The sequence below is a fragment of the Rana temporaria genome, chromosome 12 (assembly GCF_905171775.1).
Source record: "Rana temporaria chromosome 12, aRanTem1.1, whole genome shotgun sequence".
NCBI classification, from domain to species: Eukaryota; Metazoa; Chordata; class Amphibia; order Anura; family Ranidae; genus Rana; species Rana temporaria.
Genome location: NC_053500.1, coordinates 40,646,863 through 40,758,357, shown reverse-complemented (window position 1 = coordinate 40,758,357; position 111,495 = coordinate 40,646,863). Strand labels below are relative to the sequence as shown.

Sequence of the window (111,495 nt, the reverse complement as noted above, 5' to 3'; positions counted from 1 at the left end):
TTTTTTAGGGGAGGAGGATGGTGTGCCAATATTTTCACGTGCAAGTGCTGCTATAATTATTCAGCAGGTAATGGAGTGCTGCACGGAAATGGACAATATGCGGCAAAGAATGATGGTCATCGAATCTAATTTTAAAAATATTATTGACATGATGGGCCGTGTCAAAGACTGAAACACCCCCCGCCCATCCCCCGCCCCCACAAACATTTTTACTGTTTTAATAATGAATACGCCAAAATTTGAAGATACACACACAGTGTGCCAACATGTGCTATCTGCCATCACAGAATATCTAGTGTCTGTGCTTTGTGGGTCCAACCCCCTCCTCCATCCTCAAGTAGTTGAGAGGAAGGGTTTGCTCCCACAGAACACAGACATTGATCACCCATGATGTCAGATAGCACATGTGGCCATTTGTCTGTTGAACCAATGACATTTGGCGAATTGCCACTGAATGTGTGTATCTTCAAATTTTGGCGTGTTCCAGTGTGAAAGCACACCATGACTGACTGCTGTTGTGAGTTTTTATATTTTTATAATTGTATTTTTTTACTTTTTGACCATGTTGAACATTTTTGGATACTATAAAGTTTAGACCATAAAGAATAAACACCGAAAATAAAATAAAAAGATATATATATAGAATTATAAATCTCTCTAATCACTGAATTTAGTGAAGTCGAGATTTGACTCCTAAATCTCCACAACAAATATTCGTATTGAAAAACACACCAAAAAACAAAAAATATTTTAAAAAAATATTGGTTTTTGTGCATAAAAAATATGCCGAGAAGAAAAAATACTAAGGCGGTAAACACCCCACCAAAAATATTCTATATATATATATATATATGTAAACAATAAATCTAACTATATTTGATAAACAAAAATGTGAACTTGTTAAAAAATGTATAATCTGCATAATATTTTTGGTTGAATTACCTGAAAAAAAAAAAAAAAAAAAAAAAATGTTTGTAGACTCCTAAGTACAAAAGCAGGGAGTAATGAAAAAAATATAAAATAATTTTTGGGGTCATGAACAAGCAAAAATTAAAAAAATTGACCTCAAAATTTACAAATGGAGTTGCTTCTTATTTCTAGAGTCAATACCCTGTTTGTAGATGAGTGAATACTGTGCAAAATGTGGTTATTTACTAAAAGTGGAGAAATCAATTATGCAGTAAAATTGAAGAAGTTAGTTAGAGAACCAGGAAGACAGATAAAAAGAGAAAAAGCATTAATGACAAACAACTGTATAAAGTCCAATGGTCTAATTATTTATTATTTGAGAGAATATTCCTTTCTTTGGGGGCCGAATTAGAAAGAAATATGATCTGGCATAGCAATGGCCCCCCGACCCATGAAGTACTCAACATATTTGTCGCGTACCTCACGAGCTGATTGGGGGGCCAAGCCAGCGCGACCAGTGTCCAGCCCGGGAAGGGGATCTGAGGGTAGTCTTGCCTCAGAACCGATGTCGGGTAGGTACGTCTGGGAGTGCCTGCGTAAAAAGTTGTGCAAAATGCAGCAGGCAAATACAACGGTGTCCAATTTATATTCCGCCAGATGTATCGATGTCCTGAACAGGCGGAACCGGTTGGTGAGTATCCCAAAGGCATTCTCGACTACCCTCCGAGCCCTGGCCAACCGAAAATTAAACACACTCCTCTCTGAGGTGAGGGTCCTCTGGGGAAAAGGCCGCATGAGGTGAGGACCAAGCCCGAAAGCCTCGTCCGCTAGGAACACAAACGGAAGTCCTTCCACATTATCTTCATCTGGTGGCAATGCCAGACCACCAGCTTGGAGACGATCATAGAAATCAGTCCGTGCGAACACTCCCCCATCAGACATCCGGCCATTCTTCCCCACGTCCACATATAGAAACTCATACTGTGCCGACACCACCGCCATCAACACAATACTATGATAACCCTTGTAATTATAATAGTAGGACCCCGAGTGGGGTGGGGGCACAATGCGGACGTGTTTCCCATCTATTGCTCCACCGCAGTTTGGAAAATCCCACCGCTGGGCAAATTGGGAAGCCACAGACTGCCATTCCTGTGGTGTGGAGGGTAGCTGTGGGGACAAACAAAAAAAGAGATTTAGTACTTTGGAACAAAAACATCCTACAAGCATCCTTGTGACACTTCAAAGTATTAAAATTGCATTAGAAAAATGTGCATGGCGAATTTGGGAAATGAAATATATAGGGCCACTTCATTAAGAGACTCCACAGCCCTCTGATGGGGACAATAAAAGTTTGAAGGGGGGGGGGGGACACAAAAACCAAAAAGTCCTGTTTTAAAAAATGGCAAGGTGGGTTTGTCCCTAGGATAGCATGCTGGACAGGTTAATATTGGGTAAGGGACAAATATGCAGGTAGGTCAAGAATAAAACATGTAAAGCTTATATCAACATGCATAGGGAGAAAAGGGAACGTTAGTTAAACACACAGCATATCTGGGAAATTAAAAATAAAGTTAGTTAGCAACATTATTACAGCAAGGAAACTTACCTTAATATACTCCTCATGCATAACTTTGATGATGGCAGCACACGTGTCCGGTATGATGACCCCAAGCGCCTGCGGAGAGATGCCTGTTGAGAACTTGAGGTCCTGCAGGCTCCTCCCAGTCGCCAGGTACCGCAACGTGGCAATAAGCCTCTGCTCGGCCGTGATGGCTTGGCGCATCACAGTGTCCTGCCTCGTGATATAGGGGGACAGAAGTTCCAGCAGACTGTTGAATACGGGGTCCGTCATGCGGAGAAAATTCCTAAAGTCATTAGGATTATTCTCCTGGAGTTCCCTAAGCAGAGGCATATGTGAGAACTGGTCACGCTGGCGCAACCAATTCTTGGTCCAGAAACGCCTCCGCCCCCTGTTTCTGGCCAAAGTACTGGAAAAATGAACATATCCAGCAGCCATCCCATAAACAGCACCAACTCGCGAAAATTGACGCTGCTGCTCCATCATGGCTTCAAACCGGCCGGCTGGTCAGTCAAGAACACACTCAAACAGAAAGCACTCGCAAATCCAGCACAACCTGCGACAAACGCGTGACAAACAGATACGAGCGCACAGGATGCAACTGCTAAAGCAGAAACAACCTGCTAGCCTATAGCCGAATGACAACTACGTTACCGCAAGCACACGCACTGAACCCGTGAATACACGCTGTCAAAGCCTGGAGACCGAGAAGCGCGAATCAGCTCTAACCAAACCTTCACTAACACGAGCAAACCCGTAACTAGCAAAAGAGGAACAGAGGGCGGCGCCATTAAGTTTGGTCTTCCCCTTTATAGTGACGTCGTACGTAGTTTACGTGCACGCGTTCCGGTACGACGGGAATTTGGTCCGCTGGTGTGTACAAGCCAGCGGAACCAAACAAAAATCAGCCTTGTACGCCGGAAACTGTCCGGCAGACAGTTTCCAGCGCACAGATCCGGTCGTGAGTACAAGGCCTCAGTCATACAACATTGTACCCATATGAAATTTGTGTCCCTTTTTCACACAAATACAGTGGTAGAGCTTTCTTTTGGTGGTATTTGATCACGTCTGTTTTTTTTTTTTTTTTGCGCTATAAAAAAAAAAAGACTGAAAATTCTGTAAATTTTTTTTCTCTTTTCTGTCATATTAGCAGGTTATTTCTCACATACAGCATATGCATACCGCAAATTACACCCCAAAACACATTCTGCTATTCATCCTGAGTATGGCGATACCACATGTGTGAGACTTTTACACAGCGTGGCCACATACAGAGACCCAACATGCAGGGAGCACCATCAGGCGTTCTGGAGCACCCAGGCCAATTCTGACATTTCTCTCCCACATGTAAAAATCATCATTTATTTGCTAGAAAATTACATAGAACCCCAAAACATTATATATGCTTCTTTAGCAAAGACGCTAGAGAATCCAATGGCAGTCATTACAACTTTTTATCTTGCACAGTATTTTCGCAGCAATTTTTTGAACGCGTGTTTTGTGCTTAAAAAAACACAAAACAGTAAAGTTAGCCCAATGTTTTTGCATAATATGAAAGATGAAGTTACTCAGAGTAAATAGATACCAAACATATCACCCTTCAAAATTGCACACGCTCGTGGAATGGCGCCAAACTTTGCTACTTAAAAATCCCCATAGGCGACGCTTTAATTATTTTTATTGGTTACATGTTTTTAGGTACGGAGGAGGTCTAGGGCCAAAATGATTGCTCTTGCTTTAACGTTCGCAGCGATACCTCACATGTGTAGCTTTAACACCGTTTTCATATGTGGGCGGGACTTACGTGTGCGTTCCCTTCTGCATGTGAGCACACGGGGACAGGGGCCCTTTAAAAAATATATATATATATTTTATTGTTCATTTACTTTATTTATTTTAGTTTGACACTTTTTCCCCAAAAATAATTTTTTTGATCACGTTTATTCCTATTATAAGGAATGTAAACATCCCTTGTAATAGGAATATAGCATGACAGGTCCTCTTTACAGTGGAATGTGGGGTCAATAGGACCCCACATCTCATCTCTAGGCTGGAAAGCCTGAAATAAAAAAAAAATCATCCTGGTTTTGATCGTAGTGGTGAGTCGCTAGAAGCACAGGAGGGTGGCGGGGGGGAAGGGACGTATTGCGGGGTATTGCAGGGTATTGCGGAGTATTGGAAAGGTATTGGAGTATTGCAAGGTATTGCAGAGAATTGCAGGGTATTGGAGTATTGCAGGGTATTGCGGAGTATTGCAGAGTTTTGCTGAGTATTGCAGGGTATTGCAGAGTATTGCAGGGTATTGCAGAGTATTGCAGGGTATTGCGGAGTATTGCAGGGTATTGCGGAGTATTGGGGTATTGTGGAGTATTGGGGTATTGCAGAGTATTGAGGTATTGCAAGATATTGCAAGGTATTGCAGAGTATTGTGCAGGGTATTGCAGAGTATTGTGCAGGGTATTGCGTAGGGAATTGCAGAGTATTGCGCAGGGAATTGCAGAGTATTGTACAGGGAATTGCAGAGTATTGCAGGGTACTGCAGAGTATTGCACACGGTATTGCAGAGTATTGCGTAGTGATGGATGGCTGGATCTGTGACTGCAATTGTCACAGATCCAGCCCACAGTGCTGCTGCTGCATACGCTCTCTCCCCTCACACTGTATCGATCGGTACAGAGAGGGGAGGGAGGAACCGGCATCATCACATGATCATCATCATGTGATGGAGCGATCACGTGGTAAACGGCCGCTATCAGCGGCAATTTACCGCGATCTGTGATGCGCCGGGTCTTCTAGACCGGTCGGCAAGACCGGTCGGCAAGAGGTTAAAGCATAGTTCCTCTTAACATCATAATGCTACCTAAAATGTCACTATCATTTTTACATATTTTAGGAACACACTCTGCAATGATGGTCTAAAACGGACCTGTGTTGCAGTGCACAGCAGCACACAATAATGCACAACCATGTGTTGTGGTGCATTGTATTGGGAAAAAAAGGTCAGGTTGTATTTTCATTGTGCTGGGGTGTCTTGGTGCTTCTTTAAATGGTTAGTTCACTTTTACCAAAAAACTGCCTATAGAAAAAAGAACTAATGTTGAATAATGCCCTTGCTATAGGTATAGGCCATGAAGCCTGGCTAAAAAAACTCACAGATATGGCATTTCCCCATCCTGCCTTGTTTCTAGGATGTTTCTAAGGCCTTGCACACACGGTCGGACAAAACCGATGAGAATGGTCCGACGGACCGTTTTCATCGGTTCACCGCTGAAGTGGCCTGATGGTCTGATGGGCGTACACACCATCAGTTCAAAATCCGATCGGGTCAGAACGCAGTGATGTAAAACACACGACCTGCTGAAAAAAATGAAGTTCAATGCTTCCAAGCATGCGTCGACTTGATTCTGAGCATGCGCGGGTTTTGAACCGATGCTTTTCTATACTAACCATCGGTTTGGACCGATCGGGCAGCGGTCCATCGGTTCGGTTTTGAAGCATGTTTTAAAATTTTGGACCGAAAGGAAAACAGACCGATGGGCTATACACACGGTTGGTTTGGACCGATGAAACTGAACCTCGGTCCATTCTCATCAGTTTTGTCCGACCGTGTGTACAAGGCCTAAGACACAACCAGCCATTACTGCTTGCCGCCATCATTACAGGAGTGAGCTCTTAAATCTCCACACATGTGCAGTTCTCTATCTCTTTCATTACAGCAGCGCTGAGCCCAAAATCAGTGTGAGAGCTCCAATAATAGTGGATTCAAACAGTAATCAATTGAAGTGTCCTATCAACAAGGCAGCATGGGGGGCGCCACCTCTAGAAACCTTTTGTATCATATGGATATAACGTCTTCTCCTTTATTTGCTAACTATTGATTATACATAAAGGACCGAAAGTGTCAGACTGGAGAGACTTCTCGATGTTATGTGAACATAGAGTTAAATAGAAATTCACTATACTGATATATTACTGAGTTCTGTTCTAAGCACAACTCTAATATGATATTTATAAGCTTTTGACAACTGCTTAGCTTGTGACAACTGCTTAGCTGCTTAGCTATGTTTAAGATTTTCCAAGCTGAGCTTTTTAATAACATTTAAAAATAGGCAATAGTAGCGGAGGCCAGTCCATAAGGGGCGCAGGGGCGCTGCCCTCCTAACCTCCATGCTCCCAAGATCCAGAGCACTGCACCCGAACCCACCCACTTGTGACATTAGTGAATCAATACTCGTGAGTCTCCTGGCTTCTCCTCCAATCAGGACAGGAGGTGGATCTTAAGACCGGATAAGTCAGGAGGAGAGGCCAAGGAAGCCGCGACCTGGATAGGGTAAGTGCGGACCTGGCGGGTTTTTTTTTTTTTGTTGAAAATGTTTTTATTTACAGATAGTAGTTCAAAAATACTCTAAATCTAATTGGTATGACTTTTCAGAATAATTTTATTTGTATGTTGTTTATATTTATTAGAAACAGATTTTGATTCCTGTACTGATTGAATGCTTTGCATACCTTAAAAAGTAGAGTGTGTAAACTGCCTGCTCCATCAGAATACTTAGGGCTCAAGTAATATTTTATGGGTGGGAAACAACTATTTATTAAAATAACAAGGTACTGATCATCTTGTTAGTAGAACTGAGTAACAGAAATAATGTCATACTTCTAAAGGTTGGTGATCTCACGGAGGCACATTTATTTTATCTTTTGATTGACAAGATTTCATTTTGTCAAGCTGCTAGTGTTTTTGTCCAAGCTAGTGATTGTATGTGGACATAGTAATTAAATGATTGTAAACTGTACAATGTTTAGTAAAGTCCTGCTGAAGCTTTACTCACCCAAATGTGTATTTTTCTGAGAAGAGAAAAACAATCTCACCTCCAAGAACTGTAGACAATTTTGGCAAACACAAAAAAAATTCTTCTGCCCCATCCCCACAACCTGCTCCCAACATCAACTGACTCATTTTCCTGGGTTAACATATTGCTTTCTGAAGCTGGCCATGAATGGATCAAAATTCAGCCAGTTCCATAAGGATTGGCTAAATTTCAATCTATGTGTGGCCGCTCCTGCTCAGGGGGGTATCTAATGTCATGGGGGGCCTCTAATCATTTATGTGCATCACCCCAGGCTCAGTTTTCCCAGGCTCAGAGCCCAACCCCTGAAAAACAACCCTCAGATCATAATCCTCCCTCCACCAATGATTTGGACCAGTGCACAAAGCAAGGTCCATAAAGACATGGATGGGCAAGTTTGGGGTGAAGGAACTTGACTGACCTGCACAGAATCCTCACCTCAATCAGATAGAATACCTTTGGGATGAATAAGAGTGGAGCCCACGAGCTAGGCCTTCTCGTCCAAAATCAGTGCCTGACCTCACAAATGCACTTCTGGAAGAACGATCAAACATTCCCATAGACACAATCCTAAACCTTGTGGACAGTCTTCCCAGAAGAGTTGAAGCTGGTATAGCTGAAAAGGGTGGGCCAACTCAATATTGAACCATACGGACTAAGACTGGGATGCCATTAAAGTTCATTTGCATCACAATACTTTTTACAATATAGTGTATATATCATACTTTATAACTTTCCTATTCTTAATTTACAGGTACCGTCAGATAATGTAGGGAAAAGCGTTACATTATCTCTAGATGCAGCAAAAGCATTTGACTGCATCGAGTGGATATATCTATGGGAGGCCCTTAAAAAATTTGGGTTGGGAAACGGATTTGTAAAGTGGTTTTAATTATTGTACTCAGCACCGTGAGCATGTATACAGATAAATGGCTAATTTTAGACCATTTTTAGACGATTTTCCTTTATTTAGAGGTGCCCATTGTCACCGTTGTTGTTTGCACTGGCTATAGAACCACTGGCAATAACAATCAGACAGACAACTACTGTTGGGGGATTTGAGAGAGGAGGAAGAGTGGATGCAATCTCCCTATACGCAGATGATGCTTTACTATTTTTGGAGATACAGATCAATCCCTAACATCTGCGATAAAGTTGATTGAGAACTTTGGCAGCTTCTCAGGGTTTGTTATAAATTGGGAAAAATCTGTATTACTCCCAGTTGATGATTTAACAGTTGCTTTATCACATACAGATTAAACAAAACAGGTTGTTACATCCTTTAAATACCTTTGTATTTGTTTTTTTCTAATATAAGGGAATATATAAACCATAACTTAGTCCCTATACTGGATACATTTAATATAAAGAGTAGAGATAGTCAGCGCAGAACATATTCCTGAGGGTAGTATTGGGGGCATTAGTGGTTAACTAAAGCACCTAAAGGTAAGTATAGTAACAAGTCCTATTTGCAACCCCAGCGCACCCAATAAGGAGATAGTATGTGACCGGTCTAAACTACGTGGCATGTTCACCAATGCCAGGAGTCTGGCGGACAAGATGGGAGAACTAGAGCTACTGTTGTACAAGCAGGATTTCAATTTTGTAGGAATTACAGAAACTTGGTTTGACAGCTCTCATGATTACCTGACAACCATTCAAGGGTATTGCCTATATCGCACGGATAGAGAGGGTAAAAAAGGGTGAGAGGTATGCCTGTATATCAAAAGTGATGTAGAAGTGAATGTGAGAGATGAGGGAGCTAGGGAGGAGGTGAAATCCTTATGAGTAGAGCTACAAAGGGAGGAAACTAAGGGGAAAGTACTACTGGGAGTATGCTATAGAACCCCTAAAAAGAGGGAGGAGATGGAGGCAGACCTCCTATCACAATTTGGTTTATCGGCAAGAAAGGAAAGTGTCATTATAAGGGGAGATTTTAATTATCCATACATAGACTCAGTGGAAGGAACCGCGCATTTATCTAAGGCTCGCCAGTTCCTCAATGTCTTGCAGGACAATTTCATGGGTCAGATGGTAAATGCATCAACTAGAAACAAAGCGTTACTATACCTACTGATTACCAACAATACAGACCTGATCACGGATGTGGAAATGTGGAGCAATTTAGAAAACAGCGATCACAGGTCAATTAATTTTAGTATAAATCACACAAATAGGAAACATAAAGGGAATAAAAAGACACTGAATTTCAAAAGACCCAACTTCCCTAAACTAAGATCCTTGCTAGAAGATAATAATTGGGATAAAATCTTAGCAACAAAGAACACGGAGGATACATGGGTATGCTGTAAGAGCATATTAAATAAGGGCATTAGCCAGTGCATCCAAATGGGAAATACATTTAAAAGAGCTAATAAAAGTCCTGGGTGGCTTAACTCCAATGTAAAAATGCATATAAAAGCAAAGGAGAAGGCCTTCAAAGAATACAAGGCTAAGGGATCATCATCAGCATTCCAACTTTACAAAGAATGCAACAAGAAATGTAATCAGGGTGGCTAAGATAGAACACAAAAGGCACATAGTGGAGGAGAGTTATAAAAAATCCCAAGAAATTCTTTAAGTACATAAATAGTGCGAAAGGGAGGTTAGATCATATTGGTCCCATAAAGAATAATGAAGGGTGATTAGGGATGGAGAGATGGCAAAGGTATTGAGTTTATTCTTCTCCTTAGTCTTCACAAGGGAAACGGGGAGCTTCAATAACCAAAACTGCAATGTTGATCCCCATGACATTTCACATGAAGCACCCTCATGGCTAACAGAGGACAGAATTAGAAATTGTCATGATCACTTAGTGCCCCTGTTCCTCATTCCAGCACTCGGGTGTTGGTTGTTGCTTTTCCCCTGTCTGTGTTCACCTGGAAGGTGATTGATCTGGTCTGTCACCTGATATAAGCTATAAGCAAACTGAACACTCTATTCCTTGCTTGTGATAGACACTTACCTACATTGTTCGTGATCAAGCCTTCCGCTTGTCTGCCTATTGCTTTGCTGTTGGATTTATTTGTGTATGACCCAGATTGGATATTGGACTATTCCCTGAACTCAGCCTGCCTTATTACCTAGACTTTAATTGGATTGGATATTGGACTATTCCCTAAACTCGGCCTGCCTTTTTACCTGGACCATCGTAGAACCACGCTATCTGTCTGCTAAACTGCAAGTAGTCTGTTGTTTGCTCTGTTCGCATCTGCCCTAGTGTGGTGGCCAAGCACTATAGAATTATGTATAAGTCCTGGGGGCAACCAAGTACCGGTAGGCCTGCTTGTCTTAAGGGAAAGGGGGCTGCTATAGGTGAACACAGTAGCTAGCTATAGTGTCTGACCACCTGCATTGAGGTAGACATGACATTTGTGACAGAAATAGACTTGAAAAATGTAACATTAATAAGTCAACTGGACCAAATGGCTTGGAAGTCAGTCAAGTAATTTCCAGACTAGTGTTCCTAATTTTTACGAACAGACTACTGACTGGAATGGTACCAGCTGATTGGAGAAAGGCCAATGTAGCACCAATATTTAAAAAAGGGCCAAGATACATCCCTGGGAATTACAGACCAGTTAGCCTAACATCACTTGTATGCAAGCTCTTGGGAGGGGTGATAAGGGACTATATACAAGATTTTAGTAATGACAATGTTATCATCAGCAGTAATCAGTATGTATTCATGAAGAATCATGCTTGCCAAACCAATCTATTAACTTTCTATGAGGGGGTGAGCTGCCATCTAGATAAATGAAAGGTCTGTAGACGTGGTGTATCTGGATTTTATGAAAGCATTTGATATAGTTCCCCATAAATGTTTACTGTACAAAGTAAGATCAAAGTAAGATCCGTTGGCATGGATCCTAGGGAGAGAACATGGATTGAAAAGTGGCTACAGGGGGCAAGTCCAGAGGGTGGTGATAAATGGGGAGTACTCGGAATGGTTTGGGTCCCCCAGAGTTCTGTCCTGGGACCAATCCTATTTAATTTATTCATAAACGACCTGGAGGATGGGATAAAAGCTCAATCTCTGTATTTGCTAAGCAGGGCAAAACCTTGCAAGAAGATTTGAAAAAATCTATGGGGTGGGCAACTACATGGCAAATGAGGTTTAATGTGGAAGAATGTAAAATAATGCATTTGGGTGGCAAAAAAAATGTATGCAATCAACTCACTAGGCAGAGAACCTCTGGGGGAATCTAGATGACAGGCTCAGCAATGGCATGCAATGCCAAGCTTCTGCAAGCAAAGCACACAGAATATTGGCATGCATCAAAAAGGGGATTAACTTTACAGAAAAAAAGGGTAATTCTCCCACTCTACAAGACTCTGGTCTGGCCTCACCTGGAGTATGCTGTCCAGTTCTGGGCACCAGTCCTCAGGAAGATTGTGCTGGAACTGTAGAGAGTCCAGAGAAGGGCAACAAAACGAATAAAGGGACTGGAGGACCTTAGTTATGAGGAAAGGTTACGAGCACTGAACTTGATCCCCTGAGCTTGAGAGGGGATATGATTTAAATGTACAAATACCGTACTGGTGACCCCACAATAGGGATAAAACTTTTCCGCGAAAGGGAATTTAATAAGACACGTGGCCATTCACTATAATTAGAAGAAAAGCGGTTTAACCTTAAACTTCGTAGAGGGCTCTTTTCTGTAAAAGTGGTTAGGATGGGGAATTCTCTTGCACAGGCAGTGGTTTCAGCATGGAGCATTGATCATTTAAAAAACTATTAGATACTGTAAGCTCCTGAACAAGAACAACCTACAGAGATATACAATGTAATACTGACATATAATCACACACATTTATTTGGACTTGATAGTCTTTTTTCAACCTTGCCTACTATGTAACTATGTTACTATGAAGTGGTGTGACAGACTGATATAGCTGATAGCAAATTAGTGATACGTGAGGAGACTGAAGGAGTGAGCTGAGGGGTAGAGAAATGTATTCTTGTCACCGTAGAGCCATGGGAGGCTATCAGCTGACCCAGGGAGGAGGTTGTAATGGAACGTCCCACACTACGCTTGAGTGCTTTCGTCATATAATGCTTCCTCCCAGTCTGAATATAGATATCAGACATTCCAACCACTAACTACAAAACAAGGCAATACTTGTTTGGTTGCTGAACAAGAAGTGATTTATTTGAGATGACACACAAATATATACAGCAGGCTTACAATACATACTGTAACCAGAAACCTAATTAACATGAGCTAGTTATCTAATCATTTATCCAAACTAGTTGACTCAGAGATATGACCTTTTAGAGTAGACTTCATGTCTCCTAGCTCACCGACTATACATTACAATACAAATACAGATGGTCCAGCGCTCAAATAAAATAATAAAAGATGAATAGAAAGTCCATAAAATCGCAGTACACCTCCAGTGAGTGCCAATGTAGACAGACAGATGACTGTGTAGGTAACTTCACACCTCACCACATGGACCCTTTGATTATGGAGGGTCAAATGCGCTTTATGTGTAAATATCAGCAAATCCAGCATAGTAGAGACGTCACAGAGAAACCGATAGGTCATCCCAGGTCATGTAATAAACAAATGCCAAAACATAGTGCTCTCTGTTTGGATAAACGATTTAATTGTAATAAAGGTAAAAAAAACACTCACAATGAAGGCACCACGATCGGTGCCGATGTATACAGCGTGTATATTGAGCAACGTGATAGCCGCGGGTGACGCCACAAACCTCCCTCCGTACGCATTATGTCCTCTATGGGCGGGGACTTCTTCAGCGGTGAAGGAGGCATGGAGAACACCCGCTATTTATGTGTGTAAGTTGCCATAGGAACCCAGCGTCTTACTTATGGAGAGTCAACATACACCGAGTGTCAGAAGGCTAATTTGCATAGCAGCCCAAACCATGCAAAAAGACACTCATGGAGAGGACTCATCATCTTGCAATGTATATTATCGCAAAGAAGAAAAGCAAAAAAAACCGCACAGGTTTGAATATTAATTTTTAAAAGTGTAAATAATACTCATATGCTAATTAGCTATAAAAATGGATGATATTTAATCACTTTAAAAATATGTTAATAAAAACCAAAATTAATATAAAATCAATTTCGGTAATGAAAAAATTGCAACGTCAACCGTGGCCATCATTACAAGGAATAAAACAATTAACAATCAGTGATAAAACAATTAATATCAAAATCAATATTCAATCCCCCAGGGGCAAGCACCTCGGTTTCATGTATCCAATAGGATTCACGTTTACTCAGCTGATGAATAAGATTACCCCCCTCCAGTGGTTGGCAACCCTTTCAATCCCCCAAAATTGGAAGCTCTTGGGATTTTTTTGATGAACTAGTTTAAAATGTCTAGATACATTGTGGTTAATAAAACCTTTCTTAGTATTTCTGACATGCTCATCAACTCTCATATGCAAAGATCTAGATGTCCTTCCTACATATTGAAACCCACAACCGCATTGCAACATATATACAACACCGACCGTATCGCATGTAATGAGTTGCTTAATCTCATATTCTCTACTTGTAGCAAATGATAAAAACTTTTTCCGTTTCTTAACATTTGTTTTGGAGTGTTTACAAGAAACACACCGACCACAAGCATAAAAGCCTCCCAAAAACGTGAACAACTTATTTTTCCTGGGGATCGGTGGATTAAGGACACTTGGTGCTAGATGATGCCTCAGCGAGGGTGCTTTTTTGTATATAAACTGCGGACGTGCAGGCAAAACAGGTCCTAACACTCTGTCATTTTTCAAGATAGACCCATTCTTATTGATGATTCTCTCAAACGCTTTGAATTGAATGTTATAATCAAGAATCATCCTGAAATTATTAACATCTGGGTTAGGTTTACTGACATGGTCAGCAACCAATATATTTCTCTCCATCATATTAACTTTAGTGATCTCACCTTCAAGATCACTTTTGGCGTAACCTTTTTCTTCAAACCTAGATAACAGCACTCTAGACTGGCTGATGAAATCGCCAACTTCGGTGCAATTCCGACACAACCTAATAAATTGACCCCTGGGGATATTGCACAACCATGATCGATGGTGGCAACTCCCCAGAGGTATAAAGGAATTGCGGTCGGTATTTTTGAAGTGGTTGATCAGTTTGAAATGATCATCTATAAAATATAAAATATAAAAAGAAAAGCTGCGCTGCAAAATGAATCAACATAAATAATCAATTATGTTTAAAGTACACAAAAATCCCAGTGCAGAACTGAAAAAAGATTAGTGCAAAAGTCCATATAGGATGTATCACAGAGGATTGCAAGAAGTGACAGGAAGTTCTCCAAATGGGTGAAGCAAAATGTCCAGGTAAGGATCTTGTGAATCAGATGACAAATCCACCACCACTTATGTACCAACTGCTTACCAGAGCAAGAATAAAATCAGGCATGTATAACATGGGTCAATAAGGGTCCTGGATAAACTGCCACTCTCTCTCCTGTATCACCAATCCTCTATGTCAGACCAACCAAACAGAGAAGGAGGTTATATGCTCCAGTTTGTTTTCTTTACAGATTTGAGACCTTTACAGATGTGGAGACCACAACGGTGGTCAGACTGGACCCGGGTATATTTAGAGTCACCCAAATGACTGTATGTAGCACACTGGATCTGCTTCAAGCTATTTCCCATCGGTCAGAACGGATGAATGGCTCAGATGCAAAAAGAAAAGAAAAGGGCCCATAGTGCAACTTTGCAAAACAATTTAATGATCAAAGTAAAATATTGCACTTACAGATAGGTGGAGAATCATAAGCCCAATAAGGAGCACAAAGTGCGGTTTCAAAAGCTGGATCTCGGCGTCCTCTATGGCTTCCCCTTCCTGGGTCAGTTCAGGTTAGCATGAAAAACGTCAGAATGCAGGCCACGCCTATGCATTTCATCATACGTGACATCGTCTGGGACTGGCTGCCAGTCCCAGACGACGTCACGTATGACGAAATGCATAGGCGTGGCCTGCATTCTGACGTTTTTCACGCTAACCTGAACTGACCCAGGAAGGGGAAGCCATAGAGGACGCTGAGATCCAGCTTTTGAAACCGCACTTTGTGCACCTTATTGGGCTTATGATTCTCCACCTATCTGTAAGTGCAATATTTTACTTTGATCATTAAATTGTTTTGCAAAGTTGCACTATGGGCCCTTTTCTTTTCTTTTTGCATCTGAGCCATTCATCCGTTCTGACCGATGGGAAATAGCTTGAAGCAGATCCAGTGTGCTACATACAGTCATTTGGGTGACTCTAAATATACCCGGGTCCAGTCTGACCACCGTTGTGGTCTCCACATCTGTAAAGGTCTCAAATCTGTAAAGAAAACAAACTGGAGCATATAACCTCCTTCTCTGTTTGGTTGGTCTGACATAGAGGATTGGTGATACAGGAGAGAGAGTGGCAGTTTATCCAGGACCCTTATTGACCCATGTTATACATGCCTGATTTTATTCTTGCTCTGGTAAGCAGTTGGTACATAAGTGGTGGTGGATTTGTCATCTGATTCACAAGATCCTTACCTGGACATTTTGCTTCACCCATTTGGAGAACTTCCTGTCACTTCTTGCAATCCTCTGTGATACATCCTATATGGACTTTTGCACTAATCTTTTTTCAGTTCTGCACTGGGATTTTTGTGTACTTTAAACATAATTGATTATTTATGTTGATTCATTTTGCAGCGCAGCTTTTCTTTTTATATTGTATTTGTGTGTGTATCTTACATATAAGTTGCAGCAGCATTTTTTTTTTTTTCATTTATTATTTTTCACATATTTTTATAGTGTCATCACTATTTCACATATTAGACCTGCGCAGTATCTTCCTATTTGAAATGATCATTTGACTTATTGATCACTAAATCCAAAAATACCACTTGATCATTACTGATATTCCAAGTAAGAGAGGTATTTTTGGCATTATTGTTTAGTGAATCAATAAATGATAACAGAGATGATCTTTCACCTTCCCAGATCAGAATAAGATCATCAATGAATCTGCGATAACAGACCAATTCAGGGGGGCGGTGGGCAAAAATGGCTTCCTCCTCCCAGTGGGCCATAAATATATTGGCCACACTGGGAGCAAACCGAGCTCCCATAGCTAGCCCCTGGTCTGTAAGTAGAACTCCTTATCGTACCAAAAATAATTCCTGGTGAGACAGAAATTCAAACAAGTCAACAGAAATTCCTGATGTCTACCTGATAGCGTAGAAGAGGCCAAAGCCCACTCGACTGATGACATAGCATCACCATGTCCTATAATAGTGTATAGTGAGCTTACATCAGCCGTCACCAGAAAAGTGGACGATGTGCATTCCAGGGATTCAAGTAACTGTATGATGTGTTTAGTATCTTTTAAGAAAGCAGGTGTTTGGATAACAAGAGGCTGAAGAAAAGAATCAATGTATTGTCCCAATCTCGCGGAAATGGAATCAATCCCATTTACAATGGGCCTACCTGGGGGGGTAGTACTGTTCTTATGGATTTTATCAAAAAGTATATTACAGGAGTCCTACAAAAGAGGGGGTCCAAATACAGACCCTCCTTCTTTGTTAGGATCTTTTGATCCTTCCCATCCTCCACAATGCTATGTAGTTCATCTTTGAATGATAACATGGGATCCCTCCCAAGAACACTGTAAGTGTCCTCATCACTCAAAAGATGACTAATTTCTGTCTGGTAATACTCCTTACTCAAAATGACAAGTCCTCTCCCTTTGTCAGCAGGTCTGATAACAATATCTTTCTGAGCCTCTAGAGATTCCATCCCACGTTTGATGTACTGTGGGTCCATAACTTTCTTAATTTTAAGATCATTCAGATCTTTGGTAACCATGTTTTTAAACACATCAGTAAACTTATTATCTGTATTCCATGGATTGAAAATGGATTTGTTACGTAATGTGGAATGATCCTTAAGCACAAGTGAAGAATTACTACTAGGGTGTGAAAGAAAATATTTCTTCATATTCAGAGATCTCATATATTTTTGTAAACTCACAGATGTCTGAAATTTGTTCAGATTTCTTGTGGGAGCGAACTTAAGACCTCTGTCTAAAACCTTTAGTTCATCCTCATTTAACGAAACACCACTCAGATTATAAATTCCTGCTCCTAATACGGTCTGGACCTTTTGTAACCTCCTACCCCCTTCCTCTCGTTCTTATCGCTTTCCTAATAGGCCCATACTTGGTTGAGTTTGTAGCATTTGTTGTGGGGACTGTCTCCACCATTCCCCTGGATTCGGTTTGAATATCGGGGGGGGCTTGGGCTCGGCGCGGCCCTAAAAAATCACCCCTATTTTGGGGAGCTTGGTCAAATAACGGGGCATATCTGTTCTGTGTGGGAATTGGTCTATCTTGAGGGTGATGCGATCCATCCCCATAGGGATGATCACCATTAGTCCCAAAGTCATAATTGTCTTGCCTATTATTAGAGGATCCATAATGATGAGGAGAAGAAGGATAGCCACCATCATAACCATCATAACCATCAGACCCAGGGCTTTCCTGATCTCATTAATCAGTAGACATGTGCACACTGAAATATTTTGTTTCGGAATTTCTGTTTCATCCGAAAAATACATTTATTTAGTTAATTCCCGAAATGAGTTTCTATTGTTTTGTTAAAAAATGCATTTGTCCGAAAATTTGAATTAAGGTTGAATCGGTCAGTTGAAGGCTTATGGTGTCTGTCGAATGTTCTAAGAAGATTCAATGAAGCAGCTAAACTGTACTGAAAACCATTTATCATTTTCCTTCCACTTTACAATTTTGTGCCACTTTTTGTTGGTCTATCACATAAAATCCCAATAAAATACATTTATGTTTTTGGTTGTAACATGACAAAATGAGGGAAATTTCAAGGGGTACTTTTTTAAGGCACTGTATGTTTGCCCATATAGTGTAAGTGTGATGGCTTTTGACTATCTAGCGTATTTAAAGGTTTTGGTGGCAACCATTAAATTAGGATTTGGTAATTTTTTGTCTTTCAATAGAAAAGAAAAGAGTTCAGACATCAACAACACACTACATCCGGTCACTTAGTTTATTATACAAAGTCAGCTCTACATTAGTCAACAAGCACTTTTAAAAACCACAGTTAAGAATCAATCTGAATCCAAATACTTTTCATATGCCACATATCGTGAACATATTTTTTTCACAATGGCTGTGCTTAGTGGGTAAACCATCACAGTTCTTTGTGCTATTACACATTTTTGGAAAATTAAATTAGCATCATCATAATAATAGACTTATGTCCTGTTAAGGCCACTGTAATACACATATCAATGCCATGTCAAAATGATTTTCTAATCAAACAATCATGTGCATGGAAGACAAAAAATAACCTCTTAACTATATTGTTAAGCTATTTAGGTATGTTTATAATTCCTAACCAATCATTTGAAATTATTAGGCCTTAGAATTCCAATCCTCATTTTAACAATGTGCCAAGTGTTCCTCTGCAACAGCATTATTATGATATATATATATAAAATGATCAAGCTAAATTTACGTTTTCTCAGTTTAAAGTGTGGGTCGTTCCCAAGCCATTGAAACTATCACATACGGTTTCCTTTCTAATGAAATTAACATCTAAAATCATTTAAATTCTTAACCAAAGATGTATATGAATGTTAACTAGATAAGTATTTGTAGAGGCTTCTTTTCTATCAAAATTAGTAAGCCTAAAGAGAACCTGCCATGAGAAAAATACTTGCGCTGCCATCTCCGGTCCCTATCTGAAATTACAGTACAGTCATGTTGATGTTTTGATGACACTAGTTTAGTGTTTTTCAACTAGAGTGCTATCTGGGTTCCTCCGGGATGCCCCATTTCCCCTTAATCAGCATCATGGGTTGCCATGGTGTGGATGGGCCAGCCACCAGCACCATACATCCTACGATGGCCTAAAGTAAGGGCACCTGGCATCATTCATTGCCATGGTGAGGGGCGGCCGGCTCGCCCGCACCATGGCAACCCATGATCCTGTCCAGGGCAAGTTTAATGCAGAGCAGCCCCCAGCATTCAAGAGAAGATGGATGTCTACGTCCTCCAGACCTTTTCCATCTCCTGCCTGATTGTGGGGCTCTGTGAATAGAGGAAACTGTGACCAGGGGCTCTGTAAGCGAGGGCTCCTTGATGGGAAGGCTATGTGATTGAGGTGCTCTTTGACTGGGGGGAACCCTGATGTGATAGTGGGATCCTAATGTGATGGGGAGGGTCTGATTTATTGGGGGGACCCTGATATGACGGGGGCTTCCATGTATAGGGGTGACTCTGATGTTATGTGGGGCATCTGATGTGAAGAGGGGACCATGATGTGAAGGATGAGGCATCTGACATGATGGGGGACTTCTGATGTGACAGGAAGTCACTTTTGTAAAGAGGGGACTCTGATGTGATGGGGGGACCTCTGATGTGAATGGCGGCTTATGTTTTGAAGTTAATTTCATCAAGACGCTTGCATCATCCCAGGCTCAGGTTTTCCATTGATAAGTAACACTGATAAGTAACCTTTACATTTTACAGGTGGTGCAACTAAAATAAGGGTTGAGAAACACTGCACTAGTTAGTGACTCAAAAAAGCTAAATCTGGAGTTGATATAAGAAGCTTAGGGATTAGCATGAAAAACAGAAAATTAACATCTTCAGAAGGCAGCTTAGGAATGGAACCTCAATGGCAGGTTTCTGTTAAGACCTCATACTAGTGGAAGCAAAATATAATAAAACATTGCGTATGTGTTATATTTTACATTTGTATCATAACTGTATCAATAATAGGGAAACAGGAACTATCATGTTCTGCTAATTTTAGTAACAGTAAAAAAAAGGAGGCTAAAAAGTACATTTTGTTTGACTCTAAGGCCCCGTACACACCATAGAATCCATCCGCAGATAAATCCCAGCAAATGGGTTTCAGCGGATAGATCCTATGGTGTGTACACGCCAGCGGATCTTTTTCCGCGGATATATCTCCCCTGGGATGGATTCCAGCAGATCGGATATTTGCTGACATGCATAACATATCCATCTGCTGGAGTCCATCCCAACAGATGGATCCGCTGGTCTGTACAGACTCACCGGATCCATCCGTCCGAAGGGATCCCCCGCATGCGTCGTAATGATTTGACGCATGCGTGGAATTCCTTATATGACAGCGTTGCGCACGTTGCCGCGTCATAATCGCGGCGACGGCGCGACACGTCATCGCCAGAGGATTTCGGCGTGGATTTCAATGCGATGGTGTGTACACGCCATCGCATAGAAATCCGCGGAAATCCTCGAGAGGATTTATCCGTGAAAAGGGTCCGCTGGACCGTATCCGCGGATAAATCCTCCCGTGTGTATGGGGCCTCACTATACAAACACGTGTTCCAGTGTGGTTTCCAACCATACAAAACACACTGCAGTGTGATCAGATCTGGCTAAATTGGTAGCAGTTTTGTGGTTGGAGTTGCTGGCCATACCAGCCATATCAATTGCTGGTTGGTTTAGTGTGGCTCCGTTCCCTTGTAGTGTCTTATAGAGCCATCCCTACATGCACCCTTCCGGCACATGAAGAGATCACCACCCCTGCCGCTCAATCCTCCCTACATTGTACCATCTGAACTCAGGGTGTGTACTACCCTACCTAGAAGTTCAGGGAATTGGCACTCTGAAACCTGAAGCCAACCGTGTACAGGTAGCTTGGTAAGTGTTTGTACACACATATGGAGTAAATTATATGCTTGGTAATGTTTAGAAGGTTGCTTTCAACACATTAACTTAAAGTGGTTGTAAAGTCAGAAGTTTTTTTATTTATCTTAATGCATTCTATGCAAAAAAACAAACATTCTGTGTGCGGTACCACCCCCCCAGCCCCCCTAATACTTACCTGATCTCCTACCCAATCCAGAGATGTTGCATGAGAGACTAGGCTGTCCAGGACTTTCCCTCCTGATTGGCTGAGACACAGCAGTGGGTGCTATTGGCTCTGGCTGCTGTCAATAAAAGTCAGTGATCCAATGAGGAGAGAATGGGTGGACCGGTCTGAGCCACGGCTCCATGTCTGAATGGACACACAGAGCAGCGGATCGACTTGGGTGCCCCCGTAGCAAGCTGCTTGCTATGGGGGCACTAAGCAGAAGGGAGGGGCTGGCGAGGGATACAAGAAAAGGAGGATCTGGGCTGCTCTGTGCAAAACCACTGCACAGGGCAGGTAAGTTTGACATGTTTTATATTTTTAACCCCAAAAAATGTACATTTTATAAAGTAATATATATTACTATAAGATTAGATACATTTACTTTCTACTAAGAATATATATATATATTTTAAATTTAAAGTGCAATTAAGGTATATACTAATACTTATATTTGTGTCTTATAAATAAAATGAATTTTAGAACTGAATTAGGCATGTTAGGCAAAATAAAGAACACATCTGAATGGTATTTGTTTCTTTTTTTTTTTCTTCTTCTTCTTCTTTGTGACCATATAACCAATCCCAAGTGTTCTTCTTTAGCTGCTTGTCTCACAAGCATGATTTTCTGTTGGGGAACTCTCTGTTGCATTGGAGCCTAAAATATGAACACACATGTCATTAATGCACATGAAGTTTAAAAATCTTAAATGCACACTACATTTTAATAGCCATACTGTAGCATAGGCAATTAAAGCGTTTGTTACCCCAAGACTTAATATTCCTAATATGTGCCTGATGTAATGTGTACTTGTATGAGAAACTATTCTGTTCTCTTTCTATTACTTCCTTTATGTGAAATCCCTGGTACTCCAGCTAGTCCCCTTGCTTTCCTATTAATAACTAAGCAGCAGAGCATGCCTTGATCAGTTCTCTAACCACCTCAATACAGGGCACTTTCACCCCCTTCCTGCCCAGGCCCTTTTTCAGCTTTCAGCACTGTCGCACTTTGAATGACAATTGCGCGGTCATGCAACACTATACCCAAATACATTTTTAATAATTTTCTTCACACAAACAGAGCTTTCTTTTAGTGACTCAAAAAAGCAAAATCTGGAGTTGATATAAGAAGCTTAGGGATTAGCATGAAAAAGAAAAAAAAAGAAAATAGACTGACAATTTTTAAAAATAAAAATTGTTAGTTTCTGTTCGTAATTTTTGTAAATAAGGTGGCACTGGTGGGCACTGTTAGGTGGGCACTGTTAGGTGGCACTGATGCAATGATGGGCACTAATGGGTGGAACTGATGGGCAGCACTGATGGGCACTTATGGGAATTGATGGGAAGCACTTATGAGCAGGCACTGATAGGCACTAAAAGGTAGCACTAACTGGCACCAGTAATAAGCACTGATTTCTGTCACTGATGGGCACTGATTTGTATCACTCATGGGCACTGATTGGTGGCACTCATGAGTACTGATTGGTGGCATTGATGGGCATTGATTGGTGGCACTTCTGGGGCTTTACTGTAATCAGGTCACTGATGATCAGTGCCCTGATTACATGCCCTGTTTCCCCCTGCAAGGTGATGCCCCTGATTGTCCCTCCTTTGCCGTACACTCTGTCAGTGTGAGTCAATGAGAGCCGATTACCGGCACTTCCTGTATTTACATGTGACCGGCTGTGATTGGACAAAGCCGATCACATGGTTAAAGAGCTGAGGCACGAGATTGGGGTTGTGCAGTGTCCTAGCAACACGGTTTGGATGTGGCGGTGGGTGGGCGGCAAGTGGCTAGCTATGCTGGGAACTCAGTTTACTCTACTCCAATGATCAGACTTGTCCTGCTGCACAGCCATTCACTGGGAAGCTCAGTGTGCTGCTTATTCTCCTCCCCGAGCTCTTATGCAGCTGAGAGCAGAGGGAATAGGCATGTGCAAAAGTGAAAAATGTGTTTTGTTTAGTTTCGTTTTAATTCGTCATTTAATTAATTTTGTTAAGTTAGGTTTGTTACATGTGTTGAATTCGTTTTCTGAATTTGTTAGTTTTCGACCGAATTTCGAAAAATCCGGTCGAATTCTAAAATATTTCGACCGTTTTCTGAATTTGTTCGTTTTCGACCGAATTTCGAAAAATCCGGTCGAAATCGAAAATATTTTGACCGGATTAGAAAACAAATAGTCTATTTTCCAATAGAATTTTTTTCTAATTCAATTCGAATATATATATTTTTTTCTCGAATTCAATTCAAATATTTTTTTTTTCGAATTCCGATCAAATTTCGTCGGAATCGAAAACGTTCGTTCGGATTCGGTAAATTCGTTAATATTGCAATTCGGGAATTCGTATGCATCCGAATGTCCGAATAATGAAAAATTTGTCCGAATTTCGATTCGGAACGAAACGAAATGCACATGCCTAAGAGGGAATGTGATCAGTTATAACAAAGGGGAAAAGGGTATTTATATATAATTTTTTGTATATCTATACAAAAATGTTTTGCATTTCATTTCTATGTTAAACTGAGTGGGTTGTTTTACAAGGTGATCACTTACAATCAGTTTAATTCTTTAACTGGATTTTAATCTGCTGGAAACTGACATAGTTACATATTTACATAGTTACATAGTAGGGGAGGTTGAAAAAATACATAAGTCCATCAAGTCCAACCTATGTGTGTGATTATATGTCAGTATTACATTGTATATCCCTATATATTGTAGTCGTTCAGGTGCTTATCTTATAGTTTTTTTAAATTACTTCTAATCCTTATCATGAAAAAATTAAAGTGGACCCTGCATGAAAAAAAAAGAGGGGTGCCAGGGCTCAAGTTCTGCAGGAACACGTGGGAACGGAGTCCCTGCACTCAGTGGCATCTTAAGAGCATTATAGGCCCCCGGGCAATACAGTGCACTGGGGCCCTGTCTACACAATAGTGCACGAGAATTTACTGACAAAAATCATGAAATTTACTGGCAGAACCACATTTTTTTAATGGCACTGCAAAAAAAGTACCTAAAATTACAGTTTTACAAATTTCTTCATTGACTATAACCCAGCCTGCTCAGAGTTTCCTCTTACATCAGAGTCTGCAGAATTCCCCCCTTACAGTGGAAGGGAACTCTTATGTAAAGGGGAACGCTGCAAATCATGATGTAAGGGGGAACTCTGATGTGGAGGGGGACTCTGGTGACCAGAGACCACCTTATATCAGAGTTCACTGCTTTCTCTTTACATCAGAGTTCCCACTTACATCAGGGTCCTTGCACTGTAAGGGGGAATCCTGCATACTCTGATGTAAAGGGGAACACCCGGAACTCTGATGTGTGGGGCACTCTGGTGACCAGAGACCACCTTCCTTAGAGAAAATACATCAGCAACCACCCGCCCCTTAGACTGGCCTGGCGGCCCTATCACTGACCTCCTCTCAGGTGCAACATGCATGGCTCAGTCAGATGGCTCCAGCTTGGCTGCTCTGGTTTTATCCTACTATCTCCTCGTGTCTGACTTCTCCCGTGACTCTCATCCCAGAGGCGCTCCCACTCTTGACTCCTCTTCAGACTCTTCCTCAGAGACTGTAGACATGATACAGTTCTACAGTTCTGCTCTCCACAATTTTTTACTGGGGTCGCTGGGCAGCCGATAGGGGCCCCCCAGGCAAGTGGGGCCCCCGGGCAACTTCCCAGCGTGCCCAATGGAAAAGACAGCCCTGCCTGCACTTTTTTTCACAGCAGGAACGCAGTTCCCTTTGCAGGACTAGAGCAGCCGAGAGCAGCCGAGCCGCCCAAGCTAATCCTTCACTAAGCGGCGATGCCCAGCTCAAGTCACTGTCAGGGGCAGTGATCCTTTGTTACTGGCCGCTTCCTGTATATGGATTCATAGAATAGTGTGCGGGTATTCCGTCACTTCCTCGATGCCGTCTGCCGCGCGTTATCTTGGGATTTAGAAAGAACTTTGGTGAGAGTTCCCACACATTTTTCAACAGGACTTGACCCCTGAGAGGTGCCCTTTAATGACAACCTAAATCTCCAAAATACAGCAGTGCATTCATTATATCAAATAAATTGTTATAACTTTGTGAATAGAGCCTGGATTGCTAATAAAGGATGTCCCCTCCCTTTATACAGATTGTTTTTGGCATTCCAAGCTTACCTTCTGTTGCAGTGAACATATTTATACTTGATATAGTTGGCTCTGCTTCTTTAACACTGAAAACAAAAAAATTATAATTTTGAAAAAAAAATGACACACTGGTTCAATGATCCTCTCCATGAAGACCTGTTACTAATATCCTAAAAACACATCAACCGTAACAAAGAATAGAACACCATTGCTAATAAAAAACACAACTAGTATTTTTGTGAGGACTGCTGAAAATGTTCACTAAATCCAGTAAAGTATGATATTGTACTGTAGGTTCTAAAACAAGGGGACTGGAGTAGACAGAATTCAGAGCAGCTAAGCATGGCAGGCATTCAGCTTCTATTTTTTTATGTTTTGGAGCTTAAAGGGGTTGTAAAGGTTTGTTTTTTATTTTCTAAATAGGTTCCTTTTAGCTAGTGCATTGTTGGTTAATTTACCCTTTCCTTCGATTTCCCTTCTAAATGTTTTTTTCTTGGTCTGAATTTCTCACTTCCTGTTTTTCCTCAGTAAGCTTGCCCCCATAATCCGAGCCGTTCTGGATGGGGATTAGTTCAGCGTGCTCACCCACTCCCTTGGGACCACATCTCTGCGGGGAGAAGCTGTGAGCGAGGGGTGAGCACGCTGACTAACCCCCAGCCAGAACGTCTCGGATGATGGGGGCAAGCTTACTGAGGAAAAACAGGAAGTGAGAAAACATTTAGAAGGGAAATTGAAGGAAAAGGTAAGTGAACCAACAATGCACTAGCTTAAAGGAACCTATTTAGAAAATAAAAAACAAACCTTTACAACCCCTTTAAATGAACAAACTGAAGATAGAAGCTGAGTGCTTGCCATCCATGTACACATCTTGTCTGCTCCAATTTTGATAAATTCCCCCCATTGAGTCTTATATATTGGATTCATAGGGGTTGATTTACTAAAGACAAAAAGCTTTGCTTTTCAATGAATACCCAATAACGTGCAAGGAATATATAAAAAAAAAATCATGCTTGCACATGATTGGATAAGGGAAGTCATCAAAGCTTCTGGAGCATCTGCTTGTGCAGAGCGCACAGTCTCTTTTCCTTTAGTAAATTAACCCTATAATGTCGTTTAGAGCAGCCTAAGTTGTTCAAGCGCTTGAAAGCGGGTGCCACAGCTGCAGAGGGTGGGAACTCTTTTATGGCATACATTAGGGCAGTGGTTCTCAACCTGGGGGTCAGGACCCCCTCGGGGGTCAAATGATGATTTGTCAGGGGTCACCAAATCCTGGGCTGTTCCTGAAGCCCACTCTGCTCTCCCAGCCCTTTCGCGGCCGCTCAGCTGGGCTGTTTCTGAAGGCTGCGGCCGCCCCCTCAGCCTTTTCGCAGCTGCCCATTCAGTTCACGGCATGGCTGGGGAGCAGAGACTAGAGGTCAGCTGAATGGTGAGAAATGTAAAGTCGGAGGTTCTGGAGGAGACCATATCTCCTGATTTAGGCATAGGTGTCACTCCTATGAGACACCACACAGTCGGAGACACCGTGAGTAACACTACCTGTGATTAGAGTTGCCATTAAAAGTCCCCTCTACAGTTCTCATATCAGCAGATGACCTTGATCAAGAGCACCTAAGTTGGCTGATCAGAACTCCCCCCCCCCCCAGCACTGCCACTCATCCCAACTCCTCGCCAGCACTGCCACTCATCCCATTTCCACAAAAGGAGGAAGGATACAAATAGAGAATACATGGAAGAGAGAGGAAAAGAGGGGGAGGAACAACGCAAAAAAGAGAGACAGAATATGAGAAAGAACAAGAAAGAAGGCTAGAGCGAGGGATGGGGGGGGGGGGGGGAACAAGAAATTAGCATAGAGAGAGATAAAAGGAAAAGAAAGCAGAACAAAAAAAAGAGTGGTACGTCCCAAAATGTACCATAAGGGGTTTTAATTTTGTACGAGTGGAAGGGGCTCAGGGAACGCTAAATGGCCGTGGGTTAGGGGCGCAAATTACTTGTCTTGCCTTGGGTACCCTGACAACCCACGCTACAAAAATTTTACTGTTAGGGGTCCCCACAACTTGAGAAATTTTATCAAGGGGTCACGGCTCTAGAAAGGTTGAGAACCACTGCATTAGGGCCTAGTTCAGACGAGGAATTCTTATTCTCTTGGAAAACACCTTTAGCCATCTTAAACCAACATTCCTTATTATGAAAATGGAAATCAGGGTTGAGTTAATGGAATCTTGTGTTAATGATAATAAGTAGGGCTGTGGAAATTAACTATTAATTTATCGATTAATCTTTAATTTTTTTGATCGATCAAAATTCTTTTGATCGATCAAAATTCTTTTGATTGGTACTGACCTCTCCGCCGGCTTCCGGGCCTTCAGAGAGTTCCGTCGGAGATCCGGTGACGTCACAAACACCGGCGGGGCTTGCGGTGTCCATCTGAAGGGCTCCTTTGCTGTGCCTTCATATCTGCATGCCGGCGGGACCTTACTATCTGCCACACGCAAGGGCTGTTACTTTTCCCTCTATCAACCTGGGATTCTACAACCATTCACTGGGAGTTGTGTTAGTTCCCTTCATGGGACATCTACATGCCAACGGACTGATGTTAACCTCTCATCATCTGGAATCAACAGTGGCATCGTTGTACACATTTTTATACCAGTATCATACTTAGCTACATGTTTTTATGACTGCTTTTGCTACCGTTTTGTATTACCATTTTTAAAGTTTATGTAGCTACATCGATTTTATCTCCAGTGCAATATTTATTTTGTTACCTACTTGAAGACTTTAAAAGTTTTAATGCTATTCCCATCAAGCGCTGCCTTTGTGTGTTTTTTGTATCATGCTATCCATTTTTCCAGTGGTTGGTAGCTGCACTGGGAATCAGCCTGCAAGGAGGAGATCAGCTAAAAGTAGTTGGATCTGTATGTGCGTTATAATTAATCGAAATTAGTCGATTAATCGATTAAAAAAAAAAAAAAAAATCGAACACAAAAATTTTGATCAGTAACAGCCCTAATAATAGGCACTGGCAAATTTCCAGAGTTCCCAGGATTGCATTACGTGGGGAGACCCCTGATGTATGTGAAGGTCATTAAACTTCTCCCCAAAGTCAGAAATAATGTGTAAAGGAACCTTATTTGCATAAGAAAAAGCATTATTTTTGCATGACCACAGTGACAGCATTTTCAGGGCTGTGTACCATAAAGAGTTAGTCAAAACAAAACTAATATTTCAGTTTTCTAGAGACTCTACTGGTGAGATCTCTGTGCTTGAGTTCCAGTGTTTATACCAGTGATGGTGAACCTTGGCATCCCAGATGTTTTGAAACTACATTTCTCATGATGCTCATGCATGCTGCAGTGTAGTTGAGCATTATGGCAAATGTAGTTTCAAAAAATCTGGGGTTCCAAGGTTCGCGATCACTGGTCTTTAACCACTTAACCCCCGGACCATATTGCTGGTCAAAGACCAGAGCACTTTTTGCGATTCAGCACTGCGTCGCTTTAACCGTCAATTGCGCGGTCGTGCGACGTGGCTCCCAAACAAAATTGGTGTCCTTTTTGTCCCACAAATAGAGCTTTCTTTTGGTGGTATTTGATCACCTCTGCTGTTTTTAGTTTTTGCGCTATAAACAAAAATAGAGCCTCAATTTTGGAAAAAAATAATATTTTTTACTTTTTGCTGTAATAAATATCCCCCAAAAATATATAAAAAACTTTTTTTTCCTCAGTTTAGGCCGATACGTATTCTTCTACATATTTTTCATTAAAAAAAATCGCAATACGCATTTATTGATTGGTTTGCGCAAAAGTTATAGCGTTTACAAAATAGGGGGTATTTTTATGGCATTTTTATTAATATATATTTTTTACTAGTAATGGCGGCGATTAGTGATTTTTTTTCCGTACTGCGACATTATGGCGGACACTTCGGACACTTTTGACACATTTTTGGGACCATTGGCATTTTTATAGCGATCAGTGCTATAAAAATGCATTGGATTACTATAAAAATGCCACTGGCAGTGAAGGGGTTAACACTAGTGGGCAAGGGAAGGGGTTAAGTATGTTCCCTGGGTGTGTTCTAACTGTAGGGGGGTGGCCTCACTAGGGGAAATCACTGATCTTCTGTTCATACATTGTATGAACAGAGGATCAGCATTTTTCCCCCCTGACAGGACCTTGTCCCCGCTCTGTAACAAGCAATCGTGGGTGCCCAGCGGCGATCGCGCCCCTAGTGGCCTGCGAGAGAGCCGACGTAGAGCTACGGGCTCTCGTGCAGGGGAGCCAACCTGCCGCCGTAAAACGACGGCGGCAGGTCGGAAAGTTGTTAACCATATGTGGCCATCATAATGGGGTCAGACTTTTTTTTATATCAGGGGAAACTGTGACAGGCGCTAAAATACACAAAAGTAGGTTGTTAATAGAGAACTAAAAAAACAGCTAGGGCTGACTCAGCTCACCAATGTCTACCTAACTAAACCATCATTTTGAGTTGGAATAATATGTTAATCCATTTTAGGTGTGCACCTCTATGTAGTACTTACTGACAGTCCTGTTGCTCAAGCAATTGTTTATATGTGGCAATTTCCTGCTCAAGAAGATTTTTTTGATCCATAAGAATTTTATACTCTATAATTTGTCGCTCCAGTTCACATCTGATGTGGGCGATCTCTGACTCCACATTGTTAATCATCGTCTGGAGTTGGTCAAGTTCTGAACTGTAGTTGGCTTCTGTTTCTGTCAGTGTGTCTTGAAGAGCTGAATTCTGTGAAGAGAGATCAAATAAAAAGGTCTTTTTGTATGGCATTCAAAGCACTGTAGCTTCAAAAATTGTGTTTCTAGAATTAATATATAGTTCAGGTGAAGATATGATCTGATCACCAATATATCATGCTTATTTTAATTCACATGGTAGAGGGAAGTACAACAAGACAGCCATGGCTGTACTTTATCCTAGGGTAAAACTTGTAATGATGATTAAGAGAAAATAAATGATATAGCTAATTTCTTTTTTAATAAATTGCCCAGGTTGTATGGTGCAGCATGGTGGCACCTCTAGACACAGTGAGTGACAATTGTCTAACCTCAGTAGTTGTCCTAGCCCATAACTCCCAACTGTCCCTCATTTGGAGGGACCATCTCTCTTTTAAGACCAAATCCCTCTGCCCCCTATGCAGGCTCGGTTGTCCCTGTTTTTGGTCTGATGCGTTCACATCTTTACAAAATTGTATATTTTCTTACCAAAAGTGTCATGCTGTAGTAAACTTTTTATCCAACCTCTGAATTACTGAATTTATTATCTTGAAAAGCCAATATATAGGATCAATAGAGATCAAAAAAGCATTTGTATGGTTTAGACAATTATTTTCTGCATATTAGATTTTGTGGTTAGTAGAGTAACCATGACCATGGCAGGGATGTGTCCTTTGCCTACATACTGTGGCTGAAAGATGCCCCTCTTTATCATTTCAGAAAGTTGGGAGGTATGCTATCCCATTAAAGGCAAATGCATTACCTAACCTTGAATCCAACCATTGAAATGGATTACAATGTCTACACATGTTTGTTATTATTGTTTTGCCATTTGTACCCATACATACAACTCTACTTCCTATGTCCTAATGTATGGTTGACAATGTTCACTCCCCCCTTTTTTTTCCTGTTCTCCCTGAAAACTTAAATTAAAAATATTGAACAAGAAAGGCGAATGCATTTTTTTCAATAAAGACCCCCCCCCCCCCCCCCCAGGCTAATGTGTTATGAAGATTACAATACCCAATTTAAGGAGAGAATCACATTTTTTTATTTCTTAAAGTGGTTGTAAACCCTAGATAAAACAATAAAAATAACAAAACCCTGCAAGATAAAGGCATAATGAGCTAGTATGCATAGCATACTAGACATTATGTATTACTTACCTCAGATCGAAGCCCATGCACCGGTCCTCGTACTCCCTCCGGCCGCCGACATCTCTCCCAGGGCTTACTTCTGAGTATCGCGGCTCCGGCGTCGTGATTGGCCGTAGCCGGGATGACGTCACTCCCCTGCGTGCACATGGTAGCTGCCGGTAACAGCGCGTCTAACTGAAGCAACGGCACGATATGCCATTGCTTCAGTGCGCATGTGCTGATGACTTTGGCACATGCAGACACAGGGGGATATCTCCTAAACCATGCAGGTTTAGGGGATATCCAGGGTAGCTACAGGTAAGCCTAAATATAGGCTTACCTGTAGCATAAAGTGTGTTGTAAGGGTACAACCAATTAATAATGAGCTGTGAAAGAAGCCAAAATACAAACTTCTTGCAACCATTTACAATACCTAAAACAAACAAGAAGGTTATGTTTATATCGTTTAAAGAGAACATAAAGGCAAAACTTTTATCAGATATTGATAGATTCAATTCCCTGTGATTTTATTGAGGTCTGTGCCATATTAAAATGATTTTCCTTCACTTCCTATGCAGGAGACACATTAAGAGGAAATCATGTCGTGGAAAATTCCCTCTTAGATAATTGTCACCAGACCTAAGGCCCCATACACACCATAGAATCCATCCGCAGATAAATCCCAGCAAATGGGTTTCAGCGGATAGATCCTATGGTGTGTACACACCAGCGGATCTTTATCCGCGGATAAATCTCCCCTGGGATGGATTTCCAGCAGATGAATATTTGCTGACATGCTCAACAAATCCATCTGCTGAAGTCCATCCCAACGGATGGATCCGCTCGTCTGTACAGACTCACCGGATCCATCCGTCCAAAGGGATTCCCCGCACGCGTCGTAATGATTTGACGCATGCGTGGAATTCCTTATATGACAGCGTCGCGCCCGTCGCCGCGTCATAATCGCGGCGACGGCGCGACACGTCATCGCCAGAGGATTTCCGCGCGGATTTCAATGCGATGGTGAGTACACTCCATCGCATAGAAATCTGCGGAAATCTTTGAGAGGATTTATCCGTGGAAACGGTCCGCTGGACCGTATCCGCGGATAAATTCTCTCGTGTGTATGGGGCCTCATTGGTAGACTTAAGCAGAAAAATACAATGATTTATGAAATACTACAAGCTTCCTTTGTGTTTGAGTACTGTATTGAACTTACAGCACATACTTGGTGGAGTTGAGCATATTGAGGCTTCATACTGTAAATATGTTGTCAGTTGCTCTTATTATAAAGCCAGGTATAATTAAAAAGGTCTTATCCTTTAGCGTAAAAGGATATTTGCAAATAAAGTGAAAAGAAAACACAGAAAAAAAACAGGAAAAAGGAAAAATACAAAAGTTAACCAAGAAATGTAAGCAACTAAAAGCAAGGGGACAATAGAAAAACAAAGGCTGAAGAAAGCTGCTGATAGAGCGAATAGAAAAATAGATATAAAATAAATACATAAAAGAATAAAAGCAAGGAGGGAAAAATATACAAAGGGTGGGATTTCACATTTGATATCAATTGTTAGGTGAAAAGGAGAGTCAGTACAAATGTAAGGGAACTGAAAGATTAAAATGTATAACTTCAGCCAACACTACATCACCCTAATACACATTAAAATACCAAGTGGCAACCTTACCATGTTCAACTGACTCTGCAGATCAATTTCCAGGTTCTGTATATTGCGCTTCAAGTCAATTATCTCAATCTGCACCGATTGAATGCTTTCTGATCCTGACTGGACTTGGCTACTTAGTTCTTCAGTCTATAAAATTATAAAATACAAAAGACCATCATGGCATTCAGTTTTGGAAATGCTTTTAATTACATTCTTATTACAAAGCTTCATAATTACAGAATGAGAATATAATACTGAAAAATTTAAATGTTTGGTTACCCTTGCAACAAACATGGCTTCAACATCTCTAAGGTTCCTGTCCATTAGGTTTTCGTACTCTTCTCGAATATCAGACAAAACGCTATTTAGATCTATAGATGGAGCAGCATCTAATTCCACACTGACTCTGGCGCCCAGTTGACCACGTAGAGAGTTCACCTCCTGGATAAGATGATCACATGAAAAATGTTATTAAGACCTGAAAGAATGGTGCTATAAACACATCATTAGAAAGTATTTTTTTGAGGGTGACATCAAACTGGGCATAATAATTCCCAGATATAAAATTAGTCATCTGGTAATGTATTTGGTTTTAATTTTATCTTAAAGTAATAAAGTCATAGATAATTGTGAGGCCGTGTACACACGGTCGGACAAAACCGATGAGAATGGACGAGGTTCAGTTTCATCAGTCCAAACTGACCGTGTGTATAGCCCATCGGTCTGTTGTCCTTCGGTCCAAAATTTTAAAACATGCTTCAAAATCGAACTGATGGCCCGCTGCCCGATCGGTCCAAACCGATGGTTAGTACAGAAAGCATTGGTTCAAAGCCCGCGCATGCTCAGAATCAAGTCGACGCATGCTTGGAAGCATTGAACTTTGTTTTATTCAGCACGTCGTGTGTGTGACGTCACCGCGTTCTGACCCGATCGGTTTTTGGAATGATGGTGTGTACGCACTTCAGACCATCAGGCCACTTCAGCGGTGAACCGATGGAAATGGCCCGTCGGACCATTCTCATCGGTTTGGAATGACCGTGTGTACGCGGCCTAAGACTAATTTGTTTATGCTGGCATTTTATACCTCAACTTCAAGGGAAAAGTCATATATATTAAATGCAGCGCACTCTTTACAACGCACATGTTCCATTGGCTGTATGATTAAGTGGGTGCTGAAGCGATCAACCGTGAGCAATCAGAACGAGCACACCATGGGTCTCCAAGTGGGTCCAAAGCTTTATTCAGTGATCACATTGTTAAAGAAAACAGCAATGTTTCGAAGCCAGGGAGGACCCCTTCATCATGAACGAATTTGGGGTGGAGGAACTTGACTTGTTTGCACAGAGTGTTGACCTCAACTGGATAGAACACCTTTCAGATGGATTAGAATGGAGACTGCAAGCCAGTTCTTTTTGTCCAACATCAGTGCCTGATCTCATAAATGCGCTTCTGGAAGAATGGTCAAACATCCCGATAGACACATTCCTAAACTTCTAAACTCCTAAACCTTGTGGACAACCTTCCCAGAAGAGTTAAAGCTGTTGGACCCTACGGACTAAGACTGGATGTCAAGGCAGGTGTACCAATACTTTTGGTAATGTAGTGTATATTGAATAGACTTCAGATTTAAGCTATAGAGGAATATTACTCAAATTTACATAGAGTATAGTAGGTACCTAAAAAAAGAATGTACAATATTTTGAAAAAACGATTTCAGACAGGCCTCGTACACACGGCCGGGTTTCTCGGCAGAATTCAGCCAGAAACTCGGTCGGAAGCTGAATTCTGCCGAGGAAACTGGTCGTGTGTACGGGGCCTAAGAAGTGATTAGAGAGATGTGCACAACAGAAACATGTGTTTTGTTTTCTTTTGTATTCATTCGTTAAGTTAATCAATTTGTTTTGTCTCATTATATTAGAATGATACATTTTCATAATTTGTTTTATTTATTCAGATTAATTTCATATCTTTGTTGTTGCAAATCCATTTGTATTTTAGAAGATTGGCTTTATTCCTTTTAACGTGTTAATTCGCCATTTCGGGAGATTACTTATGAATTCTGTTAGGGTTGAATGGAGGTGGATCCATCAGAATCCCTGAATCATAACATAACAAATGGAACTAAATTAATTTTACATTATTTAGTTATGTTATGATTCGGAGATTATGATGGATCCACCTCCATTTTCAACCCAAACACAATACGTAGGAATCATCACCTTTTATACCTTACTGTATTTATTGCAATATGTTTCCATCTCCTATGTAGTGCATTTTCTATAAAAAATGAAAAATGTTAATGCGCTATAAAAACCAAATGGATTCAAATCAATTTGGACCATTCTTTATGGCATTACATTATTTAGAATCCTTCAAACATTAACAAAAGGCCTAAACTATTGCATCATGTCATTATGAATGAATATGAATGAATTTGTTGTTTCATTGTAATTTATTTCTAATTAATTGAGATTTGTTACCATTGTGATTTGGAGATTCATATACATCAGTATCTCTGAATAACAAAAATTTCAACCGAATTTCGATTTGTAACAAAATAAATCACACATGTCTTATGCCCCATACACGCGATCGGTTTTCCTGTTGGAAAAAGTCAGATGAGAGCTTTTGGTCGGGAATCCCAACTGTGTGTATGCTCTATCAGACTTTTTCCAATGGAAAAACTGCTGGAAAAAGATAGAGAGCAGGTTCTCTATTTTCCCGTCAGGAAAAAATCAGATCGGAATTTCCTATCGTGTGTTTAAATTCCGACGCGCAAAATTCCGACGCATGCTCGGAAACAAATCGAAGCATAGAACTTAATTTTCTCGGCTCGTCGTAGTCTTTTACCTCACTGTGTTCTTGGCAGTCAAAAGTTCACCAAACTTTTGTGTGACCGTGTGTATGTAAGGCAGGCTTGAGCGGAATTCCGTCGGAAAAAACATCCAACTTTTTTTTGTCGGAAAAAACATCCAACCTTTTTCTGATGGGAAAACCGATCATGTGTGCGGGGCATAAGAGTAGTGTCTACCAGCAGGTGGCACCTACCAATCCACTGGTTTTAACATTTGGAGACCAGAGTGTTTCTTGGTTTTCATCAGTTAAGAAAAAATCTAGCTCACAACCAGATCTTAGAAACTGTGTTTTATATTTACAGTATTTGTGTGACTTACCTCTTCGTGGTTCTTCTTCATTTCTTTGACTTCTTCTTGGAGTTCTTGAACCTTCATTCCTAGTTCCGGGTTTTCTTTATTTAGTCCATCCAAGACTCTTTGAAGTCCTTGTACATCAGCTTCTACATTGTTCCTTAGTCTGAGTTCAATATCATATCTTTAGAGTAAAAAATAATAGTTGGTATAACAACTGCTTGAAGAGGCAATGGCCACATTCAAGGGAAAAAGATGTTACTTTTGAATTTGTGACTACCCTCTAAATTCTCACGGATTTTGAAAAATTGCACCTAGGTAGGTCAGACTGGGTTCGACAACCTTATTCACCCCCTACCACAGGTAGTTTTAAATCTAGTTTGTTTTTAATTTAGTGAAGTTCTAGTGACCTTAAAGTTGTATTAAACGCTCAGCATTTTTAAGTTGAAAGGGGTTGTAAAGGTACAATTTTTTTTTCTTAAATAGCTTCCATTACCTTAGTGCAGTCCTCCTTCACTTACCTCATCCTTCGATTTTGCTTTTAAATGTCCTTATTTCTTCTGAGAAATCTTCACTTCCTGTTCTTCTGTCTGTAACTCCACACAGTAATGAGAGGCTTTCTTCCTGGTGTGGAGTGTCGTGCTCGCCCCCTCCCTTGGACTACAGGAGAGTCAGGACGCCCACTAACACACAGCTATTTTCTCTATCTGCAACGTAGAGAGCGTCCTGACTCTCCTGTAGTCCAAGGGAGGGGGCGAGCACGACACTCCACACCAGGGAGAAAGCCTCTCATTACTGTGTGGAGTTACAGACAGAAGAACAGGAAGTGAGGATTTCTCAGAAGAAATAAGGACATTTAAAAGCAAAATCGAAGGATGAGGTAAGTGAAGGAGGACTGCACTAAGGTAAAGGAAGCTATTTAGGAATACAAATTGTACCTTTACAACCCCTTTAATACATTAAACACAATAAAATAAACATTTACTGGTAAACTATTTGTTAAAATTTGTAACCCAGCCTTTGCAGTTTACAACTTTCAATGTTGCTGGCTCCTGCTCTTTCAGTGCTTCTTCCATGAACTTCTAGTTTTTTTCAGGAAAGAGTTACCAATGCCATCAGGCTGTTAGCTTGGAGAAAGGAGGGGGAAGGAGGAGCAGGGGGGTTTCTAGTCATCCTAGGCTATGAAGCTGTGTGTTTCTATTGATGCACACAATGTAGAGAGACACAGATCTATGCCCTACATACAAAGGTGGCTCCATAGGTTTATGCAAGAGATAGGAGCCACCTTGAAATAGGAAACCTAGGATAGTGGTCATGGCACCATCCGAAACTGCAACATACAGTAGGAAAGGATTAAAAGATAAAGAAGCTTCATAGTCAGTATGTTATTAAATCAGCCACTAAAAGTGCTTAAAGAATTAAGGTGTGATATCACTTTAGTATATCATAACCCAAAGTTTAAAAATGACAACCTCAAGCAAAGTCAAGCTTTTTAGGCTACAGGGGTATTTTCTCAAAAGAAACATTTCCTCCAACTGAGTCTTTCTCCAGAACAAGGGTTCTGTGGAACACTAGGGTTAGTCCAGAGATTGGTGGGGATTTCTTGAGCGGTGGAGGACTGATCTCTTTTCAAGAAGTGCCTGCATAGTTTTTGCACCAACATTACCTGTCCGACTGTAGCCACCCTTATCACTTGTCATCTTTGTATCTATGGACAATCATGATTTTTCTTGCTGTTGTTAAAGTGTATTCTTCCCCTGAACAGCAATTGGAAGGACAACTTTTTACACGACCACTAACATAAGATGGCATTCTTTTCACTCAACACCAGTGTAAGGAGACCCTTCTCCCACTAATTTTCAATGTACAGTAAGAGGGCCCTCTTCCTCTGACCACAAAAGTAAGGGTATCTTTTCTACAACAACATTTTTAAGAAGAGAAATGTTAGAGAGTATTTCTCCACTGAGAATATCAAGAAAGTACTGCAATTTGTGTTGCCTGCCTTACGTTTATGGTTATTATTATTTGTTTCATTACTTTCTTTTTATTAAAAATAATATATAGAGAGAGCAGGAGAGTGTAAAAAAATTAGATAACAGTTTTGCCACATTTTAATTGTTTATATTATTACTATATCTACAATGTACTATTTAATATACAGTAAAACCTTGGATTGCGAGCATAATTCGTTCCATAAACGTGCTTGTAATCCAAAGCACTTGTATATCAAAGCAAATTTCCCCATAAGAGATATTGGAAACTCAAATGATTCATTCTACATCCATTTATTTATAGGTCCTTCAGTTTATAGTCCATATACAAAGATTATAGCAATGTGATAAGTTGTGTAACCATAAAATGTCCATCCACAGATGGAAACCTCCACAAGGGGATTAGAAGCAAAATCCAGCAGGAGCTTCAGAATATAAAAGAGAAGAGAGGAGCCTCTAAGGCCTTGTACACACGAGAGGATATCCGCTGGAAACGGTCCGCCGGACCGTTTCCAGCGGATAAATCCTCTGGCGGATTTGGATCTGATGGCTGTACACACCATCAGATCGAAATCCGAATACATCCGCGGTGACGTGGCCGCGCCGTCGCCGCGACGATGACGCGGCGACGTGCGCGACCCTGAAGTTAAATACTTCCTCGCATTCGTCGAATCCTTACAATGCATGCGAGGGATGGGAGCGGACGGACTGATCCGGTGAGTCTCTACAGACGACCGGATCAGTCCGCTGGACTGGATTCCAGCGGATATATTTCTTAGCATGCTAAAAAAAAAAATTCCACTGGGAATCCGTCGGCTGGATTTTTATCCGCTGGGAAATGTCCGCTCGGACGTACACACGACCGGATCTATCTGCTGGAAATGATCCGCGGATCAATCCCAGTGGATAGATCCGGTCGTGTGTACGGGGCCTAAGTGTAGCAATATGTTGCTAAATGTTGTACCCTCATTAAATGTAACCATATTGCTACACTTAAGCCCTGTACACACGATCGGTTTGTCTGATAAAAAACAGACCGATGGACCGTTTTCATCGGACAAACCAATCGTGTGTGGGCCCCATCGGTTTGTTTTCCATCGGTGAAAAAAAGTAGAACATGTTTTAAATGTTTCCTATGGATAAAAAAACGATAGAAAAAACGATCGTCTGTGTGGAAGTCCATCAGTCAAAAATCCACGCATGCTCAGGATCAAGTCGACGCATGCTCGGAAGCATTAAACTTAATTTTTCTCAGCATGTCGTAGTGTTTTACGTCACCGCGTTTGGACATGGTCGGATTTTTGACCGATGGTGTGTAAGTAAGACTGATAAAAGTCAGCTTCATCGGATATCCGATGAAAAAATCCATCGGATTAGATTGCATCAGATATCTGATCGTGTGTACAGGGCTTTAAAGGCGCCTCTCTTCTCTTTTATACTCAGTTGTGACATAACGCTACTTGTATATCAAGACATTGCTTGTATATCAAGTCACAATTTATAAACATAATTAGCTTGTCTTGCAAAATGCTCTCAAACCAAGTTGCCCTCAAACCAAGGTTTTACTGTAAGTACCTTAGTAATACTAGGTAATAGTTTTTAACAGGGTTTCCACGTTGGTAGAAAGATATACTAGCCACACAAAAATTCTCGTAGCTCACAAAATATCACACTTGTCACACTTAATACATGATAATCTGATTCCACCTTACTTGTTTTTTTTTTTAACAACTTTGTTCTGACTGATATCATATGCTTACTTGTTGCTAAAGTCATCAATTGCCCATTTAGTATTGTCAATTTGGAGATCAATGCTGGACTTCTCAATAGTGGCTGAAAACATCTGTATAAAAAACAGAAATGGTCATGTTGGGTTGGGTTGGTTAACAATTGCCAATCAAGAACGCATAACTGTCACATATTTTGCATGTCAACGAGTATGTAAAAGTATTGTGGGGAAAATTAATGTAATGTCAGGATATGTTAGATTAAAAATGTACATACATTTAGATTTTGTTACCTTTTTCTGGATCTCGTCAATTGTTTTGAGAAGCTGGCTAGAGTCAGGCAAAGCACTGGGGACATTGTTCTCATACCACGTAGATATTTTCTTCTCCAATTCCTTATTTTCCTGCTCCAAGGTGTGAACCTTCTCTAGATAAGACGCAAGTCGCTCATTCAGATGCTGCATGGTTTCCCTTTCATTGATTCTGAATAGGCTATTGCTTTTTGAACTTCCATAATCTCCGGAGTGGGCTCCACCACTTTTCATATTATAGGAATGTCCACGTGAATGGGCGATTTCTTTAAACCATAGATTTCCTTGAGTACTAGAAGCCCTGTGGTGGTCGTCAAAGGTTTCACCATGATAGGAATTGTAAGATCCTCCGCGTGTTGGACTGTTTACTCTAGCGTGATGAGATATCTTAGACTGTCCATAGAGGTTTTTGAAGGTTCCTCCTAAAGAAAGGCAATTGTCCTCATGGCTGGCTTTGTGGGTGAATGATCCAAAGTGGGTATTATTGAATCCACCACTATGCTTGAAGCTTCCATATTTGAACTTAGGAGAAGTTGTCTGAGAATAGTTCATCATATTGTGTCTAATGGCTTTAGCAAGTATGGGATCAAAGAGAAGTGTTACAGCTGTGTGTATGTGATACAAATGTAGCCAGTATATAGAATCCTTTTTATATTAAGTAAAAGGGTGTTGTGAATTGTTAGAAATGTTTATAGGATTTTTTTTTTACAAGCATCTGTTTCCTTTGTCCCTTGTTGTACATTTCATACAGAATGTTGTTTGAACTATCATATTGAGTTGTCATATAGTCTGAAACATAAACTTATTGGAAGGCGTAGAAGGTTATTATATATTTATTGAACTCCTTGTTCACAGGTTTAAGGCATGTGACAGCAATAATGAATTATAAACGCTGTGAAATCATTTCTAGAGTTGCCTAGTCATTTGAACTGGTCATCTCATTCTGGCATTTAGGCTGTTTCAAGTATGATTTTGCTACAGAACTGTGGCCAGGCTATGGACATTAAACTATTTACTACATAACATGCAGTGAGTAAGCATCCCCTCTTTTTTTTTGTACACATTCTTTTGTTTACAGAATATTATAGGTGTGACAGAACCCACTGTCACTGTGTGTTTTGGAAGGAACTGTGGGCGGGCCTGTTACCCACATATTATGGGCCAGGAGATACTGGAGACCCAGGACAAGCTGGCATTGAGATAATTTAATGTAATGCTACACGCCTTCTCCCCCCAACCCCCCCCCCCTTGTTGCTGTGTCTAATTGTCTTGGTTCATTGCATATAGACAATGGTCTGGACTGGAGACATCTCTCCGCAGGGGATGTGTGTTGAGAGGCAGCCTGCTTACCATAATCTCATTGGGGCAGATTCACGTACCTCGGCGTATATTTCCGCCGGGCACAGCGTATCCAAGATACACTACGCTGCCGTAACTTATTATTTTTTTTTTAGAATCCTCAAAGAATTTGCGCCGTAAGTTACGGCGGTGTAGTGTATCTTTGGTGGCTTTAGGGCGCGCCATTCAAATGGATGTGATAGGAGCGTGTTTTATGTAAATACGTCGTGACCCGAAGTAAACAACGTTTTTTTTAATAGCGCATGCGCCGTCCGTGGGGGTATCCCAGTGCGCATGTTTGAAATTAAACCGGAACAAGCCAATGCTTACGACGGTGACGTCAATCTACGCAAATCCCTATTTGCGAACGACTTACGCAAACGACGTCAAAAATAAAAAATGCGAGGCGGGAACAACGGCCATACTTAACATTGAGAACGCCACCATATAGCAGGGGTAACTATACGCCGGAAAAAGCCGAACGCTAAAAAAATGTAAAAAAAAAAAAATGTAAAAAAATGCGCCAGCCGGACGTACATTCGCGGATCGCCGTAACTAGCTAATTTGCATAATCAACGCGGAAATCGACGGAAACGCCACCTAGCGGCCGCCGAAAAAATACACCTGAGATACGACGGCGTACTAAGACGTACGCCTGTCGGATCGATCCGAGATGCAGTATCTTGTTTTGTGGACACAAAACAAAGATACGACGCGCAAAATTTGAATAGGATGCATTAAGGTGAAAAAACATGTACCTTTAGTGTCCCTTTAAGAATCCTACCTGCTGTGTTTTCATTGAAAGTTGGCAAAAGAGTATCCCAGCGTATATTTATACATAGGTACACATATCTGATATTATTTATAAAGTTAAAGCTTTTGTAAAGGAATTTTTGTTAAATAACAAACATATCATACTTACTTGTTCTGTGCAGTGGTTTTTTTTCCTTCTCTTCTTGTTTCCCCTGCTGGTTCTCTGGGCCCCTCCCCCTTGCCGAGTGCCCCCATAGCAAGTGGCTTGCTATGGGGGTACCCTTGCATGCTGGCTCCCGAGCCGGCTTTCTTGTGTCCATAAGGCACAGAGAACGTGGCTCAGCCCTTCCCCCCCACTTAATAACTTATTGACTGTGATTTACAGCAGCGGGAGCCTATGGAGCGAGATTGGGCTTAGGTACATATTAGAGGGGCTGAGAGGGGAGCTGCACCCTAAAGGTTTTTTACCCTACTGCATAGAAATCCTGAAGTTAAAAAAACCTTCAGCCAATAGAACCACCAGTTACAAGAGCTTTAAAAAAAATTCACTAGTGGAACCCTGATATCACAAGCACATGTAAAATAAAGTAGTAGTTAATCAAATAGGATCCAGTTGGTGGAGCTGTGTAAAACTGGATGGACAAATAATCAGATTATTTGGTAAACAAAACATCTCCCTGATTGGTATTTCATCTGTGTATTTAACTTAACCCAGTGGTTCTCAACCTGGGGGTCCTGACCCCCTCAGGGGTCAAATGATGATTTGTCAGGGGTCACCAAATCCTGGGCTGTTCCTGAAGCCCACTCTGCTCTCCCAGCCCTTTTGCGGCCGCTCAGCTGGGCTGTTTCCGCCCCCTCAGCCTTTTCGCAGCCGCCCATTCAGTTCACGGCATCAGCAGATGACCTTGATCAAGAGCACCTAAGTTGGCTGATCAGAACTCCCCCCCAGCACTGCCACTCATCCCAACTCCTCGCCAGCACTGCCACTCATCCCATTCCCCTAAAAGGAGAAAGGATAAAAATAGAGAATACATGGAAGAGAGAGGAAAAGAGGGGGAGGAACAAAGCAAAAGGGAGAGACAGAATATGAGAAAGCACAAGAAAGAAGGCTAGAGAGAGGGATGGGGGGGGGGGGGGGGGGCAAGAAATTAGAATAGAGAGAGATAAAAGGAAAAGAAAGGAGAACAAAAAAAAAGAGTGGTATATCCTAAAATGTACCACATAAGGGGATTTAATATTGTACAAGTGGAAGAGACTCAGGGAACGCTAAATGTCTGTGGGTTAGGGGCGCAAATTACTTGTCTTGCCTTGGGTACCCTGACAACCCATGCTACAAAAATGTTACTGTTAGGGGTCCCCACAACTTGGGAAATTTTATCAAGGGGTCACGGCTCTAGAAAGGTTGAGAACCACTGGCTTAACCACTTCAGCCCCAGAAGATTTTACCCCCTTCCTGACCAGAGCACTTTTTACAATTTGGCACTGCATAGCTTTAACTGACAATTGCGCCGTCATGCAATGCTGTACCCAAACAAAATTTGTGTTCTTTTTTCCCCACAGATAGAGCTTTCATTTGGTGGTATTTGATCACCTCTGTGGCTTTTATTTTTTGCGCTATAAACAAAAAAATAGCCACAATTTTGAAAAAAAACAATATTTTTTACTTTTTGCTATAATAAATATCCACAAATTTCTTCATCAGTTTAGGCCAATATATATATATTTCTACAAAATGTTGGTAAAAAAAAAAGTGTATATTGATTGGTTTGTGCAAAGGTTAAAGTGTCTACAAACTATGGGAAAGATTTATGGCATTTTATAGCATTTTTATGGCATTTTTATTATTATTTGTTATTTACTAGTAATGGGGTCGATCTGCAATTTTTAGCAGTACTGCGACATTGCGACCGACAGATCAGACACTATTGGCACTTTTTTGGGACCATTGATATTTATACTTCATGACTGTGGTGCTAATGATGACTGATCTTAATGAGAAGACATGTGGCAGCCCTGCTGTTTAAAATTCAAGAACCAGCAGTGACATTTTGATAAACAGGAGATACAGAACCAGCTTACATCCACCTAGCCAGCTAGTAACCCCCTCCAAGAACATGGCTATAAACTCAGGAATGCATCTCCATGGCCTATAGTACATAACTTTTCCGACAGGATCATAATCCTATTCCCAGACCTGAGCTAAAACTTTAAATAACAAATTTATTTTTTTAAAGGATATCAAAAGCTTAACATTGCAGTCTTTCAGTAGCTGATTATCATCTTAATGTTAATGTCTATTAGCAGTAAAAATTAACAAAGTGTTATCAGCATTTAGATAATCACCTGGAAACACCTGAGAATTGGGATCAGCCCATCATAAATGTGTTAAGAGCATTCCAGTTTTGTCACAATTTAATAATTTAATTCATTAGGGATACCTGACATGCAATAAAATGATTTTACATGGTTAATTGATATTGTAAAAGCCACTTATGACTGATCTACACTGATGGATGGCTTACCTGACCTGCAAGCTATTCTCTTAGAATGAATCTTAAATTCAGTTTCAAAACCTACACACAGTTCATAAAGTCATATTTGATGAAGATATGTTAATAATGATTATACAGCCGTGGCCAAAAGTTTTGAGAATTATTATTAATTTTCACAAAGTGTACTAGACATGTGCAAATTTCGTTTTTTTTTTGTTTTGTCTCGTACCGTAGATTCGTAAAGATTCGTAATTTCGTAAGAAGCAAGTTTTCCTATTCGGACCCGTTCGTATTTCGTAAGACGCAAGTTTTCCATTCGGACCCGTTCGTATTTCGTAAGACGAAAGTTTTCCTATTCGGACCCGTTCGTATTTTCGTAACAGTTTTATTTTCGTTTATACTGAATGATTCATAAGTCTGTCTAATTTATTTTCGTTGATTCGAAATTCGTCATTTTGTTAGATAATAATTTTCGTTTAATGGATTCGTAATTTTGTACTTTCGTAAATACATCGCGGCGCGGTCATTCGCAATCTCGGTTATTCATTTTCAACACGTGACTAATCCATATTAAAGCCGGACTTTTTGCCAACAAACTTCAAAATGAGCAAATTTTCTAAAAAATCTGAGCGTGTGTACGCTCCATCAGACAAACGTTTTCAGTTTTCATCGGACAAAAGTTCACTCTGCAAATGGACAAACTTTTCGGCAACAAAAGTCCGGCCAACTCCCTTCGGTCAAAAATCCACAGAAAAGTTTGTTTGAAGTCTGATCGTGTGTAGTGTACGAGGCTTTACACTGTCCAATGTGACTGAGCACAAAACGACTTTCTAGTATTACATTTGCCCCCCACATTACAATACAATAATGCCTATTATGTTTTTTTGTATGCTGTACATACCTTGGTACAGCTAATTCACCCGTGGCTTCCGGGTTGCGAGTCCCGCGGGAGTGGGCGTTCCTAACTTGCTGTTGATTGACGGGATGACCAAAAACGAGCTCCCCCCGTCGCGTAAGCTGCGTCACGATTGCCGAAAGGAGCCAAACGGCATACAAAAAAACATAATAGGCATAATTGTATTGTAATGTGGGGGGCAAATGTAATACTAGAAAGTAGTTTTTAGGGTGAACCTCCCCTTTAAGTAAGATACATCACTCACTAACTACACTGCCCAGTGCCCATTTGAAAGAACGATTTGAGTACACAAATTTACGAACAGACAAAGAAACGGATTTACAAAAACACATAAATGAAAATACGAATATAAGAATGAAAATACGTATATACGAAATTACGAACAGACAAAGGATTTAAACTACGGAATGCAAATAGTTTATTATAGATGTCATTTTCGTTCATTTGCTTTTTCGGTGTTTTGTATTTTAGTAAGTTTGTCCAATCGTACGTTCGTATTTTCGCTTGTTCGTTATTTTGCTTATTCGTAATTCTGTAATTTTCGTATTTCAGTACTTTCAGCTATTTGGATGTTCGAATTGATCCGAATGTACGAATACTAACAAATTCGTATGAAAATCCATTTGTTATGAACGGAAACGCACATGTCTAAAGTGTACTGCTTAAAGGGGTTGTAAAGGTTTGTCTTTTATTTTCTAAATAGGTTCCTTTAAGCTAGTGCATTTTCCTTCTATTTCCCTTTGAAATATTTGTTTTTTTTGTTTGAATTTCTTACTTCCTGTTTCTCCTGGGTAAGCTTTTCACCATCATCCGAGCGGTGGAAAGTCATTTAGTTTACTGAACACCTTACTGAGGAGGAACAGGAAGTGAGAAATTCAGACAAAGAAAGAAAAAAAACATTTAGAAGGGAAATCTAAGGAATAGGTAAGTGAACCAACAATGCACTAGCTTAAAGGAACCTATTTAGAAAATAAAAAACGAACCTTTACAACCCCTTTAAGCGTTTTTAGATAATTTTGTCAGATTCCCCCCAGCGCCGCACCGATTGTTTTCTGACTGTCCCCCATATCCTCCTCCAGTTCCCCTCAATGCTCCAGTCCCCCTCTGTGCTCTCTGATCCCCCTTCATGCTCTTAATCCCCCTCCATGCCCTGGTCCCCCTCTGTGCTACGGTCCCCCTCTGTGCTCTGATCCCCCTCCATGCTCAGGTCTCCCTCCGTGCTCGGGTCCCCCTCCATGCTCAGGTCCCCCTCTGTGCTCCTTTCCCCTTTCATGCTCAGGTCCCCCTCCTTGCACCGGTCTCCCTCTGTGCTCCATTCCCCCTCTGTGTTTCATTCCCCCTCTTTGCTCTGGTCCCCCTCTGTGCTCAGGTCCCCCTCTGTGCTCCGGTCCCCCTCTTTGCTCGGGTCTCCCTCTGTGCTCCGGGCCCAGGCTGTGCTCATGTCTCCCTCTGTGCTCTGGTCCCCCTCCTGCTCGGGTCCCCCTCTGTGCTCCTCCGGTAATTTACCGGCTCCTTCCTTTTCTGAAATGCACACTGATCACTGACACCTTGTTTACGATGCTTCAGTTTATGAATAGAGACGAGCCTCTGTCTCCTCTCCATTCATCTTCAGTGCAGCTGAGGCTGTTGAGAAAGGGACTGGGGAATCTGTGTCCCCAGTCCCTTTCCCTTTCTCAAAAGGGAGATGTCAGGGGCCTGTTAAGACCCCTGATATCTCAGAAAAGTCACCCCCCCCCAACAGGGCTAAAAAATTTAAGAATTGTAATTAATAAATATTGAAAAGGTTAAATAGTAAAAATAATAAAATAAATACATATCACACTGACACCATCCACTCCCTCTCCCCCCTCCCAAAAAGAAAAGCATTGTAAAAAAATAAAATAAAAAAAAAACGACTGACATGTCACAGTGCTACATACTGGTGCCACTGTCACATGACATTAAAAAACGTATCGGTAATCGGTATCGTCGAGTACTTGTACTCGGTTTTAAAAAAGTGGTATCGGTGCACCTCAAACAATCAGTAAGGGAATTCATCAGAGAAAATGACTTTATCCCAGTCCTCAGCAGTCCAATCCCTGTACCTTTTGCAGAATATCAGTCTGCCCCTGATTTTTTTTTTCTGGAGAGAAGCTGTTTCTTTGCTGCCCTTCTTGACATGAGACGATCCTCCAAAAGTCTTCATCTCACTGTGTGTGGCAATGCACTCACACCTGCCTGCTGCCATTCCTGAGCAAGCTCTGCACTGGTGGTGCCCCGATCCCACAGCTGAATCAACTGTAGGAGATGGTTCTGGCGTTTGCTGTATTTTCTTCGGCACCCTAAATCCTTCTTCACAGATGCAGTGAAAATGTGTTTTTGACAACTTTCTGATTGGCTACTATATGGTAATTACCGTATTTATCGGCGTATAACACACACGGGTGTATAACACGCACCCTAACTTTAAAAGGATAGTTGTCAGGGAAAAAACTTTCCACAGCCCCCTGTGTATAACACGCAGGCACAGTTTACCCTCTATTTTCAGGGTAAAAAAGTGAGTGTTATATGCCAATAAATACAGTACTCATAATTTTTTAGCAGCTAGAATTACTATAACCATATACTGGAAACAGCAACAAGCACCCAATCCATCTGAAACTATTGCCATAGTTAAAACACGCTGCTTGTACAAAAAAAAAAATGCTCGTTTTAAGAAAAGACACCTACCCCACATCTGAAAATGGGTAAAAATCCTTTAGATTGCTTAATGATTCATTATGTAATATGAAAAGAAAGGAAAAGTGCATTTATGTAAACAAAGTTATTTAAAAGTGAAAGAAACTGCAAACACTCTATGAGATATTTGTCATAGTGACCAAATATGTATAAAACTGTGTTGCGCTAATCAGTGTGATATCAAATAATACCAACATAATACAACATAACAAAGTGAATAAATGAATTAAAAAGATAGTCATCAAACAAATTGGTGTGAATAGTCCACATAATATGTGAAAGTCCACAAGTAGTTCATATTGACCAATGAAGGCTCTTGTAGTCAGTACACCACCTAGCAGACAGACAGACTTGAACCCCTGCTGTTTTTGGCAATGACTACCAGGGATGCTGGATAGCCCCCCCCCCTGTCTGATCTATTGGACAACCCTGTCTTGTGCCTTGACTTCTGCTGAACCTTGAACTCTTTGCTTATCACATGAACTTCCTGATTTAACCACTTAGCGGCCACGCCACGTACATTTACTGCGGCAGGGCAGCCTCTCTGTGCCAGATCTTGTACCTAGATGTAACCAGTTTATGTATACAGGGGATCGAGAAACTGTCAATACCAAAAAGGGGTGGTGACAAATTCAGGATTCTCTGCAAAAAAAAAGAGATCTATTGGGTATTCGTTTTAAATATTAGGAAGCCGGCAGGCCTTCATTTTGAATGGGACATCACCCACTTTTATAAGTGAAGGACCAATCAGGTCATTTTTTTTTTATTATTCTGATATATATAAATTTTTTCATTCATTATTGTCTTATATAAAAGAAAAAAAAATCCTTTTTCATATTTTCCTTTTTGTTTGTTAGTTTTTCTTCTTAAAATTATAATTGTCTTATATAAAATAAAAAAATAAAAAACATTTTTCATATTTTCCTTTTTGTTTGTTAATTTTTCTACTTAAAAACGACTGATTTTATGTTTGGAGGTCAATGTGGTTGTTTTTTGTCTTCCCGTCTTTGACAGATGGGTTCTCCATTTATATATTTCCTTCATATTGACATCTAATTACGGCTTTGGTCTAGATCTGTTCACATGCACACACACTGTCCTTTGAGTATTGCATTGCGATATTTTGGCAAATTATTGTTTTATTTGTAAGCATTTTTCTTTAACATTTTTTTTGCACTTAATTACTTAATTACTATTTTTTTTTATACTATTTACCATTGTATGTGCACATGTACACATATATGTATACTAATATATTTTTAACAAGATATTAGGAAGGACCTTGCAATAATATTACTTCTTAAATATGTATCTGTTTGTATATATTGATGTATGTGGATTTTTTATCTATACTTTTGTAGCAGATAATGCAGTTTTTTGTAGTATATGTCACTGCATGAGGATTTTTGTTGCTAAAGTTGTCAACATTTATATTTTTACATCTTTGATCTTAAATTCATTGTGGCTATTTTAACAATTTTAAGCTCAACGGGTGATTGGTTTTCCGTGTAGTTGATCCAATCACCTGTTGATGCCTGGACAGATGCACTTGGGTGTTTCCAAATGGCATCAATTGGCATCAATATCTTTTATATGTGTCTGTATATACACACCTGTATATGTGTCTGTCACTTCAGCTATGAGTAAGTACCAGTGGAGGTGTGAAACAAGTTAGCTAGTATATGTGGTTCACCATCATTTGCTGTATGCTTACTTCTTTTATTATATGGAAATAAAGGTTATTGTATTTGTGTGGCCATCCAGCCTTCTTCTTTTTTCCTTCATGGTTTTGCTGCAAGCAGGGCCGGAACCCACCATTTGTGCAGCAGGGAGGTGATTTTCCTGGAGCGGTGTGCGGTGTGTTTCTTCAAGAGCAGTCATAACCGGCGTGCGGTATAGGGGTCTGCAGTGACCATGTCTTCCCTACTGTCACTCAAAGACTGGTTCAACTGCTCACATAGCATATTGTCCCTTCCGGTCAGCATCCAATAAGCACTTAGAAAAAAATACAAGGACAAACGCTCCACATAGTTTAAAATCCCTTAAAAGTATGTATTTAAATATAAGATGCACTTGCAAGAAAATCAAGGTGATTGCACATTAAGAAAACAAATCTAGCTGGCATAGAGAAGAATTTTCAGGTCACTTCTGGTTATGCAATGACTTCAGCATATCGCTTTTCTGCGCATTTTGTCATATGTGACCTCTTCCAGAGCATCTGTGAGCAGTTGAGCCCAACAGGGGAGATGTGCTTGTTGTGTCCCCTATACCACATGTTGGCTGTGACTTCTCTTTAGTTAGAGGGTCATATTGTGTTGGTAATCCTGCATTTCTGTCCGCTAGGTGGTTACTGTTTTTTTGTGGCACTGACTACAAATGCTTTTTTGGTGGATTATTAGTCAATTTGCACTATATGTGGACTTTTACATATTATGTGAACCTGTCACGCAAATTTATTTTGGGTCTTTACTTTTTAATTCATTTATTTACTTCATGTTTAATTATGCTGATATTATTTGATGCCCCACTGATTAACACAACAAATATTTACACATATTCATTGTCTAATAGCTCTAGCAATTGACGTTCAATAGACAACTGCTGATTTAATTTGGTACCTTTGTTCCTTTGGTTTTCCCCTATGCAAACTTATCTTATTTTATTATGTTATACTACATAACTATGTGGCCAAAAACACTGTAAACATCTTCACAGCTCTACAACCCAAAAGCAGGAAACTATGATATTTAACTTTTAAGCTAGACCCATATGATAGCTCCTTGTATATGCAATTTGACATCTGTATCTGCATTCCTGGCCTTACAGTTTTTACTTTTTGCAGAAGAATAAATGACTGTTTTTTTAGATTGTCTGATCTGAAAGCCCAGTGAAATCAGGGCTCAAGTCCTGCGGGAACGCGTGGGAATGGAGTCCCTGCACTTTTTTCACAGCAGGAACGCAGTTCCCTTTGCAGGACTAGAGCAGCCGAGAGCAGTCGAGCCGCCCGAAGCAATCCTTCACTAAGCGGCGATGCCCAGCTCGAGTCACTGTCAGGGGCAGGCGAACCTTAGTAATCCTTAATGTTACTGGCCGCTTCCTGTATATGGTTTCATCAGGCAGTGTGCGGGTTTTTCGTCACCTCCTCAATGCCGCAATGTCTCCTGGGAGCTTTTGTCATTGTTCCCAGGAGACATTGCGGAGGTCTGCTGCGAGTTATCGCGGGATTTAGAAAGAACTTGCTTAAACATGCGGTTTAGTAATTATGCATATGAGCGTATCTTTTTTTTTTTTTGGGGTGGGAATCTTGGGTGGGAGTTCCCACACTTTTTTCCCCAGGACTTGACCCCTGAGTGAAATGTTCTGAAGTTCTCAAGGTACAGAAGAACCCTTTGCCTGAATGTAAATATAAATAGCTCTTGTGTCACGGGAGGTCGTTTATGAGCATTAAAGCTATTATTTGACTAAGAATATTACTGTCTTCAAAAGCATTACTTTTATGGATGACATAGAATCTTGGAATTCTTGGAGTCAACAGTAGAAGCTGTTTTTGTACATGTGATCTGGTCTCTTGCCTGCAATTACAATCAATTTTCTCTGTGCAGCCAGTCTTTATTATATAATGACTGATGGATATATTAGTAATAAAGCCTAGTGCAGCATACACATGACCATTTTTCATGACGTGAAAAATGCAATTTTTTTAATTGGTCATTAAAACGATCGTGTGTAGGCTCCAGAGCATTTTTCTTGACGTGAAAAATGGGCATTATAAATTTAGAACATGCTCTAATTTTTCTCGTAGTTTTTCACGTCGTGAAAAATGATCGTGTGTAGGCTTTAACAACGGGAAAAAAAACGTGCATGCTCAGAAGCAAGTTATGAGATGGTAGCACTCGTTCTGGTAAAACTAGCATTTGTAATGGAGATAGCACATTCGTCACGCTGTAACAGACTAAAAAGCACGAAGACTGAAAAGTGCGAATCGTCTCTCACCAAACCTTTACTAACACAAAATCAGCAAAAGCAGCCCAAAGGGTGGCGCCATCCGAATGGAACTTCCCCTTTATAGTGCTGTCATACGTGTTGTACGTCACCGCGCTTTGCCCGAGCATTTTTTTCACGATCGTGTGTATGCAAGGCAGGCTTGCCAAGAATCACGTAGCGAAAAACGTAGTTTTTCCCACGACATAAAAAATGGTTGTGTACTGTACATGGCATAACAGTTTTGTTAGCTCCATTATTTTTCCAGTTTCTTTTACAATCCAAGCTGTCCGGCATATGTTTCAGTTACGGGGTTGTGATTAACCATTTTTCCCAACACCAACCGGGCTGCATACAAAGATCAGCTTTTTTTTATATGGGTTAAATCTTTTGTTTTCTGTTCTTTGTAACTGATTTGAAAATAATAGGTATTTTTTAATTTCTCAGTTTTTCACGAAAAAATATGTTCATTTAAGATTACCATCGCCACAAGTTGACAACAATACTGTGCGATTTCACTGATGAACGAATATTGTTGTCACTGTATTACATGAAATAGTTTCGTAATTTTTTTTTCTTTAGTGTTAATTCCAGTTTATGTTTTTATATTTTGGATAACATGAAAGCATTATTAAAGTACAGCTAAAGGCAGCCTATATATTTTTAGTGTAGCTCATGAAAGTGCCACATTTTAATAAATATCATCAAGAAAATTATAATGACCCTAGCATACACCTGCATTTGCTTGCTCTAACCCCCCATCTGTGCCTCTGCTCCTGGCTCCTGATAGTGACGGTGGGAGCTAGCACGTTGTTGCTTTCCACTATACTAGCATCTGCATCTCCCACAAGGAACTACAGTTCCCATGATCCAATGGACATAGGTGGGACATGGGTGGGGCAAAGGCGGAACAAATGTGAGAAGTGCCCAGAGTCTTGGTGTGTCTTCAACGATGATTGACACCCTAGGGCTTCTAAGGAAAGAAAGCAATGCCCCCCAGTAACTTCACGGCGCCACACTGTAGTCCCTTGTATAACTGCAAAAGGGGACAATGAAACTACTTGAAAAATGAGGAAGCTGCGTTGTGTCCACATTAAAGGAAGCTGAAACCTGGAGGGGGAGCAGGTATATTTCTCTATATATTTGAATTTAATCGACAGACACATTTTATATTCTACTTAGTTTTATCACATATTGATTTAAATTTTTTTACCTTAGTTCTACTTTCTTTTTTTTTTATTGAAATGTTCTATTTATCCACAATAGAAGAGTACCAACAAAATGTAAACCACAGGATTGCATGAGACAGAAAAAGTAGAATTTATTAAAGAAATAATAATACACAATAAAAAATATAAGAACATTGACATAACCGTCCAGTATCCAATATTATGTCACATAAGTGCCATAGAGCTCCATGTCTGGCAGTATCCCACTGGCCACATAGAAATCACAATGGTCATACTAAAAGGGGTAAACACAAATATTATATAATGCTCAGCATTTTATGCATGGCAGGATTAGTATTCAGCTGTGCCAAGTCATAAGGACTCCTATCACAGCATTGTGAAGACAAGGTGAGGATTGAACATATAGACAATCAGACTTCCTTGAAATTTTTTCCCTAAGGGACCTCATTACGGCAGAGTAGCTAAAGTCATTATTCATGTCTCAAGTGTTAGTGCTTTTGTTCTGGTATTCCAGAATGTTTGCCTCTCAACACACTTAGAATAATCTAAGTACCCCAAAATGGCATGCTAAACCTTCTTTACGACTCAGTCGTTCTACCTGTACCCTGTAGCCACTTCTGAGTGCTAATTGCTTAGGGGCTTTAAAAAAATGATCACTACCTGTCTTTTCGAAAGTGCACATACAAGCTCCTATTGAATGCTATCCTACAAACCTTTTGAGTACCATGCAATCCCTTATCTAAGGTATTGTACAAAGGCACATGGAATGTGCCATGCCCCACTGCTTTGAGTTTAATTTAATGTCATTGGCACTGCATGCAGGGTCTATTGGACCAAGAGGTCCACACAACCTTTCAGCACCATTTGGACATGTTGTACATAAACTCTTAGACTATCACTAAACATTTTAATCAGAAACAAGTTAGCATCTCTGAAACAATATGTAGACTGTATATTCACCATATACTGTAGGTGGGTTACATAAAACCCACATAGTGTCCGGCATTGCTGTCATAGTCATGATCAGCTTTGCTTGAACAGTTTAAAAAATATATTAGTGGGGGCTTTAGATAGCAACATAACAGTCATAGCAGTTTATGAGGACACTGCATGCAGTGACACCCGAAAAAGAGGACTCAGTCGCACCATTCCCCTCACTGGATAAAGTAGCAGCCATGACATTCCTATGCTCAGTGTGCAAATGGGAGTCTCAGGCAGGGCATCTAATGCTACAGGTGCACTGATAATGTTCCTAAATTCCCAGCTTACTATCATTGGGCAGCCAGAGTATGGGGCCTCTAGCTATGAAACTCTTTTTCTTCAGCAAAATTTAGGACATAGACCTGCTCTGCTGTCAACCTCCAGGAAGCAAAGAGAAACAAATGAAATTTGCCATTACAGGCAAAAATGCCTCTGTTTTCAATAGAGTAGTTATTAGGCCCTGCACATACATACAGTATATAACCCACAAAACTTTTAAAATCTGATACCTATAGAGACGCTCAAAGTTTTTGTCTCAAGGTATTATCAAGATTCTTCTACATTTCTCTAACTGCGTGTTAACTTTGACACTAAACATATGTGTTGCCCTTAGACCACTTGTCTGTTTATCACATACAATTTCCATCTTCTGCTACATAAAGGGGACAAGGAGAATATATTTATAGATATATATATATATATATATATATATTTATATAAAATATTTGAAAAGCATCTAAAGAAATAACATCGATGCAATGATAGAAACTATTGCTTAAATCTTTAAAACTGGTCACCCTAATTGTGGTGGTCAGAAGAGTGATGCCCGTCACCACTGTGTCCCGACAATTGATTTCCTTCACTCTGGTGACCAGAGGAGTGGTGTTCCTCACTCTGGTGACCAGAGGAGTGATTTCTTGCACTTTCGTGACCAGAAGAGTGATGTCCTCCACTTTGGTAACCAGAGGAGTGATGTCCTCCACTCTGGTGACCAGAGGAGTGATGTCCTCCACTCTGGTGATCAGAGGAGTGATGTCCTCCACTCTGGAGACCAGAGGAGTGATGTCCTCCACTCTGGTGAGTAGAAGAGTGATGCTTTCCAGTCTTGTGGGAGAAGTGATGCCCTCCTTTAAAGTGACCAGAAAATTGGTGGTCACCATGATGGCGCCCAAACGAGTGGTGTCCTCCGTGTCGGTGGCCTGACATGTGATGGCCCACATGATGGTGTCCTGAGTGATGATGCATCATGCTGTGATGATATCCTGAAAAGTCCAAGGCACATAGAAATGCTGAGGTTATTATATGACACAAAGATGAGTAGTGTACAAGACTTAGTGGCCATATGTCTCATTGATCAAAGATTCTGAAATATGAGCTTTCTGTGTTGATAATTAGATGCAAACTTGCATTAGAACACAAGTGTTGGAGAATTTCTATCTGAATTCGTATCTGACCGTTTCTCTCCTCTCCCTAGATGAGTTACTTTTCATGGCGGCATCCCTGTAATCCTGAGCACCAGCAGGGATTCACACCTCAGCTTGGAGCACCACCACTAAGCATGAATTAAATAATTGTGACTGTTTCTCTGGTTCAAAAAAAACTAGTTTTACTTCCAAGGTTTTTTTTAAATAAATGAAGCTTGGGGGGGTTTAAGTGTAACTAGGGGCAAAACTTATTTTTTTCTAGTTTTGCATTGACTGGAGAGGGATTAGAACATATATCAGTTGTCTGTGCCCCCATTAGGAACTGTTTCTATTTGTCCTATTTACCATTATCATTGAAAGTGTAAGTAAAAGAAAATCACAAATTTTAGATTGACACCAGTTTCGAGTCGAACGTAAGTTTGACTTGAACATCGGGTGTTCGTTTGTTCTAAAATGAACTGAACATATGGGGCGTTCACAGGAAATTTGAGTGCTACAGAACGCCCCTTAATTGCGCTGCAAGATCGCAGTGCATTGTATGATGATTGGCCAAAGCATGCACCTGACTTGCATGCTTTGGCCAATCACAGCACGCTCTGCTGAGAGAGCCATAATTGGCAAAAGGCAGGGTGCGGCACTAAGGTAAAGGAAGCTATTTAGGGATTTTTTTTTTTTTTACCTTTACAACCCCTTTAATATCTATACCAGACCTGAAGGGTCTGATAATGGATGGGGGAACCACACCATTTATTTCAATGTATATTGCCGGGATCCGACAATACATTACAGCTGTAATCAGTTTTAAATTAAATGTTTTCCTTTAGAAATGTAATTTTGCTGTACTTTAGAGGCTCTACTTTACAGGCAGTCCCAGGCATGATATTTAAAGGAATATATCATTTTTATTGTTTCACTTTAAAGGGGTTGTAAAGGTAAAAAAATGTTTCCCTAAATAGCTTCTTTTACCTTAGTGCAGTCCTCCTTCACTTACCTCATCTTTAGATTTTGCTTTTAAATGTCCTTATTTCTTCTGAGAAATCTTCACTTCCTGTTCTTCCATCTGTAACTACACACAGTAATGCAAGGTTTTCTCCACACCAGGGAGAAAGCCTTGCATTACTGTGTGTAGTTACAGACAGAAGAACAGGAAGTGAGGATTTCTCATAAGAAATAAGGACATTTAAAAGCAAAATCGAAGGATGAGGTAAGTGAAGGAGGACTGCACTAAGGTAAAGGAAGCTATTTAGGGATTTTTTTTAACCTTTACAACCCCTTTAAGCATTATTAAAATCACTGCTCCTGAAAGCATTGATACATGTCCCCTGGGGCAGTACCCGGTCCCCAAACACTTTTTATGCCAAAAACGTGCATATAAGCCTTTAAAAAAAGGCACTTTTGATTTTTCACGTTCGTGTCCCATAGACTTTAAAGGTGTTCACATATTCGCACAAATATTTTGTTTGTTCGCATGTTCTGGTGCGAATCAGGGGTGTTCGGGTCATCCCTAATTGAAGGTAAATCTTCCAATGGGGACACTAGTTCAATGGGAATACTAGCTCTGGTGAACCTGGTGACACACCAGGATTCCCTCACACCTCTCTCACTTCCTTGTTTGACTATGGTAAAGGAAGGGATTTTGCCATTGGGACATATCTATGGCAAAAAAGACAGGAACTTTAACCCTTACCTTAATCCATCCAAAATTAAAAAAATAAAGTTTTGCCTTTAGTTCTACTTTAATATAGGCAAGACAACAATTTTTACGGTAATAACTTTAGACTAAAACCTCTTGTAATTAAAAAAATCATGAAGCTTAGAAAACTATTAAATAAGAGTCCAGCACTAGTGTTTAATGCAATACAACAATTTAGGTCTTACCGTAGGCACAATATAACAAAAACATATCCTGGTCTATAGAGCCTTCAAGGCCACATTATTGTTAGTGACTAAAATGCTGTAATTACTTACTGTATTACACTAATGGAACCATGGGCAAAACCTTTGCAGATGATGAAAATGTTGATATTTTAGCAAAGCAGGACTAACTGGTTCTAAACAGTTTGCTGAATTTCCAAAGAAGGCCAGAAAATCTCAGACACACTGGGCAACACCAGAGGAGAGGGATTGCTAGTCATGTTTATCAGTCATAATTTTAGTTAGTCTGATTCAATTGTATAAAATGTATTACATTACTGCTGAACTTACCATGTTGACCGTGGGACATGTGATGTTCAGAAACACTGTAAGGGAAACAAAATAGCTAAATCCAGTCTGTAAAATAAAATCATTCTATCTATCTATCTATCTATCTATCTATCTATCTATCTATCTATCTATCTATCTATCTATATATCTATCTATCTATTTATCTATCTATTTATATGTCTGTCTTTCAGTCTGTCTATCTATAGCATAGTTACATTATTATTTGAAGTGTAGTAATAACCCTTTCTAAGCACAAGGAACCCCATTATTTCTGCTTCAACTAAATAATAAGGACAATTTCAGCGAGATTTATATTAAATTATAAATGGCAGCTACCAAGTGTGTATGGGTAGACGTTGCGTTCCCCAAATTGAACCCTACCCTTTTCCCACAGTGGACACAACACTGAACACATTTATTAAGTGGCTTTGGTGTCATTGTAAATTGTGGCATAGTCACACAGAAATTGGTCCAGCAGAAAACTTTACAAGTTCTTGGGTGTACCACCTACTTGTCCCTACTGAGTCAGTTTAAGCATGTAAGGTCTACATAAATCGTCCTTCACAGTTCTACAATGCCTTCTTACGAGTACTGAATGTGCAGAAGAGCACGATGAGATGGTATCCCCTGTATTTTTTGGAACTCATACAGTGGTGATAACATAGTAAGGGTCCCACAAAACCAAGCCCCTCTGGGTAGGGAGACGCTAGGCATTTTGGCGTATGGGGCTGGTATCTTTCAAAAGTAAAGAAGGATTTTAACAAAATACTAAAGAAGTATGTAAAAAAAAAAAAAAATGTTAAAATCTGACAGATTGGCTTTCTGGATATCAGCTTGGTCTCACTCACTTTCGTTCTCTCAGTAATGAACAATAGGTTCAACTTAAAGTTTACATTCCAGCTGTATTTGGGAGCTGTAATATTGGTATTTAACTGATGTGCTTTTATTTAATGTACTTGTTTTCCATACTTACTCAATGTCATGTCCATCCAACAAGCGTTTGTAGGTGGCTATCTCCATCTCCAAATGGGTCTTCTGGTCCATGAGAGTTGTATACTCCTGGTTCTGACGTTCTAGGTCTGACCGAATCTGTGCCAGATCAGACTCCAAACCATTGATCAGGCACTGCAATTCAGCAAGTTTGGAGCCAAAAGTAGCCTCCGTCTCAGCCAAAGTGCCCTCCAGAGCTGATTTCTGGAATAAAAGTCGTATAAACCCTGAATAAAATCAACATTTACTACTTTAAATATAGACATCATGACCTAAATTAGCTTATATTTTTCAAGGACCATTTATAAATTTCAACAAAATATGGAAATGGAAATCAAGGGTGTTAACTTTTTGGTGTATTGGTATATTCTGTGTGTATATATATATATATATATATATATATATATATATATATATATATATATACAGTATATACAAAAGTATTAGGATGCTTGCCTTTACACACACATAAACTTTAATGGCATCCCAGTCTCAGTCTTTAGGGTTCAATATTGAGTTGGCCCACCCATTACAGCTATAACAGCTTCAACTCTTCGGGGAAGGCTGTCTACAAGGTTTAGGAGTGTGTCTATGGGAATGTTTGACCATTCTTCCAGAAGAGCATTTGTGAGGTCAGGCAATGATATGGATGAGCAGGCCTGGCTCACAGTCTCATCCCAAAGGTGTTCTATCAGGTTGAGGTCAGGATTCTGTGCTAAAGAAGCTGAGGTTAAAGGTGATGGACTGGCCAAGTATGTTTCCAGACCTAAACCCTATTGAGCATCTGTGGGGCATCCTCAAACGTCTCTAACATCCACCAGCTCCGTGATGTCCTCATAGAGGAGTGGAAGAGGACTCCAGTGACAACCTGTGAAGCTCTGGTGAACTCCATGCCCAAGAGGGTTAAGGCAGTGCTGGAAAATAATGGTGGCCACACAAAATATTGACACTTTGGGCCCAATTAGGACATTTTAACTTAGGGGTGTACTCACTTTTGTTGCCAGCGGTTTAGGCATTAATGCCTGTGTGTTGAGTTATTTTGAGAGGACAGCAAATTTACACTGTTATACAAGTTGTACACTCACTACTTTACATTGTAGCAAAGTATAATTTCTTCAGTGTTGTCACATGAAAAGATCTTATAAAATATTTTCAAAAATGTGAGGGGTGTACTCACTTGTGTGAGATACTGTATATCTATACATATATATATTATAATATACACCACTGCTGATTCTCTAATGTATGTTTTTTTCATTATCTCAAATCACAAAAATATGTTTACTGTTCTATGCTTTCCCAGTCGTCGATTTTTACCATTTTTGAATAATGACACGTCATCATTACCTATAAATCTTAAAATTAGCCCTATAGTAATATCCCAGTTATGAAGAAAATCCAAAGTATCTACAAGAGTTTACAATACTTAAAACATTGTTAAACCCGTTAAAGTGTAAAAAAGAAACACCAGTAATTGCCTAGTAATTGCATAAATGCCACATAATACATGTGCCATAACGGAAGTGTAAAGAAAGAAGTGAACTTTGTTGAATTTGTACTGAAAGGATGTTTTATGCGATCAAATCAGCTTCAATCCTACATTGTACATCAAACAGCCTGAACTTCTATCTCAACCCAACTCAACTCAGAATAAGGCATTCTCTTTCTCTCCTTTAACCAACACTTAGGTTTCATTTTTGAAATCCAATGGATAACATCCATGTCAATCCAGGACCTTCATCCACTTAGGTTTTTACTAAGCAAGATGTAGGTTTTTGTGCAAAAATGTATACCGTATACTGTAAAAGTACTCCAACTTTTTAAGAACATACCAAGCTCAGTTCACTTTGTAACTCAATTTCCAGGGCCTGCATACAGCGCTTCATCTCAATTAGTTCAGTTTCAATAGACTGCAGCTCTTCTGAACCAGACTCCACTTCCTGAGTTAACTCCTGACTCTAAGGGAATAGAACACACACAGATAAATTAATGTTTATATGATTATAAATGAATGCATGAAACACATTGGGTTTTATCAACTGGGAGAAGGATTAAGAAAGGGTAGGGAAGTATCTCATTCTAAGTTGTTGTCATCTGACATACTGTAACTGTTGTAATCTATTACTTTAAAATAAAAACATTATATAAAAAAAAAAAAAAAAGAAAGGGTAGGGAAATGTTTAAGGATATGACATATGGGGCAGGGAGAAGGTGGTCATAGCTTAGGGAAGAGGATGGAGAACTTGTGGGGTATGTCATTCTTTAGTCACAGTATCAGAGGGTCCTTGATGGTGCCAAAAAAATAAGATTATTGGTAATGTTTGGACTAGGGAGACCACGTGTCCCGGATTGCCCGGGACAGTGCCGCATTTTTCAGGTCTGTCCGGGGCACATTCTTTCCCGGAATAAAACTGACGCAGCCACCCCCCAGGGCCAATCTGATGCCCCCAAAAAAGGCCACCACTTCACCACTTTACTCACTGACAGTACTTGCCCTGGCCGGGAATGACTAGAGGAGCACAATCCCCACCCCCTGCTTGTGATTGGAGACATCATAAATCCCGCCTCTTGTGTCCGATCACTGTGCTGTGATTCGTTACAGCACAAGCTGATTTTTGGGAAGGGGGGTGTCCCTGAATAGTAGTTTGGAAATGTGGTCACACTAGTTTGGACATGTGGTTTAAAGCACTATTAAACCCAAAAACAAACATTTATTATATTGCAGCTTACCAATTCTTAGATGATATGGATGTATTTGTTTTCTTTTAAGGCTTTATTTCCTTTATTTTCCCTTAGTTATCCAGCCAGTAATGCCACGTACACACAATCCATTCATCCGATGAAAACGAACCGATGGATTTTTTCATCAGATATCCGATGAAGCTGAATTTCATCATACCTACACACCATCAGTTAAAACTCCGACCGTGTCCAACGCGGTGACGTAAAACACAACGACATGCAGATAGAAATGAAGTTCAATGCTTCTGAGCATGCGTCGACTTGATTATGAGCATGCGTGGATTTTTGACCGATGGATTTCCCCATAGACGATCGTTTTTTCTATCGGTTTTTAAACATCAGAAATTTTTAAAACAGGTTCTATTTTTTTTCACCGATGGGAAAATAACCGATGGGGCCCACACACGATCGGTTCGTCCGATGAACCGATCGTGTGTACAGGGCATAAGTCTGTTGTTTTACAAACTAACACCCCCCACCAAAACTGACGGTGCTGCTGTCCAAAGGTGCCCCAGTGCTCTTTTATCCAGAGTGGGGGACACTGTAATACAGGAGGTGGATTACTGTTAGATCATCAGGCAATAGAGCAGCTGCCGCATCTAAAAATTGGTAAGCATGCAATGTGTTACATTTTTGTTTTTGGGGTTAATCCTGCTTTAACCTTAAAGGATAAATTCACCTTTTGTAACATGTTACATGTTACACCCATATTCAGGGTGTAACATTAAACATGTCACAAATTCACTTGCCCCCTAATCCCTTGTTTTGACAGCAAACAGGGGATCTTCCTTCACCTTTATTCCAGGTGAATAATAGTGTCTACCCACTGAGCTTGTTGTGAATGGCTGGTGGCCAGTACAGGTTTACAATGGAACTTGACATTGGGTGGCACTATAAAGGACCTGGTTTAATGGTTGTATTAGAATTTTTGTATGTTTTTGAAAAATGTTGTCTAAATTACGTTATCGTTATTATCTTACATAGGTACATAGACCCCAATAATGCATGATCTAATTTGATCCAGCAGGGGAAGAAAATCCTACCTGATCCCCCCTTGAGGCAATGAGATATACTCTGGTCCCCTCAATCAACTACCCCTGATGTTTCTACCTCTAAATATTAATATTTAGTTATATTTTGTGCATTTAGGAATGCATCCAGTTTCTTCTGAGCTTGCCAAAACCAGTTCTTTAGGGAGTCTGTTCAACATTTTCTTAGCTCTTAATGCATTCTATGCATTAAGATAAAAAGCCTTCTGTGTGCAACAGCCCCCAATGAGCCGCCCTAATACTTACCTGAGCCCCATTTCAATCCAACGATGTTGAATAAGAGACTCGGCTCTCCGAGACAGCCATTGGCTCCCGCTGCTGTCAATGAGCCAATGAGGACTCAATGACAGCAAGCTGCTTGCTGTGAGGGCACTCAGGAGGGAGGGGCCAGGAGCACCAAAGAGGGACCCAAGTAGAGGAGGATCTGGGATCTGGTCTGCTCTGTGCAAAACCACAGCACAGAGCAGGTAAGTATGCCATGTTTGTTATTTTTAAAGTGTATTTCCATGTTTACATCCAAATTGGCATAACACCTACTTTCAATTAGATGCACACTCGTGCAGCTGTGACTTTATCAGATTTTCAGTGAAATTATGTAGTACAACTTGGATGCCCTGTTGTTTTTGATACTACTTTTTTTGGTAGGGGAAGGAGACTGGATGTGGGGTCTTAAGGAGCCCTAACAACCTGCAAAAAAAGTTACAAACACTCCATTGATCTCTATAGGGCCGAAATTGCACTGCAGTCACAGCAGTTCATGCTGTGCTGCAAAGAAGTGAATGGGCACCATAGAGAAAAGTTGTATTTCTATTCGCATGCAATTCTGTGTGACTCAAGTCACATCTGATATCGCATTAGTGTAAACCAGACCTTATATTTACATTTTTCACTTCTGGTGGGGTAGCTCTGGCTGTCCTGTCTGTTAAAACCTATGCTCATTAAAGGACACAAGGAATATATGTTCTATTGACATTCCTACCAAATTCTGCCCACAAAAGAATGCTCATGTATGCCCACATATTTAGTAAAATGCACTGGGACTAAAAAGCCAAGCTGACATTGCAGTGCACAAACACTTTTTCCTATATATAGTACACTCCTGCAGATTAATTGTTTCCCAAATTGTTATTGTTTTGGCCTTTAGCTCAATGAATTTATACACAAGTCTTGTCGGAAATTCCAAACGTCAAGAACACGGTGACGTACAACACTACGACGAGCCAAGAAAAATTAAGTTCAATGATTCCATGAGTCAAATTGTGTAGGATTTTTGTGCGTCGGAATTGCATACAGACGATCAGAATTTCCGACAATAACTTTTGCTGTCGAAAAAATTGAGAACCAGCTCTCAAACATTTGTTGTCGGAAATTCCGACAGCAAATGTCCGATGGAGTATACACGGTCGGAATATCTGACCAACAGCTCATATTGAACATTTGTTGTTGGAAATTCCGACCGTGTGTAAAAAAATATCAGCTTACCCTTTCAAGGAACAAACTTTCGCTTTCTTTAAGGTTTATTTCCATGAGATTTTCATATTCCTCTCGAATCTCAGACAAGGCTTCATTTAGATCGATGGATGGAGCAGCATCCAGTTCAATGTTGATTCTGGCACCCAGTTGAGAGAGGAGGGATTCTATTTCCTATAGTGAGTCATGCATGGGATTAAAAGATTCAGAAAATGAAGTAACAACATCTGTATAATTTTATAGCTATACATTTTTAAGGTATATTACCGTCTCACTGTTATTTCTCAGACTGTCCATTTCTTCTTGGAGGCTTTCGACCTGCATCCCCAGTTCTGATGCTTCCCCACTAAGTCCCTCCAGCGCTCTTCCCAGATTGTTGACATCCATCTCCACATTACTGGCCAGAGCATCTTCCAATCTGGATCTTTGAAAAATATTTAAGATGACCAACCAAACATAATAAAAAAACAAGTTCACAGAAAATGTGGGACAACTGTGAGATAAGGCACTCATGGCACTCATTGGCATTGACGGGACACTGCTGTCGACATCTCCCTCCCTCCCTGAAGTTTAAGTGGGCACTAACAAAGGGAAACATTTTGATCTTAAATGCAGATAATACATCACTTCCTTCAGTTCTTGAGAAGCAAATGAGTAAGATAAAAATGGAGATTCAACCCATTCCCTTGCAGATCAGTATCTGAATTGGATTCCTTATGCCTGAAGTTTTATACTTTTGTGAGTATATTGGAGTTTCTTTCCCCAGTAAATCATTTTTATGGAAATGAACAAGGATGGTGTGCCTTCTCTTTTTGTCTTTGTTGCAAATTTTCCTATCTCAAGAAAGAAGCAAGGCATATGTATTGCAGAGTTCTTCATAGATTAACCTTTTCCCTGATGAGAATGAAAGAGCTCTACCACTTATGATTGTCACAATTTTATTAGACTTGGGGCTTCTATTCTTCTTTAGCGCTGATCTTTTTGTTACTTTTATTAAACATTAAACAATGTCTGGTTTCAGATTAAGGTCCCATTCACACAGGCGGACTCCGTTCCTACGGAGTCCGCCTGCTCTCGCCAGCTCAGTGGGAGATCAGTCCGCAGATCTCCGCTGAGCCGATGGATGATAAACTCCTCTCTGCTCACTAAGCGGGGAGGGGCTTGTCGGGCACCGCTGTCTCCTATGGATCGATCTGATCCGATCCGCATGGACGGATGGGGACGTGTCCCCCATAGTCTGTTTTTAGCGGATCGGATAGGGTCGGATGTCAGCGGACATGTCTCCACTGACATCCGACGCTTCATAGGAATACATGGAACGGCCGTTCAGGTCCGCCGTCAAAACTGACAGGCGGATCCGAACGGTCCGTCGTGTGAATGAGGCCTAAAGCGTAAATTTGAGTTGAAATTTAAAATTAACTTTAAATTATCTAGGAAGCACTGCCTACCAGATCTAATGCTGTGTACACACGATCGTTTTTCGGCATGAAAAAAAAAACAACGTTTTTCAGCATGTCCAAAAAACAACGTTTTTCCAACTTTATCATTAAAAACGACGTTGCTCACACACCATCGTTTTAGAAAAATTATGAACAAAGCGCGGTGACGTACAACACGTACGACGGCACTCTAAAGGGGAAGTTCTATTCGCCTTTGGGCTGCTTTTAGCTGATTCCTTGTTAGTAAAAGACGATTCACGCTTTTTTGTCTGTTACAACGTGATGAATGTGCTTACTCCATTATGAATGGTAGTTTTACCAGAACGAGTGCTCCCATCTCATAACTTGCTTCTGGGCATGCGTGAGTTTAAAACGTCGTTTTAGACCACACACGATCATTTTTTACAACCCGAAAACGACATTTTTTTTTAGAAGCCGAAAAACAATGTGAAGCCCACACACGATCATTTTAAATGACGTTTTTAAAAACTTCGTTTTTTTTCATGCCGAAAAACGATCGTGTGTACGCGGCATAACACTTACATTTCCATCCAGACATTTCTTTAATGCACCAATGCACTCAAACCATTTTGTTGGAAACCCAAGTGATCTAAGAACGCCTGCTTGTGTTGCAGAAAATTAATTACCAAAAAACAGGGATTTACACAGCACATACTTCAGAAAATACACCTGGGAAGTTCACTGCGAAATCTAGCTGCAGCCGATTACAAGCAACTTATATTTATGGCTGCTATATTGATGTGATATGCGTCCTTTTTTCTCAAAGCAATAGGTGTTTCCAGCTTGTTTAACTCAAAGGGGTTCTCTCGCTTCCTTTTTGTGATTTTCATAATTTCCTGGAAGGGCACATCATTAAGATCTACACTTCTGGATTTGTCTTGATTCGGGACAGTGATAAGCTATATCCCTTCTTCTATACTAGAAGATCTATAGTGTCCTCATAGACATCCTATCTGCCTTAAGATGTTCTTGGATGTGTCTGTGTCAAAAACAATTCCATTGAATTCTATCCCCTGCTGTACTTGCTTTTCTAATGGGATCTTGGGGTGTCCTATAGTTGAGTTGGCCGACTCCATCACCAACATTAACCTACCCCTTTGCACTAACCCCTTGATGAAGACAATGAAACTTGAAACACATCGGGTGCACTTCTACTCCCATTGTGATTTCGGGGTATCTATGTATCTACTCATGTGACTGATTTGTACAGGGGATTTACATGGTTTTAATCCTTGTACCTGTTTTTAATGTGATGTACAATAAACTTTTTTGCATTTTTACTTTGCATTTTACTTTGTTGCCTACAAAGTCCCATCCACGATATCTTGCTTTTATATTTAGGCTTACTGCGTACACTTTCTGAGTTTATAGAGCAAGTTGATCTTTTCACATGCTTGCCTAAAAAGTCCATATGCAGCATAGTGTCCCGAATATATTAAAATGCTTTTCTCTATTCCCTAAACAAATGCCCACCTTGTTTATACCATTGTCCACCCCAATCCGGTCTGAAGATGACAGGATGCACATCCTCAGAAATCCACAATCACTTCTGTCCTCCCTCCCCAATCACTCACAGTCCCAGCCTCCTTTGCAAATAGAAATAACAACATGCAAAGTCAATAAATATGGTGTTCTTAAGGGTTATTTTTAGTTGCCATGTACTGCAGCAAGGGTTTAAAATACCCTTTCCTGAAAACACTTTGGAGTCACACTGTGGGCCTGGTTCTCTTGAGATTTGATATATTCCCCCATTGTATACTGCTCTAATTAAAAGAGTTCTCGCTCCTTGGTTAAAACAGTGTGTAGAGAGTCATATAGATGGGTATTTTTTTTTTCTTTTTTTTTTCTAGATTATAATTCTTTTTTTTATTTTAAAACAAATCAGTACAACACATATATATATATATATATATATATATATATAAAAAAAATACATAACAGAACATTATTACAAAACAACAGTCACAGTCCATCTTATTATTATACATCCCCTTTAACCTTGTTGTCAAAATCAAACATATATCTCCTTCTTACGTATCTCTCCCCTTCCCAAACATCCCTGAGAAAGAAGAGGAAAGGGAGAAAAAAAAAGAAAAAAAACAACAAAAAAAACAACCCACCCTACTTCCCTCTCCTCCGACCCTTCTCCATATTTCTGTGGTTTCTCATTAAATCCCACATATACCCAATCCAAGTTATCCCCCTTAACCTTCCCCCCTGTGGTCCATATAGGACTTCCAGGGAGTCCAAGTTCTTAAATATTTTTCCCTTTTATATTGTGTTGTCAGGACTAACTCTTCTAATTTGCTTATTTCCCTAACTTTACATATCCACATCTCCGCTGTTGGTGGAACTGGTGACTTCCACCTCTTCGTTATACAGGCCTTAGCGGCATCTAATAGATGGCATATAATCATTTCCCTATAGGCTTTTTCTGGTATTTGGTTTAAATGCAGAAGATAGAATTCCGGATCTTCCGGAATCTCATAATCTGAGCAAAACTGTAAAGCACTTTTAATCTCTGCCCAAAAACTCCTTAGCATTGGGCACTCCCAGAATATATGTAGATGGGTATTTTTTAACCATTGCTGTAACACATAGAAACTAAATAAAATACCTAAAAAAGCTGCATTGTTGGTACTGTAAAGGCAGCCTGACTACGTTACAGTATTGAATAAGGAGGGTTCAACTGAGCTTTAAGCCTGTGTACAAATCATACCATTGTCAACACTTTCCTGAAAACACTTTGGAGTCACACTGTGGGCCTGGTTCTTATGAGATTTGATATATTCCCCCATTGTATACTGCTCTAATTAAAAGAGTTCTCGCTCCTTGGTTAAAACAGTGTGTAGAGAGTCATATAGATGGGTATTTTTTTTTTCTTTTTTTTTTCTAGATTATAATTCTTTTTTTTATTTTAAAACAAATCAGTACAACACATATATATATATATATATAAAAAAAAATACATAACAGAACATTATTACAAAACAACAGTCACAGTCCATCTTATTATTATACATCCCCTTTAACCTTGTTGTCAAAATCAAACATATATCTCCTTCTTACGTATCTCTCCCCTTCCCAAACATCCCTGAGAAAGAAGAGGAAAGGGAGAAAAAAAAAGAAAAAAAACAAAAAAAAAACAACCCACCCTACTTCCCTCTCCTCCGACCCTTCTCCATATTTCTGTGGTTTCTCATTAAATCCCACATATACCCAATCCAAGTTATCCCCCTTAACCTTCCCCCCTGTGGTCCATATAGGACTTCCAGGGAGTCCAAGTTCTTAAATATTTTTCCCTTTTATATTGTGTTGTCAGGACTAACTCTTCTAATTTGCTTATTTCCCTAACTTTACATATCCACATCTCCGCTGTTGGTGGAACTGGTGACTTCCACCTCTTCGTTATACAGGCCTTAGCGGCATCTAATAGATGGCATATAATCATTTCCCTATAGGCTTTTTCTGGTATTTGGTTTAAATGCAGAAGATAGAATTCCGGATCTTCCGGAATCTCATAATCTGAGCAAAACTGTAAAGCACTTTTAATCTCTGCCCAAAAACTCCTTAGCATTGGGCACTCCCAGAATATATGTAGATGGGTATTTTTTAACCATTGCTGTAACACATAGAAACTAAATAAAATACCTAAAAAAGCTGCATTGTTGGTACTGTAAAGGCAGCCTGACTACGTTACAGTATTGAATAAGGAGGGTTCAACTGAGCTTTAAGCCTGTGTACAAATCATACCATTGTCAACACTTACTTGCTGTTGTAATCGTCAGCAGCCAGCCTGGCATTATCAGTCTCAAGAAGAATTCCTGCATTTTCTATAGCAAGTTCAGCAATCTATCCAACAAATTTCAAAATGTGTCAAAATACAGTATATATTATTTAATAGTTAAAACATAAAACATATGTGATCAGTTTAAGTGTTTTAGACAAACAAGTTAATCTAACCAGTTTATTTTAATAATGTTAATAATCTTACCAGTATGCATTACTATTTTTAAAACCTAATATTAACCCTTTTTTTTTATAAATATATGCCTTCTAGTTTACAAATAGATTTATTTTTATTTAGCGTATGCACATATAGTATGTTCTCTGATAAACTATGATTCCTGTCATATACTTGACAATGACTTTATTTTTGTAAAATTTGTAATTGTTGGAGTGAACTATGAGTTACCTGGTTCTGGAGCTCATCGATGAGTCTGAAGTAATGAGTGCCATCAGGAGGTGTTTTTGGTTGGTGGTTTGCATACCATTCACAAATCTTGCTCTCCAGCTGGGTATTTTCTATTTCAAGAGAGCGAACCTTGTTGAGGTAGGATGACAAGCGTTCATTCAAAAGCTGCATGGTTTCTTTCTCGTTAACACCAAATAGGCTATCACTCCAGCCACCATGACCTCCAGGGGTGCTATGATGACCCTCATGACCATGGCTAACATGTTTTGAGAAAGACACTTCTTTTTTGTGGTGGCTTTCATGGTGACCTCCATGATGGGACATATGGTTGCCTCCATTATGGGACATGTGGTGGCCTCCATGGTGGGACATATGAGGACCTCCATGACTTGACATGTGGGAGCCTCCATGGTGGGACATATGGTGACCTCCATGACTTGACATGTGGGAACCTCCATGGTGGGACATTTGGGAACCTCCATGATGTGATTTGTGATGGCTTCCATGATGTGACATTCGAGAGCCTCCATGATGGGACATATGGTGACCTCCATGACTTGACATGTGGGAGCCTCCATGGTGGGACATTTGGGAACCTCCATGATGTGATTTGTGATGGCTTCCATGATGTGACATGTGAGAGCCTCCATGGTGGGTCATTAGGTTGCCTCCATTATGTGACATGTGGGAGCCTCCATGGTGGGACATATGGTGACCTCCATGACTTGACATGTGGGAACCTTAATGGTGAGACATGTGGTGACCTCCTTGATGTGACATGTGGTGACCTCCATGGTGTGACTTGTGTGAGCCTCCATGATGTGATATGTGGGAGCCTTCATGATGGGACATATGGTGACCTCCATGACTTGACATGTGCGAGCCTCCATGGTGGGAATTGTTGTGACCTCCATAATGTGATTTATGAGATCCTCCATGGTGGGACATGCTAGATCCTCCATGATTTGACTTGTGTGACCCTCCATGGTGGGAAGTCAGTTGACCTGAATGATAGCCACCAGTATGGTGGCTTCCCACATGAGATCCAGCGGAAAAATGGCAGTGCTTAGCGTTCTGGCTCATGGTGTCTTCAGAGCTGGATCCCTAGTAGAGCCACAATTATAACTATGAACAACTATATGAAATGTTTTCTTACTCCTGATTCTGCTTTTATAAGAAGAGAACTGGGTGGTATAGGTAAATGAGTAATATTTATGGGCATTTTACAAGCATCCAATAGCATTTCCATTTAGCATTACGTTGTCCATTTAATATGCTTTTAATCAGTATTAACAGTCTTCCCACATAATTTGTTTGTAAAACTCAACTACAAGGAAATGAACTGACAAAACCTTATTGCTGACCCATAAAACAAAGGCAAATATTGAATACATTGAAGGAATGTCAAACTGTCTCACTGTGTAAGCATTTTAACTTGTTTTGTGTGTTGAGTTATTGGTAACACCCCTAAATTACATATTTATTATTATGTCTGAATAACATAAGTATGTACGTATATGTTGAAAGCTTGTAACATACAAATTAATTGTACAACCTGACTACAAAGAAAGAAAATGTAATTATTCTTGCAACTACAAATATACTTTAAAAGCTACAATGAGAAGGTTGAAAACCCAATTACAATTTTGCACCAGCAAACTAAAAATGTTTAGTGATTCTTTTATAATACTAGCTACAGTACTATGGAACCAGATTTATTAAACCTAGATGCAGCCCTCCTCCAACCCAAAGGATCATTACCCCCCCCCCCCCCCCAACCTGTTTGTTCATTAATAATAAACACTCCTCAGTGATGCATGGAGCATTGCTAGCTTAATCATGAAACATTGATGATTAATTAATTATTAATGATTTAACTGAATTAGTCATGTTTGTTTAAATGAATGACATTTAATAAAATTTATAAAAAATATTTAATACATTTATTTTGTTTAGGAATTTTGATTTAAAATGTTGATTTTTAATTGTATTATTTATTAATTTATATTTATTTTTATCTTCATCTTTATTTATACTTTTATATTATATGTATATATTGTTTACATTTTAAAGGGTTTAAAAGGGATTAAAAATGATTAGATTAAACCACATATGTGTGGCAGGTCAGCTCTATTGCGCGAAATGATGTACCTGTATGTCATTTTGCACAATAGACACTGGAAGGGGGCGCACGTGGGGCCCCTGGAGGCACAATCGCATGCTCATTGAACCCGATGTCCGTTGGCCACACGTGATCGTTCCCAGGAGAGGCAGAATGGCAATCTGCCTATGTAAACAAGGCAGATTGCCTTCCTTACAGGAGAGAAGATGGAGATCTTATGTTCCTGCCAAGTAGGAACACGATCTCTGTCTTCACTTAGTCAGGACAACCCCCCACAGTTAGCAAGCATCCCCTAGGGACACATTTGACCCCTTGATCGTCCCTGATTTAACCCCTTCCCAGCCAGTGTCATTAGTACAGTGACAGTGCATATTTTTAGCACCGATAACTGTATTAGTGTCACTGGTCCCCAAAAAAGTGTCAAAAGTACCAGTTAGGTGTCCGATTTGTCCTCTTATTAGAGGGTGAATAAGCCTCGGGGAGAAGACGGCTCGGGGCTATTTTTTTTAAAAAGGTTATTTTTTTTTTACATTTTACTGCCCCCCCAAAGCACCCATGCCCCCCATGTTGCACAAGGCCTGGTACGGTTTGGGGGGCCTCGCTCATCCCCTCCTTTTCCTGACCTGCTGGGCAGCATGTTTGGATAAGGCACTGGATCTGGGGGGGGGGAGACCATGCAGTTTTTTTGACATTTTTTTTGCCAGCGATTATTTTCTTTTACATTCAGGTGTCAGTGGGGAACCCCGCTGACAGCTGATGACTCATCGGTTGTTAAGGACGCGGCGGCCAGTTTTCCGACCCCTTCTTAGCAACCAGCTATATACAGTGTTTTAAACAGTAAAATGAAAACTGCAAAACACTTGCAATTTTGGTGCAAATCCATTGAAGTTTCTGTAAAACGCACTAAAAAATGCATTGGTGTGCACCTAGGGTATAGGAGTGTGCATTGCAGGCTGATAGAGCTGCTGCTACTTGGAAGGTAATGACCTTGCGGTGTTAGCCTGCAACTTGAAGTAAACAACTTTGCAGCATATTCAAAAAAATTATCTGCATTAAAAAAACTGTATACAGCTGCTGCAGACTATAGTTTGCAGCACTGATCAGCGTATTCTGTTGGTGGGTTAGTCAGAATACAGCAGCCCAGCTGGAAGATTTCCCCATCCACCTTGAATATGTGGATGGGGAAATTGTGCCCATTTTTTTTTTGTTTTTTTGTTCAACTCGCTGATTGAATTAAAAAAAAAAAAAAAATTTATGGACAGCTATAGGTTTACAGCAATAATGGGTTACAATGCTACTAAGAGGTACTTTTACAGTTCTACTAAGCAAGGTACAGAGCCTGCAGGTATAGTGCTTCAATGCAAAGTATTAAATATATACTCTACAAAGAAGCAAGGTTATTATCATAAACAAGTCATAACAACGTATAAATAATTACATAAATCAGATCAGAATCACATGTCGCATATACACTCATTGGCCACTTTATTAGGTACACCTTGTTAGTACTGGGTTGGACCACTTTTGCCTTCAGAACTGCCTTAATTCTTTATGGCATAGATTGAACAAGGGGTTGGAAACATTCCTCAGAGATTTTGGTCCATATTACCATGATAGCTTTTAGTAGTTGCTGCAGATTGGTTGGCTAAACATCCATGATGCAAATCTCCTGCTCCACCACATCCCAAAGGTGACCTAATGGATTGAGATCTGGTGGCTGTGGAAGCCATTGTAGTACAGTAAATGCAATGTCATGTTCAAGAAACCCATTTGAGATGATTTTAGCTTTGTGACATGGTGCATTATCCTGCTGGAAGGAGCCATCAGAAGATGGGTACACCGTAGACATAAAGGGATGGACATGGTCAACAACAATACTCAGGTAGGCTGTGACATCTAAACAATGCTCAATTGGTACTAAGGGGCCCCTATTATTACAAGAAAATATCCCCTACACTATTACACCACCACCAGCCTGATCCCTTGATACAAGGCAGGATAAATCCATGCTTTCATGTGAAACAACACAGAAGCCAGGTGCATGAATGTGATCAAAAGTACCCCTAATTGAATGCAAAATACTCTGGCTCGTTGCTCACAAACTCAAAAGACCAGCTGAGATAGATAAGAAAATTCAACATAGGGAGTGCTGTTCCGGTATAAAAGAACCAACCAATGAAATGAAGGTTAAGAAGGTTAATGGCAACAGTATCAACACTTGTATCAATTGTCAATCTTTCATCCAGTGCTGTACTGAGGTTTCTGGATTCTGAGTCATGGGGAAAGCAAAAGAACTGTCAAAGGATCTGTGGGAAAATGTAGTTGAACTGTATAAAACAGGAAAGGCATATAAATAGATATCCAAGGAATTGAAAATGCCAGCAATGTTCAAACTCCAATCAAGAAGTGGATAATGAGGGGTTTTGTTGAAACCAAACAACGGTCAGGTAGACCAACTAAAATTTCAGCCACAACTGCCAGGTAAATTATTCGGGATGCAAAGAAAAACCCACAGTGTGGCTGTTTTAAGATGCACAAAAAGGAGGCACTTGAAGAAAGATGGGCTGCATGGTTGAGTTGCCAGAAGAAAGCCACTACTACACAAATGCCTAAAAGTATCCCGCTTATAATACGCCAAACAGCACAGAGCCTTCTGGCACAAACCTTCTGGCACAAAGTCATTTTGCTTTTTGGCCACAATCATAAATGCTACATTTGGTGAGGAGACAACAAGGCCTTTGTTGAAAGGTACACCATTCCTACTGTGAAACACAAAGGTAGATCGCTGATGTTTGAGCTACAAAGGCACAGGAAATTCGATCAAAATTGATGGCAAAATGAATGCAGTATGTTATCTAAAAATACTGGAGGAACATTTGCATTCATCAGTCAGGAAGCTGTGCATAGGACGTACTTGGACATTCCAACATGACAATGATCCAAAACACAAGGCTAAGTCGATCTGTCATTGGCTACAGCAGAATAAAGTGAAGGTTCTGGAGTGGCCATCTCAGTCTCCTGACCTCAATTTAATGGAGCCACTCTGGGGAGATCTCAAACGTGTAGTTTATGCAAGACAGCCCAAGAATTTACAGGAACTGAAGGCTTTTTGCCAAGAGAAATGGGCAGCTTTACCATTTGAGAAGATAAAGAGCCTCATCTACACATACCACAAAAGACTTTAAGCTGTCATTGATGTTAAAGAAGACAATGCACGGTATTAAGAACTGGGGTATGGAAATTTTTGATCAGGGTCATTTGGGAAGTTTCTGTTGCTATGATGATTTAAATAGTGTAAACACATTTGACTGATAATACATGTCTTTAGCCAAACACTAACCACAAGTGAAAGAAATTTTTTGTGTTATCATTCATATTCTCTGCGAAATGGCCAAGAAATCATAAATTCTGCCAGGGTATGTAAACTTATGAGCACAACTGTATATACAAACATATGTATATAAACACATATGTTTTATATACAAAAATAAACACATGTTATATATACAAAAATAAATTATAGTAACTCACTAAAATAAAATGAAATAACCAATTTACCTAATACAAAATAAACCCAGATAAAGAGAAACAAAACACAAACATTGACACCATGAATAACAATGTGTGACGGAAGCTACACATACATTTAAAATTTGATTTCTACATATTATTATTCTATGATGGTGTGGGCATCTAATTCCTCATTCAAGCCTTGTGGAGAAAGAGAAATCGATTTAAAAATCCACATAGTTTCTCTTTTACAAAGTAACCTAAATCTTTAATTATCTGTAAGAAACCCTTTCGGTATGTGTTCGTTGGCCAATACTGTCAGAACCTTGTAGTTCTCATCATGTAACATAGAGAAATGACGTGATACACTATATTAACCACTACCTTTTATAATGGACCTATGATGCTCGCCAACTCTGATACATAGCGTACGTATCGTTCCACCCACATAAAGTAGATTGCATGGACATTTTAAAACATATATACAACGAATTGGGTTGAACATGTAATGAATTCTCTAATGGAATACATTTTCTGAAATTATCTAAAAGTGAGGAGTGGCTGTGAGGAATGGATTGACAGGTAAAGCAACCTCCCCTTTTACACGGAAAGATGCCTACCTGTTTATCAAAATCACCTCTTATATCTGTCAGGTTATTTGAGGAAATTTTCGGGGATACTAGGTGCCACCATATTTTTTGATGTACGGGTGGTATCAGACTGAAGAATTTGCCAGTGTTTTCTCACGACACTGGCGATCGATCTAAAGTTATTGTTAAACCCTGTGATGAATCTAGCGCTTCATTTGGAAGGTGTATTTCTGAGCTTATTGGTAGAATGGTTCTCCAAACTTGATTCAATAGCCTCTGTGAGAAGGTCCTTGTGGTACCCTTTTTCCTTAAATTTGCCAATCAATGATTAAGTGTGTAATCCTGACGCTTAGAACAATTCCTCTTTTGTCTCAGGAACTGGCCTTTGAGTATATTATTCTTCCAGGCTGGATGGTGGAAACTAGGCTGCGTGTGGCTCCTAGTTTTTTTATTATTTTACACAATTTATATTGCGCCAACAGTTTACGAAGCGATTTACAAATTCGCGCTTTAGTGAAAATAGAATAAGCTTCATGCAGTAACTCAAGGTCCAAGAAAACAAAAACTGTCAGGGTCTATCACATGAGTAAAACTCAGACCCAGATTATTGCCATTGCAATGAGCAACAAATGACATCAATAAATCTTTGCCACCATTCCATATCAGAAGCGCACCATCAATATATCTCCCATAATAGATGATGGGCCAGATTCACAGCGGACTTACGACGGCGTATCTCCACGTACGCCGTCGTAAGTCTGAATGTGAGCCATTGTATCTATTCGCCTGATTCTTAGAATCAGTTACGCATAGATTTGGCCAAGATACAAGCGGCGTAAGTCACCTACGCCGTCGTATCTTGGGTGCAATATTTACGCTGGCCGCAAGGGGCGCTGCGGTAGATTTACGTGTCAAATATGTAAATTAGGTAGATTTGCTGATTCACGAACGTACTTGTGGCCGCTACGCCGTTTACGTAAGGCTTACGTCCGGCATAAATTTACCCCTGCTATATGAGGCGTATGTAATGCAAAGTATGGACGTCGGCAAGCGTATCTTTTTACGTCGTTTACGTAAGTCGTACGTGAATGGGGCTGTGCGTAGGTTACGTTCACGTCACAGACAATGGGCCTGGCGTATCTTATGGAGTAAATTTGACGTAATACTGAGCATACGCGCGCATGCGCCGTTCGTTAGGCGCGTCATTTACGTGGGGTCACGATTGATTTACATACAACACGCCCACCTCTTCCACATTTGAATTACGTGGGCTTACGCCGGCCCATTTACGCTACGCCGCCCCAACTTACGGAACAAGTGCTTTGTGAATACTGCACTTGCCCGTCCAAGTTGCGGAGGCGTAGCGTAAATAGGATACTCTATGCCCGCACAAAGTTATGCGCTCGTACGTGAATCTGGCCGATGTGTCTGAGAAAGGGATTGTTGTTGTTCCAAATAAAAAAAATCCTCCCACAACCCCTTAGTGATGTTTACGTAACATGGGGCGAAACTACCGCCCATCACCGTACCCCTAGTTTGAAAATAGAATTTATCCTGAAAAATAAAATTGTTCTAAACATTTTTGGGTGATTTTCACCAAAAAATGGGCCTGTCAAGATTGCTTCCAGTGGAAGATATTACCCTCTTTGTAATCTCTCAGGTCATGCTCAAACTTGCCAAGTTTTTGTGCACTAACAAGTCCTCAAATTTCTTGATATTCTCATCGAGGACTTGGTGCTATTTGTCAAAGAGGCAGGAAGTGGCAAAGTGTCAAATGGATTTCTTACAATCGCCTACTATTTTCTTGGCTTTTTCCAACTTCCTGTCTCTCTGCTTGATGATAAGCTGAATCCACTTATTGGTGCAAAATTCACTAGTCTCTCCTAAGATCTTCATCCTTACATGTTGTTTATGCCAAATTCTGAGCCTACCATTTAAATGTCGCAACTGACATTGAGACTCATCAGACTAAGCAGCATTTTTCCACTATTTTATTGTCCAATTTTAGTGAGCCTGTGCAAATTGTAGCCTATGTTTCCTGTTCTTAGCTGACAGGAGTAGCACCCGGTGTAGTCTTAGTCTGTAGCCCATCTGCTTCAAGGTTCGATGAGAGATGGTATTTTGCACACCTTGGTTGTGGTCATTAGAGTTACTGTTGCCTTTCTATCATCGCCGATCCTGACCTCCCTGGGGCCCTAAGCAAAATGACATGTCACATTAAAGTTGAGAAGCGGGGGGGGGCTTGTTATGTCACATTAATGTTGAGAAGCGGAGGGGTGGGGGGGGTCACTGCCAAAAGTGACATGTCACATTAAAGATTAAAAAAGTTGAGAAGCGGGGGGAGGGGGTGTTCTGCTGTCGGAAATGATTACATCTTACATTAAAGTGAGAAGCAGTGGGGTGCTGACTTCTCACCTATTCTCCCATGCAGCCAGCGAGTTTAGAGAGGGGCCGAAAATGACTTCTCACCAGGCGGGGCCTCTAGTAATTTGGGGGGCCCTCTGCAGCTTTGCGGGGCCCTAAGCGGCTTTGCGGGGCCCTAAGCGTATTCCTTCCTGATCTCCCAGGAGGCAATTGGATGTTCCCTTGATCAACAATCTCTGGTGTTATTACCTAATAAAGTTGCTATCCAGTTATTTATTGTGCATTTAAGAATACATCCATTTCTTTTTTAAAACAACCTACTGAGCTGGCCAGACCTAATTCTATTAGGAGGGAGTCTATTCCAGATTTTCACAACTCTTCATCCGGGTGCAAAAAAAAATGGCCGATATCTGGCCTGTGTGTATATCGGTCTGTCCGACAGAAGCTGGCCATTTGGCATGCTGGAAAACCATCAGTTTACATCAGTTTCTTATACGTTTTTCTGACTGCGACGCTGTTGTTCCCCCTTTTATTTTTTTTTATAGTTTTTACATTTCTGTCATCACCAGGCCTCAATTTAAAGTGCACCAAACACCACTTTCCATTAAATAAAGTGCATCCAATTAAAAAATTCCCAGTATTTATTAAATTTTGGAGGCCAAGGAGAGGTAGACGTTCCCATGGCACTGTAAGGGAGCGTATGTGTCCACAGGCAAAGGTGGACGTGGTCAGTCCTCGGGCAGGGCATCATTTCCTCTGTTTAGTGATGTTGTCCATGCCATCCAGCCACAGCATGCAGAGGAGATGGTGGACTGGCCTACTAAACCATCCTCATCCTCCTCATCCTCCGTCACCCGAGCTGAGACTAGTGCACAGTCCGAGCGGCTTATTCTGCCTCCTTGTCCACAGCTACGCTTGGCATAGCCCCAGCACCAGGCATGGAGGAGTCAGCTGAATTATTTGAACGTGGCGTCAGTTCTGCACCCTCCAAGAGTAACTGTGAGGAGTTACACCAACAACACCCAAGGCCCAATTTTCCTGCACCTGTGTGACATTTTTAAGAGCAGAATCCAATCCTACATTTGCCAAGGATAACCTGCTAACTACACTGACCTACCTGCCCCCTACACTGACCTACCTGCCCACTATACTGATCTACCTGACCCTTAAACTGACCTACCCGACCCCCAAACTGACCTACCTGCCCACTACACTGATCTAACTGCATGCTACACTGACTTACCCGCCCACTACACTGACCTACATGTCCACTACACTGATCTACCTGATCCCTACACTGACCTACCTACCCGCTACACTGACCTACCTGACCACTACACTGACCTACCTGCCAACCACACTGACCTACCTGCTCACTAGACTGACTTACCTGACCCCTACACTGACCTACCTGACCCCTACACTGACCTACCTGACCACTACACTGACCTACCTGCCAACTATACTGACCTACCTGGCCACTACACTGACCTACTGACCCCTACACTAACCTACCTGCCCACTACACTGACCTACCTGATCCCTACACTGACCTACATGCCCACTACACTGACCTGCATGACCCTTACACTGAACTAATTGCCCAATACACTGACCTACCTGCCCACTACACTGACCTACCCGACCCCTTCACTGACCTACCTGCCCACTACAATGATCTGCCTGACCCCTACACTGACCTACCTGCCCACTACACTGACCTGCCTGACCCCTACACTGACCTACCTGCCCACTACACTAACCTACCTGACTCCTACACTGACCTACCTGATGCCTATACTGACCTACCTGTTCACTACACTGACCTACCTAACCCGTACACTGACCTACCTGCTCACTACACTGACCTACCTGACTACACTGACCTACCTGCTCACTGCATTGACCTACTTGATTCCTACTTCCTGCACTACTCACTCATCAGAAGTTAGAATATAGTGCTGCAGAGAGGAATGCCCAAATGCCTCATCAGAGGTGTAGGGGCCAGGGGAGGCATTAAGCTGCAGCACAGACCCTCTGGATGGCAGAGGAATCAGGTCTGCCAACGAAACATCAGAATTTATCAAAAAAAATCTCTAATCTTGTTCCGAGTGCACTAAAATGTGGCCTCATTACAAATGTGGCTCCACAAGCTGTTGTTTTCAAAATAAAGAAAGCTTGCAGCCAATATGTATTCAGCTACATATTTTTTGTAAAAAGTGTATAGTGATTGGTTTGTGCAAAAGTTATAGCATCTACAAACTAGGGGATATTTTTATGGCAGGGAAGGGGTTAACACCAGGGGTGATCAAAGGTTAAGTGTGTCCCTAGGGAGTGCTTTCTAACTGTGTGGGGAATGGTTTGACTGGGAAAAAAAGGGATTTGTTTTCCTGCTTAGCAGAAACACAAGATCCCTCTCTTTCCCCTCTGACAGAATGGCCAACTGCATTGTTTGCCATTCTGCCTCTTTCTGGAATGACCGCGGGTGACCGGCAGACATTGGGTCCTCTGGACCTGCTGATTGGCAACCCCTCTGGCCAATCAGCGTGCACATGCCTCCCACCCCCACCCCCCAGGGCTACTGCACGAATCTGATGTACAGGTATGTAATTTCACGGAGCTGGGCTACCTTGCCACAGTAAATGTGCGGAAGGCGGTTCGGAACTGGTTAAACTATTGTCCCAAATGACGCTGCCAGGTGCCATACAGAGAGGTTGCTGGTGGCCCCAATCAAAACGTTGCTATGGGCAAAACTGAAATATGCCATAACAATACCTCAGAATAGATATTAAAGGAAAACACACTATAGTTAATTTTTTCTTAAAGGTACCCTGTCAGGCACCCAACATTAAAGACGTTTTGAATGATTGGTCTAACGCAGTGTTTCTCAATTCCAGTCCTCAGGCCCCCCCAACAGGTCAGGTTTTCAGGATTTCCCTCAGATGAAAAGGCTGTGGTGATTACTATGGCAGTGAAACTGATCAAATCACTTGTGCAAAATAATGAAAATCCTGAAAACCTGACCTGTTGGGGGGGCCTGAGGACTGGAATTGAGAAACACTGGTCTAACGGAAGCTGTAGCACTCAAGTAGGAGGAAAGATAGGAGAAAGGGACTGCCAGTTAGGTGGCAACTTCTCTACCGCAGAAAACCCCTTTTCTCTTTGACACCATGATATTACTCCATTATTGCAAAATAAAACAAACACAATTAGTGGGTAGAGAATGAGTTCTTTATTGCAGCTTATGCATTATGACATCAAAGTGTGAGGAAGATAATTGCATTCAGAAAGTGTGCTACTGAGAACTACGTGTGCAATTACCAGTTGCAGAAAGAATACTATTAAAAGACAAAACATCACACAGGAAAACATCCTGAACACTTATTTTCTTGTCTCTGAAATTGCTGGGGCATGACCCTAGTAGTTGCATGCAGCCGCAGTGATTACAAAACATAGGTTAAAAAAAATATTTCCCAATGTGTAAAAAACTGTCTGCCTTCTAGTAAATATTACTGACAATCACGGTTTCTCACCTACAACGAATTTCGACAAATTCGGAAATATCTGAATTTACGAAAACCCGTTATCAAATATTTCTGAATATTCATAAATTTTAATATTCAAAAAATCCAAATTTACGAATGTTCTAATTTTTTAATTGACAAATTTACGAATTTATGAATTTATGAAATTCAAAAATTCGAGAATCCGGATATTCGGAAATTCAAAATTTGAAAATCCAAAAATAAAAAAAGTTATGAAATTTGGAAATTCGGAATTACAAAATTCAGAAATTCTAAATAATAACTAACTAACTAATAATAACTAACTATTAAATTATGTGTATTGGAATTTTCTCTGAAATTCGACTGTTAGTCAACGTAACGAATACAAATTTATCCAAAGTTACAAATTTCCCAAAATAACAAATGTCATATCTAAACGAATGTAACGTAATTAATTAAAAATTTATAAATTACAATAATAAGAAAAACTTTTAATTATTATTATGAATGATTTACGAATTTGTGAATTTCGATCATAACGAATGACCCGAAAAATGAAGAAAAAAACATGAAAATAAAACAAACAAATGAAACTAAAACTAACAATTTTTTTCAGCAGTGCACATGACTAGTTTGTTGCATGTCTTAATGAGAATTGAAGTTATATATATGTACCTTTCATGTGATGTTTTTGTCATCCATGGTATAATAAACGTATTAATTTCCCCAACGTTGAATATTTTTTTAGCCTTGCACATATGCCTCATTTAAAGTCCCAACCCCTTTCCTAATTACGTCATAAAGGGATGGAGGTGTATTACTCATGTACAGTACCTCATCTAAAGTCCCAAACTTTATTTTTTAACTGAATCAGGGATGGAGGCATTATGACTGGCTAATATGCAATTTGCAACCCTCTGCTGTTTCATCATTCATAGACTGACAACTGGCTTGTCTGTATTTTAATCGTGATATGCCCTAGTGGGCGGCTAATGCCGCTCCGGTGAGGTCGCCCCTCCCCCTCCACTGTGCCGTAAGTGTGATGCTGGTGCGGGTCATGCTGGGAGCATTTAGCACGTTCACTTGGAACTAGTCAGTCCCCTGTACTACACATTCAGCACACTTGGATAATGGATCACATCCTTTTGCAATCTCAAGGTACATTACCTTGGAAACTCTTTGACTCTCTCCATGGTGTTTTGAGCACCTTACAGCTTTAGGGGTCAGCCGTTCACCTCATCACCTTCACTTATATTCATTTTAGTACTTTTTAGGGCTCCTTTCTTTTGGGATTTTAATTTACCAATTATTAGACATGTGCATTAGTTTTCGTTGGAATTTCAGGGTAATTTTCATTATCGTTTTAACAAATGAAAACAAACGTGCAGAATCCGAAATCCGAAAGATCTGACATAAAAAATGCTTTATTTTAATTTTCGTTGCTACAACAGTTCGATATAGATAGAAGATTCGACATGACGCTGACAACAGCAATCTGTGTCTATCGAATCTGCGGTCGAATGTTCCTAACCTTAACTCTGTTAGTCCAAGATTATTCTACATAGAGAGGAAATATTCAACATAGAGAGAAACGATTTGACATTATAGAGACAGTGTTGGGGTAGACAATTCGACATGAACGACGAAGATTCGACGAAGCAGCGAATAACATACAAACGTTGAATCTTTCATTGAAGGCTTATGGTGTCTGTCGAAAGTTATAAGAAGTATGGACAAGCAGCTAAACTGTACGACGCCGCAATCGTAAATTTCTGGTCAAATGCTCGGCCCATAGGCTATAGAAGAATTTGAATGTTGGTTGACTAGCAGTAATAATTTATTAATATAACTATTACTAGTGTCATACAACATTAGAATTCTTCTATAACTTGTAGGTGGAACATCTTAGAATATTCGACAGACACCAATGACAGATTTGACCTTAATGCATTTTTAACAAAACAAAATAAATAAAAACTAATTCCGGGAGTAACTAAAAAAAAAACATTTTTCAGACGAAAATGAAATTCCGAGACAAAATATGTCAGTGTGCACATGTCTACCAATTATGTCTTTCATATATCACATATTGATTAGATCATTTAATTTTCACCTACATCCACAGTTGTGGAGTACATACTTACCGCCACTCAGATACTGTTTTTTTGGGCATTCCACCTATGCTCCTGGCTGCTCATGTGTGTCTCGGTTGCCTTAGCTCCCTTGCCAGACGCCCTCTATGGCCTTGGTCCTCCAGCCTTGGCACATAGCATATGTGAGTACTTTAAGGGACAATACGTTTGTCCCTTTATCCATTACATTTTTGTTCCATCATCATGTAATATAGACCCTTGGTTATTTATGTTTTCTCTTTCCAGAGTATCATTGCATCTGCCCCTGAAGAGTTGGTAACACACAACGAAACGCATTGGTCCTAAATTTGATGCATTATGTTTACATTGATGGCTTATATGCCCTTTACTTTATTAAATTCAAGTTTATATATCATCATGCAAATAAGGCCAGTTGCTTCCTTGTTACATTGTATATGTGCTTCATAACTTACCTTGTCATTTGTTACATGGTTTGCAGCATGTCTATATGAGGATTGAAATTATAGGTTTTTCATGTGATGTTTTTGTCATCAAGTAAATGATAGGCTACATATGTTGATCCATAGTTTCTGGCTACAAGACAGCTGCTTTAACTGTGTATGAGAGTACTTAGACAAAATCCATCTCTGTGAAATGTACACTGAGATAGATAAACCAAGCCTTTATTATCCACATGTGCACATCTTCATAACCCATGTCCAAATTCATGCTTCAGCCGTAAAACAGCATACTGATGCCATTGACACAAGCCTGTCAACATAGGTGTAAAACCACACATGCAACTCCTTCCGGTAACCACTTTCCAAATGGTTATGAACGTTTCTCCTTCAGTTTTACAGGATGTTGACTGTGTCTGAATTGTGACTGCTGGAGAGCTGAGACAATGGGCAGAAGGAAATAGGCAATGTCCACCCAACCTACAGTACACATTTATATCCAACCCAGAAGTCATGACTATGAATAGCAACTATACCAGTTACACCAGAGGGGGGAGCACCTTAGTGGATTTTTATGGTAATGGATCTCCAATTTTTTCCACAATGCCAGCAGTGACATCCTATGATTATCTTTAAAAAGAAAGTCATTCTGGTCCTTAGGTGTGACCCTGACCAGGATTATATGTAAAACCTGGAATTTTTTCTGCTTGGACCAATTATGTGCACTATATTGTCAAAAGTATTGGGACACCTGCCTTTACACACACATTAATTTTAATGGCATCCCATTCTTATTCTGTAGGGTTCAATATTGATATGGCCCATGATTTGTAGCTATAACAGCTTTAACTCTTCTGGGAAGGCTGTCCACAAGGTTTAGTCTTTGGGAATCGTGTATAAAAGACAGTTAACGCCACCTCCCTAAAGTGTGTCTATGGGAATGTTTGACCATTCTTTCAGAAGTGCATTTGTGACTACCAGGTACTGATGTTGGATGAGAAGGCCTGGCTCGCAGTCTCTGCTCCAATCCATCCCAATGGCCTTCTACTGGGTTGAGGTTAGCACTCTGTGCAGGCCAGTCAAGTTCCTTCACCCCAAACTTGCTCATCCATGTCATTATGGACCCTGCTTTGTGCACCGGTCCAAATTTGGTGGAGGGGGATTATGATGTGGGGTTGTTTTTCAGGGGTTGGGCTTGGCCCCTTAGTTCCAGTGATGGGAACTCTTAAGGCGTCAGCATACTAAGACATTTTGGACAATTTCATGCTCCCAACTTTGTAGGGATGACCCCTTCCTGTTCCAACAAGGCTGCGCACCAGTGCACAAAGTAAGGTCCATAAAGACATGAATGAGCGTTTCTGGAGTGCACTCCCTTCCTCAGAGCTGAAGGGGGTGCACCCCTAAACGTGTTAGCTGTACCCCATGTTCTGTGCATGTCCCTGCACTTTGTTTATGGCCTTTTTTCAGTTGAATTTTGTAATTATCCATTTTTATACACAAATTTCTTATTATTAAATTATGCCTGGTAATGCACTAGGTGTGTGCGCCTTCTATTTCTGTTTTTCTTGCAGTTCTTTTGGGATTACCCCATCTGAGGAGGGCAGCATCTACCTAGTTATGGGATACCATATATACCTTTCAGACCACCATTTTATCTGATATTTGTTACTCCTCACCTTGGAAGTCTTATTAGCGCTGGAAGTGACTGTGTTTTTTGTATCCCAACAGTGTTTAACATACAGACAGGGTTAAAACGTTGACAAAAGTATCACTGGATGGAGAATTCTTCTTTCAAGTGAAGCCTCCACTTAGTCCCAAATGGGCAAAGTGACAGAGTCACATTAAAGCCTATATTTAGACCCAACTAGTGTTTTTTAATAAAGCTGAACTCTACATTAATAGAAATACATTTTTCGTACCTAATTAAAATATTACACTACTGTGCATCTCTATTGAGAAACTTGTCACATTTATCTAGTGGGATGCAAACCTCACATGAATTTTTAATGGCCCACTGATTTTATGATTGAGCCAAGGAATCCTTTAATATCTCTGATCTATTTGCTAATTGCTCATAAATTTCCATTTGTCATGTTTGTCCGCATAGACTAACCATCAATTTAGAACTAAAAATTTGGACATTGCTTAGACCAACTTCGATTCACCCAAACTTTGCCCCAAAGCTTCTAAATGTTTGTAAAATCAGTGGTATGAAACCTCCAGGAGTCATGCATCAATAAAGATAAAAGTGTAGAAGCCAACAGCTGTCATTTTTCTAGTGCTAGTGGAAAAATACGAGGAAGCTGTTGGGTTGCACTGTACAAAGCCTTGAATTTTTCTTTTCTAAAAGAGACAATTTGACCATTTCCATCTTTTTTGGATCCTTCACCAGGCCTGAACTGCGCTGAACAAGTAGGAACATGGTTCCTTAACTATGAAGTGGATCAAGCAAGCCCACGACAACAATTATCACATACTACGTGCCTTCTTTGCAAAAAATAAAGATAGGAAAAGAAGAGGAAGAGGAAATTGGCTTGCCAGTTCATTTTAGTTTGTATGTGTCTGAAAAGGATTTGATGTAGTTGAATGGTTGATGAATGCCTTGATAAGTTCCGTTGTCTTAATCTTCTGGATTTTCTTTGTCTTTCTGTTCATCATTGGAATTCTGATCTGCAAATCAGAAGATATATATTTGTTTTTTTTTTATTTGCTTTGCTGTTTCAAAAGCAGATGCTTAACAAAGTAGCTTAAGGCCCAGATTCTCAAAGGAGATACGACGGCGTATCTCCAGATACGCCGTCGTATCTCTGAGTCTGAGCCCTCGTATCTATGCGCCTGATTCTTAGAATCAGTTACGCATAGATTAGTATTAGTCACTTACGCCGTCGGATCTTAACTGCATATTTACGCTGGCCGCAGTACAGATACGCTGTTTACATTAGGCTTTTCCCTGCGAAAAGTTACCCCTGATATATGAGGCGTACATGCGGCGTACCAATGTTAAGTATGGACGTCGTTCCCGCGTTGAATTTTGAAAATTTTACGTTGTTTGCGTAAGTCGTCCGTGAATGGGGCTGGACGTAATTTACGTTCACGTCGAAACCAATACGTCCTTGCGGCATACTTTGGAGCAATGCACACTGGGATATGTCCACGGACCGCGCATGCGCCGTTCGTAAAAAGCGTCATTTACGTGGGGTCACATAACATTTACATAACACACGCCCACATCTTCCACATTTGAATTAGGCGGGCTTACACCGGCCTATTTACGCTACACCGCCTCAACTTACGGAGCAAGTGCTTTGAGAATACTGCACTTGCCCGTCTAAGTTGCGGAGGCGTAACTTAAATAGGATACGTTACGCCCGCACAAAGATGCACGCTCCTACGAGAATCTGGCCCTAAGAATGATAAATAAGAGCTGAGCAACATACAATTTATAGGCTGCTTTTGCTAAGTCACTCTTACATACCAATGTGCTTTGTTGAGGGAGGATGTCCAGTCACACTGCAAGTTCAAAATTCACAAATTATTATCATTGTTACATACCACTAATTAGATTATACTGTAGTCATAATCCTTTTGATCACTTCTGCCACTGAAAAATGTACCCCCTTTCTGACCAGAGCACTTTTTACAATTTGGCATTGCATCGCTTTTTCCCACAAAGCTTTTTTTAGGTGGTATTTGATCACCTCTGCGGTTTTTATTTTTTGTGCTATAAACAAAAAAAGAGCGACAATTTAAAAAAATAAAACAATATTTTTTTTACTTTTTGCTATAATAAATATCCCCAAAAATGTTTTAAAAAAAAAATATTTCTTCATCAATTTAGGCCAATATATTCTTCTACATATTTTTGGTAAAAAAATCGCAATAAGAGTATATTCATTGGTTTACCCAAAAGTTATAGCGACTACAAACTATGGGAAATATTTATGGTATTTTTATGCCATTTTTTTTTACTAGTAATGACAGTGATCTGCGATTTGTAGCAGTACTACAACATTGTGGCGGACAGATTGGACACTTTTGATAAACTTTTGGGACCATTGACATTGATACAGCGATAAGTGCTATAAATATGCACTGATTGCAGTGTAAATGTCACTGGTAGGGCAGGGATTAACACTAGGGGGTGATCAAGGGTTTAAATGTGTGTTCCCTAGATGTGTTCTAACTGTATGGGGATAGGACTGACTGGGGGAGGAGACATATCGTTGTTCCTGCTTAGTAGGAACAAACAATATGTCTCCTCTACCCTGACAGAACAGGGATTTGTGTGTTTACGATATGCGCCCTCTGGCGGCTCATAAAGGGGAAGACGTACCGGTACGGGGTATCACCCTGCTGTGCCATTCTGCCATCCTGAGAGCTGCACTTCCAAAAATCCTTTTATTGAAGCTTCATATGACAAGTGTTTTTTTGGACATCTCTGCATGACCGCAGGGTATTGTTATCATTTATTATGTTATGACATCAGGAAAATAATGTCAGATGGAAACTAACAGAGCAAACAATGAGAAATTATAATATTGCCAGGAAAAAGTTGTCTTTTTGAAACAGTTCTTACACAAACAGCATGATAGAAAACAAGCCATTGTAAAAATGTATGTAAGCTGGACCCAGTAATGAAGGTTCACCCCGATATATCAGAGCTGTAGCTTTATGCAAAGGTGCTATTAGACACCATTACAGACATTATTTTGGTCAAATATTTAATTTTTAATGGTCCCACATTCTGCACAGCAAATATACAGCTAACCAAATGTCTAAAGAAAGGTTCAAAACATGAATTTGTTTTGTTTGTTTATGTACAAATCTAACAATGAATCCAGCCACCTTATTGCTTCTATTGGAGGAGGCTGGAGACAAAGGGAACCACATGTGTTAAATTGATTACGTAGAAATCAGCTGCTGTGAGCCCTGTGCAGGACACACTCCCTGAAGACCCAGATATTTAACTTTTTGCAGATTTGATCACGGTTTTATACTGAGGATGGCAATACACATACTGAGTGTGCAGTTTATCGTCCACAAGGACACTCTGTATTCAGAGTCATTGGATCCTTTTTCCCCAGCTCAAGAAGCAGAACTCCATGTTTTAGCAAGCCTGTGAGATATAAAAAAAAGTATGACCCGGATTCACAAAGCACTTGCGCCGACGTATCTCAAGATACGCCACGCAAGTGCAAATATGCGCCGTCGTATCTGTGCACTGTACCCACAAACTAAGATACGCCTAAAAACAGGCTTAATCCCGCCAACGTAACTTGCCTATGCCGGCGTAGGGTGGGCGCACATTTACACTGGCCGCCTGTTTGCGCTGCCATTGATTAGCCATTCAAATATGCAAATTAGGAAAATACAGCGATTCACCAACCTGCGCCCGCCCGACGCAGGCTACTAGAGGTGCGCGTAAGTTGTACGTCCAGCGTAAAGTTAAGCCCCATAAAGGAGGTGTAACTCAGCAGCAGACATGTAAAGGTCAGAGAACAGAAGCCGGCGGTTTTTACGTAGTTTACGTTGGACGTGTGTCTGGATGGGCGTAAATTACGTTCATGGCGTAGGCAGTGATCCGGCGTATCTTAGGTAGATGTTCCGACGTGGTTATAAGCATGCACACAGGGATGCGTCCACAACACGACACATGCATGGGGAAAGCCCACTTCCACCTACGCCGGCCTGCGCCTTCGGAATCTACACCACGCCGACGCAGCTTTGGGAGCACTGGCTTCCTAAATTCCATGCTTGCCTCTCTGCACTGCGTCGGCGTAGCGTACATTGAGATGCGCTACGGCGGCGTAATGTGTGCCCGTTCTCTGTGAATCCGGGCCTATATATTTATATAGGATAAACTATGTTCCAACTCATGATGGGGCCAGCAGTGGTATGTAGGTGCCATTATCCCAAGGGGGTTTTTCTTTCCCCATTTATTGGAAAAAAGGGATTTCCATTTCCCTTGTGTGTTTCATTTCCTCATATTCTTCTCCTATCCGCTGCCGGGGGAGAGGTATAGGTTTACCTGTTCTCTCCATGCCCATTCGGATGTTATATACATCCATTAGGGTAATCCATGGCAGCGGTGGTTCTTCTGTGTGGCAGTGGCACTGATTGTCTGTTCCCTAAAATAGGGAACGACAATCAGTGATGTATTGCCTACAGCCACGCACCCCTACAGTAAGAATCACTCCCTTAGGGCACACATAACCCCTTAGCGCCACCTAGTGGTTAACCCCTTCACTGCCATTGTAATTTTCACAGTAATCAGTGCATTTTTATAGCACTTTTCGCTGTGAAAATGACAATGGTCCCAAAAATGTGTCAAAAATGTCCGATGTGTCCGCCATAATGTCGCAGTCACGAAAAAAATCACTGATCGCCGCCATTAGTAGTAAAAAAAAAATTATTAATAAAAATGCCGTAAAACTATCCATTATTTTGTAAACGCTATAAATTTTGCGCAAACCAATCGATAAACGCTTATTGCGATTTTTTTATCAAAAATAGGTAGAAGAATACGTATCGGCCTAAACGGAGGAAAACTATTTTTTTATGTATTTTTTGGGGATATTTATTATAGCAAAAAGTAAAAAATATTGTTTTTTTTTTCAAAATTGTCGCTGTATTTTTGTTTATAGCGCAAAAAATAAAAACCGCAGAGGTGATCAAATACCACCAAAAGAAAGCTCTATTTGTGGGAAAAAAAGGATGCCAATTTTGTTTGGGAGCCATGTCGCAAGACCACGCAATTGTCAGTTAAAGCAACGCAGTGCCGAATCGCAAAAAGGGGCAAGGTCCTTAACCACTTCCTGCCCGGTCAGTAGACAATTGACGTCCGGGAAGTGGTTCAGTTATCCTGACTGGATGTCTATTGATGTCCAGCAGGATAACATGCTGGCGCGCACCCGTGGGGGCGCGTAGCACGGTGATCGGTGATGCGGGGTGTCAGTCTGACAGCCTGCATCTCTGATCTCGGTAAAGAGCTTCCGGCGGAGGCTCTTTACCACGTGATCAGCCGTGATGTAAACAGGAAGACCCGTTGATCGGCTCTTCCTCACTCGCGTCTGACAGACGCGAGTAGAGGAGGGCCGATCGGCGGCTCTCCTGACAGGGGGAGTATACGCTGATTGTTTATCAGCGTAGCCCCCCCGCGGATGCCCACACTGGACCACCAGGGAAGCCACCAGGACCACCAGGGAAGGGGGCAACATGTGGATGGCCAGGTATGTACCCCATGGCCATCCACATGTTAAAAAATCTTCTCAATAGATGCCAATCAGTGCCCCAAATTGGCACTGACTGGCAACATGGGCACAACATAAAAAAGTGATGCCCAGCAATGCCACCATTAGTATCAGTGCCACCCTTCAGTGTCCATCAGTGCTACCTCTCAGTGCCCATCCATGCTCATCAGTGCCCACCTCTCAGTGCCCATCCATGCCCATCAGTGCCCACCTATCAGTGTCACCCATAAGTGCCCATCAGTGCCTATGAGTGCCCATCAGTGCTGCATACCAGCGCCGCCTAATAGTGCTCATAAGTGCCGCCTACAGTTGGTGACCGCGATATTGTGTCAATCTCGCTCCCTTTCTCGGCGAGATTGACCACCTACGACCCCCATCGCGGGAGCCAGCGCCGAGCTGGCTTGCCGCGATGGAGACAAAGCCATCATAGAAGTGACGGGGATCCGACTTGGATTCCCGCCAATTCTAGCTTCGGCATTTGGTATGCATTCCTGAGAGGGAGAACTCCACGCCAATTTTTAAATAAAAAACCGACATGGGTTCCCCCCCAGGAGCATACCAGGCCCTTAGGTCTGGTATGGGTTGTAAAAACCGACGTAGGGGGTCCCTCTACAATCCATACCAGACCCGTATCCAAAGCATGCTACCCGGCCGGCCAGGAAAGGAGTGGGGACGAGCGAGCGCCCCCCCTCCTGAGCCGTACCAGGCTGCATGCCCTCAACATGGGGGGTAGGGTGCTCTGGGGCAGGGGGGCACACTGCGGGGGCCCCCACCCCAGAGCACCCTGTCCCCATGTTCATAAGGACAGGGCCTCTTCCCGACAACCCTAGCCGTTGGTTGTCGGGTCTGCGGGCGGGGGGCTTATCGGAATCCGGTACCTACCCAGGTGGTACCTACCCATGTGGGTAGGTACCGGAGCATGATGGGACTGTGAGGTCTATATAAGTCGGATGCAAACCGTGCACCCGTCATTGCAGCGAGAAGAGGCGTCAGGTCAACATCGGAAGAAGGGAGAAGAAGAGAAGAAGAAGAAGACGTCACAGAACAGCGGGCTGGCCGCCTGCTAGTAATTGAGCTAACACATGAAGATAGCGGTGGCCAGCCCTGAAGGAGAAGGCACCGGACAGCGGGAGAAGAACCGGGGTGTGCCGAGTCAACAGCGGAGAGCGGCGAAGATAGAAGAAGACCCCCCGAGAGCGGAGAAGACCCCCGGAGAGCGGAGGAGACCCCCTGGAGAGCAGAAGACCCCCCGGAGAGCGGAAGAAGAAGCCCCCCCTGCTAAAAGAGCTAAAGAAGACAGGGGGGGCCCCCGGAGCAGACCAATAAATTATTTTAAATACCCTGTGTCGTGTGTTTATTAACTTTAACACTTTGCCTCCAGGTCCCCCATATCCATTCACTTAGGGTGGGGGGCCGGTATCTGGGGGCCCTCTTATTTGAGGGGCTCCCAGATTCCGATAAGCCCCCTGCCTGCAGACCCCGACAACCAACGACCAGGGTTGTCGGGAAGAGGCCCTGTCCTTAACAACATGGGGACAGGGTGCTCCTTTCCTGGCCGGCCGGGTATCGTGCTTTGGATACGGGTCTGGTATGGTTTGTAGGGGGACCCCCTACGTCGGTTTTTCGGCGTAGGGGGGGTCTCCTTACAACCCATACCAGACCTAAGGGCCTGGTATGCTCCTGGGGGGGGGGACCCATGTCGGCTTTTTATTTAAAAATTGGTGTGGAGTTCTCCCTCTCAGGAATGCATACCAAATGCCGCAGCTAGAATTGGCGGGAATCAAAGTCGGATCCCCGTCGCTTCTATGATGCGCTCGCTGGAATGTGCTTTGTCTATTCCAGCGAGTGCGAGATGTCGGCACCATGTCGCCGAGAATCAGCGCGATGCTGTCGTGCTAGAAACACAATATCGCGGTCACCTACTGTACGCCAGCGTATCAGTAGATACGCCGGCGTACTTGATCTGTGGATCTGGCCCAAACAACATAGGCAGGGCCTTACTACAAGAATTACAACACTTCAGAGGATACAGTAGTTTAAAACTGGAAAATAGTAGGAAAAGTTTATTAAGGGATAATAGGCCTTACCAGTTTGTACCTAACTTTTTACTATGGGGATGGGGGGGAGAAATTAATGTGACAGATATAGCTGAAGGTGGCTTGAGTGCACATTGATCTTGCACTTTGTTTTATTTTTCTTTCTGCCGCAAACAAAAATCAAAGTCAAGAACGGATGATCAGTAACAAATGAATGTTTTTCTTATGAGCACCCGAAACTATAAAAAAGGCTCTATCAGAATAAAAAGAATCAAGGAACCCTAAAAATAAATAAAAACACAAAAAATGCTTCCCCTAAAACAAAAGCCATTTTTAAAGGGAAGTTTTTCAGCAAAAAATTCCCAATAGACAACAGACAATGTCAAAAGACAACATACCTCCAAATATAAAAAAAACAAAATACCACCCTCTGAAACAAAAGGCCTATTTTTTTCAATGGAAAAACTGGTAGCAAAAAAAGATGTACTATGAAAGGGACAGCAGCTAAAAGTGACCATTGACCTCAAATTCATCACTGGATAAAATTAAAGACAAAAAGCCCCCAGTAAAAAGAAAAAGACAGCAAGGGGTTGATTTCATAAAGAACAAGCATTTAGAATAAAAGTACAGTTGTTTAACCCCAATTTCCTTCTAAGTAGTTTGCCAGCTTTTCCTTATCAACCCTACAAAAGCTTTGAATACACTGATATTATGGCTGCTTTATGCTGCTTTGTGCCCCCTCCTCCTTTTATGAGGGAGTGGGCTTATTCAACAGTCCCCCCTTTGGTCCTTTTAAACTTCTAAACCTGTTGTTAACCATAGTTTCAAAGGCAAGGCAGTGCATTATGGTTTTAGGAAAACTTTCCTGGGCAAATATGCATATAAATTTGCAAGCACCGCATATTTCTAACCTGTAGTACTCACCTCAAACCCATGGTAATTGTCAATTGCTAATGAAAGGTTTACATATTAAGTTACCCACAGTCCAAAATGCTAGGCATGGGTACCATGAAACATTATTATCCATTTATTTCTGTTTGATCAGCTGGGTTGGAAATTCCAGGGTAATTACATTTGCTTACCAGAGATAAGACAAAATCAAGGTTGGTCCAACCTCTTCTTGAACCTCTTCTTGCCTTCCAAAATTACGAATTGGTTTGTTACTGTTATAAGTGGCCTTACTGACCAATAGTGATGCTCAGGACATAAAACATGGCTGGGCTAAGATCTTCTTTTACAGGAAACATCTACATTACCTCAAAGTTCTGCTACTTATATATTTGAACATACTGATCATTTTGACATATGGCTTTGCCCAAAATGTATTTTAGTCTGTGTTCAATTTGAATTGCCTAGGCTTGTAAAAGGTTTGCTGTAAATGACTTACTCTATGCCATTTCCATCCAGTAGAGATTGGTATGTTGTAATCTCCTGTTCCAGATGTGTTTTCTTGTCCATGAGAAGTCGATACTCCTCATTCTGACTTTGAAGCTGACTTACTATCTGATCCAATTGGCTTTCAACATTATTGATTACTTGCTGTAGCAGAGCAAGCTCTGAGACATAATAAGTCTGTTTCTCCTGTAAGGTGTCCTCCAGTGTTGATATCTAGAATACAGTTATCATGAGGTCTATATTTAATACACTAGGTGACTGCAGTATAATATTTCACAATCTTGTCACTAGTGTGATTAGCATAGAAGTTTTATTTCAATACAAATAGCTTTTTGCATTAATAGAAATACTGTATTATTTGGTCTTAAATGCTTTTTTGCCTTTTGTTTTTGTATTTTAAAAGGAAACTAGACAATTCCCAAATTTCACATTCAAATGGTACATTTATAAAATTGTAAAACAGTAAATAAATGAGGCACAGAGGTACATATTGTCATATGATGATAAGCGATAAGAAGTTTGTGATATGAACAGGGGTGCCTAGTGCACAAGTGATGTACAGTTCAAGGTGGTAGGATGATCTGAATATCAATACTAGACATTCCCAGTAGCAAGGACCATTATGATATATTTTTTGCATTCCTTACCAGCATAGCACCATGAATCATGAGCTTCCTATTTTACTTAATCAAATTCATATGCAGCATTTTCCAATAGTGTACTGACCTACAGTATCGTCATATAAATAATATATTTACCATGTAGTGTTCACTTTGCAGTTCTATCGCCATAGTTTGCAAAGAATGTTTCACATCAATACATTCAGTATCTGCTGACTGCAACTGCTCAAAGCCAGAGCTCACTTCTTGGTTTAGCTTCTTACTCTGTAAGGATCAAAAGCCACATTTCACATTTCAGACAGAGCATGTAAACTGTAAAAAGCAATTCAGCAATAAACAGAAGTCTAAATTGATATGCTTCTCATAAGAATCCATTCATCTGTAGGGCAATGTCCAAGCAGGTGTGTGAAATTTTTATTTGTAATATATTTCCCAATAATTACATTCTTGGCTTTAAAAATGTACAGGCCTTACATGCCCACCTTGATCCTCTCAGAAACTTCAGCTTGGTACACGTGCATTGTTTGTGCAGGTACACATCTACCTCTGGTGACATGGATCAATAATGCTTTGCACTCCCTGCATATGTGCATAGAAACATCAACTTGGAGTTGAATTTGGAAAGATGGAGCCACAAGGTTGTGTTTCATCTGACCATTACCAGCGGTGTTCCCAATTATTGACCACAATGGAAGTCAGAAGTCCCATACCCATTGTGTGAGCTCCTATGAGTGGAATAGTGGCATTATTTTCCCTAGGCTTCTCTATGGCACAAAGCACTAGCCATTTCCTGCAAATTACTTCCCTTTTACTTTCAGTGTTGACAATAACTAAAGTGCTGTATGTGTGAGGCTGTGGATAGTGATAGCTCTCACTTTACTTTCTTAGGTTTTTTATTTATTATTACTTTCAGATACCATATGATTTTTGGTGTATGCTTTACTGCAACTTCCTATGGTTATGGCATTGAATTAAGTTCTGGCATATTTGCCCAATTGAAAAAAACACAACATTTAGGTAGAATAAAATTACCAAAAGAAGATCCTGAAAGGTGGTGATGAGCAGTAGCAGCCAATCCACGCTCCTGTACCTGTACCATATCTATCTGCAAACATTTAAATTCCATCCACTATTAAACTGTCAGTGAATGATTCTGCAATTTTGACACTCATGGATTTTTTCAAATTTCAAATACTACATAACCTGCTGGCAATACTAGTCAAATTTAAAAAGTCCAAAATGTTTGTGCTTATGTTATGATAAGGAAGCTTCTTATTCAGGCATATTCTTTACAGTTGTGGGTATAGAAAGAAACAGTTACTTAGAAGCCCATGATATTATTTCCACCAAAATCATTTGAGACACAATGAAAAATTCAATCTCTGAGTAAACTTTAATGCAAAGTAGACCTAGATAGTGTGTTCTCAAACAGAGGGCTTTTTGGTCAAAAATATATTTTATGAAATAAACATTTAAAATGATTGTATTTTAAGACATAAAGTATAGGGGGTTACCCGTTGCTGAAAATGTTTTTCAAGTTCCCTCAGGTTGTTCTCTGATAGTTTTTCATATTCTTCTCGAATACCAGACAATGCTTTGTTGAGATCAGCAGATGGGGAAGCTTCTACCTCCACACTGACTCTAATCCCAAACTGAGATGTTAAAGAGTTTATCTCCTATTTAAAGAAGAGAAGATCAGAGAAGGTTAGAACTTATAACCAAAAATGTGCATACAAGTTGTATTTCCAGTCAGCTTTTTTGGACGTGTCCAGAAGTCAACAAGTGTAATTCATACGTCACCTGTTCACTGTCCCTCCTCATCTTCAACATCTCTTGCTGAAGTTTGTCAACTTCAGATTCCAGTTTAACTGACTGGTCAATAAACCCTTCCAAAATACTACGCAGTCCAACTGAATCAGCATCAATACTGCTTCTCAAATTTAGCTCCATCTCATACCTTTAACAAAATATAAAAAGGGCCTTCATAAAACAACAGTTTAAAAAAGGATTGGTTTAAATTTACATTTACAAAACTTCCATTCTAGTTTTCAGTTGAATTCAAATGATTGAATCACCACTGGATTCTTAAATCTCTAGGTAGGTATATAACAAATTAGACATGTGCATTTGTTTTCGTCCGAATGCAGTTTCGTCCGAATTTATGGGATTTTTCCATTCGTTTTAACAAATGATAACAAACGTGCAGAATCCGAAATCCGAAGGATCGTTGTGACAACAGTTCGATATAGATGGAGGATTCGACATGACGGTGACAATAGCGATCTCTGTCTATTGAACCTGCAGGTGAATGTGCCTAACCTAACTCTATTAGTCCAAGATTATTCGACACAGAGAGAAAAGACTCAACATCAAGATTGGACGAAGCAGATAAAAACATACGATCAATGCAAGCAGACATTTATAGTTAAATGCTCCACCCATAGGCTATAGAAGAATTCTAATGTTGGTTGACTAGTAATAATAATTAATAAATATAATTATTACTAGTCATACAACATTGGAGTTCTACTATAGCTTGTGGGTGGAGCATTCGACCGGAAATGTACAATTGCGGTGTCATACAGTTTAGCTGCCTTGTCTAATCTTCTTAGAACATTCGACAGACACTATAAGCCTTCAATTGACAGATTCGACCATCATTCGGATTTTCAGACTAATACATTTATTTTACTAAACTAAATACCGGTAAATAAAAACTAATTTCGGGAGTAACTAAATAAATTTATTTTTCGGATGAAAGCGAAATTCCAAAATGAAATATTTCAGTGTGCACATGTCTATAACACATTAGGTATTATGTGCAAAGGTTTAAAATAAGCTCAACTATATTAGCATGTTTTTTTTTTACTACTAGTGAGTAAATGTATCCAGATTAGACAATATGGTAATCTGTCATCAATTAAGTTAACTGGTAAAAAGGTTCATTGGACCTCCTACCAGTTAACCTTTACAAATTATCATCTAAGTCTTACACCCATTCTCACTGTTCTCAAGCCACCAAGCCAATGGGCTAATAAAATGTATTTTATTATATACGTTCAGCACAGATATGTCTGCAGGGCACCTTAATGTTTACTCCACACTACTCCTTCATGTCATTAATAAAATGCAGACCATGGTGTCTGCATGATCTTTGGGGTATTCTGTGCATAACGCTGCAGGCAACACTGTGATAGGAAGACAATTTAGTCCCATGACTTTGACAGGTCATGTGACTGAGCTTTCCTTCTCATGGTACTTTTCCCCCTATTAGTTTATTTTTTACTTGCTTTAGAGTCTCATAGCAAAGTAAGTGGAAAGCATATTTGTAAAATATTTAGTTGCCCTGGACAATTTTTTTTTTAAGCAAGTGGTTTTGGATAGGGTAAGGTCATACTACTGCTTTATACTGTACATCAGCCCCAAGGTTTTAACATTCTCCTAAAATAGAATGGTACTGGTAAGAACCCAGGGCCAGATTCACAAAGCACTTACGCCGGTGTATCTTGAGATGCGCAGCGTAAGTGTAAATATGCGCCGTCGTATCTATGCGCCGTATCCCCAAAACCAGATACGCCTGAAAACCAGCTTTTTCCGACCAACGTAAAAAGATTACACCGGCGCATCGTGGGGCGCAAAAATATGCTAGACGCACCATTGTTTTGCTAGGCAAATATGCAAATGAGGGAGATACGGCGATCCACAAAAGTACGTTTGTGCGGCGCAGGCTACGCCCTGTGCGCATCAGCTGTACGTCCGGTCTAAAGTTACCCCTCATAAAAGCAGCTTTAACTTTGCACCAGATTTGTGCAGGTCAGCTAAAGCAACACCGTTAGGGACGAGCTGAGCACACACACTTGCAGGACAACAATCTGTATGCCAACATGCCAGGGGCATCCATGGTCTTAGCTATACTAGTGGCTTTAGATGCGCGTAGAAGGAGGAGGGAACAGAGGAGGAGGAGGAGGGCACCGGAGAGGATATACCGACCACGCATAGATGTCATAGATGTCTTTGGCATGGCTGATTCTGAGGTGTTTCGCATCTTCAGATTCACCCCTCATGCCATCATGGAATTAACCACAACCCTGAAAGATGACATCACCAGCCCAACACAACGCTCACTGGTCAAGGTACTGGCAACACTCCATTTCCTCGCCAGTGGCTCTTTTCAGCGTACACGTGGAGTTGTGGCTGGGATGTCACAATCCTCCATGAGCAGATGTGTGCACCAGGTTATCCCCGCAATCCTCAGATGCATGGCCAACCAAATCATCAAACCCACCCAGGAGGACCTGCGGGTGAAGGCAATGCATGATTTCTACAGAATTGCAGAATTCCCACGCACTGTGGGGGCCATTGATTGCACACATGTGGCACTACAGCCCCCCCGTGAGACAGAGCACATATACCGTAATCGGAAGCACTGGCATTCCATCAACGTACAGGTGATAGTCGATGCCCAATGCCTCATATGGCACGTCCGTGCCAAACACTCAGGATCCAGCCATGACAGCTACATATACTGTCAGAGCCCCATCCCAATGGAATTCGAACAGAACATGTATTGGGACAGCTGGCTGGTTGGTGAGTGACATGGGTGTCAGGCATGACTGCCCCCCCCCCCCATGATGCAGACATCACGAGGGGCACATGCATGACTAACATCCTCCTGTCTTTTCCCTTCCAGGTGACTCTGCATATGCACTTGGACCCCATCTCATGACTCCATTCCGGAACCCCCATACCCCAGGAGAGGAAAGATACAATGAAGCACACGCACGTACCCGTGGAGTGGTGGAACGCACCTTTGGCCTTTCTGAAGTCCTGTTTCCGATGCCTGGATAAGTCTGGGGGTACTCTGTTGTATTCCCCAAACTTCTTGTGCTAGATCATCGGTGCATGTTGCATGCTGCACAACTTCGCCGTGAGAAATGGCCTGGAGATTGAGCTACGTGATGACCTGACCCCCGAACCACACAATCCCCCCTGACTGAGGGTACCCCGTCTTCTGAGGGAGCAGCGGTCAGGAGACGCCTTGCAGAAGGCATCTTTGCACGTTAAACCCACACATTAATCATGGCACAAGGAGAATGCACGCATGCACACCACTGTGGTCCCTAGCACACACACCCCACATCCTCATCAAATTGGATTAGACTAAAGTACACTGCACGGTACTAGGGAGCAGCAACGCCACGCCAAGGCTCCAATTATGTCACTATACATTCATACACCATTCACACGGACCTGGGATCACTTCTCATTGGTCCTGGGGAACCCTTCTCCACCACAAATTAGGGTGACACCCCTTTTCCGGCAGGAATGTCACCCCCACAATCATACATCATTCACAAACATAAAACAAATCATAATCACAGTAAAAAAAACAAAAAATAAATAAAACACTGAAAACAAAAAAACACAAAAAATGAACGTTGTTGGCGTGACCCACGCCTGGTCCGGCCATGGCCACGGCCCCTTAGGGGAGACTCATGGGGGGGGGGAATCAGGGGAAGGAGGAGCATCCTCTGGTCTCTGCCCACCTGCCGGCCTGCCCTCCAAGGCCACATCAATTCTGTTGAGGCCAACATTGAGGGCTGCCGTATTGGCCTGGACTGCCTGGGTCAGGGCACACACCTCCTGACCCACGCCTGCTGTGGCGGTCTGCATTTCATTAAAGCAGTTTATGAGAGCCAGGGAGTTACAGCTCATGTCCATCACTGACTCCTTGATGGAGGCCAGGCTCTCCTCCATCCGGGCCAAAGTCTGGGTGACCTGACCCAGATGGCGGGTCTGAAGGGCCTGGTCCCTCCGCAGATTTTCAGGCAGAAAGTCTGCCACCCCCTGGTCTTGTGGGTCGCCTTCCTGCCTCCAGATGAGGCTTGTGGCCTGGGAGTAGGAGAGACCCCTGGGGGGAAGCCCTGTTGGGGAAGGAGTGGGAGGGGCTTGCCCTGATGGAGGCCTGACTGCTGCCAGCCACAGGGGGAGCCTCCTCCGAATGGAGAAGTACCTCATTGGCACTGGTGACCTCCTCCCCCTCAACCTCCTCCTCCTCATCCTCCTCCTCATCCTCCTTATGAGGTGAGCTGTGGCCACTCCCCTCCCCTGAGGACTCCGGGCTTGCCTGGGTGTCTTCTTCAGACTGATGTCCGGTGGAGGCTGCGGACTGGCCAGATGGCCCAGCACCCTCCTGCACATCTGTGGATGACACAAAACATTCACAGGTTGGAGGATCCACACACTTGTCACATATTCCCTCCCCCCCAACACATGCTACTCGCCAGATAGGGAAAAAAAACGTACCTGTCCTCACGGCCTCCTTGGATTCATAGCCAGGCAGGCCCTCCACTTGCTGCCTGTGGAAGCACTGGGCCACTGCACGCTCCTCAGCAGTCAGCCTAATATTGCAAGGTGGTCCCCCTCCAGTGCCCCTGGAATGTGCTGTAATCTTGGCCAGCTTCCCACGGACCACGCAGCGGAGGTCATTTATATTTTTTTGGATTCCACTGCGGCTCGCATTGACATCGTCGGTGATGTCCTGCAGGATCTGCTTCCTCCTGGCCGGGGTGGTGTCCCAACTCTCAGGGCCATGCAAAAACCGCCCATGTAGGGTAATGGCCATGGTAAGAATCTCCTTCTCCCGCAGAGAGAAGTTCAACTTCCTCTTCCTTGTTGCCATCTCTGCAACAAACAATCACCAAAAACAGACAGCAAAAACAGACAGCAAAAACAGACAGCAAAAACAGACAGCAGAAATAGACACCAAAAACAGACACCAAAAACAGATACCAAAAACAAACAGCAAATACAATCTCCAATAACACTCTCCAATAAGACTTTCCAATAACACTCCGACACAAACCAACAAACACCAACAGACAACAGAACAAAAGCACCTAGCTTCAGGAAGGGAAACACATGGATGTACTTTTGCAATGGAAGGGCGTATGTCTGGGCCTATTTATGCACTGGGTGTATCTCACTAAGTACGCCGGGCCTAGTTCCTATCTCACTGATTGCGCCGGGCCGAGTTCTGAGCATGCGCAGTGAGGCGCAGAACATAGTCAGCGTCATGCGCGCATGCGCAGTCCGGCCGGCCCTTAATTTGCATGGGGTCACGGCTCATTTCAATGGAGCACGCCCACTTCCTTCCCACTTTCAATTACCCCCCCTTACGCCTTGTAATTTACGTTACGCTGGCGCATATTTGGACGCAAATACTCTGTGGATACGGTACTTGCGTCTCTAAGTTGAGCCAGCGTAACGGAAATGAGATGCCCTACGCCGGTCTATATATGCGCCAATGTACGTGAATCTGGCCCCCATTTGCTATGTGACTAGAGAAAATAGTTTTTTTTTCATCAAATCAGTCATACACAATGAACATTGGTTTGCCGTAAACTTACTTGATTTAGGGGTTTATGGTTTCAGTAGATTGATATACTTATCAGTAATCTTTATCATTTATTCTAACCATATGTCTGTATGTTGAAATTCTAATTTTATTTTAATGTTGTCTTTTTTTATTACTGTTTACTTATTAACTTTATAGCACCAACTTACTTGTTATTGTAGTCATCAATAGCCAGTCTAGCATTGTCAATATTCCTGATTATACCCACATTGTTTGTAAAGACTTTAGAGGTCTGTAAGACATAAGCTTATATGATTCATGCAGTTAATGCACATTTTCCAATTACAGATAAGGCTAGCTATGCTCAGTTTTTTTTAAGAGCAAAATCATATGACCAAATTACAGTTGTCATATATGCCTTGTATCAAGTTTTTGGATGGCCATATGTTAAATCAGCAGATTTAGATTTTCTGTATGGTGCTAAATTTGTCACTTCAACAATGTAGCTCTTTAGTGATGATCCAGTCATAGCTAGTGAAAAACATATTTAGCCAGATTCACGTATGGCGGTGTATCTTTATGCCGGCGTAGCGCATCCCATTTGCACTACGCCGACGTAACATAGTCATAGGCAAGTACTGTATTCACAAAGCACTTGCTCCCTAAGTTACGTCGGCGTAGCGCAAATGGCCCGGCGTAACCCCGCCTAATTCAAAGTAGGCATGTAGTGGGCGGGCTACATTTAAATTACCCGTGACCCCATGTAAATGAGGGCCATTCGTACGGCGCATGCGCGCGCATGCTCAGAATCACATCGCAAATACTCCCTTTGTCACGACGTCGGCTCAGTGCTTTCGACGTGAACGTAACCTACGCCCAGCCCCATTCACGTACGCTTACGCAAACAACATAAAATACGACAGCTGTTCCATCGTCCATACCTTGCATGGGCTGCGTCATCTTTTTGGTGGTTTATCTTTACGCCGGCGTATGTCTTACGTAAACGTTGTATCTTACTGCGACGGGAGTACGTACGTTCATGAATCGGCGTATCTTGCTCATTTACATATTTGACGCGTAAATCCACGTACACGCCCCTAGCGGCCAGCGTAAATATGCACATAAGATACGACGGCATAGGAGACTTACGCCGGTCGTATCTTAGCCAAATTTAAGCGTATCTGGTTTCCAGAATACGCTTAAATATACAACGGCACGCATTCAGACTTGACTTGGCATCTACTGATACGCCGTCGTAAGTCTTACTGAATCCGGCTAATAGACTATGTGATTAATTAATAATGTAAAGGATCTGCATCACATGGTTCAAAAGCATCTTATAGGTTTTATCTAGGAGCCTAACCAATTAGCAGAGAACAGTTGAGTAACCAGCCACTGTACTGTTTAGTCATTAATCTGCACCAATTCCACCTTTATCGCAATAAGATACAAACTGTCACCTTATACAAATGCTTATGAAGAGAGTGTAAAAGAGAGTAAAAGGTGAATCTGATGTGCTGTGCTCAAGAGAAACAAACCATTTACGTATGGAAAAAAAATAATAAACCATATAAATGTAAAAAGATAAGTGTAGTATTTCTTTGAATCATAAAATGTGCATATGAAATTTCCTAGTGCAAATTACTTGTGTATAAATTGTGCTATATGCACAAACATAAGTCCGAAATGGAGACTGCATCAAATATATCAGAAAGTTATATAAAAAAAAAGGCAAGTAAATAGTCCAAAATATATGAAACTAATGAATAAAAAAGAAAAGTGCTCAGCATGCTCAATGATGGTGACATTAACCACTAGCCGACCAGCTCATGCAGATATACTGCGACAGGTCGGCTATCCTGCGCAAATCACCATACTAGCAGGCGGTGTAGCCGTGGGTACCCGCAGTAGCGTACCCGTGGGTCGGGCAGAGTTGATGTCCGCTGGTGACCCGTGATCGAGGTGAGGAGAGGCAGAACGTGGAACTGTATATGTAAACATCCTGGCAGATGACGTGACAGAGATCTACTGTTCCCAGTAATTGGGAACAGTGATCTCTGTCATATCCCAGGCAGCCCACCCCCCTCCTACAGTTGGAACATACCCAGGGAACACACTTAACCCCTTATCACCCCCTAGTGTTAACCCCTTCCCTGCCAGTGTCATTTTAACATTAATTAGTGCATTTTTATAGCACTGATCAATGTAATAATGTCACTGGTCTCCAAAAGGTGTCCTATTTGTGGGGAAAAAAAGGACATGCATTTTCCTTGGGTACAGAGTCGCACAACCGCACAATTGTCAGTTAAAGAGATGCAGTGCCGTATTGCAAGAAATGGCCTGGTCATTAAGGGGGCAAATGCTTCCGGGGCTGAAGTGGTTAACAGGACTGTATTATCTTCATACCACCAATGTTATATTTCAAATAGAACATTTCAAAGAGCCTAACTAGGGAGCAATCCCATACTCTCTAGGTAGTCTGCCTGAGCTATTTACATTTTCCTTTCTTAATTTTAGCCTCTAGGAAAGATTTTCCAGATATGGGGATACATGATTAACTAAAAGCAAATCTATTGTTCACTTTTCTAGGGAAGTTGTGCCTTGCGAATACATTTTCCCCAGAGCTTAGTGAATGAGTTGAGGCTCTGATGCCTTCCATCATCCAATCATGTGCATGTTAAATGCTGTTTTTTGTGGGTATTTTTGCCACAGTGGAATTTCAACAGTGCAACTTCCTTTGCAACCCCAATGGAGAAATATTTCATCAGACTTTGTAAAGAAACATAAATTACAGCTTGCTGTTAGCAACATTTTTTTAAAGATGGTCCAATTAACAATACGCATTGTTCTGATGTTGTTAAATGGAAATAAGGTCTAGGTAAAAATGTAACATCATTGTTTTATAAAACTAATTGCAAAACTAACGTTATATACAATAACTTTTTTATGTACAAAATATTGTAGCATGTATTCATATCTCAGGGATATAAATCCTTGAAGGTTTTCTCACTTCTCTAAAAATTCTTCATGACATGTACCCCTCATAGCATACTTATCCTCCAAAACTTGTTTTAAATACAAATAACTGTATTCATTTGTAATACTATTGCTTAGATGGTCAACTGAAATTGCTATATAAAGAAAATAAAAAAAGTATATATTGTAGCATATTTGTTCTGAATTAGGTATAAAAGTATTAGGTGCTTATACTGTACCTGGTTTTGGAGCTTTTGAATTTCCTCTAAGTACTGGCTGCGGTCTGCAGGCATGCTGGGAGCATTGTTTTCATACCATTTTGCTATCTTCTTCTCAAAACTTTCATTATGCTGCTCCAGAAAATTAACTTTTTCCACATAGCAAGACAGCCTTTCATTTAGATGTCTCATGGTCTTTGTTTGATTGAATTCAAATGGATTATAATTGTTGTGCTTATCATAGACCCTGGAGTTTCTTAAACAATTATTATGACAATATTCATTATATCCATGGCTCACAGGTGAAGGCTTAAAGACTGGGATCGCTTTACATCTGTATGATGTTTTCCAGTGACCACTATGCAGAAAAGCATTGGGGCTTCCATGAGAGAATGCTTTTGGGTCTACTTTATAGTACATATAAGATCTTCTATGATGAGATTCTTGGAGACCTCCATAACAAAAAAATTGTGATTGTCTGGTAGTTTTAGAGCGTCCTCCATGACTGGATCTGGTAAAACATCCATGGCTTGAGTGTCTTGACATTTGAAGCAACGGATAACCCATGTGAGATATATTCTTGTGGGACCTAGCTGAAGAATAGCTGTGCTTCTCTCCTTTGTTCATGGCGATTGTAGGAGTCCAGGCAAGTCACTGAATCCAGACAAGCCTATGAATAAAATAGAAAAGCTTTAGTGTAATCTTTTTTATAACATGTTCAGCAAGCGTCTGAGAATGTTGACTAACCTTTATAAGAATTTTATTAGCATCCAATTCCTTTTTAATTTATTTTTAATCTTTCTAGTTGTCGAACTCAACTAGTTTAGATGAAAAAAGTTAGCGAAAATTCAAATAAATAGTAACGAATCTTATAATACAAGACATGCTTAAAGCGGTGGTTCCCCCTTAAAAACAACTTTTTTTTATTCCACTGGCCCCCCACATTACAATCGAATTAAGGCTATTATTTTTTTTTTGCTGCTGTACATACCTTGATACAGCATCTTCACCCGTGCATCCGGGTTGCGAGTCCCGCGGGAGTGGGCGTTCCTCACATGTGTTTGATTGACGTTTTTCCCAAAAACGAGCTCTCCCCCCGTCGCGTGAGCCGCGTCACGATTGGCGAAAGGAGCTGAACGGCGATGCGCATGCGCAGTATAGCGCCGACTCGCCGTTCGGCTCCTTTCGCCAACCGTGACGCGGCTTACGCGACAGGGGGGAGCTCGTTTTCCCGAAAAACGTCAATCAAACACATGTGAGGAACGCCCACTCCCGCGGGACTCGCAACCCGGATGCACGGGTGAAGATGCTGTATCAAGGTATGTACAGCAGCAAAAAAAAAATAATAGCCTTAATTCGATTGTAATGTGGGGGGCCAGTGGAATAAAAAAAAGTTGTTTTTAAGGGGGAACCACCGCTTTAATTGTATGTAAGGTGCCATTGGCAATCGTAATTGTATCTTAATTGTATTTTAAGGTGCTAGGTTTAAAATGCGATGGCCTAATGCAGGAATCCTCAAACTACGGCCCTCCAGCTGTTGCGGAGCTACACATCCCATGAGGCATTGTAAACCTCTGACATTCACAGACATGACTAGGCATGATGGGAATTGTAGTTCCTGAACAACTGGAGGGCCGTAGTTTGAAGATCCCTGGCCTAATGTGAGATTTATAATTGAATGAATAGTTATAAAGAAGTAATATTTAAAACAGATTAGGTTTATTAGAAAAACACAATAGGGCACAATAACAAAAAAAAAACAGGGTTTCTATGAGGTTCGGTGTGCCTCCTACTTACTACAAATGGTGAATAGGTAGCTTTCTGAGAACTTAAAATGTATGACAAAAATGTTTTTCCTAGTTTTGGATAAAGTGGGGAAGGATTTTTTCTGTCTGTGTCTTTAAGGCCTCGTACAGACGAGCGGACCTGTCCGATGAAAATGGTCCGCGGACCGTTTTCATCGGACATGTCCGCTGGATCATTTGGTCTGATGGCTGTACACACCATCAGACCAAATTCCCCACGGACAGACGATGTGGTGACGTGGCGGCGACAAAGACGCGGCGAAGTTGCGCGAACCCGGAAGTTCAATGCTTCCACACATGCGTCGAATCACTTCGACGTCATGCGCGGGTTCTCGGGCCAGCGGACATGTCCGATGAGTCGTACTGACCATCGGACATGTCCGACGGACATGCTTCCAGCGGACCTGTCCGGTCGGCCTGAAAATTGCCGGGTCGGCCCTACACACGACCGAACATGTCTGCTGAAACTGGTCCGCGGACCAGTTTCAGCAGACATGTTCGGTCGTGTGGTCGAGGCCTAAGACATTCCCTTATTTCCTGTGTGGTGTATCAGCTGTCAGAGGTCCAGAAAGTGAGGCAAAATCTCTCTAATAGATAGTTCTGTACAGTGGATCAGACAGGACAAAATCATCATAGCATGGCCAGTCACAGCATCTCTCTTTAGTCCTGTAAGAAAGCAAATATGTACAAAATATTATTCTGTACACACGATTGGGTTTCTCTGCGGTCAAAAGACCGCCGGGGAAACCCGAGGGAAAGACCGAGAATCGGCTCGGTCACTTTTCCACGTGTACACACGGCCGGTTTTCCTGACACCAAAACTGCCTGAGAGCTTTGGTCGGGAAAACTGTCCATGTGTATGCTCCACAGCAGTGTTTCCCCACAGTAAAACTGCGGGAAAAAAATGCCGTGATCCGCGGCGAGAAAAAAGAGAACATGTTCTCATTTTTTTAACCGCAGTTTTCCTTTTGGGAAAACTGTTAAGGAGCATACACACGGCCGGTTTTCCCAGCCAAAGGAAAACACAGCAGTTTTCCTGACGGGAAAACTGGTCGTGTGTACAAGGTATAATAAGCAAAACATGGATGCTTATACTTTGTTTTTCGGGGGGATGTCTAATTTTTGTGGAAATTCAAGGAACTTTTTAGGGTATTTTTCTTAAATTGAAAGATCAAATAGAAACCAGTTAGTCAATGATATCTTCTACAGCCTACCTTCCATCTGTAAAGGGATGCAGATGAAAATATTGTAGGAAAAAAGAATAAGTATATTGGGCACTTTTATAGACAGTCCTGTTTTTTTAGGGGTTGGTCTGGTGACAATGACCATGTTTCAAGTTGCTAAAAAATGTATACATCTTAGGCCGCATACACACAATCAGTCCATCCGATGAGAATGGTCCGACGGACTGTTTTCATCGGTTCACCGCTGAAGCAGACTGATGGTCTGATGTGCGTACACACTATCGTTTTCAAAACCGATCGGGTTCAGAACACGGTGACGTAAAACACACAGAATGCTGAAAAAAACAAAGTTCAATGCTTCCAAGCATGCGTCGACTTGATTCTGAGCATGCGTGGGTTTTGAACCGATGCTTTTGCGTACTAACCATTAGTTTTGACCTATCGGTCAGCGGTCCATCGGTTTGATTTTAAAGTAAGTTCTCGTTTTTTGGACCGAAGGACAACAGACCGATGGGGCGTACACACAGGCGGTTTGGACCGATGAAACTGAACTTCAGTCCGTTTTCATCGGTTTGGGCCGACCGTGTGTACGCGGCCTTATTGTTTTTTTTCTTACCTTTTAAACAACAGGATTCATTGGATACCAGTAGCCATGAAGAGGAAAATAAACCTTCAGCTGGCTTTTGTTTATGTATTTGCTTTCTGAAAAACAGGATTTCTATGTGAGTTTAAATAAATAAATATATATATATATATATATATATTAGGGATGCACCGAAATGGAAATTTCAGAACCGAAACTAAACCAAAATAAAAAAAAAATTCAGTCCGAAACCGAAACCGAAAATGACGTTTCTTTGTTTTTCCCCTATTTCATTTTTTTTTTCAATAATTGTATGTATTACATGATGGCGTTTGATGGCACAGTGGCTGCGTTTGATGGCACAGTGGCTGCGTTTGATGGGCACAGTGGCGGCGTGTGTTGGCACAGTGGCTGCATGTGATGGCACAGTGGCTGCGTTTGATGGCACAGTGGCTGCGTTTGATGGCACAGTGGCTGCGTTTGATGGGCACAGTGGCGACGTGTGTTGGCACAGTGGCTGCATGTGATGGCACAGTGGCTGCGTTTGATGGCACAGTGGCTGCGTTTGATGGGCACAGTGGCGACGTGTGTTGGCACAGTGGCTACATGTGATGGCACAGTGGCTGCGTTTGATGGGCACAGTGGCGACGTGTGTTGGCAGAGTGGCTGCATGTGTTGGCATAGTGGCTGTATGTGATGGCACAGTGGCTGCATGTGATGGCACAGTGGCTGCGTTTGATGGGCACAGTGGCGACGTGTGTTGGCTCAGTGGCTGCATGTGATGGCACAGTGGCTGCGTTTGATGGGCACAGTGGCGACGTGTGTTGGCACAGTGGCTGCATGTGTTGGCATAGTGGCTGCATGTGATGGCACAGTGGCTGCATGTGATGGCACAGTGGCTGCATGTGATGGCACAGTGGCTGCGTTTGATGGGCACAGTGGCGACGTGTGTTGGCTCAGTGGCTGCATGTGATGGCACAGTGGCTGCGTTTGATGGGCACAGTGGCGACGTGTGTTGGCACAGTGGCTGCATGTGTTGGCATAGTGGCTGTATGTGATGGCACAGTGGCTGCATGTGATGGCACAGTGGCTGCGTTTGATGGGCACAGTGGCTGCGTTTGATGGGCACAGTGGCTGTATGTGATGGCACAGTGAGGCTGCAATTAATGTTTTTTTTTGGTAGTCAGATAAGGCAAGCATGGCTCAATAACACACAAACGTTTTTTTTTAAAAAAAAAACTTTGTGTGTTATTGAGCCATGCTTGCCTTATCTGACTACCAAAACAAATATCAATTGCAGCCTCACTGTGCTACTGTGAAAAAATTTTTTTACCTGGTCACCTCAGTTAACCACTTGCCTCCGCCCCCCCCGCCACCGAGAACGACCGATTTAACAGATTGAACACAGTAT

General features: G+C 41.1%; 3 protein-coding genes across 3 annotated transcripts; all 3 read right to left on the bottom strand.

Moving 5' to 3' along the window:
* Nucleotides 1–21,820: 21,820 nt before the first annotated feature.
* On the bottom strand, nucleotides 21,821–40,824 carry LOC120919497 (keratin, type I cytoskeletal 17-like). Its single transcript, XM_040331693.1, has 8 exons — nucleotides 40,096–40,824; nucleotides 39,836–39,918; nucleotides 36,112–36,268; nucleotides 33,218–33,379; nucleotides 32,960–33,085; nucleotides 29,931–30,151; nucleotides 25,421–25,476; nucleotides 21,821–21,926 (listed from the first exon to the last, which is right to left on the bottom strand). Exons 1-8 carry the CDS (start codon nucleotides 40,666–40,668, stop codon nucleotides 21,868–21,870), a joined length of 1,437 nt encoding a protein of 478 aa, XP_040187627.1. The 5' UTR covers nucleotides 40,669–40,824; the 3' UTR covers nucleotides 21,821–21,867.
* Nucleotides 40,825–53,607: 12,783 nt separating this feature from the next.
* Nucleotides 53,608–71,167, bottom strand: LOC120919496 (keratin, type I cytoskeletal 19-like). Its single transcript, XM_040331690.1, has 8 exons — nucleotides 70,018–71,167; nucleotides 69,592–69,674; nucleotides 64,630–64,786; nucleotides 64,375–64,536; nucleotides 60,934–61,059; nucleotides 59,085–59,305; nucleotides 58,112–58,146; nucleotides 53,608–55,744 (listed from the first exon to the last, which is right to left on the bottom strand). The coding sequence occupies exons 1-8, from the start codon at nucleotides 70,747–70,749 to the stop codon at nucleotides 55,281–55,283; spliced, it is 1,980 nt and encodes a 659-aa protein (XP_040187624.1). The 5' UTR covers nucleotides 70,750–71,167; the 3' UTR covers nucleotides 53,608–55,280.
* Nucleotides 71,168–88,066: 16,899 nt separating this feature from the next.
* LOC120918336 (keratin, type I cytoskeletal 19-like) lies at nucleotides 88,067–107,139 on the bottom strand. Its single transcript, XM_040329876.1, has 7 exons — nucleotides 106,534–107,139; nucleotides 103,528–103,610; nucleotides 97,762–97,918; nucleotides 97,476–97,637; nucleotides 96,100–96,225; nucleotides 95,334–95,554; nucleotides 88,067–88,170 (listed from the first exon to the last, which is right to left on the bottom strand). The coding sequence occupies exons 1-7, from the start codon at nucleotides 107,137–107,139 to the stop codon at nucleotides 88,128–88,130; spliced, it is 1,398 nt and encodes a 465-aa protein (XP_040185810.1). The 3' UTR covers nucleotides 88,067–88,127.
* Between the last annotated feature and the right edge of the window lie 4,356 nt (nucleotides 107,140–111,495).

Coding starts and splice junctions, on each gene's coding strand:
- LOC120919497 (XM_040331693.1), bottom strand. CDS start 40,668: ATGATGAACTATTCTCAGACAACTTCTCCTAAGTTCAAATATGGAAGC. Junction 39,919..40,095: donor TTGACGAGATCCAGAAAAAG/GTAACAAAATCT, acceptor TTTTTTATACAG/ATGTTTTCAGCCACTATTGA. Junction 33,380..36,111: donor TGAAGAAGAACCACGAAGAG/GTAAGTCACACA, acceptor CATCTTATCCAG/GAGGTGAACTCTCTACGTGG.
- LOC120918336 (XM_040329876.1), bottom strand. CDS start 107,139: ATGAACAAAGGAGAGAAGCACAGCTATTCTTCAGCTAGGTCCCACAAG. Junction 103,611..106,533: donor TTCAAAAGCTCCAAAACCAG/GTACAGTATAAG, acceptor TATGTCTTACAG/ACCTCTAAAGTCTTTACAAA. Junction 97,919..103,527: donor ATTGATGACTACAATAACAA/GTAAGTTGGTGC, acceptor ATTTTGTTAAAG/GTATGAGATGGAGCTAAATT.
- LOC120919496 (XM_040331690.1), bottom strand. CDS start 70,749: ATGTCAAGTCATGGAGGTCACCATATGTCCCACCATGGAGGCTCCCAC. Junction 59,306..60,933: donor TACAAAGTGAACTGAGCTTG/GTATGTTCTTAA, acceptor CTTTTATTCCAG/AAATCAGCTCTGGAGGGCAC. Junction 58,147..59,084: donor TTGGATGGACATGACATTGA/GTAAGTATGGAA, acceptor TTTCCCTTACAG/TGTTTCTGAACATCACATGT.